This window comes from Drosophila biarmipes, chromosome X (genome assembly GCF_025231255.1).
Source record: "Drosophila biarmipes strain raj3 chromosome X, RU_DBia_V1.1, whole genome shotgun sequence".
Taxonomy (NCBI): Eukaryota; Metazoa; Arthropoda; class Insecta; order Diptera; family Drosophilidae; genus Drosophila; species Drosophila biarmipes.
In genome coordinates, this window is record NC_066611.1 from 7,881,147 (window position 1) to 8,003,042 (window position 121,896).

At 39.1% G+C, this 121,896-nt stretch overlaps 9 protein-coding genes and 1 long non-coding RNA gene across 12 annotated transcripts in view; 7 read left to right on the forward strand and 3 right to left on the reverse strand.

Annotated features, from left to right (window-relative positions):
• LOC108034575 (centrosomal protein of 162 kDa) overlaps positions 1-18,238 on the forward strand; it is a 34,050-nt gene extending 15,812 nt beyond the window's left edge. The window contains exons 2-7 of one of the 2 annotated variants that reach the window (XR_007763250.1): positions 11,771-12,404; positions 13,324-13,537; positions 13,606-14,273; positions 16,311-16,492; positions 16,563-16,796; positions 16,871-17,000. Coding sequence is in view for 1 of the 2 variants with exons in the window: in XM_017109544.3 (XP_016965033.1) it covers positions 11,771-12,404; positions 13,324-13,537; positions 13,606-14,273; positions 16,311-16,492; positions 16,563-16,715; positions 16,871-16,996 (1,977 nt within the window). In the remaining variant the exon portion in view is untranslated. Of the gene's footprint in view, positions 1-11,770; positions 12,405-13,323; positions 13,538-13,605; positions 14,274-16,310; positions 16,493-16,562; positions 16,797-16,870 lie in introns of both variants that reach the window. The other variant, XM_017109544.3, reaches the window with a different exon arrangement.
• LOC108034482 (neurofilament heavy polypeptide) lies at positions 724-6,256 on the reverse strand. Its single transcript, XM_044092820.2, has 5 exons — positions 3,980-6,256; positions 3,729-3,917; positions 2,416-2,557; positions 1,826-2,351; positions 724-1,235 (listed from the first exon to the last, which is right to left on the reverse strand). Exons 1-5 carry the CDS (start codon positions 6,240-6,242, stop codon positions 942-944), a joined length of 3,414 nt encoding a protein of 1,137 aa, XP_043948755.1. The 5' UTR covers positions 6,243-6,256; the 3' UTR covers positions 724-941.
• A 52-nt stretch (positions 18,239-18,290) lies between the features above and the next one.
• Positions 18,291-19,780, forward strand: LOC108034871 (uncharacterized). Its single transcript, XM_017110110.3, has one exon. It carries the CDS (start codon positions 18,321-18,323, stop codon positions 19,404-19,406), a length of 1,086 nt encoding a protein of 361 aa, XP_016965599.1. The 5' UTR covers positions 18,291-18,320; the 3' UTR covers positions 19,407-19,780.
• A 1,605-nt stretch (positions 19,781-21,385) lies between these two features.
• LOC108036329 (trichohyalin) lies at positions 21,386-24,144 on the forward strand. Its single transcript, XM_017112358.3, has 2 exons — positions 21,386-23,748; positions 23,806-24,144. Exons 1-2 carry the CDS (start codon positions 21,458-21,460, stop codon positions 23,855-23,857), a joined length of 2,343 nt encoding a protein of 780 aa, XP_016967847.1. The 5' UTR covers positions 21,386-21,457; the 3' UTR covers positions 23,858-24,144.
• A 17,121-nt stretch (positions 24,145-41,265) lies between these two features.
• LOC108029542 (larval cuticle protein A2B) lies at positions 41,266-42,203 on the forward strand. Its single transcript, XM_017101983.2, has 2 exons — positions 41,266-41,277; positions 41,721-42,203. The coding sequence occupies exons 1-2, from the start codon at positions 41,266-41,268 to the stop codon at positions 42,141-42,143; spliced, it is 435 nt and encodes a 144-aa protein (XP_016957472.1). The 3' UTR covers positions 42,144-42,203.
• A 5,833-nt stretch (positions 42,204-48,036) lies between these two features.
• On the forward strand, positions 48,037-49,540 carry LOC108029412 (proteasome subunit beta type-7). The gene is made up of 3 exons (XM_017101686.3): positions 48,037-48,216; positions 48,272-48,451; positions 48,724-49,540. The coding sequence occupies exons 1-3, from the start codon at positions 48,122-48,124 to the stop codon at positions 49,430-49,432; spliced, it is 984 nt and encodes a 327-aa protein (XP_016957175.1). The 5' UTR covers positions 48,037-48,121; the 3' UTR covers positions 49,433-49,540.
• A 7,374-nt stretch (positions 49,541-56,914) lies between these two features.
• Positions 56,915-57,936, reverse strand: LOC108029081 (arylalkylamine N-acetyltransferase-like 2). The gene has a single exon (XM_017101211.3). It carries the CDS (start codon positions 57,865-57,867, stop codon positions 57,217-57,219), a length of 651 nt encoding a protein of 216 aa, XP_016956700.1. The 5' UTR covers positions 57,868-57,936; the 3' UTR covers positions 56,915-57,216.
• A 3,288-nt stretch (positions 57,937-61,224) lies between these two features.
• On the forward strand, positions 61,225-96,289 carry LOC108036148 (mucin-5AC). Its single transcript, XM_017112140.3, has 7 exons — positions 61,225-61,248; positions 61,636-61,820; positions 88,141-88,270; positions 90,431-90,545; positions 91,867-92,027; positions 92,097-92,236; positions 92,558-96,289. The coding sequence occupies exons 2-7, from the start codon at positions 61,740-61,742 to the stop codon at positions 94,610-94,612; spliced, it is 2,682 nt and encodes an 893-aa protein (XP_016967629.1). The 5' UTR covers positions 61,225-61,248; positions 61,636-61,739; the 3' UTR covers positions 94,613-96,289.
• Positions 73,157-81,683, reverse strand: LOC108036157 (uncharacterized). Of its 2 annotated transcripts, none has more exons than XR_007763981.1 (3): positions 81,584-81,683; positions 81,087-81,286; positions 73,157-73,721 (listed from the first exon to the last, which is right to left on the reverse strand). It is a non-coding gene; the product is annotated as an uncharacterized LOC108036157 (long non-coding RNA). The 2 variants fall into 2 exon arrangements; XR_001768823.3 differs by lacking the exon at positions 73,157-73,721 and adding an exon at positions 76,251-76,871.
• Positions 96,290-103,935: 7,646 nt separating the features above from the next.
• On the forward strand, positions 103,936-104,779 carry LOC108030244 (proteasome inhibitor PI31 subunit). Its single transcript, XM_017103092.3, has one exon. The coding sequence runs from the start codon at positions 104,030-104,032 to the stop codon at positions 104,678-104,680; it is 651 nt and encodes a 216-aa protein (XP_016958581.1). The 5' UTR covers positions 103,936-104,029; the 3' UTR covers positions 104,681-104,779.
• Positions 104,780-121,896: the final 17,117 nt, after the last annotated feature.

Genomic DNA, 121,896 nt, shown 5'->3' on the forward strand with positions numbered 1-121,896 from the left:
TGTTTTTTTTATAATTTTTCAGAACTACTATAAAGTATTCAAATTTAATATGATGTTATAAAAGAAACACTTTATGAGAGCTTTTACCACCATTTTTAATACTTTTAAAGCAATAATTAAAAAAAAAAAATATTTGTATTTATAATATATATAAATTTAATATGATTTTAGAGTATAAACCTTATATAAGATTTTTTCCACTGTTATACTGTTATATGGGCTAGAAGAGGGCAGCTACTGATTCTCTGGGAAGTGTTTATAAAGCTTGAATGAGTATTCTATCTTTGAGAACCTTTTTATCTTAAACCACTAACTTTTAATGTTTTTTTTCTCTTTTCCTGAATCTCTGTGTATTAAGTTTTAATTTGTTTTTTTTTATAATTTTTCAGAACTACTATAAAGTATTCAAATTTAATATGATGTTATAAAAGAAATACTTTATGAGAGCTTTTGCCACCATTTTTAATATTTTTAAAGCAAACTTTAAAAAAAAAATTTATTTTTATATATAATATATATAAATTTAATATGATTTTAAAGTATAAAGACTTTATAAGAGCTTTTTCCACCATTTTTAATATTTTTGGACAATATTTTTTTTTCTTATATATATATTTTTTTTTGAGACTTCTCTTACCATTTTTCTTTTGATAAAGAATTTTTCTCTTTGAAGCGATCACAACCCCTACTTTATTTTTCTGTCGCCCCCCTCATTAAAAACATTTTTTGTTTTAATTTTTAATCTTTTACTTTTTTAATAAACATTTTTCAGTCTATTTAGATGAGTTTTTTGTTTTGTTTTTGTGTGTTCTTTTGTGTGTGTTCAATTCGTCTAGTTACAAGTAGAATAAATAAATAAATAAATAGTATTCATATAAATAGCAAAAAAAAAAATCATTAGGATGATTTACAAAAAATCGCATTGAGCTAAGTGGACTGGACTAGTGGCGACGCCTCCGGCTGCCACTGCCGTTCCTGGCCACCGATTTGCCGCGTCCCTGGGCAATGGCCCGGGCCACCGTGTCGGCGAAGGTCACGCCATCCTTGCCATTGTACTGGATGAACCGGGCGGGCAGGACGAAGCCGTAGCGTCCAGTGTCGCCCATCTCGATGGTGTAGGCGTACTTGATGCCCGCAATGCCCTTGGCCCAATCGTCGGAGCCTCCGGCGGCGGGGTACAGGGTTGTGGCGGAGGATCCCACCGTGTACTTCACTCCCGTCGACTTGGTGATGCTCTGAAAAAATAATACAAATTATTATTCGATTTTTTGAGCTACATTTTGAATATTTTTTTTTGATAAATCAACCATTTTCGAGCAGGAAACCTATAAACTTTAGGAGCAGTTCCCAACTTTTTAAGAAAGATAAATATATAGCCTTATCACACTTACTTATAGCTTTTTGGTACTTATACACCTACTTTTTTTGACTAACTGACTGGATTTATTTACAAAATATTTCATAAACTAAACCTTTTTGAAAATATATATATTTTAAAAATGTTTTTAAGCTGTTTTCCCTGTTTTCCATGACTTTTGAGTATAAATTTATTAAGTAAATTTTAATTTAAGTCAGTATCATAGGTACCTTATTCTTAGTTTGCATCAGGTTTCAAACAAAATGTTTGGAAATTTCTAAACTTATTGATTTTATAAGCTAGAGCCTTTAAAAACTTCAAGTAACTTAAAAAATATAATCAGAAATGATATGAACCTCCTTGAAAGACCCTTAAAATCTTAAATTTTCAAATTAAAAAAAAAAGTATTGATTGAAAATTCTGAACAATATTAATAAGAATATTATAATATATATTCGAAAAACTCACCGTTCCCGCCTGTCGGGCCACGCGATCAAGATCGGCCCGATCCTGGGTTAGCTGGTAGTCGTAGCCCCATGGGTAGAGGATGTACTGGCCGTAGCTGTGGAACGAGAGGTACGCCTGGAAGGTCTCCCTGGGGAATCCGCTGATGAACTTGGAGATGTAGAAGGTCTCGGGCTCGGAGAAGGCCTTGCTGCCGCGGTAGGTCTGCGAGCAGGGACTGGCCGAGGTGCCCTTGCCGCCCCACTTGTAGCCAAAGTTACGGTTGAGATCCACTCCGGGACACTGGCGGCCATGGGCCCGCATGTTCTTGCGCCACAGGCGATCGGTGGTGTGGGAGTACTCGTAGCCATCGGGATTGGCCACCGGATGGATGTACCAGTTGATGCTGCGCATGTGCTCGGGCAGGTCCTCCCAGCCCTCGACCAGCTGGTTGGCGATGTAGGTGACCGTCGCCGGGCTGATCCACTCGCGGGCATGCATGCCACCATCGATCCAGACGCCGGGATTACGGGCATTGCCATTGGAAATCCTAATGGGAGACGAAAAACATTTCAATATTAAGGAATACAAGTGTGATTTGCCAGCACACTCACTTGAGAATCTTCAGGGGTCGCTTCTCCACCGAGTAGCCAATGACTTCCGTGGAGCAAATATCCGGATAGGTCTTGGCCATGTAGTCGATGAAGCCGTGGATGTCCTCCAGGCGGTGGTAGGCCTGCCAGGTGAGCCGGTGTCCTGTGATGGGTGTAAAGTAGAAAAGGCATGTGAGTGCGGGTTCATTCAACTTGGAGGAAGGCAGGGCACCTGACCCTCAACTTGAACCCTGGGGCATCTTGGTCTTGGCGTCGTCTGGCGCTCCCCGTTTTTCGCCGGCTATCGATTAAACAATAGCGTCTTGCAAGGACCTGTCCCTTTTCTACGGGTGCGTTTTTTGAGCTTTTTTTTTCCCCCCCTCCCCATTTGGAGTTGGGAGTCGGGGGGCCTTCGTGGCACGTGGCACGTTCCTATGGCAAAGCCACTTTGCGCTTGATGACTTTTCACACGCCCCTCGCCGAGTGCATTAAATGCTCGTTTGCGGCGACACCTCGCTGGCGCAAAAGGGGTGGCATCGGGCCACCGCTTGGTTGCACCACCTGTCACTCAGAGTCCCATACTCCTAGCACTCAATAAATAAATAATAAAAAATGGGGAAATATGCCTCTGTTCTACGAGTAATGGATACAAAGCAAGGAAAGGGTGTTCTGTTTTCCTTGAAATTTTCTTTTTGAGATCATAAGGTCTTTGAATTCTATACTTCTTTTAAACAATATGTTATTGTAATAGTCTGCAAAAGTATTCAATACGTAATGTTTTCCAAATCAATCCCAACTCATTTCTCATTCTTTCTTTACTAATTCCAAACTCCTTCCGCACTCACTTTTCTTTTCTATTATAGAGCTGTTATTTTGCGTATCTCCAGAACAGGTTAAATGATAACATTTTCATGATTTCTCTCTTGTTCAAATAACCATACTTATTTTGAAATTATTCCTAAACCATTCTTAACTCATTCATAACACATTTCAAACACATTCCTAACACATTCCTAACACATTTCTAATACATTCTAAACTGATTCCCATCACATTCCTAACACATTTTTAGTACATTCTAAACTGATTCCAAACTGATTCCAAACTGATTCCCAACACATTCCCAACTCATTCCTAACACATTTCTAATATATTCTAAACTGGTTCCAAACTGATTCCCATCACATTCCAAACTGATTCCCATCACATTCCTAACACATTCCTAACACATTCCCAACACATTCCCAACACATTCCCAACGCATTCAAAATACATTCTAAACTGATTCCAAACTGATTCCCAACACATTCCGAACTCCTCTCTCTTTCACTTACCCTTTCTGTTCTGGAGCTCGGCGATCTTCTCCGCTGGCGGATTCTCCTTTTCGATGACGTGCTGCAGGTTGTCGATCAGAACAATGCGGGAAAGATTGGCAGCGCGAATGTGGCGCTCGGCGGCGGCCAAAACCTGGGGTTTCAGCAGATAGTCCACCTCCTGCTTGACCTCCTTCCACAGTTGACCATCTGAAAATTAACACAAAATGTGATTAGTTACAGATTTTAAAGCATTAAGAATGTGCACCCACCGTATTTGGACTGCAGTTCATCGGCCATGCGCTTGTCCTTGTCGGTCTGGACCACAATGCGCCACACTTGGGCGCCATCGTAGCGTCTCAGATGGGCATTGACAGGGGACTCCTCCTCCGTCTTGGGCAGATCCGTCTCCGATGGCTGCTGCTGCAGGAACGAGGCGTTGACGTAGTTGAGCACACTGTCCTGCACCTGGAGGGGCTGCGATGGCACCTGGGGCTGGGCCACCACCGTGGGAATGATGGTGGTCAGCAGGGAGGATTCGGCGGGCTTGGTTTCCTTCTCCGCCTCAGGCTCGGTTTGGGTAGAGTCGGATTGGATCTCGTCTTGGGTCTTAGCCGGGGTTACAGCTGGGACTTCAGCAGGGATTTTAGCTGGAGTTTCAGCGGGGATCTCAGCGGGAGTTTCAGCGGGGATCTCAGCGGGAGTTTCAGCGGGGGTTTCAGCGGGAGTTTCAGCAGGAATTTCAGAAGGGGTTCCAGAAGGGGTTCCGGCAGGGGTTTCATCAGCAGTTTCAGCTGGGATTTCAGCAGGGGTTTCTTCTGGGATTCCAGCTGGGACTTCAGCAGGAGTTTCATCCGCAGTTTCAGCTGGGATTTCAGCAAAAGTTTCCGCGGGAACTTCGGCGGGGGTTTCAGCAGGAATCTCAGCAGGAACTTCAGCTGCGATTTCCTCAGGTTTCATTTCACTTATCACAGGCTGAATCTCTGCATCATTCTGGGCCTCCTCCTCTGGCTTGGATTCCTCTTCCGCCTTGACCTCCTCCTCTGGCCTGGATTCCTCTACAGGCTTAGCCTCATCCTCCTTGGGAACATCCTCCTCAGGCTTGGCTTCCTCGGGAATTTCAGCGGGAGCAATCTCCTCTTGCACCTGCTGCTCTGGAGCAACCTCCGCTGGTTCGGCATTCGCGGCTGGGACTGACTCTTCCTCCGGCTCATCGGCCAGGGTGAGCTGCTCGGGTTCCTTCTCCTTTTCCTGCTCAACTTCCGGGACTGCCTGCTCCTCGATGGCTTCGGTGACTGGTGACTGCTCCTCCTCGGTTTCCTGTTCCGGCTCCTTATTCTCAGTGGCCTCGGCCAGTTCCTCGGGCACCAGGTTGTCCATGGCGGCGGTCAGACCATCTTCAAGGCCCTCCACCAGGGTTTCCATCAGAGATGCCTCCGTGGTGTCCACCTCGTTGTCGCTGGCTTTCTCCACTTCGGCTTCGGCTTCGAGGTTCTTTTCTGGCTGGGATTCTGCCTCAGGCTGGGCTTCCACCTCTGGTTGGGACTCAGCTTCTGGCTGGGTTTCAACCTCTGGCTGGGACTCAGCTTCTGGCTGGGACTCAGCTTCTGGCTGGGATTCGGCTTCTGGCTGGGATTCGGCTTCTGGCTGGGACTCAATCTCTGGCTGGGACTCAACCTCTGGCTGGGAATCACCTTCAGGCTGGGCTTCCATATCTGATTGGCCCTCAACCTCTGGCTGAGCTTCAATCTCTGCCTGAGCCTCATGCTCCAACTTCTGTTCCGGCTGGGACTCCTCTGGCTGCACCTGTTCCGGCTGAGTTTCCGATTCCTCGGGCACCTGATCGTCCATATGTGGCTCGGCTTCCTTCTCCGACTCCTCGAGCACAGTTTCGGTGGCAGTGGCAGCTGGAGACTCCTCATCCTCTGCCTGATCATCCTGGAGGGGAACTGGTGCCGCCTCAGTGGCAAAGTCCATCGTTTGCTCCAGCTGAGCCTCCTGGCTGAGCGGCTTCATCAAGATCACATGCTCCTCGATGGACTCGGGCTGCTGATGCTCGCTGTCCAGATCGTGCTCCGTTTCTGGCTGGGATTCGGCCACCGTAATGTCGCTGGGCAGCTCGACCAACTGCATGGCTGGACTGGAGTCGCTCTCCAGCATCAGCATGTCGGAGGCGGCGGAACTGGAGGGATCCACTTCGGGATTGGCTTCAATCGAGTTGCGATTCACATGCTCGGTGTCTTCCAGCTGGCTGGCCACCGTCTCGGGCACCAGCATGTACATGTCCGAGGAGTCGGCGGAGGGAATGGAGGTCAGTTTCATGTCGTCCACGAGGACATCCTGCTGCCGCTGCTGCTGCTGCTGCTGATGCGCTTGCTCGGCGGGCAGCTCGTTCCTCTCGAGAGCCAGGCGATCCAGCGACATGGCGGCCACCTGGCCAACGCCCAGGATGAGGAGCAGGGCGCCGATGGTGAGCATTCTTTTGGGGGCAATCCCCTCGTTGGCAGCGTTGCCACGCGATCTCGCGTTGTACATCTTGGCGGGATCTGACTGTGAACCGTAATGAGACATGTCCCATTGGTGGAGTGGCGCTTTTATACCAACGCTGGGAAAGTATTGCCATTTCATTTTCGATATTTCTCTCCACGCCGCCGGCAGAGCGGCTCCGCTGCAGTCGGCGTCGCTGCCCGCTTACACTGGCCATCGCCGTGTGGAACTTGTTATGTATGTTAATGTCTGCCAAGTGTCCAATCCCAGGGGCCCGTGCTGGCTCGGCTCTCTTCCTTGTGAGAGACCGCCGCCGCCGCCGCTTATGTTAATCCCCTCCCGCTGGGCAAGTGTCATCGGCATAACCATAACCATCCACATCTTCCATCTGCGCCTCCGATCCCACATTTCCATATCGACGGGTCACCCGCTCTCGCTTTCTTTCGGGATCGATGCCAAGCATAACAAGAGACTGTGATAAGCAAATGTATTCAATGCTATAACAGATCAAAAAGCAAGATATAGTTCGAAATTCCCGAGAAACTAACCAAGTGATCTATTTATAACTTGGGCAGATAGCGATATCTTTAGTACTGCAGATTGTATTTTTATATTGTAATATAAAATATATTTATATAAGAAATATGACTAAATTTAAGTCATAATATCAACTACCAGTTAAAGAACACTTTATGATTAAAAATTTAATTTAAAAGGTTTATAATATTGATAATAGATATTCAGTGCTATAAAATCAGAACTCTAGAAACCCCGAACTGCCTGAGAAACTAAACAAGTGATCTATTTATAACTTGGGAAAATAGTTGATATTATATATTTAATTAAAAATATATAATTGAATATATATATGTTATATGAAATGGCAAAACTAAAACACAATATCACCTACCCGTTGAAAAAAATTGTAATATTGAAAGTATGATTTAAAAGATTTACAAACCAAATTATAGACATGAGGTTATTGATAACAAAATATATTCAGCTCTATAAAAAATCAGAAATGCCTGAGAAACCAACATACGATCATGTTATTACTTAAGCAATAAGAATAAGTTGTATAATATTTTAAAATTAAAAATATAATTTAAGAGATCTATAAACCAAATCACAGATGTACCAAATCACACAAATACCAAAACTCAAAATATACCCCGAAGTTCTTGAGAAGTTAACTATGTGATCTACTTTTAGCTTGAGCAAATAGCCGAAATTGTTGGTACTGTGTTGTATTTTTAGATATATAATAAAATAAAATATTAAAAGGAATTTTTATTTTAACAAAATGTAAGCTTAAGTGATTTATTAGTATAACAGATAATAAGGTAGATTGAAAAGTAATTCCCAATACAAGAATTAATAAAATAGTGTAGTTAAAGGAATTTATATTTTAAGAGAATGTCAACTAAAGATATTTGGAAATATTAAAGATAGTAAATAGGATATATAAACAAGGGTTTCAGATAGACAATAATAAAATAATGTAAATAAAGGTATTTTTATTTTTAAGAAAATGTGAACCAAAGTCTAGTATTATGTTACAGATAGTTAGATGGCAAGCAAGATCTATAAACCAAATCCCAGCTAAGCATTTAATCCATTAAAATATCTATAGTTATTATAGGCAATAATAAAATAATATAATTAAAGGAATTTTTATTTTTAAGAAAATGTGAACCAAAGTCTAGTATTATGTTACAGATAGTTAGATGGCAAGCAAGATCTATAAACCAAATCCCATCTAAGCATTTAATCCATTAAAATATCTAAGATATCTATAGTTATTATAGGCAATTATAAAATAATATAACTAAAGGAATTTTTATTTTTAAGAAAATGTGAACCAAAGTCTAGTATTATGTTACAGATAGTTAGATGGCAAGCAAGATCTATAAACCAAATCCCAGCTAAGCATTAATTCCATTAAAATATCTAAGATATCTATAGTTAATATGACTTAAAAGCCAGCTCGCCTCACACTTCCCCTCAACAATCAAGCCTGGTCGAGTGTCCGATGCCATAAATAACTTTTCCTCATTTAAATATTGATAAATACTAAATGTAGCGCTCCGTAAGTGCCATCAGCTGTCACAATTACCGCCTGCTCGACTTTCTATATGCACAGCAGGCCATTCTGAAGATCCATTTCCAGATCGATGCGAATCGCTGAATCAGCCGGGGGCCCCAATCAATGATCGATGTCAATTGGCGGTCTCGTGCTAACTGCACTGCTTATTGTCACTGCAATCGGCGTTGGACGGGTTAATGGCCATGTGCATTCATCGAACGAGTCCAGCAGGACGCACCCGTGACTCCTCGGATTCGGCACACGAAATCACAGCCAGATCGTGGCTGTATATCTTTCTGTATCTTATTTCATTTGCCGTGCGTTGTGCGGCGTTGGCGCGCTTTAAAAGTTTCCAATTTGCCCATTGACATGGTTTCTGAATCAGTTGCTCTGCGGCCTGTGGCTCTGTTTTTGTGCTTTGTATTTTGTGTGTGGCTCTTGTCGCTTGGGCACTGCCAGTACCCACGCTCTGCTCTGCTCTCTAATCAACCGCACCTCGTCGGCGGGCAAACAATTGCCGGCGGTTTATTGGTGGCGGTCCCATTGCCGCTGCGCCGCTCCTTTCACTTTATAAGTCGAGTTTATCAAATGACAATTGAGGAAGAGCGAGAGTTCAAGTAATTGCAAAGCAGCACACACACGTATCTCGAAATCGCCACCGCCTGGGTCAAGTAGTGAAATTGTCCTTAATAGTTGTCCCCTTGTGGTTTCTCGATCGCATCGACCGACATCTGGCGACTGGCAAGTGCCACTCCACATTCACCCCGCTCGCTGGCACCCCCCTGCAAATGGACCCAATGGATAGCAAAATATTTTAACGTCTGCTTAGCGAGTTAGTGCTAATTAATTGGCAATGAGATCTTTATTAACTGCTAAGGCTTAGGTAAATTATCTATCTTTTTTTTTATTTCTGAATATTTCAGTCAAAGCAAAAACAATAAATTTATTTGTTATTTGCGATATAAAACGATTTTCATTACCATTCAAGGGCTTAGATTAATTATTTACACAGAAAATCAAGCTTTTATTATATATAAATTAAAAATTGTATTGTACTTTAAAGGTTTTCTATTTTTTTATATTTATAAATTATTATTTTTATTTAAAAAATTAAGCTTGGCATACTATATTACCGAGCATATATTGATATATATATATACTATACTATATTTTATATTTTTTTAAGAAAAAACACTTGGGACAATTATTTTACCAAAAATAAGAAATAATTATAAATAAATATTTTATTTAAAATGGTATTTCAAGTTCGTTGCCTAAGTCTTTCGTTTCTTTTATTTTGTGTAGAATTATAAAAAAATTGATATAAGTTGTAAAGCATTATTTTTGTTTTTTTATTATTAATTAAAAAAATACATCAAAATACATTATCTAAACTAAAGAAATTATATTAATAAAAAGTAAAAAAAAACAAAGTAAAACATGGTAATATAAGTTCGTTGTCTAAGTCTTTCGTTTTATTTTTTATTCCTTATTTCAATACAAATAAAATGATTATCTTTTATTATTTATGTAACTGAAAAATAACAAAAAATATATTTAAAATTAATTTAATCAATTTATGATATTTTCTGCTATTTAAGTAGACCAATATTTATTGAACCACTTAAAGCTGCTAACGAAGTAGAACCAATTCCAATTACCAACAGAAAGAGGTTCACACATTTCAAGTCGATTTCAAAGTGGAAAGTGGCAGCCCCATAAAGTGCACAAAAGTATGAATGGAGTGAATGGTGTAAGCGGTGGAAGGTGTACGACGATGCTTTCCAGGTAGATTCTACTGCCAACTCGGCGGCGCAGTCGATGAAAGCGAGAGTGGGCCGCAATGTCAGTTGCCGGCTGGTAAATGCCGAAAAAGCAACTTAAAATCGATGCACACACAACACACACACGCACACGTGCACAGTGGGACAATGGGCGATGGTGGGCGGGGCAGGGGGCGGAGGCAGTGCCACGAACTTTCTTTCTTCTCCAATATTTCGCTGCTTTTTTCGAGTGTCGAGTGCATGGTTGTTATTGTTGCCGCTGCTGCTGGACGCCCACATCATCCCAATTATCTCCTTACGGCTGCGGCTAACCATAATGCCCACGGTGCCACTTGACAGTCGATAGCGTTTGACGAGGGTCGCGGCTGCGCACAGTGGGCCCAGTTTGGCAGCGCCCAGTTCGTTGCCTGAGTCTTTCGTTTCAGCAGTGAACAATGTTCATATATTTTTCTAAATTATATTATGTTTACAAAGATATTTTCACTTTTCTACAACATTTAATATTAAGCATTCATTGCAATAAACTAAGGACAACAAATGTAATGTTATTAAATTGTAATAATTAAAAAAATATTAGTAGTATAAAAAAAGAATTCTAAAAAAAATTGTGTTGTAAAATTGTTGAGCTTTAAAATATAGTACTACTAATAGTATTACTACTTATAAAATAGTTCTGCCTAAATATTTTGTTTGGGCTGCTAATTAAATTACCAAAATTTTCTAATGTTCATGAACTGTTCATATATTTTTAAACAAATAATATTGTATAAAATATTGTATTACTTATGATAAGTTTCATTTAAAATATGTTTTTTATTCTGTAATATTTTATAAATAGTTTATTTATGGCAATCAATTTTGTATAGTGTGTTATATACAAAATTTATTAAAAATTAATGTAAAATCGAAAATAAATTATTGAAAAACTGTGTTGTAAAAGACTTTGGCTTGAAACTGTAACTCTAAGTTCGTCGCTTAAGTCTTTTGTTTTGCATGTATGCCTCTTATAATATTAGTTAGTTTACCTTTTTAAAGTAATAAATAACAAGTAAATTTGCTGTATATTTGATAAAGTTAAGAAGAGCTATAGGCGATCTATTTATTTCTGAACTAAAACCCCTTTTCTGTCCAAAAAACTACCACCAAATCCCACCGTGCAGCGGGACATGAAGTTGTCACTGCGGTGTGCACTCCTAACTGGCTTTGTTTTCCCACTGGCCTACTCTGCTCACCCATCCCTCTGCCGGGGATGATGGCGGCGGAGAAAGAAACCAGCGCCGAGCGACGACAAATATTAAGTATTATTATTATTCCCGCAGCGTGCACCTTCACGCCTTTTTTGTGGCTCATTACCGCTGAGCTGCCACACCCCGGAGGAGCCTCAAGCCACCCAGCACTTTCACATGTCCCCGTGGCCCCGACTCATCGAACCGCTTCATCTTTCACGGAGTCTGTAAATGAGATGTTAAGTTGGGCCTCTAAATTTGCCAGGGAAAAACGTGCCTTCTGTATGTGTGCGGAGGGAACTTTTTGAAATGCTTTTCTAACTAATAGTTTAGGGGGTACAAAAAACACAAGTAATTTCTACTTTCGCCAGTAGCCACTTTTATTTGCAATAAATATTTATTCTACACTACCTTAAGCGTAATTATACCAATAAAAAAATCACAGCTAATGCTTGAATTAATTTTATATTTTCTCTGCAGATGGAGGAGATCACGGAGGCGGAGGCTGATGCGCCAGCTCATCCAACTGGCCAACTGGCGAGGAGTCCACCTGGCAGGCAGTCCAGGATTCACTCCTTCAGCCAGCCCATCAGGCCCATGGCCAGCTACTGCGAGAAGGCGGTGGGCAGCTCGCCCAAGCACCTGGTCAGCACGCTGAGCTCGCCCATCGAGCAGATCGCCTGCAGTGTGTCGCGGGAGCATGCGCTCAAGCTGGAGATCGAACAGCTGCAGGAGCGGCTCAAGGACACCGAGGAGCGCCTGGCCTCCGTGCGCCTGCAGAGCGACTCGCTGTCGCAGACGCAGCGTGCCCTCCGGGAGCACAACGGCCGGCTGCAGGAGGAGTCCGAGATGCTCAAGCTGGACGTGCAGCATCTCAACGAGTGTGCCAACGTGCTGCGGGCGGAGCTGCAGGCGGCGCGCCGGGATCGTGGGGAGGCGCTCCAGCTGCAGCGCAACCTGCGCGAGGAGCTCGAGGAGGCGCACCAGGAGCGGCGGCGCACGGGCGAGGGCAAGGAGAAGGACGCCCGCGTCATCCAGGACCTGCAGCGCCAGTGCCGCGAGATGGAGCGGATACTCATGCGCAAGCACCCGGACTCGGTGTCCGCTCTAATAGGTGAGTTGCGGGCTAACTCTGTGTGGTTGGAAATGATTAGAAAATATAAAGTGCATTTGATAGTTACAAGAAAACAAGCTACTGTTAATGAGATCACCTAGGGATAGTATATTTAATTGAAAAATTAATTTAAAATATGGTATATGATATAAAGAACAAGATATAGGTACTATATATATAGATTTGGCACTATATAATATATTTATTAAACATATCCATTTTTACTATTGTTGAGATAATTAAAACTGGATAAAAAACATTAATTAAATACCATTTAATAATATATTTATTAAAAATCTAAATGAAACAGGAAAGCTTATAGGTTTACCATTATTTTTTATTACCACGGTCGAATCTTTGTATTTAAAACCTTGTAGTAATATTAAATATGATAATTTTTAGTAAATATATTTTTGATAATATTTTTATTTACAATCTCGTAAATGAGAGGAAAGCTTATGCTTTATTAAGATAATATTATTTTGAATTCTTTTAAGATTTAATTTAAATTGAATAAACATGATCTTTGTATTTTAAAGCTGATAATAGTTCTTAATGCTTTAAAATGTGCCAAATTATATATAGAATAAAAATGTGTCAGATACCATTTAATAGTAAGTTTTTTAAATGCTTTAAAAAGTGCCTAACTATTTAGAGAATAAAAAAATATGTTGGATACCGTTTATTAGTATATTTTTTAAAATTCTCTAGAGTTACAAGAGGGTTACAGGTTTACTATTACCGATATAATTTTATTTCCGATCGTCTAAGATATATATTTAAAGAAAAATGAACAAGATCTTTGTTTTTAAAGCTTCATAACAATTTTAATATTTTTAATTGTGGTAAATTAAATATAAAACGTATTTTTAAAATTCTTTTAAGTAATTAAGTGCTTTTTGTTCATGATTTGCCTTAGTGGCTTCCAAGAGTCCTGGTATGTGTCCGCTGAACGACCAGGAGAACGTGAACAGCCGCAAGCTGCTGGAGCAGCGCATCGCCCAGCTGGAGTCGGATGCCAAGGAGCAGGATCGCAAGGCGCAGCAGATCCTGGCCAATGTGCAGGCGCGCTTCAACTCGGTGCAGGCCAAGTACGAGACGCACATTGCCGACTTGGAGACGCAGGTGCTGAGGTGGGTTCGATACATTCTCCTCCTTCCCAAGGCATACGCTAATTGCCTTGTATATTCCAACTCCTCAGCCTCCAGGAGATCAATACCAAGCTGAACGAGCAGATCGAGTCGCAGGTGCGCACCCTAGATCGCTATATGCAAAAGCGCGCGGACAGATACTACAACAATTGCACCCAAACGGAGCCCCTGGAGCAGGATGAACCGGTGGGCAGTGGCGTGAATCCGGGCGGAGCAGCCACCGTCAGCTCCACCACGATGGGCACCCAAACGCAGGCGGCGAATGGCACACGGGATCATAGCACCAACACCATTGGCTGCCCCTCGCCAGCGCTGATTTGCCAGCAACAGCACCTCCACCAGCCGCATGTCCACCTACATGGCCATCCCCATGCCCCATCCGCCAGCAGCAGCACCAGCAGCACGGCCAACTCCACGCCAAACACGTCGCGTCCGAACTCCAAGCAGAGTGGTGGTCAGCGGCGTTCGCCCCTGGTCACCGCCGGTCCCTCCAAGCTGCCCATCTCGCAGTCGGACTCCACGCTCTCGCTGCTCAGCCACGGCGGCATGGGCTCCAAGGAGGAGGCCCAGCTGCTCAGCTCCGTGAGGAGCATGCGCGTCGACTTGGCCATCAAGAACAAGGCCATGCAGCGACTCACGCGGGAGTTGGATGAGTGCAAGAAGACCATACGGAAGCTGCAGCGGGACAGGGAGGGCAGTGGCTCCGCCAGCCAGGCAGGTGAGCATCTAGAGCCCCCAAATCCAAAGGCCACATCCACATCCAAATCCAAATCCACAAGCAAATCCAAAAGCCCATCTCGTGGCCCCTCTCTAATTTCGGTTGTGTTTGTGTCACTCGGTCGCCGATGGATGGCTGGTAATTTATGGACTTTCTCTGCCCGGTCAGCACGTACACTTGGTAGTTCCCCACACCGCCTCCTCCTCCTCCTCCTCCTCCCATGCCCGCCTCCGCCTGCCCCCCATCTCCGCCAGCTGGAGACCCCGCTGCCCACTCCGCTTCTAGAGACGGCAAATAAATTGCTGGAATAAATCATTGTACGGCTGTCGACGCTGTCGGCCTTTTGACCACTTTTTGCACTGGTTTCAAACGGCAATTGCAGCGCAACTAAGCGGCTAAGCGGCCACCGGCCAATGGCCAAGACAAACACGTTTCGGCCGGGCCAAGACGTCTTAACCCTCTGAGTTGAATGGGGTCCGCTGGAAGAGTTCTGCCAATGTCTTAGGCAACATTTTATTTTTTCTTAATTTTGAGGCTCAAGTGAAGGTTATATATTTCTCATCTTAGTTTAGGAAATTGTATATAATATTAAAAAATAATTATTTTAGGTAACTTACACATATGTTTAGACTCTAAACTTTAGAGGGAGTTTAATATTTTATAAATCAAAAAATTAGTTTTACTCACGCAAACCATTTTATTTTAAAAGATTTATTAATTACAAATTTTTTTATATGATTTAAAAAGGTTTATTTTGAAATTTGTAAATCTAGGCAGTTTTTTTTACCCATAATACATTAAATAAGAAAAATATTGTTTTTAAATATTTTTGTATGTTCTAAAAACGTTCGAATATGGAATTTCTATGTTTTTATTTCAATGTTTCTATTGATTTTTGTTATATGTATTTCATAAATCGCAAACCGTATAAAAAATGTTTAGAACATTTTAATAAAGTTTTTTTTTTAATACTAATATTTTATTGAAAAATATTGCATTTAACTTAAGGCCTAAAAATATCTAGTCCAAATATGCTAAAACAGAGATAAGTTTGGATTTAAAATCTCAATTATTTATATAGTTAATGTGTTATTAATCATAAAATTCAATTTATCATTATTTATTTAAATTAATTAACTATAATAATCGAAAATGCACTTAAATAATATCTAATTATTTCCTAAACAAAAGTGCTAGGGTTAAGCCAAGCGGTCGAAATGAAACTGAATCCACAGAGTGGCAGTTGGGGACACCGACGGAGGAGGCACATGTGGAGACGCGCCGCCGGATGGCCAGGAGGCGGGCGGGGCGGAGACCCCATCTCGGGCACTTGGTTATGTCACCTGTTTATTTACCTTTTGTCGATTCGGATTTGAATTTCTTGCTGCTGCTGCTATTGCCGCTGCTGCTGCCAGTGCTGTGCGGCTGGGCCATCGAAAAAGAAAATTCGAAAGCGAAAGTCAAAGTCAAAGACGCGGGTTTGTTTTGGCGGCGGGTCGCTGGACTGGCTGGACGCTGCTGGTGATCGACTTGGATCGGATCAGGTCTTCTCTGCGGCCCCACCTCTTCTTTCTTTTCCCCCATAAACCCTCCCCCCAGGCCCCCTCCAAATGGACGTTTTATAATGCCATGACTTGTTAGCCGCTTGTGTCGTTGGCCAAAAAAGCTCAGCGAGGTTTTTATTATCTCTTTTTCTGCGCCTGCGATTTGTTTTTGTCGTACCTCTGTGAATTTTGGATGTGCTGTGCGGTTTTTTGTGGCTAATTAATGAGCCGTCGCTCCGTCAAATTTGTTTTGTTAATAATTGTAAATGCCGAAGGCGGACGGCGGTAACCGCATAAATAGCATCATCGGCGAATGTTTTAATTTCGTACGCGCGTGTAAGAAATGTAAATCACTCTTCATAACATTTGGGATTATGCAATGAGCGCTCTTTGTGAAAATTTCTCATAAGCCAGGCTCAATGAACCCGCGAACTATGGCTTACATAATCTAGCAAACCCATTAGTTATATTATTTTGTTGGTGCCTCTTGCAGGCAGCAAGCTGGATCTCAGGGCGCAGGCCAGCGGCGGATCCCTGCAGCGGCGCTACGATCACCATCACCACAGTGACCACATTCCGGCGGCCACCGAAAGTCAGGCTCTGAAGGAGGCCCAAAACAAGTACCGCCTGCTAGAGGCCGACTATAAAACGCTCCACGACAAGCGGCTGCAGGATGTGAGTGTTTCTGCTGACGCTGAATGAAAGTGACCAGACTGGAGTTTGATTTTTATGTGCCATCTTTCAGCTGAAGACGCTGCAGAGTGCCCACGAACGGGAGCTGGCCTCCTGCAACGAGACTGTGCGAATCCTGCAGCAGCGCCTCAATGAGCGCGAGGAGGCCCTGACCACCCAGAAGCGGCGCAAGGTGCCCGTCGACTACTATGCGCTGAAGGCCAAGGTACAGAAACCACTTTAATAGACCACCCAAAATCAAGAACTCATTTCAAGTGCAAGAAAATCAAGAAAAGTTATCGTAGAGGTTGGATTGTGCACAGTGTAATCATCACTTAAATTCCTGTAAGCTAATTTCTCTTGTTTGCATCTCATTTCAAGGTGTCCCTTTTGGAGCGTAGGCACTCGGAGCGGGAGGAACGACTTCACATGCTCGTCGAGGCCCTCAGCAAGGGACGGCTCAATGGCGCTCTCGAGGATCTGATGCAGGAGAACAACAACAAGTAGAACAGTTCGTTGGTTTTAGGATACTATTTAAGACACATTGCCATGTTCAATGCCAGCCAATTCGACTAGAGTCCGTCTAAGCAGTAAAACATCCAATGATAAACGATAATGAAGCAATTTTAGCCAGGATCGGGTGTCCAAGGAGCCTTGGCTGCCGGGTTGGATTGCGGCTCCAAGCGAATGAAACTCTAACTGACGCTCCTGCGCTTTTCTCGAAACCAAATTCAAATGTGTTCAAAACGGAAACAATAAGTGTATCGACCGGTGATCAGTTAGCCAAAAACGTATACATAGGCTTAAGATCTTTCCCCCCAACAGCCGCAATCCAGTCTGGCAGCCAGGGCCTTGGCTTCACCAGAAGGGATATTTAAAGGGTTAAAGTTATTGTAGTTCTTAGAGCAGAAAGTATTTTAAATATCAGTGTTTCGATGTAGAAATTGAATGGTTCAAAAGTAAAAAAAAAGAAAAATGTTCACACAACTTAGAGAGAGACGGGAATAGAGGTGTGAAAGAGAGCGAGGCAGCTGGGTCTTGGAAATGAAAGAGATGGCTGGGGGAAACGAAAGTTGTACTAGGCATAAGTATTTTATGTATATAGAATATCGAAGTGCGGAAATTCGAAGCGATCTCAACTTGAATATTATATATTTGATTTAGACAAGGAGTGCTGTAGGAGCACAATTAATTTTACCCATGTAACATTCGATTTTTTTTACCTAAACCAATTATTGTGCGTTTAAGATAGAGAACTTTGAAAAAGTTAAAAAAGCTAAGAACCAGGGACCGTAAATAAAGGGTATTTATGTTGTTTCCTTAAAGAAAATCCTCCAAATAGCCTATAACCTACCTATATAAATGAGATCTACATCAGTATGCTATCTTTTCGACCACCTATACAGAAAATAAATATATTTAAACATACACTAACAGCTCTATAAGAAATTATGCTTAGAAGATGAAGATTTTCTTATGATTTCTTATAGAGTGGTTAGTACCTACCAGTAAATTGTATTTTTAAGCAAAGCAAAGCTTACCCAATAATCATTATTGACAAGTTTTGCTATATTCCTATTGGATATGTAAAATAAAACTTGATCATACTGATTACCGGGTGAGTTTTCTAGGCAACTACGGTCCCTGCTAAGAACCGAACCGAATGTAATAGATCTCCCATAAATATTATAACTCAAGCAGGCGGACAACTAAGACAAAAACCAAATAAAAATTCACAGTATTCCAATACACAGCCCGTATTCTAGATGATATATGTATAGAAATAGCCCAAAAAGTAGAATCCCTAGCCTGAGCTCGCTTTTTGCCGGACATGTTCGACTCGCATCGGTTTACCTACGGCGGTTCCTTCACCTCGCGAGCCTCCAGCTTCTCGGAGCTGCACCAACGACGAGTGGCTCCGTGTCGCTACAGGCTGTACCTGCAACGCCTGAAGTGGGCCACCAGCCTGGTGGACCAGCGCCCGCCGCTGCTGAACACCAAGACCCAGGGCGGCTTCAATGTGCTGCAGCAGGATGCCCGCAGCTTTCTGGAGCGGACCAACGAGAATGTGCGCCTGCTGCTGAATCTGTCGAGGATCAAGCGCACCGGCGGCACCATTGACTCCATGGACGCCCCACCGCTCGCCTCCCGATCGGCTCTGCCACTGATGCTGCATAGGCTGGACCTGGTGGAGCATCAGAACCGGCTCTTGGGGCGCCGGCTCATGAGGATCCAGGGACGCAAACGTGCCGCGGCCCAGCGGAAATGGCCCAAGAGGCCATCTCTGACGAGCACCGCTGGCTGCCCCAGTGTGATGACCAACCGTTCGGTGCTGGCCGATAGTGAGGTGTTCACCAAGTACGACGGCTGGGACCTCCACCTGCCCAGCGACAACTACGAGCTGATGAGGCTGCTGCGGCCCAGGATTGTCCTCCATTTCGGGCTGATGGATGGCCGTCCCTTGGGCCAGGTGGTGGTGCAGCTGTACACGGAGGCGGCGCCGCTGGTGGTGCTGCAGTTCGTCCGCACCTGCCTGGCCCAGAGGTCCCACGAGTTCGCCGTGCGCCGCATCTTCCCGCACCTCTGGCTGGAGGGCTATCTCCTGAGCAGCTGTAAGAACCAGTCGCGCCACATGCCCTCCCTGCGAGAGCCCATGGAGTTCGATACGCGCGTGGTGAATCACGGACGCTATGGCTGTGTGTTGTCCTGCGCCAAGGAGTACTGTGTGCATGGATTCCCCGGCGGGGCCATCAATTTTAGCATCAGCTTCAAGCCTCTGCCGGTGGCCAAGGGGCAGCGCGTGGGCTTCGGACGGGTGATACGCGGCGACAAGGTCATCGAGGCCATGGAGGCACATGGAACCAAGAATGGCAAAATCAGCCGGCCATTGCTCATCACCCACTGCGATATGGTGTAGGATAAGCATAGGGTTTTTGGGGAACTTCTTGTTTAACCCACTAGAGAACTTTATCTTATAATAGATGATAATCTGTGGGGTAAAACCAGAAGTTCTCCAAAGGTTCTTTTAATGATATAGGGCTTCTGATGAACGGAAAGAAACTGAAGGAAATCACTGGTATTACCTATTTACTGTCTTGAAATGTTTAGTTTTAATATTTGTGTTTATGAAAATAAAGAGTTTTTGGAGAGCTACTGGTTTGAAGCATCAGAAAACTTCATCTAATATTGGATGATACTCTGAGAAGTGAAACCAGAAGTTCTCTAAAAGCCTGTAAAAATAATATGTGACTACTAAAGACCCAAAGAAAATATAGTATTACCTATTTAATGTCCTGAAAGGTTTAGTTTAAATATTTTTTTTATAGAAATGAAGAGTTTTTGGAGAGCTAATGGAGCTGATGGTTTACAGAGAACTTCATCTTACAATGGATGATACTCTGAGGGGTGAATCCAGAAGTTTAATATTTTTTTTAAAGGAATAAAAAGTTTTTGGGTTGCTAATGGCTTAAACCATCAGAGGACTTTATTTTATAATGGAGGTTCTCCAAAAGCCTCTAAAATGATATACGCCCTCTGTTAACCCAATGAAACTAAAGGAAATCACTGGCTTTACCTATTTAGCGTCTTAAAATTTAAAGGAAAATGTTTTTCAACCAAAAACCCCTTAAGATTTCCTTTTAGAACCCCCCAATAATAAATCAAATTTGCGTTTCCTTCAACGTTTGGTTAGAGTACGAGTACAGTTTATTTGGTATTCGGTTAGGCATACAAGTGGATGGATAACTACCGATGGTTCGGGCAATCCCCATAAACGAACTTTGTAATCATATGTGCTTCTTGTATCGTGCACTTCAGCATATGGCTTTAGTATAGTTTCTAGCTTTCCATGTGGGATTAGTGTAGAAGTTGCATACATATATACGAGTAGTTTTTGCTTTGTGGTTAGACGAGTAAGAGAAGAAGCTGCTCAAATCTTTCAGCTCCATGACAATACGATCCCAAACAACAGCAACATTTAACTGGCTAAGTTAACAGTGATTACGTTTAGGTTATTGGACTACGGATACAATATCATATTGGTTAATGCGAATACGATGCAGATATAGTATATAACGATATAGCGATATAGCGATATAAGGAGACTGTTATTTTGTTAGTTACTACACAGTTGATACTTAGTTAAGCGATATTCTTAGGGCGGCCTGGTGCGCAAACTCCAGTTGCTGGGACTCTGCATGGTGATCCAATGATGAGACGGGGACTTCCTGGCTCCAGTCCTCAATGGAACCGCCGGTTCCGAGGCCAACCGGCAGTTCTGGGGGACCGCTCCTCTCTCGATTATCTGGGCAACTGACAGCTCTGCGAGCTGCTTAGGCCCGCTTTTATACCAAGAGCGGATTCCCTGCCTGATTCGGGACACAGTTGCCAAGTCGATGCGCAATTTCACGCCCTGATGGCCATCTAAGGCGCCACAGGAGTAGCCCCAATTATTGGGCCGGCTCCTTTGCTCGCTGCACTCTAATTTGATTTTGATTGAATTGCGCTTATCGCAGTTGTGCACTCGCTTCGGGAAAATAAAGTAAAGGAGTTTAATATCCTCTTATGTGCGCATATATTGACGTCACAAGTGGTTAACGAGCTCCGCAAATCGATTCCCTACTTGTATTTATTGTCTATATACGAGTACACACCCCCTGTGTGACGTCACCATTTTCATTCATGGAAAATTGGAACACTCGATTGGACAGCGGTGGCGTCTGCGCCACTTGGTGGTGCAGTGGTGCACATGTGCGATAAGCGAAATTCAATCAATCAGCACGGCAAATTGCGGAGCAGGAAGTGCCAACGTGGGCGGTTGGGCCATTAGGTTCTAGGCCGGATTGTGCTATAAAAGCGGCCACAATCCTCTGGAGAAGTCATTCCAGTTGTGCAGACTGCTGGCGAAACAGCAGCGAACTGAATCTTCGATCTTCTTCTTCGGTACCTGACGACCCAGCACCAACCGAGATGATGAGGTTCCGGCTCAGCGTTGTGCTCCTGCTCCTCCAACTTGGCTGTCTGACCTTGGCGTTGGCCAGCAGCAGGCTCTCCTGCGGCGACACCTCGGGCAGTGCCATCTGCAAGGACACCCATCGCCGCCTGGATAACTACGATGAGCACATGGTCTACAGACAGGCCGCGGACGAGGCGCAGAGAGGAGTGCCCGTCGAGTCGGTGGCCCGCGATGATCGTGGACACGAGAGGCGCGAGGAAACGAGGGTCAGGGTGGACTCTTCGGTACGCTTTGAACCCCGTGAAGCTCGGGAGGAGCGAGTGGAGCGACGTGAAGCTCGTGAGGAACGAGTAGATCGCAGGGAACGAGTAGATCGCCGAGATACTCACGAGGAACAAGTAGATCGCCGAGATGCTCGTGAGGAACGAGTAGATCGCCGAAATGCTCGTGAGGAACAAGTAGATCGCCGAGACGCTCACGATGAACAAGTAGATCGCCGAAATGCTCGTGAGGATCGAGTAGATCGCCGAGATGCTCGTGAGGAACAAGTAGATCGCCGAGATGCTCGCGATGAACGAGTAGATCGCCGAGATGCTCGCGAGGAACGAGTAGATCGCCGAGATGCTCGCGATGAACGAGTAGATCGCCGAGATGCTCGCGGGGAACAATTAGATCGCCGAGATGATCGTGAGGAACGAGTAGATCGCCGAGATGCTCGCGAGGAACGAGTAGATCGCCGAAATTCTCGTGAGGAACGAGTAGATCGCCGAGATGCTCCTGAGGAACGAGTAGAGCGACTTGATACCCGTGAGGAACGAAAAGAACGTCGAGATACTCTTGAAAATGCAGTTCAGCGACGTGAAGCTCGTGAGGAACGAATGGAGCGACTTGATACCCGAGAGTATAAGGTAGAGCGACGAGATGCTCGTGAGAGCCGTTTAGGGCGTCAAGATGCTCGTGAGAATCAGGTAGAGCGACGTGATAATCGTAATGAACGAGCAGAGCGACTTGATACCCGTGAGAATCGAGTAGACCGACATGATGCTCGAGTAGAGCGACGTGAAGAACGAGTAGACCACCGAGAGTCTCGTGAGTCACGCAATCAACAACGTGAAGACCGTTTGGAACTGGTTGAACAACGTGAGGAGCGGGAATTGAGCAGGCGACAGGATGAATCTCGGCGAGAAGCAGCCAACGAGAGGCGCGAAGAACTCCGTGTAGAGCGCGAGATGTCCAGGCATGAAGAACGCGAGAGTCGTAGTGACGACAGATCTAACGTTGAGAGAGAGCTCTCCAGACGCATGGAACGAGAATCTGAGCTGCGCAATGAGCGAGAGAATCGGCGACAAACAGACGGCGAAATTCGTGAGCGAGTGGAAGAACGCCGAGACCAACCAGACCACTCCAGACGCGAACAGCGGGTAAATCGAGTGCGATTCGAAGTGCAACGAGTGAATGAAGTCAGGGATAAGCGAGACAATTCTCGGCGAAGCGATGACCTCCGTCGCAATGAACGAGACTCTGCTAGGCGTGAGGAGCGAGAGGAAACTCTCAGGGAACAGCAACGAGAAGACCTTCGCCGAGAAGACCGTGAATTCTCCCGTCGAATGGAACGCAATGAGCGACAGAATATTCGTGATGTAGAACGAAGGGTTGAACTTGAAGGAGATAGGCGATCGGAAAGGCGCAGCGAAGAGCGGAGAGAAGATAGGGAAGTTCTTCCAAAGGACGAGCGCATCTCAGCCCGACGAGAAGATCGTGAAGCCCGCGATGGAAGAATGGAACAACGAGCAGAGCGGGATAATCTGAGGAGAGAAGACCGCGAGACCTCCCGACGAGTGGATCGACGAGAAGAGCGAGAGCAGCGTGAGGGACGAGAGCAGCGAAAGGAAGAAGCCACTCGTCGAGCGGAGCGCGCTAATCTGCGAAGAGAAGAGCGAGAAGTTGAAAGAACAGATGAACGAGAAGAGGGACGCCGAGTGGTAGTAACTCAGCAAAGGGAGGATCTTCGCAGGGAAGGAAACGAAAATCAAAGAGAAACTCTCCGCCGAGAAGAACGTGTTAACCTGCGAAGAGAAGAGCGAGGAATGGCGAGGCGTGAGGGACTTGAAAATTTCCAACGAATCGATCGCGAGCTTTCCCGACGGGAGATTCGTGAGCCCTTGGAGGAGCGTGTTCTTCTGACCACCCAGGTCAAGACCAAGGGCTGGTTGAGCTACGGCAAACGAGAACTGCTGATGACCGGACAGGTCCTCCTGCTGGCCGCTCTCTACAAGAAGTCCACGGCCAGTGGCAAGGGACTGGGGTAAGCACTACCTGGTATTCACTTAACAGAATCAACACTAATCAACTCCCTCCCCAGACATGCTTTAAGCGAGCAGATTCAGGGCTACCTGCAGGCCATGGGCTGCTAGGCAGTGCAAAGGAAAAGGCTCTCCCCACCCGAAATTGGAACGGCAAATGGATATGGATCAAGGCGAAACGGCGTTACTACCCCCTGGAAAATGCAAAAGGACCCGAAAGCGAGCGACGAGCAGAAGGATGGGATGGGATGCTCTGTCGGAGCATTGTACAATTTAATCCAACTGTTACTGTAACCAAGAAAAGAAAAAAGAAAACCCCACTGTTATAGCCAGCAAGGGCATAACGAAAATATATGTTGCGATGCTCGAGTAGCCGAGCATCTGCAAGCTGCATTGCATTCCGTGAGTTTCGATTCCCGGCCAGCGCTTGAGGTGGGTCATCACCTCCGCCCCCAACCCGCAGGATAATTGGAGCATTCGCATCCGAGAGACCGCAACTGTCCACTCACATGGCTGGGCATCCTTGAGGCAGCCACACACACGCGCACACAGGAGGCTTTCAGGACACAGCCACCTCCTTTTTGAATGCCACAGAAACCGAAACCGAAGCTGAAAGGCAAAATTATTATTGCGATTTTCCATGCCGTTTGCCTTCGTCCTTGCAGCATTGCTCCTGAATATCCTTTCTGCCCCACTCCGTTCGAGTGTGTTTGTGTATGCCTGTGTATCGAGGCTGATAAATTTCGCACATATTAGATGTTGGTCTGGTCTATTCATCTTTTTGGCTTTCAAGAGATTTCCCCTGATGGGGCCCAACAGCAGTGCTGCGAGAAGCAGTTCCAGGAGCAAAGGCAGCAGTTTTCGGGGGGCCGGCAACCAGCCAGTAAGCCATCCTTAATCAGTGAAACCAACACACAAATTTTACACAATTTTCATCTTTTGGGGATTATTTTGGGGCGTGTGTGTGTGGATTGTGTGGAGTGTGCGGAGTGTGCTGTGTGCAGTGTGTAGTGTGTGTCTGCTGGAGTGCTCACTCGTATCCGTATTTGTGTGGAAACATATCCTTGGCTTGCCGTGTCTGAGCCGGCTCCCAGTTGCTTTACTTACTCCTGCCCGGAGATGTACGAATTTTATTGGGGGATATTCAAAATGTGAAGAGTGCGCACAGAGATAAAATCAAGTGTCTGGTACTTGAAACATTGGTTTCCGACCGAGCAGGAGATTCGCCAGCGGTTGAGCTGTTAATTTCAAAAAGGCCAGAGCAAGTGCAGGATTTCATGGAGCAAAGGGTCCTGTTTTGGATATCTCAAGTGGTGAGCCCTACAAAATCCTTAGTCAGGCCTGGGCAGTAAAGGGATTTCTGCTTTTTATTGGTATGGTTATGGGAGAATATTACCATTACCATTTTATAGAAAATCTTTTTAAATCTATATAAAATTCATTTTATTAAAATATAGTTTTAGTTTTAAAAAACTGACAGAGGATCATACAAACATATGTTTATTTCTTCAGAACATATATTTATTATAAGTCTTTTTTTACCTCTATAGAACCCTTTCATTTCATATTTCCATTTTATAAACTATATTTTTTATTGAAACTCTTTATAATTATATATAATACATTTGAATAAGTTTAAGTTTTTTTTAAAAGAGTGTCAGAATATCTTTTTAACATACATTTATTTTTTATAGCTATTTAAGTCCTTTTTCATCTCAATAAAACCCTTTTACTTCACATTTCCTTTTTATAAACTATATTTTTTATAGAAACTCTTTATAATTATATAAAATGCATTTTATTAAAATAGGTTTTTAGTTTTAAAAAACTGACAAACATAAATTTATTTGTTATAGTTATTTTAAGACTTTTTTCATCTCAATAGAACCCTTACATTTCACCTTTTCACTCTATACTCTATATTTTTTTGTAAAAAGTCCTAATAAATATATAAAATAAATTTAAATAAACATGGTTTTAGTTTTAAAGGACTGACAGAATACCATATAAACATTTATTTTTTTCTTATAGCACTTTTAGTCTTTTTTAACCTCAATATAAACCTTTCATCTCAAATTCCATTTCACAAATTATATTTTTTTTATAGAAACTCTTTATAAATATTTATAACAAATTAAAAACAAAATTACTTTAGTTTTTACAGGGTGTCAGAAGATTATACCAATTTATTTATTTTTTTCAATCTGCTTTCAAAAGTCTGCCCCAATAGAACCCATTCATTTCATATGTACCACTATTTGGAATTTTTGGTTTTTATGAATTCCAAAGAAATCCCTTTCAATTTGCTGTGAAAACTACTATATACCCCTGTTCGGGACTTTGATTTTTATAGATTCAATGGAATTCCCCTTTAATTTGCTATGAAATATGAATCAGAAAAAAATAACAAGGCATATATTTTCGATGTAAAGAATCTCGCTGAAAATTCCCATAGAGGGAACTTTGGAAAACTTAATCACTGGGCTGAAAAGAAGCCTTTTTGTGGGTCCCAAAAATGCCTAAAAAAACACATCCGCTGGTGGGCTAAGCCAAAACATACCCATTATTCACAGAGCCCAGCGGTTGGCCAGCTCTCGCAAAGTTTATTCATGGCGATTTCCATGAAGGATTTAAATTCAATGCAAATCCAACTTATACGTTTTTTTCGGCCACGGAAGTGTGAAATATCAATACGCAATGTCTCTGGCAAATACGGCGGTGGCGGCACTGGGGGAGTCCCGTGGCCATGGGGCCGGGGCAGAGCGCCACAAAAGAGCAATAAAGCGACGGGGAAAACATCATAAAAAATTGAGTTTTCAATATTTATACGAATTAAATAATTCACTGGCATTGGCCGGGCGGCCAGAGAGGAGCTATCAAAATGCCCGGATATGCATTCGTAAACACATAGGGCCGTAAATACGTATATACCGGAGGGCTAGGAGAAGCGGAAGGCTGCCGAAAAACAAGAAGTTCGTGGCCCCCTGAAAAGCTGGCGACTCTGGTGGCTGGGTGCTGGGCATTTTACGAGTATTTGAGGTTTATTTTATGCCCCCTGCCCGGCGAAACCCACCCACACACCCGCCCGCATGCAAAACAACATAAATTCTGTGTCAGAAATCATAAATTTCAATAAAATAAAAGCAGCGAAGCGCCAAATAAATACGTGGGGCGAAGAGTTCTGGGCTTGGGGTGCTAACTGGAGTGGGCCAGGGCCATGGGGTGCAGGCCTACAGCTGTGCCCAGAATAATACACATGGGGTGTGTGTATTTTTAGGCTTTCAAATGCCAGCTGAAAAGCGCCCCTAATTGGTCAGGGTATTTTGTAAATTGTGCAAATAGTTGGGCAGTATTTATTTTTTAAGCTTAAAATGGTGTGGCTAGGAAAAGAATTTTTAACCGCTGATATATTATGCACAAAAAAATATTGTCGTGTTTAAGCAAATAAAAACCATATACATTTTATTACATTTAAAAAGGGGTATTGGTAAGAAAATTTATAAAAGTTTAAATTAGGCCATATAATTAGTTGTGCTTACAATGTTTTTTTTAAATTTAAAATTGGTTTTCGGTTGAAAAGGAATTTTACCCTTTTAATTTTAATGGATTTTTATATTTCGATTTCAAATAAGTTCTTTTTTATTTTTAATTTAGTGCATTATAAGTACTTTCCTTTCAGTAATTTATTAATTTTATTGATAAAATTAATGACAGAAAAAATTTCCTAGCAAGCTTACCATTATATGTAAATTTTAAAAGATATATTTAAATAGTTTATAAATAGTTTTTTAATTATACCTACTTATTTAAAATTTTTAAATCACTTCATTGCACCTTGAGCATTGTTTCCTTAAAGCTCAATATAAATTATTTTCATTTTAATATTGATAGAAAAATAATTTTACCAGCAAGCTAACTATTTTTTGTGAGTTTTTGTACATTTATTTAAAATGAAAATATGATGAATAAATTATACATTTCTATTAAAAATGTTCCATTCAGTTCACTGAGCTTACAAATTCTTTATTAGTCATCTCCCTATGGTTAATTATGTTGGTACCATTATTTTGCCCTCGGCTGTGGTTACACATGTGTGTGCGCTCTCACGCTTCACTTGGCTAAGTAAAAGCAACAGCCAAGTGCGAAATATATTTCCTTTAAAGCGTTCGAGGAGAACAAAAATGAAACGGAAGACACAAAAGGAAGGGTCCTTGGCGGGGAGAGTGAGGCGCGCGAGTGTGTGTGTGTTTTGCATAATTTAATGCACGACTGGGGAGGTGGCCGAGGACCAAGGATGCAGGAGGCCCGCCGTAAAGTGGCCGCCGGGCTGCCGCAGGATGCTTTCTATCAAGTCAAGGTAACGGCCGAAACTTGAGAAATATTTCATGAGGCGAACGCGGCAAATGTGCTGCAAGACACGCCACTAAAACGCCGGCCAAACGGCGTCCTTCTCCGCCTTTGCCCCTTTTTTAAAAGATTTTTCCCCCTTTTTTTGCCATTTGCCAGCAATTTTATAAATTATCAATTTCACTCGCCCGACAGAAAGGCTAAAAAGCAAAGCAAGTGCTGGCAACAAGCTGGGCAAAAAAAAGGAGGGCGCGCGCACAAAATAAATAAATGCAATAAGCGAAGGCAAATGGAAAATTGTGAAATTGGGGAAAATTGGAAAACCGCAGAAATTGCAATCGAAAATCCGCCACAAGTTGCCATTAAATGTCAATCGAAGGGGTGGGCGCGGAGCGAAAGAGAAAGTGGGTGGAGGGAAATGTGCAGTTAAATAAAAATCAAAGCGGTTTACGTTATCAGCCAGCGATTCTGCTGCCAGTCGAAGAAGTTGCGTTGACAGAATTTTCCACCCGCCAGCCACCCACCGCCCACTCTTTGCCGCCCCCCGGGCCCCGGGGGCATCTGCATTTGGTGGCGGAGCAAATGCGAAATTGGTTTATGCAACAGACTTTTATGGTGCGGATCAGGAGACGAGCATCGGGCTGCGAGCACCGAGCACCAAGCATTTGCCAAATGCCAAACTGCGAGTGACGGAGCCCCGGATTTTCCAAATGACAGGCGGTGCATGCAGAAAAATCGTTTTCCTAAGTCTGGCAAATGCATTTTGAAATTTTCGAAATTTATTTTAGTTCCTAATTGTTTCCTCAAAGAAAACCAACCATATGAATATATAATTACTCTAAAATCCACATTTTTAATTATAAATTGGCGTCTTTAAGAAAATGAAAAATACATTTTTAATTAAAAAAAAAACTATAAAATATGTATAACTTTAAATCAAACATTAATTGTTAAAATAACACACTTGTGCATTTAGAAAAACCCGTTTTCGGAAATCTCTCGATACCTTTTGGATTTTTTCGAATTTCCATTTGAGTTTTGAATTGTTTCCTAAAAACTTGCTATATGAATAAATATTTATACCAAAATATATATAATATTAAAGTCCCCAATATAAATTTGTGTATTAAATTGGCTTCTACTTAAAAAACTTGTATATTCCAAAACGTTTTATTAAATATATACTATTCTCCAAAATATTTTCGAATTTTCATTTAAACTTCTAAATGGTTTCTATATAAACAAAGAAGTAACCGCTAATCCTCAGTAATTAATATTCATTTCAATTGTAAAATAATTTGTTATAAATATATATTTTGAATGATAAAGAGATTTAAGAAAACTGTATTTTGGATACAGGAGATAGATAAATGGGTTAAAAAATAAAATAAATATATGGGTCTTTACAGAACTACTTTCATATTTTTAATACACTGAATATATTTATAAATATTAATTAAATGATTTAAAAAGAACAAAGTTAGGTTTATTTTCAGCCAAATTAATTTACTAATAATTTTCAGACTTCTTAAAGAGCTTGTGTTGCAAACTAAAGGCTTTAATGATGTTCCAGCCCACTTTCACTTTTAAACACATTTTTTTGAGTGCAAAATAACTGATGGTTGAAGGTTGCAGCATCAATCGCAGTTGTGCAAATAAATTTGCCGTTCACGTACATGAAAGCCGCTTGCACAAGCATGCAATCATCCTCAAATATTGTCCCAATCCGAATCCCAATTGCAGGCCATCTTCTGGTTTTTGGATTCCGTATCCCAGATCCCCGGCAGCCCAGACCGCATGGAGGCCTTCGATTCCTATCTCAATTCGGGCTCCGATTTGGGTTCGGAGATGGGATTTGATTGGGATAGGCGCAGGCAGCCGTCACCTCACCTGCTCGATGGCCACAATACCAATGATGACATTTGCTGGGTGGAGCTGAGTTTTATGGGATTTTAGATATTTATAGATTGCAATCGCTCTGCTGGGCAGGGGACACACCACCCACCCACCGACCCACACCCCCTCGAAAGTGGCATCGAAATGGATCCTTCGGGGGGATGAGCTGCCAGGATGCCAGGATGCCGGGGTGCCGGGATGCCAGGGTTTCTGGGATTCTGGGACTCTCGGCTGTCGTTGCCCAACGGAGCATAAAAAATTGCTGCACTCAGACTCAGCACTCTGGCAATGTTCGGGGCGTGGATGAATGTGAGTGGGTGCGAAATGGGGGCGGGGGTGGCTTTTCCAGGGGGCGGCGGTGCACCCTAAACGATAGCAGGCAAAGTCAATTTAGTGAAAATGCGAGGCAGCAAGTGAAATGTCATAGCCAAGTGCGCGGGGCGGGCGGCACGACCTTCGGCACTCGTCTCTTCAATGGGAAACCGAACCAACCAGCCACCCACAGCCACCCACAGCCCCTCCACCCGGAAAACCACCACCGCCCCCGCCAACAGCTGTCATTGTCAGTGGGCCACATGCTGTCTTTTCTCCCCCCCAAAAAGCTGCAAGTTGCACTTTTGCCTTAAAGAAGAGCTGCTCTTCGAATGTTTAACTTATTGCCATAAATACACAGCAATCCGAAGGTGTTTTCGGAGGGTAAGTGCTTAAAAAAAGTGTTTAAAAATTTAAGGCCATTTTTTTACCCCTTTAATATTTGGCTGAGCAAAAAATTATATTGGAAACTCAATTAATTTTATTTTAAAATTTAAGAGTAGAGCATGAGTTTCAGTTCCCTTACAAATTACTCATACGACATGTGCGCCCAGAAGAATTTAGGTAAAAAAGATGTTTCTTTAATTGCTAAAGTAGATTTCATTGTAATAGCTGGAAAAATAAAGGAATATTAAAATAATACAATTTAAGTTTAAGATTAAAATAAAAAATGATCAAAGACAACAGTACGTATGAGTAATAATATGTAAATAAAATGCTCACCCTAAAACAATTTTTTTTAAGTAATTACAAATATTCTTTGCTACTTTAATTTAAATATAAACTTTCCCAATTTATTGGCAGCTTTTAAAAATTAATATTTCCTAAATACATGTAATAAAAAATTATTAGTGTTACAAATGTAATCTTTTTTAAACGTTTTAGGTTTTTTTAAGATGATTTAAAAGTTAAACAGTTCTATTTTTCATTTTTTAAATTTAAATGTATATATAATTATTGCTAGTAATTGTTTTCATAATAATTATTCTTCGAATGTACTCAAAATAAAGCAAAGCACACAAATTGTTTGCTCCATTTCAAAGAAGATTAAGTATTACTGCTTACTTTAATCTCTTTGTGCATATTTCTTGATATTTTGATTTTTTTGTAAGGCTCTTACAACTCTTTAAAATATTTAGCTCATATGTTCCGAGTGGCATAAAATAAATATTTGTAAGGCTGGGAAACCTCCGGAGATTTCCCTAACACCTTGAAAGCCCTGGCCAAATATTCGTTTCGGAGAACTTGTATTTATGAAAGGCACTTTTTCCTGCAGTAGCCCCACACGGCTGGCGGGCATTTCCCACTTGGCCTCGACTTTGACACTTTTTTGAGTGAAAAAGGAGCAGCTTAAAGGCACATTTGGCCAAAAACTTTGCAGCAGTAGTCCGGGAAACTCATGTGTCCTGGCAACTCGAAGCAATCAGTGGGCAAAATAGAGCGCGAAAAATGCTTTTGCATGCTGGGTGCATTCTGCATTCCGCATTCTTTATAATTGCCATATCATGCTGCATTCGGGGATTCCCCTCGCCAATTTCACGCCCTTCCAGCGCTGTTCCACCGCTTTTCCTCCCCTTGCCGCCGCCCTGGCGCAGGGGCAGTGATGAAAATTCAATTTGAAATGCACAAACAGCAAACAAACCGGCCACGCCCACTACGTGACCTGGCGAGTGGGCGGTGGGCGGGAAAATAGAATGGATACTGCAGCAGGGAGCCCCAAATGGAATTGTCTAAACACGTTACGGAAACCAGGTGAACTTGGCCAACAAAAGTCATGCCAATGCACTAACTGGTAGGAGACACCCTCGACTCTTTACGGGCCTAGAAAAAAGTAGAGAAAGGTCAGTGCAAGTATTAAGAGATATACGGCAGTGCATGTCAATCCAAAATATGGCTAAAATTTATTTGGAAAATATAAACAATAGCATATATAAAGAGTAAGATAAGTGGGTGGACGAAAGGTAGCATGTTTACATTTGTAAAAATATTTTAGGGTTTTTATAGACTCTTGTTTTATAAATACTAAATATCAAGCTTTATGCTTCCTTCTTTTAAGGCCCAGAAATGAGATGGATGCCAATCCTTCAGTGAATATCCCTACCATTTAGTGACTCCTTTCATCGGGAGCCAAAAAAAGGGAAATGCCAGAACGTATTTAACTAGTTCAGCTGTCGATTGCAATTTATGCGGAGGAGTTAAGACCGTTAAGGGTTTAATTCCGGGCGTCCTGGGATTCAGGAAGCGGAATTCGGGATCCAGTTGCAGTGGCCAATAAAAAGGTGTTGATGGACTGCGACATGGCGGCACAAATTGCATCGACACGGGCTTGGCGTATGGCCAGGATCGAATAAAATGGGACAGGACAGACCCCAATGGAGGTAATGGGCTGATGTCGGGATGGGCGGTGCGGGGGCGTGGCCGCGTTGCAGTTGCAACTGCAGTCGCAGCTAATTAAACGCGAAAATTGCAGCGGGGGGCGGCGAAATTGTTGCCAATTTTACAGTCCCTGAAACTGCAGTTCAAGCAGTGATGAGCCACTTTAAAAGAAATGATACAAATTATTGCAAAATAACTTTTAGTCATATATTTTTTTGGTTAACATATAAATTTCACTAATTCTTATACTAATAAATATATTATTAATTAATATAAATAAATGTAAATGACAATAAATATAAATAAATAAATATTAATAAATATAATAAATTTAAATTTTAATTTATTTAAATATTTTAAATCCAGGTGAAGTTTAAAAACACTTTTCAGTGGTTAACTAAAGTAAATAATAACCATTTAGTATGCTTTACTATGCTATACAGATTGCTTATTGGTCAAGCATACATTTTACTAATGTTTATGATAATAATTGTAACATAATAATAATGAATGATAATAATAATAATGAAAAACTATTATAAAATAAATAAAATTTCTTTGTTTACATTACAAATAATTATAAATAAATATAAATAATTATAATTAAATATAAATAACTATAAATAATTAAATCAATAAAAATATAAACATTTATAAATAAATATAAATTAATAAAAATATACAAATTTATAAATAAATATAAATCAATAAAAATAAATATTATGAAACTAGGTGAAGTGTAAATACTCTTTTCAGTGGTTGACTAAAGTTAATTATAACCTTTTACTACGCCAATTAATTAATAATGTTAATATTAATAATTATAACTTAATGTTTATTATACGGTTATATACAAAATTAAAAAAATAAATATTAACAAACATTTTAAAACTAGGGTAAGTTTTTTAGTTAATTTTATATATGAAGTGTTGTAAAAACTTTTTAGTGGCTAACTACATTATTGTTTACTGGCTGAACACATACATTATACAAACGTTCATGTTATACTATGTATTTTTAAAATGTTATTCCTATCTATCCATTCTTTCATTCACTCATCACTGGTGTGGCCCATAAGGGGACTCAGGAGGCTGTGTGGCAGTGAGGGCGTGGCAATAACCGTCTATTAGGCCAAAACGTCGTGCCCCGAGTATCCAACCCATTCGATTTCGATTTCAATTGGCATTCAGTGCAAGCCGACATTCACGAGAGCAAATTAAATATGGTAGCCGGGATCTGCGGATCCTGGGCGGATCCTGGCCATTCGCATACTCATTTCCATCCGCATGCCCCCGATCCCAAATCGCAAATCCCCATGCGAACCCATGTGGCTTGCTTGGCCGCAGAGGAACTCGAATTAGAATTGAAAATAATTGCAGCTGGCGCCGTTTCAATTAGGTACGTTGCATGAATTTGCTAATGCAGCTGATTCCTGCACGTCATGCCACCCAATCCCAATCCCAAGCCCAGTCCCGATGCCAATCCCCAAACTAAACCCAGCCCAATTCAAAGTCTAGACCCAGATGCAGGTCCCAACCTCCGCAGTTTGCACTTTTATCCCAGTACAACCCCCTCAATTTGTTGCTAATTGCACGGCATTATGCACTGCGCGAAAAACGAGATAAATTGAAGAAAGATACATTAAAAAAACCCTTTTATTGTTCCTGGAAAGCAAAAAAGGGAGAAATTGTGTTTTAAAATTTTACGCAGTACCCATTTTACAAAATGTTCTTTTTTAAAAATGTTTAAAATGACTAGTTTACGTTTTACAAAAAATATTTTAAAATATCAAACTTTACAAAATACATAAACTTTAAAATTAAGAATTTGACAGAATATATATTTTTCTAAAATTAATTTTACGAAAAAAACATTTTTAAAGTATTCTTTTAATATTTATATAATAACAGTATAATAAAATATCAATTTATAATATTAGTTAAATTTTTTTATTTATTATACAGTTTGTCCAAAACGATTTTAGCCATTCTGCTCTTAAACTATAAACCACTTAAAACCTTTAATTTTGAATACTTACCAGAAACCCTTTCATGGGCTTAAAAAAATTTGACAAACTTATAATAAAACACAACATATTTTAATTTTCCTAAAGGATTATTATTTTTCCACGTAAAATATTAAAGTAGAAGTAAAGATTTTAAAAATATTATTATTTAAAAAGAAGTATTTTTTAAATGTTTCACAAAATTTGAAAAAGTTCTGGTTAGTTTAAAAATATACGTATTTAAGTAAAATCATGAAAAAATTTTTATTTTAAAAGAAAACGAAATAATTCTTTTTTTATAATTTTTTAAAATTTTTAAAATTGATAAATTCTGTTTCTTATTCTCAAAAATTGTACTTGTAATTTTATTCAACACTTAAAGCTCATTTTAGGCCCATTTCTTAACTAATACTTTATAGAAAAAATTGCACCAATTTTTTGGTGATACTTATGTTGTGTTGAATTCAAAGCTAAAATATTTTCTGACTGTTTACGCTGCGGGGCAGCACCGAAATTGAGTGGCCACAGAGGAGCTGAAACCGCCTTAACCCCTGTTTGCCAGCTGCCTGTTACCAGTGCCAGTCGCCAGTCGCCGGCTGGCAACTCGTTCCCAGCGACGCTTCCCGTGCAATTTGCCAACTGCACTCGGGGGATGCATTCTGCTGACCGAACGACCCGGCCAACTGATGTTGCGCCCCCTTTCTGGCCCAAAGGGCACGGGCTTGGCCATGGAAGTGGCAGGTGGGGGGCGCCAGTGGAAGCCTAAAAATTCAACTGAATAACCGGGCTAAAGTTGCATTCGCTTTCGCCGACTTGGAAATATGCTTGGCCATAAATCAAGCAATGTCCTTGCCATATTGCCAGTGCCAGTGCCAGTGCGATGGCCCCCAGTCCAGTCCAATCCATTTCCGTTTCCAGTTCATTTCGGCGCCATTAGTTCCCTTCGATTCGCCATAACTCACATGGAATCGGCTCGCAATTGATAATTGATTTGGCCATTATGATGTGCCGCGTGCCGGAGTGCCAGAGTGCCAGAATGCCACATCATCAAATGGTCCAGTAGCACCCCACTTTCGCCCCCAGAGTTCATCAGTTGTCCACTTTCAGTGCATTAAAGCTAATCGCAGGAAGTTGGGGCTTCACGTGGCCAAAAATGACAGAAAAATTGCCCATCCACTGGGAATTATTTTTTTAATATTTTATTTCCTACTTACCCAATATATATACCTATTTTTATTGGAAAATCCATTTATATTATTTTTAATTTATTGTTATTTTATTTTTCTATAGCAAATTAAGAATTTCTTTCAACCGAGGAAAAAATATATGCAATTAGGAAAATAGTTATAAATATTTAAAAAAATATTTTTTAGATATTTAAAATGTATAGATTTCTCATTTTTAATTCTCATGATCATAAGAAAATACTTATGTTATAATAAATACATAGATTATTCTTCTATAATTTAAATTTTGATTTAGGTTAATATTTTTTTTTACCAAAAAAATATATTATTATTTGAATTTTTATTTTCAAATATTTTTAACTGAGGGAAAACATAAATAAATATCTGTAGCTCTATAATTAATTTTGAGCTTTTCTTGTAATAAAAGAAATAAATATAACGCATTTTTTATATAATTAAAAGATAAACATTATTTTATAAGGTCATAAAAAAGTATTTAGGTAATATTAGATACAGATAATAAATGTATTCTAAAAAGTTTTGTTTGGGATTAGTTTTTAGCGAACAATTTTTAATGAACAAATAAAAAAAGTACACTGTTTGATAATTAATATCCAACTTTATTTCAGCAGAGGAAAAGCATGAGCTAATATCAATAGTTCGATAATTAATTTTCAACTTTTTTGTCCGCACAGAGAGAACATATAAAAATGGGATAATAATGAAACTATTTAAAAAAACAACTGCCAAAGCGATTGAGGTAGTCGTGTCCCCACTTTTCGCCCCAACAAGTCCTGCGGCGAATTCAGGAAAGCTTCGAAACGGACACAGAGTGGGTGGTTGGGGCAGGATTCTTGCCCCCTCCTCCACCCACATTTTGGATTTAGGTTGAGGGGGATCTCGGCGATGTCAGAAGTTGGCAGCATTTACTTGATTGTGCTTAACACTTTCCGCTTTGCCAGACGCCGCTTGACAGTGCCACGCCCCCGCCTGCGAGGCCCCCAAGAGCCAGCCACCCAAGCCCCACCGCCCGGCGTATCCACCATCTCCTCGAGCTTAGGACTTCCTGCGGGTGTTGCAAAGTTGTGCGGCTTGGCTGATGTATGCTCATATAACTTTGCCACTAACGATGAGCTCATGAGCTGCATAATAATGAGCCCCAGTCGCCGAGGCCCCACTATTTCGGAGCTTGTAATCCTCGTGGACTGGCGGTGTTAACCCCACCGCCACCCCACTCAAACTGCATTTATCGACGCAATATGCGCGGCCATCAATCCCCAGGTTATGGCCATGAATGCCGCACGATTAATCTGCCCAGTGATTTAACCCACCCCAGGACACCCCCCCTCCAATTGGGGAAACAACAATGCCCACTAATGCGGGCCAATTATTCATATTTCCAACCAATTCCAGTTCGAAAGCCAGCCCACAGGCCCTCCAAAAAATGCCGGGGGCGGTGGTGGGTTAAGGACCAAGCGACGGGGCCAAACTTATGAAGTTGTCCTGCCAAATGATTTGCTTTGATTAACATTTCCACACGCATGTCTGGCGATTCCTGTTTGTGCCTCTGACCTGCATACAAAATGTGCCTTTGGTTCTACACCGAGAGAAACGGGCGCATTGCCTAGCCTAATCCCTAAAAAATGTAGAATCCACTGGAGAATGTTTTTCTTACTACGTATTAAATACAAATTATAGCAAAGGTTTTATTGGCACAATTAACCAGTCCCGAGGGTTAAAATTTTTTATGTCTAGTACCAGTTGGGAATTATAGAAATGTTTGTTTTTCTTCACAGTCAGTAAAAGATATAGTACAAGTTGTATTGATAAAATCAACCAAAACTTTAAGGTTTCGATTAAGAAGTGGACTAGTACCAGTTGGGAATTATAAGTACATTAGTCAAAGAAATATTATAGTTACAATTTTTACAGTACTACTTATTCTGTAGGTTAAAAGGCTTCAAAACTTATGGTTTAGTACCAGTTGAGAATTATAAGAATAATTTTTTGGTCAAATCAAGAAAAATTGAAAGATTTCAACGGACAGTACCAGTTGGGAATTATATGGAGAGTTACAATTTTTACAGTATCTATAAAGTCAATCTTAGTAAGAAAATACTCTTATAAAATTTTATGTAGAGCTACAAACATTTGTGGTTATTTTTCCTATAGGGGTTGATTTTTTCGACCAACTTTGGTCAGTTAGATGAATTTTTAAGGAAAATCCTAAATACTTAAGACCCAAACCTCAAGGCTCTTAAATGTAAATGAACTAGCTTTAAGCACTATTAATAATTTTTCATAACCTTCCCTATTAGGGGAAGGAGAAACACATTGCCAAGAAGTGCGAGCAGGCACCTTTAATTCCATGGCAGCCACTTGGCCTCCCTCGCAACTTTCGAGTGTTTAATTGCAGTTCGTGAGTGCTAAATACTTGATTTATTTTTCTGCGTATATACATGGCCGATCTGCAGCTACTTGGGGCTATTTAGCTGCGAACTCCCAGTGGGTCGGGGGGCTTTGGCTGCCGGCCATCGTCTTTTCAATTAGCCCGATGCAAAGTATCCTGCCCCCTCCCCCCTGCCTCAGCTCTGCGAGCCCCTGCAACCGAGAAACCCCTTCAAAAACCGCCACCCCTGAAGGCCTCCACTAAAACTCAGACCATTGCGTTACAAGTGCAAATTAGTCGAGAGTGCCAACAAATTTAACGAGCAAATTTACACTCAGCGAGCAGCAACAGAAGGGCATTTTCTGGAGGGGATTTTCCGGGATGGGCACGGGGTCGGGCGGCTTTCCTGGGGCCATGACCCGAGTGCATGTCCCTGGCCCGATCTCACAATTGCCCCGGACTTTCATCCAAAGGCAGTTGCAAATTTGCCTCCCCATTTTTTGCCGGAAGAACAGGGGCTCCTCGCTCTCTCTCTGGCTGTGTTTTAATTTAAGCAACACAGTGCCGCAATTGCCAAAAAGAAAAACCCAAAAAAAAAAAGAAAAGAGGGGAAAAAGTGAAAAGCCTTGTGGCAGGACGAACCTTTTCCCCGCATTTCGGCACCGCTTTTCTTGGGCGTTGGCCACTTTTTCCTTGCCGCCCTAAGTATTTTCCTTTGATTCCGCCGGCCGTGTGTGTTTGTCGCCGGGAATTGATTCGGGAATCGGATGCAGAGCAAGTGGGGGACAGCTGGACAGCTGGACCTTAGCTAACCTGACAGAGTCCGGCCGCCAGGACCCAAAACCCAAAACCCAAAACCCAAAGCCCAAAACCAACTGCAGTGGCCGGAGCAGCTGTGAACCCATGTCAACTTTAATTGAATTTGATGGAACGGATATTTAGCCAAGGCTGCGCACCATTTGCACCATTAGCAAGGACCTCCTGCTGGCCAAGGATCTGCCACCCCATCCCCATCTCCATTTAACATCTCCGTCTGCCATCTCCGTCGCCATCAGAATCCACAACTCATATTCGTAATTAAACTCAGAGTGGGCGTATGTTTGTCTGCATATTTCAATAAATTCTCAGAGCTCAGTTTATTTTTACATGCAACCCATGCCTAAAAATCAATATGTGTTTCAGGTGTACCTAAACTTAAAAACTTTTAGGTGGTGCATAAGGAAAGCTTAGAAAAATTTAAAATTAATAACCCATATCAATAAGAAATTTATATGGTGAAAAAATAAGTTTTAAGAGATATTTTTTATGTTTATGTGAATATATATTTTTTGTGCATTCCCATTGAAGAGTTTTATAATTTATTAATCAATTTTATACATGGTAAAAGCACAGGTAATAGATCTTAAGATATATTTTCCATGTGTATATATTTATTTATTGTCTAACAATGACTAACAACCAATAGATTTTGTATGGTAATAAAAAAGATATAAAATCTCTTCAGGGATATTTTTCATATATTTATGTGGTGTCCACTTTGTTCATGTTTATACGTTTTTTTTTTATTATTGCCACTGCAATTTAACAGCTTAAATTTTTAATTACTAATAATTAATGTATTTTTATATGGTATTAAAAAAGGAATTTTACATCTAACGCGATAATATCCATTTGTATTTATTGTCCACCCACATTTAAAATTGAATCTTTCAATAAACAATTTTAAATGTGGTTCTAAAAAAAAGAAATATTATGTCCTAAAATACATTTTTCATGTTAATATATATTTTTGTAACTGTCCACTCCCATTTAGAAGTTTAATAATTTATCATCAATATTAAATATAATTTTAATGCCAATAAATAAGAGGTAATTACCAGTTGTATTTATTATCCACTTTCATTCAAGAGTTTTATAATTTATTAAACAATTTGAAATATATTTTATATGCTATTAAATAAGGAATGTTATATCTTTCGAAATTATTTCCAGTATCTTTTATTGTCTACTCTCATTTAACAGTTTAATAATTTAATAACCAAATTGAAATACATTTTTATTTGGTAATAAAAAACGAATACAAAAACGAAAACATCTTTAGAAATATTTCCCAGTTCTATTTATTGTCCGCTCTCATTTAAGAGTTTAATAATTTTAAAACTTATTTTAAATAGATTTTTATATGGTATTAAAAAGGAATTTTACATCTTAAGAGATAATATCCATTTGAATTTATGGTCCACTCTCATTAAAAGTTTTATAATTAAATAACAAATATATAATTGATTTTTATATGGTAAAAAAAAAGAATATTACATCTAAAGACATGTTTTTTAGGACTCATTAAAGTGTTTATTTAAATAAAAACCAGTTTCCTCATCTTAAGAGACATTTTCCAGTTGCTGGCCTTTATTTCTGACCGCTGCCATATTAGAATTTAATTATTTAATGGCCTGAGCGCCAGTTTCAGTTTCACTGCCAGCCATCACTCAAGTTCCCAGCCATGAGTCGTCATTTTCGGTACCCCGCCTGAAGATGACAAGCCGGGCTGAGTGGCTGCCCGAAATCACAGAGTAATGATTAAAATATTAAATTGCCCGGCTGCTTATTTCGGCATGGCTATTTCGATTTATGTCATTGGCCAGACCGGTATGCAAAATATCCACGCACTTTACCCAGCGATAGCTCTTTTTTCTGTGAATGAATGTCATTTCAACTGGCACATATGCTGTTGTTATATATATTTTTTTAATTTATCTTGTGCCCTATGGCTTGATTTGCCCCACAAAGGGTGCGCTAAGTCGGCCTTGGGCGGTACTTTGTTTGGGCTGGGCTTTCGGTTTTTGGGCTTTGTGGGGCTTTGAGTAATGATCGGTAAGTACAGCGCTACTTGGTAAACTTTTTGGGGTATAAAGGCGTTTGCACTGCAGTATTTCTTATCAAACAGCAACCAGTGTTCAACTTTCAAACATCGCACCATTTTCAGTCCTCAAAGCAAGCTCCTAAAATGGCTTTTAAGGTGGGTTCTCTCGGACTAACAAAAATACATATTTATAAAAATTATTAGGCACACTGCATTTCTGAAAGTGTAGAAGAAACCATAACAAACTGACTTGAATTATAATATTTCTAAGGTATGCTAGATGTTATAATAAAATTAATACCATAATGACATTTTTCAGAAATATAAGTTATTAAATGATAAATCTTAAATCAAAGATCTTGGAATTTCCATAAAATATGTAAAATATATTTGTAATATTTTTAACATTTGCCTTGTCTTAAAAAGATCATTAACAGAAAATATTATTATAACTATTTTGAATATTTACTATAAGAATATTTGATTTATGGGTATTTTACATGGTATACATAGTATTTTCCAAGATATTTGATATGCTTTTTTTAATATGATCCTTATTTTGATAGCAAGCTACATCTACTTTTTCCCAATCCCTGCAGTTTGTGGCCCTCTTCGCACTGATCGCCGCCGCCAGTGCCGGTGTCCTGCCCGCCGCCCAGGTGTACCATGCCGCCCCGGTGGCCACCTACGCGGCGCCCGCTCCCGCTGCCGTCCTGAAGACCGTGGCCCAGCCGGTGCTGGCCAAGGCCGACGAGGAGTACGATCCGCATCCGCAGTACAAGTACGCCTACGATGTGCAGGACGCGCTGTCCGGCGACTCCAAGAGCCAGGTGGAGGAGCGCGACGGGGACGTGGTCCGCGGGGAGTACTCCCTGGTCGATTCCGATGGCTTCAAGCGCACCGTCCAGTACACCGCCGATCCCGTCAACGGGTTCAATGCCGTGGTCAACCGGGAGCCCCTGGTCAAGGCCGTGGTCAAGAGCCCGGCCCCCGTGGCCCCCGTCTACGGCTCCTACCACTGAACTACGCCTGTTTAGAGCCAATTTGTTGACTTAGTTGTAGGCTTTCATGCACAAATTCATTTTTTTACACCTAAAAGTATGCTTTGTTTTATAACGTCATTTTTTTGAACATCTTTTCCTATGTATTTCTACATTTTATTTACATTTATAACTTTTAAACCTTATATAAACTTAATAAAAAAAATAGTTAATTTCAGTCCACTGTAATTTAGTTTAAAATGGACTGATAATGTCTATACATGCACTTGAATATTAAGAATCAAAAAAATAGTTAAAAGGTTTAGAAATAAATATGCATAATATTCAACTTTTTTTTTACTTGTGAACCTAAATCATCTTGGAGAGATACATACTTAGAAAAACCCAAAGCTTTGCATTTTATTCATCCAAATCTAAAACAAATGTTTCAAATAGTTAATAAAATTATGGTTCTGCTATTAAAGTGTGGACTGATTTGCCATGGTAGCCTTATTAATTATTTAAAATATTAGTTAGCAATTCGAAATCTCAATTGGAATCCCGAGTGCTCCCCATCCGCCGGAGACGGGACTCCGGCCGCCGCTTGCTGCCCCCGTGGAGTAAATCAAAGGCACTCCTTGGGCGAGTACGAGAGATGTATACTTATGTACATGGGGCACAGTACCCCGGGCTCCGCTTTACTTTTTATTCGGATGCCGTTTGCCTTTGTTATTAAATTGCCAGCCACACTGCGCACACTGGGGAGTATTTATTAAGTCATAGCCCCCCATATGTGGGCTACTATTTATTGGCACGGGCTGCTGGGGAAGTGGGTGTAATTGTGCTAACAACACACGCGCACAGATGCAAACGACGTGCAGTTCGCACCTACATTCATGAGTGTAGGTGTGTGCACCTCAAGGTGGGCAAACTTTCGCAGGCAAAAAGAAAGTGCAGAGAAAGCAGTAGAGGTAGCCCTATTAAGAGTCCTACGAATTTTCTAGATAATTAAATGGGTAAATTAAAAATAGCTATATCAAAATTAATTTGAATTTATTTAATATATAAAAATATATTATCAAGATTGAAAACTGTATTGTTAAGTACTTAAAACTGCAGGGTATTTTCCAGCACTGGATTGGACAGTGTTGGGTTGGCCAATTGCACTATTAAAATTCCTACAAATATCAAAATTAATTTGAATTTATTTAATATATAAAAATATATTATCAAGATTGAAAACTGTATTGGTAAGTACTTAAAACTGCAGGGTATTTTCCAGCACTGGATTGGACAGTGTTGGGTTGGCCAACTGCACTATTAAAATTCCTACGAATTTGCTACATCAATGGGCTGAATATTTATGCATAAACTAAAAACAATACTTAATAATATATTTTCAGAAATGGCAACTGCATTGGTAAAAATTATAATTAAAATTGCAGGGTATTTTTCAGCACTGGGTTTGCCAGTGTTGGGTTGGCCAACTGACTGCAATTGTAGTGCGGAAAGTTGGCGAATCTTAACGATTTGCTTATTGTTCTTTCCCGTTATGCATTTACCGAGCACATACTGTATATGGGTTCCGAGCTTTGGGACTGCCTGCTGGGTAAACAAGTTGCCAAGTTGCTTGGGCCAGGCGAAGCATTTGGGGTACGCTGGGCCTTAATGGGTTAACTACATTTCTAATGGGCCCAAACAGCAGGCGGTTGTAATCGAACAAAAGGTTAAGATGGCGAAAAAATGTGTTAGTTGCGTCTCTTAAAATGCCCTCAACAAAAATTATGTAGCACAAATGCCTGAAGGTTATACTATTCAAAAATAGGAGGAACAACAAATATAACCATTTTCAATGTTGTTATATATTTTTAATGGAATTAGGAAAAACATTTTAAAAATAAAAAACCTTAAAAATTTGTGACTCTTTTTTTTGTTCAGTCAAAAGCAACCTAAAACTTAAGAGTTATAAAATGTATAAAAATTCAATTTAAATCAAATTGGAGGGTTTACTTAGTCAAAATCAAGAAAGCCAATTTGGTTTTTATTAAATTAATTTTATATTTTAAGAAAATAATTTTAATATTTATATAATTAAATTAAATGAATCATTTGTTTATATGTAAGAAAAGTTTTCATTTTTTATTAAAAAGGGTATGTTTATTTTTTCATTTATTTTTTTTAAGTTAAACTAAATACCAAGAAAGGCACTTGGTTTTTTTATTTAATGATATATATATTTCAAGAATAAAATGTATACTATTTAAATTAAAATAAATTTATAATTTATGTGTATGCAGCAATATTTGTCTTACACTGAAGTTCTTAGATACATTTTTAGATTAAAGGGGTACAAGTAGAATAATTATGTTAAATTTAGGTTAAACTAAATTACCTAATTTATGAAAAATTTAATTTGAAGTAAAATAGATGATAAATTGGATAATAATTAAAAGACAAATGGTGGGTAAACTCCAGTCGTTTAATCCCAGGATTTTCCATTTTCTTTTCGACTTTCATGTGGCACATGGCCTCGGCAGCTTATGTTGCTGCTGTGCTGCTGTGCTGCTGCTGCCGTGGGTGTTGCTGCTGCCGCTGTTGCTGCGGCAACTTGCCGTCGCCGAAATGAAATTCCCGTTTAATTGCTGCAACAGACGGCTGGTGCCACACATGTTGCACATTCCACGGGCTGCGGGGCAAAGGGGAGCCGGGCGGAATAAGCACGACTACAACTAATTGAATTATGCGGTTGCAGCTTCGCTACAGCTCTTCGTTTCCTTGATTTTATTTTTTGCCGCCGCTTCCAGACCATTTGCTGCAATTGTTTCCAAGTATTTGGAATCTGGAGTAGGTTTTTAAAAAAAAATACTCAAAAAATAAAGATAATTGTTATGTTAGTTATTTATATTGCAAGCAGTTTCATTTTATAATTACCTGGAGAATTCTCTTACAAGTTTTCATATATGTTTTTGTAAAGTACATGCATTATCAGTCCTATAAATACATACTTTTATAGATTACAAAAAATATTTTTTGGTCCGAGACTGGTTTCAAATGCTCTGGTACTTTGATTTTATTTTTTCATTGGACGAAGAGCATTTGAATTGGCATTTTTTGTATTTTTCTCAATAAATCCCCCTATTCTTTTTTGTGGCCCTGTGTTTTTCCGTGCCTGGGGACTTCACCTCCAGCTCGATGTGTCCATTATCCTGGTCGCGCTTTGACGCCCAACTGCCGCATAAATGTGCCAACTGAATCCAGCGCCCCGTCGGGCGACAATGGCTCAAAAGGCCGTTTGTCCTTTGGCAGCGGACTCGTCGGCTGTGGGGCGGGTGTGCGCCATGGATATGGATGGCTGTGTGTTAATGGCGAATGCACTGGTCCACAAGGATGCAGTGGCCATCCGACTGGGAATAGCTTTTCCTCGACGGCCGGCAAATGGGAAATGGACGAGCCATCCAACATCAAAGGACTCATCATGGCGTCGTTTTTGAAATTGCAAGGGGGTCGGTGATCCTGGTGGTCCTGTGTGCTCTGGGTGAGCTCTCTGCCAACGTGTTAGGCAGAAAACCTAAATTGAAAGTTTCATCGAAACCAGTGGTAAAACTGTTTTATTAATCTTAAAAAAAATTTATTTTAGCCTTTTGGAAAACATTTTTCCTTTATCTTTCTTATTAAGAGTGCCGGAAATCAACCGAGGCTACCATATTATAGAACTGAGAGCTCCTCTGGGGGTTCAGAGGTCCTGAGGTAAGGCCTTTGGTGATAATCAATCAATAGCCAGACGACATCGGCGATAATCTCAATTATTTATGCCATTATTTATGACGAAAGTGCCAGAGACAAACCCCGAATAAACATCCAACGACAAGCCCCAAATGACTTTATAATCCTATTAAATTTTAATCTCGCAATCAGCTAAGGACGCACCCTTTGTCGAGCCCACGAAATTATGCTGGCAAAAAGTTACAGCCACAAAAAATGAAAAGGGAAACCCCAGAAAAAAAAGGGGATTCCGATGGCGGGTGAAACAACCTGTTCGATTGTGTGGGTTTACTTTTTTTTGGTATCTTTTGGGGTGAAAGAGGGCGCCAAACTTATCCAATTGCTGTTAACAAAACAGAAATCAAAATTGATTGCCAACTTTTGATTAGTTTCCCATTTTTAGGCCTGCATTCGGCTGTGGATTGTCGCTGAATTCTCCTCGCCAGGTGTTTGTGGAGCCGCCTAATTGAAAAGCCAACTGCTGTCCGCCGTCCGAATGGCGAAAATGAAAATCCCGGATCCGAATATTCAAAAAAAAAGATAGAAAAATTCTTCCAGCTGCATTTGCATTTGCTGCAAAAGTTTTCTGGACCTAAATTGCTAAGCAAAAGTTTTCGTGGCTACAAAGTGCATTGGGAGAACCCCTCTGTGGTGTTTTGAAACATTCAAACGTTTGGTTTCTGGCTTAAAAATGATATGATATAGTAAATAATTTTTAAGCCAGTTGCATTTATTGTTATTTTTCTTAGGATTTAACAAAAGCACATACCTTTTAATACCACGTCAGAAAATGCTCTTAGTCAGTTTGAGGTTTATAAATAACTCTAACATCATAAAAACTCAATAACTATAAACAATATTTGTATCATTTTATCCAGAAATGTTTTAAAAATATTCAAGTGCACTGGAAAGTGTTGATATTTAAAATTGTACTATTATAAAATACTAACTCCTTAAAAAGTATATTTTAGAGCACTGAATGCAGGGTACAATAAAGATGGTCATGATGTTTCAGAGAATGGAATTCATTGGGGCTCATGGCATGACTACGACTATAAGATCTCGCTTACCTTCGCTGAAATGATAATATCACCTAGCAACATTATAAGCTGTATAAATCTACGCAACAGTTCGATTTGTATAAAGTTGCAAGCTGAGATTAAATTGTACAAAATCTGAGATAGTTTTCGAAATGTATTCATTGTTCAGCGTGGGAGGGGCTCACCCTGCCCACTGAAAGCAAGTGTAGTAGCAATCTGCAGTCTGCCAGTCTGCAAATGTTGATTAAAATATAATTGCATTCTAATTAATGCTAATTGATTTGTGCGACATGTGCCGGTGTCAGGGAGCTGAGACAGGCCGGGCAACGGGGACGGCAGCCCCTTCCCGGGGCTTAAGTATCCATGTCCTTGAATTGTGGATTATGGAGCACCCACACAAGTGCGGGCACCGCAGGCAGGACCTCGCACAGATGCTCGCACACACACGCACGAGGAGTATCTGTGAGCGTGCAAAAGAACAAACAGTTGCAGTAACCAACGCACACACGCCCATCATGTCGAAAGGACAAACTTTCGACCACACACGCACGCACACACCCACAAGGCACACCCACACTCGCACACACATGCAAATTCGTGGGCTGGCCAACCAATTAAGCTCTGTCAAATTGTTGGCATTTGAAATGCACTCGGAAAATGGCGACACACCACACACCTTGCCCTGGGTTTTCATTTTTTTGCAGACAGTTTTCCACTTGACTACAGTATTATCTGCATTTTAAAGTCATTTTAGGCTCGTTTTATTTTAAAAATTGTAAAACCATAAATTGACAATTTTTTCCAAAGAAATATAAATTTGTAGTGAAAAATATTGAAAAAATAATTTAATACAAATATTGAATATACATATGAATATTTTTACCCCTTATTATCATTACTAAAATACGTTTCAAAAAATAAAAAAATCACAATTTCTCTCAGTTATAATAAGAAATGGTTATTAAACTAAACAACTTTTTCAAATTTTATTCATATTAATATAAATTCTCTTTAATTTAAGAATTTATTTAACAACTGCTTTTAAGTGTTAGCCTTTATTTATTATTTATAAGAAAAGTAAAAAATATAAAAACAAAATACAACAAGGTTTCAAGGTTTTCCTAGATATTTCTGTCTGCTTGTTACTCCTCATATTATTCGGTGTAACACCTTGTCACTCGCAAAACTTAGTGATTTTTCATTGTACACTTCCACACCATGCTTTTTCCATTTTCCGCTCCAAAAGCGGCTCAAAAGAGGTCCGTGGATAATCCTCAAATGCGCTGCGGCTTCAACTTTGTCAATTGCAGGCGGTGAGCCCCCGATTACGTTAATAACCAAACAATTAAACAAAGTCCCCATGCCCAGAAATGCTGATCTACTGGCCCAGGGATATGAGCCACCGAAGGCGATCCGCACGGGCACCTCCATTGTGGGCATCATCTATAAGGACGGCGTCATCCTGGGCGCCGACACTCGCGCCACCGAAGGACCCATTGTCTCCGACAAGAACTGCTCTAAGATCCACCATCTCCAGAATCACATATAGTAAGTATCAGTAGCATACTACAATCTGTTAAGGCCCAAAAGTTAGTCAGGTTTGGATTCAGATTTTTCTAAAACTGAATTTTTATGGCGAAAAATGGGATTCAGATATTTGTAAGGGGGTGCATCATAAATTTTATCGAAAAATGTGAAAGTTAAAGAAACTCTGTGTTTTGAATGCCAATAGATTGGAAGTTAAACAACGAGCTCAGCGAGGTATATATTTGAATCTTGAATTTATTTAAGTGTGAAGTATTAATCCTACTTCATTGCAGCTGCTGTGGAGCTGGCACTGCTGCCGACACGGAGATGATGACCCTGACGACCTCCGCGGAGCTGGATCTCCACCAGCTGAACACCGGGAGGCAGGTGCCGGTGGTCTGCGCCAGCATGCTGCTCCGCCGGACCCTGTTCCGCTACCAGGGGCACATCGGGGCCGCCCTGGTGATGGGCGGGGTGGACAGGACCGGTCCCCAGATCTACTGCATCTATCCGTGCGGGTCCAACGACAAGATCCCCTATGCGGCCATGGGTTCGGGCACTCTGGCCGCGATGTCCGTGCTGGAACACGGCTGGAGACCCGACCTGGATCGGGAGCAGGGAAAGCAGCTGGTCCGCGAGGCCATCTCGGCGGGCGTGTTCAACGATCTGGGCTCCGGATCGAACATCGATCTCTGTGTCATCACCAGGAAGGGGGCGGAGTACCTGCGAACAGACACGATTGCCAGCGAGAAGGGTGAGAGGATGGGCAAGTACGGCATAAAACCCAATACCACCATGGTGACCTCCACATCGGTGCTGAGTCTTCTGGTCACCGATGAGCGAGTGTCCTTCGGAGTATCCCCATTCACCTCGCAGTCGACGCTGGAGCAGGATCAAAGGCCGGGCACCAGTGGCGTCCAGGGGGCTGATCCCAAGGAGGCGCCCGGCAAGGAGGCGGAGGAGTCGAACCCACCCGGAGCATCCCAGAAAAAATCACCGTAGACCTTTAAGCATTTTCATTTAAATTCTAACAAATTAACCGTTAACAAGCCACTTGACTGCACATAAATGTAAATGCATTTGCCAAACGCAGGGATTCCCCTGGAATTCTTTCGTCATGTTGTTGGTCCTGCGGGTCTGATGCCCGGAACATCAACCATTTTTCCTAGGGGGAAACAAGGAATGCCTACTAGCACACTGGAAAAAATGGTACAATTTGCTTAGGTATTTAGTGTAAGATAAATGGAGCACATTTCTGAATAGAAGAAATACAAACATGACGACTAATTAAATCGAAAAACTTTTAAATTTAAAGTTTTTCCTTCTGTACTACATATATTCGAATAAGAAATGCAAGTAAAATAGGTTCTAAAGGGAATGCCTTCTGGAACACATGAAAAATATGTGCAGTTTCTTTTGGTATATATTGTAAATTGAAAGGAGTTCATGTTGTTGAATTTAGCGGATATACATTAAAATTTAAAGTTTTTTTTTCCTGTAATACCTATATTGGAATAATAACTATTAAAAAATTGGGTTGTTAAGGGAATGCCTTCTAGAACACAGGAAAAATTAGTGAAGTCTGTTTTGGTATTTATTGTAAAATAAAATGAGCACATTTTGTTTGAAACCAAATTTTAATGTTCGGCTTTATTACTGTATTACATATTAGAATCATTCGGTGTAACACCTTGTCACTCGCAAAACTTAGTGATTTTTCATTGTACACTTCCACACCATGCTTTTTCCATTTTCCGCTCCAAAAACATATTAGAATAAAATATATGTAAAATATAAAATAAAATAAAATAGGTTGTAAAGGGAATGCCTACTAGAACACTTGAAACAACCAAACAGTTTGCTTTGGTATTTATTGTAAATGGAAATATAAAAGTAAGCCCAATAAATCTTGTTAAATGTTTCTTTTATGTTTAAATGTTTTTCTTTTTCGTGAAATGGAAGCCTTGTTTTTCTGAGTGCAGCTGGACTCGAAATGGAGCTGGTCCTGCCGCAAGAACTTCCATGGTGCGTGGCCCAGCATTCAGCTCGAAAATTGTTTGAATCCCTTGCCATGCCTAATGGTTGGGCGTGGGTCTCCCCCCGACCTGGCAAATATCCGGGGAGTCCTTCTGGCGGAGAATGCAGTGAAGGGGTTCGGAGGCCAGGTGTTTGTCTGCCTGCGAAACGGGCTCTAACTTCACTAGCATCCCATCAGGCGATGAACTGCGAGGACGTGTAAATAAGGCCAGGAATTCGAGATGGGTATACGGGATAGGGGGTACGGGACTCCAGACTCCGGTCTCGGGACTTGGGAACTCTGTTGGAGACCAGCATCATTATAAGATTAAATCGCAAGTCCACTCCACACATCCAAAGGTGACTTTGATTTTGTTTTGTCGACTGTTTGCCTCGGCTACCGTTGGCTTTTGCCAACCAAGCCCAGGTGCTCCACAACGCCCATCTGTTGTCTGTCGCTGAACCTTTGACTCCCCTCCCCTCCCAGAAAAACGCCCCTTTCGCCTAACACCCGACGCCCACTTTCTGCCCCAAGCTCCACATGTGTGCAGATTTTAAATTAGATTTCTGTGTGCACTCCCAGCCTCCTACCCTAGCCCCAACTCACTTTCTTTTCCCGGCGCAAAGCCCGGTTATTGCGGATTCCATGTGGTCCTGAATCTCCGAGAGAATCCCGCTTGCAGAGTATTCGAGGATAATCTCGTTTACTTGATGGAACTATTTTATCATGGAATTGGCTGGACCCAAATTGAGTTAGACGATGACCGGCATGTTTAACGCAATTATTTTCTGAGGGCTTATTTATTCTTCAACAAAGGTTGATACTGTTTTGTTAGATTTAAAACTATGTTACTTTGTGTTCCTTTTTGCAAAATTTATGACTACGAGGGTGGATACAAAAATCGATAGCCCAACTGTATTATCGATGGTAGCCCTTAAGCTTCGTTTCACTTTAAGTGCAGTAAAATGTGCATTGTTTTTTTCTGTAAGAACGAAGATTATCAAAATAATAAAGTTTTCGTTGGTTTCTTTTATAAGTTGTATATTTTTTCTGTAGCTAAACAATTTTCAATAGTATCGATAACATCAGTGTAGTCAGATATATCGATGTGCAACACTATCGATATTTTCATAAATTTAATTCTTTAAAGCCTTATAAAGTTTTCTTTCATGTTTTTTTTTAACTAAGACACATATATGTATGTTCCTTGGAACCTTACTCTTTTCTTATGATTACCCAACCTCCCTTTCCAGGCTTGCCCCGCCATCTAGTCACCCATTAGCTTGTCCAACCGAAGGGTTTCCATTCAATCTGCTATCCATCAATCCACCCATTCATCCATCCATCTATCTGTCCTTCCGTCCATCCTGACCTGTGATCTCTGCTGGTTGAATGACCTCGGCCGGCGCAATCCTTTTTTGCTACTGCCATCCCTCATAGTCCTTCATAGCACCTGCGACGAGGGTCCGAGCTTGGGATTACATTTATTATTTATTTACGGGCACTTGGCTTCCCGATGGCCAGGAAGCCCTGTTCCGGAGGACCGTCTGGCGGGCGACCTAGGCGCACTAATTGAATCACAATAGAAGGTGGGGGGGGGGGGGGGGGGGGGGGGGGGGGGGGTGGTGTTCCGGCAGGAGTTCCATGTCAGAGGTTCGTGTCTTTGTGGCCTCCTGTTCCTGCTGCTCCTGCTGCTCCCGCCTGCCGGAAAATGCGTCAAGTGCAATTTAATTTAAATGGTGCGTAGCCAAGGGCAGTGGGGGCAGGAGCACCAGCAAGGATATCGGTGTTGGGGGTCACCACAGATCCCGATCCCTGTCCCCCGGGCCAGTCGAGGCCAGTCGTTTCATATCCTGTTGTTTATGGCCACACACAAGCACGCATCCTTAAGGCCGGATCATGCGGCACGGGGGCAGCAGGCTGGGCAGGAGGAGCCGGAGGAGCAGGACCTGGCTGATGGGCCACGCGGGAGCCAAAGGTCAGTGTGCAAAGAGCCTGCGAATCGGAGGCCCAGGCGCAGACGAATGTCCTGCGCTGGGAAATGGGAAATGTGCCAACGGATGCGGACACGGATATTGACAGCCGGGCAATAAAAACGAGCTCGGCGACAACAGCAGCAGCAGCAGCAGCAACGGCAACATCAGCAGCAGCAACATCAACACGAGCAACAATCAGCCCAGAGGATGCGTGAGCATTTCTTATTTATGCAACACCCATGCAGATGAGCATGTATGTAAATATGTTGTATGTACATATATGTATGTCTTTGCTACACTTGTATGTCCAATATAAAAACAAGAATACTTGAATAAAATACAGAGTAAAATACAAATTTAAAACACTAAGAATACGTAAATGAAATCTACCTTGGGCCTTTTTATGAAGCAGACAAAGAGCACTATGATAAAACACTAGATTTTGCCTATTTAAAATGTAAATATATTCATTATTATCAAAATATCTCAATGGGACTGAAACTGATATATTTTTTTCTTTTACTAAAATATTTTCTTAATATTAATTTTACAGAACCATATTTTTCAATTTTAATCATTTTTATTTATTATTATTATGAATATAAATTATTTTTCAATCATTATCATATTTATAATCATTAAAATATTTAAAATTTTTGGATGAACCTTTTTTTAAATATTTAGTTTATATTAATTTTACAGAAGAATTCCACAAATCTTAAAAAAAATAATATATATTTTTTATATGCGAATAGTTTTAATTTGATTAATTTTATAGTTTCTATTTTTATATTCAAATTTTTATATTTAAAAAAAAATGTTTATTGTCTTTTAATTTCTGCTATTATTAATATTATTAATTATTATTAATTAATTAAATTATTTATAAACACCCCTCACTTTTTTATTATTTTCAAGATTAATAATTATTCAAGTGCCGCAAATTCAAATATTACTATTAAGAGTAAGTTATTTTAGATTCACTTATTTTATTAAACTAGAAGACAGTAAGAATTTTTAAAGATATTTATTACTTCTTTTAACCAAAATATCTTCAATTTGTGAAGCGATTTCCCGAAGTTTGTTTTTGTTATTCAAGCACCATTATTTGGGCCTGAAAAGTTGTCGATGCGATGCTCCAGTTTCGGGCTGATGTCATCCAGAATCCCATTACGGAGCCCGCTCCTTTGATCCGATGCCGCAATCAGGCTGCTGATTCTTTGCCAGCGAAACTTCTCCATGTCCTTTTTCTTCGCCTTTCTCTGCACTTTTTGTTGCGCCTTTTTTGCGCTTTTTCCTTGCTGAGGGGGAGAAAGGAGAAACTTGTGCTGCCGCACTTTTGCTACTTGTTACTGGCTCCTTGGCCAGTCAGCTCTTGGCCGGCAGCAAAGTTTGCACGCGGCCATTTAGCATCGCCGCCGGTGGGCTAAGGGGCGGGCCAGCGAGGGGTTAAGGCGGGCGGGCCGTCGAGTGGAGTTAAGCAAAATGCATGCCACGTCAGATGGCCCCGGCTCAAAAGGGACGTGCTTCACAGCTTAAACAGCCTGGCCCGGCCACGCCCCCTCCTTTCTCGGGGGCGGCCGGGGCGGACGTGCCCCTCGGCCAGTGGGCGTGGCAGCGGCGTAATCATACATGCAGCTGCTGCGCGGCGGCGAGCTGCGAGCTGCGAGCAGAAGCGGCTTCATTATCGACAGCTGCAGCGGCTGCAGTGTCTAATTAGCGCGTCCAACGCGTCGTATGCGCAATGAATAATTGTCGGTTACCTAGCCGCTAACCCACCAGCCACCAGCCATCCAACCCACCAGCCACCCACCAAAGAACCACCCTCCAAAAACCACCCAAAAGGGCCTACTGCGGTTGCAACTGGTCGGCAAAGCGGTCGCAGGGGTGAGGCATTGTTCTTAAATACACTGAAAAAATGTTATGGCTTGAATTGACCAATTAGGTTGATTACTTGACTGTAACAAAGGGTTAGCAACTAGTGAAAGCAGTGATTTTGTTATAAGTAAAAGTAAAAGCATAGATTTCAGCATAAATAATGGTAAATAAAAAAGGTTAACAACTAAGTATTAGTAAAACTACCATAAGTAAGTTGTAAAATATTAAAAACATTGATTTTGTTATAAGAAATAGTAAAAAAAAACGCTAAATCTATTAAAAGCAGTGATTTTGTTATACTTTATGGTAAAAAAAATGGTTGATACGGATAGTTAGTGTAAGAAAGTTCAAACTCTGGTAAAATTAGTGAACTGTACTCCTTAATAGTAAAACTTCCAAAAATTAAACAATAAGAATTGTTAATTTACTTCTTTTTTTACAGGTCTAAAACTAATGTGGTTACTATATAATAGTAAAATTTCCATGCAATAGTAAACTTAACCAATACGTAGTATAGTTAAATTACTTGAAAAAGGGGTAAACCAATATTAAAAGCAGCGTCATTTATTTTAATGTCGCTTTGTTTACAATCTAACACAGTAAAACTACCTTAAAATGGTAAAACAATTTGTGCATAGAATTAATCAATAGAAATAGTTAAATTACTGTAAGAAAAGGTCAAGAGCTGTTGTTTTGGTAACTATTTTATAGTAAATCTACCATAAACTGGTAAGTTACATGTATTTCATTATAGTTAGAGCACTATTTCGTCGGCCTAATTAACTAATATATTGTTTAAATCTTCCATAAAATGTATTCCCTGTGTAGGACCTGGCTACAGTTGCAGATAGAGATTTGGTCCCGCACGTGCCCCATACGAAATCGCACGGATCGACCAACTATTTGGCCAGCCAGTCACGCGCCAAGGACCGACACTTATTACATAATATCCCAGAGCACCGACTGGCAATTTGTCCAGAGCCTCGGATGAAAACGAAACCCTTGCCGGACTTCTTACACTTATTTTCAGGTATATTAGAAATGATTAACTGAATTTTCATTCATTTTAAATGGTTTATTTTTATGAAACGGATTTCGTTTATAAACGAGAAGGCTTTCATTTAATCTCTAAGGATATTTAAAATTCCATTTCTTAAACCATAATTATATTTATATTAGGTTCTGCCACACGCAAGCATGTCAAATTACTTTTGCAATTAAATCACAAAGCAATCGAGCAACTTTGCAGCTTAATTTGCCCAGGTACTTCGGGATTGCGGCTCCTCATTAGTGATTATTAATTAGGCATTTATTCGCCGTAATCCAGAGCTGAGGAGCCGCCGCTCGGCACCTGGCATGTGGAGAGGTGCTCGGAGCCCAAAAGTTGTCATGGCAACCATCCGCATGCTTACCCACCCAACTCCATCCCGAGGACCGCACAAGTGGTGCATAACAACAATTGAATTTTCAGTTAACATCACTAATTAGTCTCAAGACACTGGGGCGCAGGCAATATGTGGATTAATACTTACACTGCAGAAAATTTAACAGCTGTTATAAAGTGTACTATTAATTTATTTACTGAAAAAGTAAATTATAGGAACAACTAGTATATTATTAAAATTTCAAAGGTATTTTTACGTTTTGATAAACAGTTTAAATATTACACAACGTTTAAATTGTTCAAAAAAATTACTTAAGTAAGAAACAACCTCTGACAAACAATAACTGTATTTAATAACGTTTAAATGCTTTGAAAAATAATTATTAAAAATTACTTCACAAATACCTAATTGTAAGGGAATAAAAAAAATAAAAAAAGGTAAAAATAAATTATAAAATATGAATAGATTTTTGGTTAACAATTAAGTATATAATTAAAATTTAAAAAAATTTCGTTTTAATAAACAGTTTAAATATTAAAAAACGTTTAAATTAAAGAAAAATCGTATTACATTGTTAAAAAAATATTACTTAAGTAAGAAAAAACCTGTGATAAACCATAACTGTATGTAATAACGTTTAAATGCTTTGAGAAATAATTATTAAAAATTACTTTACAAATACCTAATTGTAAGAAAATAATAAAAAAGTAAAAAAGCTAAAATAAAATTTTAAAAAATGAATAGATTTTTGGTAAACAATTATTGTTTTCCATAAAAATTTAATTTAGAACACTTTTAATCACTACAAAATACTTAAATGCTATAGGAAATAACTATTGTAAATGACTTGAAAAATACCTAATTTAAAAGGCATAAATAAATATGTTTATTTTTTAAATATTTCATTAATATTAATAGAACTCTGATTGAAAATTCCTGTATTTTGTATTATTTGAATTAAAGAAAATGTTTATATGTTTAAACGCTGTGGCAACTAATCATTGTAAACAGCACTGAAAATAACCAATTGAAAAGGAATACATTAATAAATTACTCTATAAGTACAAATCAAAAAGGCCTCTGACAAACAATATTATAAAACGTTGGAATTGATTACTAACTACGAAATTCTTAAGAAAACATACATGGATTTTTTTTTGTATTTGGAATACCAAATTTAAAACTATTAATTATTCCTTTCTTAAACATAATAAAAATTTAAATGTACTTCTGGCATACACAGTTTTTATTTAAAAAACCCTTGTTCACTTCAAGGTTATTTGTTAAATTCTGTGGGCAGTGAAATAAGTTAGCTTAAGACTAATGGTGAAAGAATTTAAAAGACAAATAAAAACCAATAAAAATTCTTAGTATCGCTACACAAAAGCTACAAGGATTGTCACATTTTAAGGGCTGTTTTAAGGGCGATAAGGAATTGATAACCGTTTTGGGGTTTTGGGGTGTGTTATGATTCAACGGCGAAACGATGATAAGGTGATAAGGTTGCCTGGCAACGGAGGTTACTTTTTCCTAGAGCTGCAGCACGAAGGTCTGGACACTTTCGTGCGGCGGCGGTGGCCGGATGACCTGCTGGCCACTGGCGTCCAGGTGGTCCTCGTAGCGCAGGGTGTTGACCAGCTGGTAGCCCAGCTGCTGGACGAGGCGGGCGGAGAAGACGCTGGTGCAGTCGACGGAGACGAGGCGGTGGCCCAGCTCCCCGGCCCGCTGGGCGACGGCGGTCATGAGGCGGGCGCCCAGGCGGCGACCCCGCTGCTCGGGATCCACGCCCAGGGCGTGGACATGCAGGCTGCTGGGCACATTGAAGCGCCGGCAGACATCGGAGGCGGACTCCACGGCGCTGAGCAGGTGCAGAATACGGCCCCACTTGCCGCCGGCATGCTTCCTGGCCTCCTCGGCCATGTGCTCCGGCTCGTGGGCATCCTTGGGTCCCGCCACCACGGCGCCCACTATCCGGCCATCGCGGAGCGCCATGAAGCAGGTGCCGAGGGGCACGTTGGACAGCAGGAACTCCCGGTCCGCCGCCTCCGGCTCCGGCGGACTGGTGCCCGCCGTGAGGGGCTCCTCGCGGTAGTAGTGGACCAGCAGGAAGGCCATCATGTCGCCCGCCTCCGCGGCGGTCACCTGGCGCACCTCAATGTCACTGGGCTCGGGGGTTTCCATCCTCACTATCTGTAGATCTTGTAGATACCTAATGTTTACGGATCTCAACGATCAGCATTCCAAACACGTGGAGACTCTGCGACCAACTGATCGTCAGCTGGGCGAGATCGGGTGCTTTTGCAATCAGATGGTGAGGGTGTGTGGATGGCATTTCGGATGTGGATCCCAAGCTCGGGCGAGTGGATCGCTCTACTGTTGAGATAGGTCCGGGTTTTGTGGATCGTAAAGCGCACACTGGAGCAAGGGCAATGGTTTATATTTTCTTCAATCCAAAAAAATCATTTTTGAAATTTAGAACTACAATAATTATTGAGAAATATTCCTTTTTATTTTTAAATATTTTACACTTTTTAAATATCTACACTTACGTTACAGAACGTAATAAAATTAAGAACTAAAAATAAACATTATTTGTAAGATTTATTAATTTATTGGAGTACAAATAAGCAACATAAAAAAAATGAAAACTTAATTTACACCTAAATGTGGGTTATTATTAGACAATTTATTTTAATAAATAAAATATTATTCGGAAGCCTAATTTACTTACTCTAATGATCAAGTAAAACAAAGCCTGAAATGATTTGTAGCTATTTTACATACATAAATCAAAATTAAGTAATAATTTATATTTGTAAATTACTAGAAACACTAACAGTAGTTTAGATATAAAACTAAATGTTCTAAAGATTTTTAAGAGGTTTCGAGGTTTGGGAAAAACGTGGATTTAAGGATTACTTTGAGGGGAATGAAATGTATTTATATTTAATTAATATTAAATATTTTGTATTTTAAAAACAAATACACCTTACACTTAGTATATATTACAAAGGATAAGCAGTGCTAGTAATTGTAAGAAAATTGTGTTTTACTATCAATAGGTTAAATATTATTTATATTATTTCAATAAAAACTAAGAGTGGGAACAATAATATATCAACAAAATAGTAAATATTTTTTTGAATATTTTTTTCCCAAAAAAAAGCTAAGATTACGAACAATAATAAATTATGAAAATAGTGTATGTTTTTTGTAATATTTTTTTAATAAAAAGCCAGGAGTAGGAATAAAAATAAATCAAGAAAATAGTGTATCTTTTTTCTAACATTTTTTTAATAAATGGCAAAGAGTAGGAACAATAATAAATTAACTATATAGTATATATTTGTTCCCAGTACCTGAGAATAGACCCATATTTGCGAGTCGCACTATTTCCCTGCGCCCACGCATAATGGTCGGCATTGTGTAATGCTTAACGGGTCCATTGTGCTGATGATGTCTGTGGAATGCGATGTTTTGCATTGATTAACCATTCAGCCCGTGCCCGCGGGGAGGGCACTCCTCCTCCTCCTCCTCCCCATCCTACTCCTACTCCTTGGGACTGCCCCACTCTAATCCCGTCGAGCGGTTCGCATTTCCATTCGGACTACGTGTGGCATTAAGTGGCGTCCAGTGGCGCTAATGGAGAGCATCGGAGCCATTAGGAAAGGTATTAGGGCGGCTTAAGAACCTTGGATCCGAATACAACACAACATCTACGGTGGCGGCGGCACCACAATAGCCGCAGGAGAGGAGCAGCAAGGACACAGGACTCCGGGCTAAGCAAATAAATGTGTAGTGTCCATGGAGGAGCAGCAGGAGGAAGCCACTTCGAGTGCGGGCTGCCCTTCCCCGATTTGCATGGCCATCGATGAGGGATGCGGCCATATGGATATGGATACGCCCGCCCCCCAAAAGGGGTACTAAGCCGGCGGGGTGTGGCCGGACGAGTGTAATCCGTAAACTACGGAAGCTACACAAGCGACATCGACAGGGACATCACACGGAGCTGGGCGAGCACGAGGATGTGGGCGAGCAAGTGGCGGCGGCACGGAAACGGGCTTGGCCAGGGATTATGCCTCTGAAACTTATGGGAGTGAAATCGAGCGCGCGAAGTTCAAGTGGCAGCCATTGTCCACCTCGGAAAACACAACCAATTCTAATTGGAGTGCAGGTGGGCGGTGCTCAGTGGGCGGTGAGTGCTGGGTGGGCTGGCGTAGGTGGCAAGGTTAGACGCAGGCGGACAACTAACCGAAAATGTCCAAACAAATCAACTAAAAATAAAGAAATGCTGCACAATGAAAGCATTAAGCTGGAGAGTCCTTGTCCTGCCCCCCGTCGTCATTTTTAGATGGTGACATGGGCGGAGGAGGCCGTACACCGAGAGAAACAGGTGTGTAAGGTGTGCAATTTGTTAAGTCTGCCTTGTGATAGAAGATGTTATATATTTATTAATTATTATAAAAATATTACAAAGAGAAATTAGTGTTTATAATTGTTTTACTTTACTGTGGGTATTACTTTATTTAATTTAGTAATATTTCATATTTACTGTTAAATGTTAGTACACTTCAATTTAAACCTGAAAACTTTTTCATTTCTCATTTTTTTTTTATCAAAAACTTGGGGTTTTTTATTTTTTTAAACCCTTCTTGAATTTTAGAAAAAATCAATACAATCCTAAAAACCTAAAAAATAATAAAAAATAAAAATAAATGAATAACGGTTTTTTTTATTTTAATTCAACAAACACGTTAAAAAAGGGTGGTGTTGTCCCATTCCTGATATTTCGCAGCAAAGCAAAACAAGAAACAGTTTTTATATGTTATGCTATACTTTCATAGATAGATATATTTTTCTAAACATTTTCTAAAAATTAAACATAAATGAAAAAAAATTAAGTCCAAAAATTGTATTTTTCGGTCTACGACAGAAAGTAGTAAAGAACTTAAGTGTTGACTTTAGATCTGAGCTTAAAACTTACCATTATTTGATTTCAAAAATATAAAGTTCTGAAAGATTTTATTAGAATCCCTCAAACTTTATCCAGGTGTACAACTTAGTTTTGGGTCTAGTGCCAAAATCCAATTTAAAAATATTCCGCTTAATTAAAAAAAGAACGTTTTGAAAGCTATTGAATTAATTTTATTAGAATCCCCCAGACTTTCTCCAGGTGTACAAGTTGGTTTTGGCTCTGGTGCGAGTTTTAGGCAAGTGTCCTTGAGCATTTTGTGCCAAATGCACGGGCGAAAGGGGCTGGGGCGGGGGCCGGGAGTGCGGAAGTGGAGGAAAAAAGAGGGGGGAGAAAGGAGAAAGGAGAAAGGGGGAGGGGCCTGGGTGGCTTGTACTAGGAGCAAAGCTTAGCACACACTTCATGCTGGAAGCGAGCCACAGTCACGTACGTTTTATAAACTTCATTCGCTTCGCCCCGTCTCGGATTCGCTCGGCAGGGAGCCGAATTCGCCGCAGAGCTTTCGCCACCGCCTTCGCCGCGGCAGGACGTTAAAAAGGACCTGTTTCGCCGTCGAGGCGCCAGAACAATTCGTGCCGCGCGCGCGTTCGGTTCGTTGTGATTCTGGGGCTCCCACAGGGAGAGGTCCTTTCTATCTCTCCTGCCCTCTGCCTCTCTCTCTGGCATATCCTGCGAGCTTGTGTGTGTGTGTGAGCCTGCGTGTGTGTGCGTGCGAGAGTCCTTGTGGTAGTGAAAGTAAACAAGTCGCCGCGGCGCCGGCAAAATGTTTTTTCATTCCTTGTTATTGTTGCGTGGACAGACCAAAAATATTAAAAGTGGGCGGGCCACGGGCAGAGGGGGCAGAGAGATCGAGGGGGGCGGGGCAGAATGGGCTTAAAGGACCTCAACCAAATAATAGACAGCAATCCTTTCGCCAACTCCGTGCCGATGCGTTAATGAAGAACCGTCAACCTCATTGTTTCCGATTTTTTTTATAGTGAGCGCCAAATATTGAGAACACTCAAAAAAATAATAAAATACAGACCGAGACATACAGAAAGTTGGTTATCCTTCTCAAAGGACATTCGAAGAGAGATCGAAAATGCTGCGACCCCGCTGCCTGGTGTCCTTTGTGGCACTCTGCCTGGTAATTGGCCTAGGAATGCGCTGCGATGCTAGAGCCGTAAGTACAGTGTACTCTCTAAAAAAGTTCTTAATTTGAGAAACACACTATCATACTTAATATACCAAAAGATGAGATATTTCCAAAATCCTTTTTCTTTTTAAAGTAAGTTAATAATGTTATTAAGAATATATGAATTTGACACTTTAAATAAAAACTTGCTACACAGAATTAGTTCTGACATTCAAATTTGAGATGAAAATGTTCTTGAAATTTTTAGTTTGCAAAGATTTTTAGTCGAATTGACCATAACGAGCTAAAATATAAGTACAGTCAATAGAGTGTACTTATCAAAAAGTTGTTTAAAAACCCCTCTAAAACTTTTCTCTGCTCACCATTTTGTTTTTAAGAACAAATGTTCTTGAATATTTTCATCAGATTTTCCTAAGATCCTTGTTTACTGTTTGGGCATAAGTGATATTTTCATAAATCCAAATTTGTCTTTGGAAAAGTACACAGCCAATCAACTTTGCATTTCCAATTAAAACATAGGTAATAAGGGTGGATGGAAAACTCGCAAATTGCTCGGTTAATTACCTTTAAACTTCTACTCCTGTTCCCAATTACTTTCCCCCAAATTCAAGCGATTCATCTTCAATTAAACGACAATCTACGCACTTTCGCCTTCCCCCCCTCAACTACTTGGAGGCCCTGGCACTTAAATTTAAATCTAAAACCAAAAACCAGCCAAGCAAAATGCCCGCAGCCATGGACTTGGCAGTACAGCAACTTAATGTACATTAAATTATGCCACAAACTTCTGTGTGAGTGAGACCCGGCCAGCACCCCCGAAATAAATTCATAAATGCTAATAAATTGCGAAAATATGGCAGGGCAATCGATGGTTATAAATGTCAGGAGCTATGCCCAATGTCGGCTTGGGAACCGGCCATCCGGAGATCTGGAACTGCTTAATTCATGAGACGCAGCCCCGCAGTCCACCGCTCCGATTGGGGTCAGCTCGGATATTTCCAGACTAAATTGCGGTTAGTTGGGAATCGAAAATCATTTGAACAAAGCGAAACTCACAAGTTTCCCCGGAGTGGGGGCCAAAATAATTTAGGATCTGCTTTTCGGGGGGAAGGCGCAGTTCTTTCGGTGGGGCAAGGAGGCGGAGGCGAGTGGCCTGACCATCGCTTGGCCCAAATTTATATGCGCAAAAGTTGCGATTCTGCTGCTCGAGAGTAAATCAAAAATGTGAAACTCTTTGGTTAGCCAGCAAAAACTTTTCTTTTAATTTTGTATGTTGCTGTTGTCGTTGATGTTGCTGCCGCTGCCACACTTGATGTTGCTGTTGTCGCCGTCTCCTCGGCAGTTGGTTTTGGCAGCGTTCTTGTTTTGGCCTGGGCACAACTCAGTTTATCCTTTCGACCCCATCTTAGCTTGCCAATTGCACAGGGAAATAAAAAAAGTTATATTTTTATAAAAAAATAAACAAAAAATATATAAATATAAATATTATAAGTAAATATGAAATCAATTCTAAATGTCAATATTCCCTTGATAGATTTCAAGTTAAAAGTCAATTTTATGGGAGATGGAACGTGTCCTCTTAATATTTTCTAAAATTTCTGTAACCCCAAAACTTATTAAAAAAATTTAATTAAATTATTTTGTCCCTTGCAGAAAAAAAAATACAAGACTTACTTAGCAAAGAAAAAGAAATATGCTCTGCTTTTAGAAATCGAAGAAAAACTCCCCTCATAACGCAAAATAAATTAGTGACGATCGCATCTTCAGTCAGTTCAGATTTTTTTTATAATTTATGATAAAAAGTACCCAAGTGTTACTTAATTGTTTCTTAAAATTTCGCCTTGATTTTATAAAACAATTTTAAGACTTAGTAAGCAATGTTTCAAAATCGTGCTCCAATTTTTATTAGTCAAAGAAAACACATTTTAAGGATTTAAAAATCTAGTGGCGATCGAACCATTAACACCCTAAATCTAAAATTAAATAATAATTATTATTATTTCTGATAAGCAATTTATATAGTTTACAATATTTTTTTATTGCTTTACATTTGCCTTGAATTTTTGGAGCTCTAAACACATCTTCAGAAGGTAAGGATCTAGTGACGATCGCACCATTTACACTAAAAATCTTGAATTAAATATTGTTTATAGTTTATAGTAAGATGTATATATTTTATATTATCTTCGCATTCGTTATGTTGGGTTTTAGAATTTAGTGCCTTTGCCCTTTGAATAAAATGCAGTAATTAATTCTGAAAAACCCCAATTTTTTTCAGTGCACCTTTCCTTTTTCTTTTGGTTGGGTTGTCCTGTTTCGAACTGTCCACCCGCCCGTAAGCGCTGCGAAATGAATAATTTCAGGGAATTTACTACACAATTTTATTCATATAAATCACAAATTAAATAAGTTTTTACGAGGTTGTTCAGCGGTTGCAACCCACTACAAAACTTGTTTGTGTTCTCATTCTCGACGTTTGTTTGTTTGTTTGCTGGGCTTGGGCCTGGGCCTGTGCCTGGGCCTGGGTTCGGGATGGGTTGGGCTCGGTCTGGTCCTGGTTATTCGGCCCTCTCCACTGGGCCCGCAAAGACGGATGGTAATGGAGTGGTCGGAGTTCGAGACCCTCCCCACGCTTTTATGCCATTTGCCCTTTTTTATGGCTGTGTAATTTTTTTGTTGCCCTTTTTATTTATGCTTATTATCGTGATTGCTATTGCTAGGTTGGAAAAAAAAGCGCGGCGAGTGAAAATACCCACAGCAAAGGCAACCGCAGTTACAGCGGCGCCAAACTCTATAAGAAAGAAACTTTGGCCTCGAATACCCCGGTCCTACGGTATAATCCGATTTGTAGCAAACTTGGAGGGATTAACTTTGATAGTACTCGCATTAAGAGCAAGTTTTCAACAACATAAAATCGGCATGATATAGGATCAATCAAATGATCTGGTATTACGATTATTAGGCAATCTATCAACTTTATTTAAGTTAACTATTAGAACCCCACTTTATAAAGTCGATTTCTTGACTCAATTTAGGCTCTTTTTTAGGGTTTATTTATATTTTTGGGAGGAGGCTAAAGGAGGTTGCAAGTGCCAGAAGAAATGGCTATGGCAACACTTTACTTTGCATTTCACATTTATTTTCAAGAACTAATGATGCTGGCAAATGAACACGTTCTGCGATTATTCTCGTTAATCTGCTCAAAGGCAAAGAGGAATTTTTAACGAGTCTGCCGAGAGATTAAATCATATGATATAATGCGAACATAAAAAAGAGTTACTTTGCTGCAATAAGAGCAGTAGCAAAATCAAAGTAGTTGTAAAACGATGATTTGGCACGGCCAACAATACATTTTGCACATGCTAAATGCCACCCACTTGGCCCTGCGATATATCCGAATATTCCCTCAATCATTTATCACTTCAAGAGTAACAGACACGAATTGCTCTTGCTTTGGTTTCCCCATCTTGTTGGGCCTTTATTTTTTCCTGTTTTTTTTTTGGGGGGGAAGCACGTCTTGGCACCGGAAAATGCGGGAGAAAATGGGAAGGCGGAAGGGGAAAGCTCTGGCCTGGGCCCTAATTTACATACGAAGGCTTGAGGAAGCTTCATGCAGATGCATTAATAATGTAACACTAGTCGGGCGGGGGAAAAAGCTACGGGGCAGGAAGATAAACAATGCGGAACGCCTTAAACGTTAGCCAGGATGACATGAGATGAGCTGAAAAATTCGGGCTTAGCACACTGGAAAAAAACTTTAGAAGTTGTCTTAAAAAAAAATTCAAAAAGATAAGTGCCTTCAATATAAAATCTTTAAATACGTAGTTAAGATGCCACCAAAAATTTGGAAATAATGAAAGGAATAAAGCTAAGGTTTAATAAACTAATTTCGGAAAATGGTCTTCTCACTTATTCAAGAACAAACGTTCTTGAAATTCAAACGAAACTCCTCCAAGCTTACTTTTCGAGATTAAGAGTTCTTGAAATAGAGAAGAATGAAATCTTCTTCAGATAAAGCGATCTTGAAATTCAAAGGAAAGGACTCCCTAGTTGTGTTGTTTCGAGATGAAACGATCCTAAAACGGGGAGGAAATTGTTCTCAATTCTGTATTGAGATCAAAGAAGACTCTTAAATCAAGAAGATTTCATCTTGATTAAATAATAAATTGGGTACAATTTTTGTTTATGCTGAAGAAGCTATGGATTTTGGATTTTTTCACTTTTTTCCCAGTGTATCCCTAGCCGTTTGACAACGCTTTAGGCCGATTCCATTCCGTTTCATTCCGCTCTTATTCATGGCATTCACGTGCGCCCGACACGAGATTCACGAGACGTGAAAGCAATTTACGATGTGGCCGCCGCAACAATGAGCAATTAATCATGCCACGGCCACAAAATGGGGCATGGAGTTCCTGTGAGCCCCTCAGATCCCCCAAACCACCATCTCCTGTTCCGATTTCACTTTCTCCGCGCTGGAATCGCATGCCACCCCCGGCACCACCCACTCAAGGACGACCAGCGAAGGCCGCCCAGCAGACACAAAAAGAAGCGCCAAAGAGAGATGGCAAAAAAAATGGTGGGGAAAATACAATAAAAAAATTGAACAAAACCCCACGACCTTGAGCTGCATTTACCTACCAACCACCCACCGAAGGTCCGGCCTTTTTGGCGCCCAACTATTTCGCACATCAAATCATAATTTATGAACGGCAATCAAAATGAGCCTGGCTTCACTTTTTTCCCATTTTGCTCCTCGGCTATTTTCGATGATGGTTCGACTTGGTGCGAAAAAGTTGCGCAGTCGCCCACATAATTATCGGTTTGATTTATGGCAGCATTTTCGCAGCCAATTACTTCGCACCCGCTGGAAAAAAACGGAAAAATATAAAAAATGGGCTGGGGAAATGGTGAGAACGGAAACGGAAACGGATATCGCATTGGAATGCGGTAAAAATGAACCACTGAGTGACCGCACAGCCTTGCATGTCAAACCTTGAACACTCAGCCATTCCAAAGCCTTGGTAACATTCCACCGAGAGCCTCGCTGATTGGGAGCTCCAATTGGCCAGCCTTGAAGTCAATCAAAAATGCAGTGAAAGCCATAATTTCATGAGTTGCAAGGAGAGAAATTCCTTAAAAAGTCAGTAGTATATTAAAGATTATGTAAAATATTGCACATTTTTATATAAAAGGTTGTCTTTTTTATTAATTATGTTGTTTATTGTTTGACTCATTGATTCTACTTGGAGAGAGACAAATAAATATGACACTAAAATATATTTTCTTTTCCAGGAGGCTGGTCACACTAGCAATTAAACTTAACCTAACTTTAAACTTTGTAACTTAAACGAATGTAACTAGCTTATTTCAATGCCTAAAGTTTTCCCATTTTTAGATACTGCTTATTTGTGCCGACATACATTTGTTGTTCTCCTACTTACGTGGTATCATATATGTATGAGCCAAGCACTATACATAAGTAATTGCTTTGGAATGAATGCGTTTTTTTTGCAATTTCAAAACTGGACCCATTTAATTGGCCTTTTTGCTGACTAACGCTGCTTTAAGCTCACAATCCAGAGCCGGAGAAATGAAATGGATCCACTAAGCCCTGTAGACAAGCCAGCAGAACATTAACAAAGTTGGCGCCCAACGGACAAACAGACAAATAGACAAACAGAATGACAGATAGACAGTCGGATAAACAGATGGACCATCAAATAGTTGACATACACGTATATATATCCCCCGAGCAAGGACAATGGGCAACCAGGTCAACCGAGGCACAGAGGTAAAAGTAACAGAGAAATACGAAAAACAGAGGGGGAGGCAGCTGCCAGGCCGAAAAAACCCCATTTTTCCTGAAGCTGAAGGCTTAAGTGGGAATTTCTGGTTAAACTTGATTGCCATGGCAGTGCGTTGTCGTTTTTTTCCACACAGCCCGAGTGAAAATATGAATGAGCACTCTGGCCTCGTTGAATTTTAATATTCACCGAATATGTGAAATGAAAACCAAAAAAAGAATGCCTTACGATGACGTGTTAATTTTGCTTAATTTATGAAATTAGCAACGTACTGGGACAGAGTTTTCCACATAAAACTCAAAGTGTGCGTGTGTTTGGGTTGGCTTTTCCACTGGTTCTTTGGCATGGGAACTTTGGAATAATTGCGTTATCTTCGCCCCGACTCACCCCCCGACTATTGAAAAGTTGAAAAGTGTTTGCATTCAGCTTCATCAGCTGATTGCCGGCAGCCTCAGAGCTTCAAAGCGAGGACAAACTTTGCGACGGAATGCAAAATGGGGAAATGCGTCAGATAGTTGAGATATGTTGACACATCGTTTAGGCCAATCTGCGAGCTGTGTTCCTGCGAATCTCTCACTTGATTTTCTAAATGCGTAAGTGCATACATGCCAGGGCCAATTTATGAAGAATGGTAGTGACTCTGAAAATCTTAAGAGCGTAGTTTGGGTCACCAAACCATCTGTACCAAACCATTGGTAGTTAGTGAAAAATATTTTCAAAATGAAAAACAAATTTTAAAGTACCAACAGTTGTAGCAAATCAATAATTTAAAATTTTAAAATCGGAATTTTAAAGATAGAGTTACGTTTTTGGGTCACCTTTTTAGCTAAGAGAGTACTTAAGAGGGGAGTTTTCTTCATATCTCAACGTTGGAAAAAAATATTGAGTAATATTATGATATATATTTTTAAAAATTAATATGGTATATTTTAAGAATATCTATTTATAATAATGCTGCCTAGTAAATGGAAACACTTTAAAATCGAATTTATAAAAAGATTACCTTATATTTTTGGGTCACCTTATAACCTATTAATTTAGCGTTCCGAAAATCATACATAAGAACCTACATTTTAAGTTCAGCTCCGCTTATCTCTGAGATATCCCGATCTTATATTTATTACCCCTGAATAAATAAGTAAGCCCGGTCAACTTCATTTCCGACCGAAGGCCAATCGACTTGATATAAATTAATTATTTCTTGGTCCGTGGCATTTTGTGGGTCTCTCGGCCGCCGAGTGATTAACCCGATTAGAAATACAGACCAATGCGGAATGCCAAATGCCAAATGGCAAATGGCATTGCGAATTGCACATTGGCAGTCGGAATGCATCGATATCGGTGGTGCGGCAATGTTTGCGCTGCTCTGTGGTCGGTTGTGCAATCCTCGAATGTTGACAAACGTAATTAAGAAATTGTTAGACCAGGTCAGAAGGGTGGGCATCGGCGATGGGGAAGTTGGGGGAGATCGCTGAAGCTCGCTGAAACTCGGCGAAACGCGGGGGTTACGCAAATGTTTGTCCGCCGCAATGGATCCCCCATAGATATCAGATACGGCTGTGTGTTGTGTTTGCGTGTGTGTGTGACCAGGACACAGGTTAACGAGGATAAACAATACACACATTTGCACTTTGGCATCCAATGAGATAAGCGTGGAATACGTGGCATTCCGCATAACAATGATTGTTTCTGCGAAGCGGGAGGTGTATGCCATGAGCCACAAAGGATATTAATTAGCGTTTCAGTAGACTTGGTTATATGAAACATTTGTATTATGTTACCAATGAAAATCTCATATAACGGCGCCTAAAAGTAAGCAACATCAAATTTCAAGATTGTAAGTTGAAATAATTAGGTCAATAAGTGATTTCATTGCATGCTTTTCGGCTGTTTTCAAAACCCGTAGTATTTCTTTATTTATATCTTGTCAAACTGAGTAAAATATTTTACGAATGAGGAAAGAAATTGGAAATCACCTATAACGGTGTCCAAAATGTCAAACTATTTATTTTGCATACTTTTAGATAACTTTATAATTTAAAGGTTTATAGTTTTAGAAACTGTACTGATTTTACACTTTTATCCTGTCAAATTAGGTATACAGATTTACAAAGTTCAACTACAAATAACCAGATTTTGAAATCACTTTAAAGGTGTCTTAATTACGAAAACAGATCTTCTGAGTCCAACAAATTATTGCATACTTTTAGACGCCTTTTTAAGTGATTTGAAAACTGTGGCAGTTCTTATTTTTATCTTGTTAAGTGTAAGTATAAAAGTTAATAAAGCTCCTTCGCAATCTCTACTTTTTATGGCTATGAAATTCCTGTAGCTTGGTTACACCACTTTTATGGCACCTTCGCCTGGCGTTTCGCCATTGTTAAAGGGGATTTACTTTTTTGCTTTCGTGCGAGTGGAGGGGGGCACGAATGTTATTGAGTTGAAAATGTGCAAGTAATGAAGCAATTGGCACGTGGACCTTCAGTAACTCCCCGCATTTTTTGCCAAAACCCCCCTTTTTTTCGTTGCGGCCCATTGTCTTTTGTTCGGCACTCGCGTGGTAATCAACTCGATTGCCACCACGCCCAAAGCCCCCTCTTAAGCCCCCTGCCCCACGCCCTTTGACCCGGTTTAGAGGGCGGCTTGGGTGGCCAGGGGGGTGACTTGTCCTTCGCTGGATGCGGGCAGAGTGCAGTCTTCATACTCGCCGACGAGGGACAAAGGCGATCCCCCTCCGCCGCCGTCGACCGCCTTCCATGCGCCCCCTTTTGTTTGGGCCACTGCACGCCTCGTTATGCACAAACAAAGCGTTTTCGCTTCCATTTAGCAGCAAATTAGAAGCTGGCGCTTTGAGGTCCTGCCACGTCTCGGAAAAAAGCTCAGGACCGGAGCGGAGGAGCAGCTGGGACAGGTGGGCTTTTGTGACACGTGCACACTTGCAAAGCCATGCAAATATAAAAAATGAATCAAATAAAAAGCAAGAAGGGCAGAAAAACTGCGAAAAAAGGTTACATTACGAATTAATTAACAGTAAATTAAAGTGTTCGCCCTGTGAGTGGGTGTGTGTTAATCACTAAAACGCAGGCAAAAAGTCCTTCAAAGGATGCAGGACATACTGTATGTACGGCCCCATCAGGCGCAGCCTCGCCGTTATGAGGCGGATTAATTTCTGGGAACTCGGTCTTGGCCCAAAGTTTGACCCGAGCATTTATTAATGTGTCGGACATTATCCCCGAATAGTGAAGAGCACTGGAGGAAATCGGGGAAAAGAAAGTTATAAGCAGAGAGGTGGGAAAGATTAATATTTTAATATTTTATTCGCTCCTCTACTTAAGTGCATATTGAGTATAAAAAGAAAATATATTTATATTTATAAACTTAAATTTATATGTTTTTCTTTATTGAAAAATTAGATATGTTGATGAAAAAAAATAAATCAATAAATTTATAGTATTATTTTATCCTATAACAATAATTCAGTCAAATGAACATAATACATTTGAGATTTAATTTAAAAACATAAATATAAGCCTAAATGGACAAATCTATATCTTATAGCATTGCTCTTAAAATAATCTTTTTAATTATAAAAAAAATCGGAATGGAGTATACTTTAACAAACAAATAATATTTCTGCGAGAAAAATACAAAATTAAGTATATATATATATATATAAAACTTATTTCACAAATAGTATAAAATTAAATATCAGGTAGTACAGTTTTATATAATATAATAATATATATAACTACTATAATAAATGTTAGCTTGTGTTAGGTTAAGGACACCAGTCCCTGAGCCCCATCTAGGGGAACATCCCCCTAATTATCCCCAGTGTTCGCCTTAACATCAACATAATCGCAATTGACAAGGACGATAATGAGGACGATAATGATGATGAGTCTGCTGTCGGGCGGCGGGGATGCCTGCTTTCATCGGCCCAGATGGGCAGCATCCCTGTTGTTGAAACATTATCGTTCACTTGGGCATCATTGATAACAAATGCTGCCCATTAATCGGGCCACTTTCCCCACTTTCACATTGCCGGGCGGCCTGATTAAGCCCAAAAAAAAAAAGGGGGAGAATGGGGAAAATACACCCGCACACATGGCTCCGTCTAATGTGAGAGTTAAACTTTTTTATACCTTTAGGCCTTGCTTAATAATTGAACAATAAAGAACGAAGGGCATTAAGTAATTTGTGTCGGTTAAGTCATAAAACTCACACACCCACATCCGATGTGGCCGTGCATATATGCATGCAGGGCCCATACAAACACTCACATAAATTGTTAATTCAGTGCTCAAGTTAAATGAGTCGTTGGCATGAAAATTTCAAGTTTATTGCAGACGAGCTGGGGTGCCCAATAAATTTTGGCTTGCGTGCCTGAGCATCGAACTCGGTGCCAGCGATTATGCCAGGGGCGTGCATCGGGGGGGCACACAAATTGGGGCAGAATTTTAACAAAAGATAAGCTAATTTCTAATTTAAAATTAAAATTTAGAACTATTATGTTTCCTAGGTAGATGTTCAATATAAAAATGGGTAGCATTGGAGGTGCAATTTTTTTTACTAAATTTCTTTTTATAATGTTTTTAATAGAAATACATTAACTGACGATTTTAAAATTCCCTAAAAAAATAAAGAGTGTTTCGCAAATACCCTTCTCTAATAAAATTGCAAAGCCCCCCTTCACAAAATCCTGTCTACGCCCCTGTGCATCAACCTGAGAATAATACCCATCCCCTCGACGGGATGAGCCATTGATTCATGTTAATTAAATGTGACAAAAGTTGGGAAACTTCTCCCAGGCGACTTTTTGCCTTTCGGCCTTCGCTTTTGTCCTCCGCTGCACATTTTCATTTCGTCCATGTTGCGGTTGCTTGATAGCCAATCCACCCTGTACCATCCACAGCCACTGCATAATGTGCGACAATTTCGATTGCGATCATCTGGCCAAAATGTTGCGGACCAAAAGTTTCTGCGCTTTTAATTAGAAATCGAAGCGAGTCCGCAAGCTGTCCAAGTTTTATCTAGGCCATGATATTGGATTCCATAGAAAAGGGAGAGGAGCCGTGTGGGGGTGCTGCAACAGGGATTTGGGCTCTGGGATTCGGTGCGGAAGGACTTAGTTTCCTTGGAGCTGGCAAAAGTTTATGCAACGATTTGCCAACTCCAAGGTGGTGGTGGTGGCGGTCGAAGGGGGGCTCGTGGGATTATCAGCACTCTTTTTGCAAACGTAAATCTCCCGCAATCAACTTTCCATCGGAAACTTTATGATATCGATGGTCCGTAGTCGCCAACAGCAGTAACTTAGCCAGAGATTACTCCTCACTGGTTTTTTGGCCATGTTTTTCCTTGTGTACATAGAAAATGCAACTGGTTTGGTGCCATTTATTGGCTAAAATGCATTTGTGTCTCTCAGTTGAAAGATCGAAATGAAAACCAATGAGTCAAAGAGCAAAAATAACACTATGCAGATTAAACAGAAAACGTTTTAAATAAAATACCATTTATAAGCTGAGTGTTAATAATGAAACAATTTATTTTAGTCAGCGCTGATGTTTGATATTTATTTATGCTGCCTTTAATTTAAGCTGCACATTTTATAAACTGAACAGATGCCAGTCGAGGAGCCAGGGAGTGCGTACATAAAGCCGGGCTCTGTGTACCCTGCGTACCCAATGACAACCTAGAAAACGTGGAGAACTTGGACGGGGGACGAAGAAAAAGGATAATGCTGCGTAAAGCTTCCCAGAAAGTCCTTCCCTGCTGCACTACCTCCGATTCGCATTTGCATTTCTGCCCGCCCCCCTGGTCTGCCTGGGATTTCATTTTCGCTAATCAATTTGCATGGCGGCGGGGGGAGAAGAAGGGGAGGAGTCCTGCCTCCTGGCAATCATCTTTAGCTCAGCATCCTTTCCTCAACTCAGCAGGTCCCAGGAACTAGCAGCTTTCTTGTCCGTTAAGCGTTGTCCGCTGTCCGCTGTCCGCTGTCCGTTGTCCGTTGTACGTTGTCCGTCGCTCTGTTTCAATTTCAATTAGAAACTTTAACTGCTTCAGCTGGGCTGCGCCAGCGGATTCCCTTCAGCTTAGTTTAGTTCGCTGCAGTCAAGTTGGCACACTGAAAAAAAAACAAAAAAAAAATTTATCATTGCAAAAAAATGTTTGAAATTGAGGAAAAAATGTAAAAGCAATTATTGGAACTACTTGTAGCTTTTATATTTAATAAAACAAATACTATTATTTTTTTAATAAATGAAACTAATGGTATATTTAAACTACTTTATATTATACTATTATTATCGAATATTAAAAAATTTTGTGAGGTTTTTACACTGGTGATGCGGAATTTCTTATGAATTTTCTAGAAATCTTACAAAGAGGAGTATTTATTCTAATATTTCATTTCATTAATTTTTTACAGTAAGTACATAAAAACTTATTTGTTTTTTTTTTATTTCTGGGGTTTAAATTAACCCATTAATAGTTTGTGATTATTAAAATGCAACTGCATTAGCACTCGTGTATTTTGGGGATTTATAAAAATATAGCTCTTTAGCCAAGTACCCAACTCCTCGCTTTAAGCGTTCCTTTGGTTAACTGAATAATTGTATGGTATCCAATTTGATTTACTTCCTTCACCACTTAACTGCACTGCGAGACATTAAGTGGTTAGTTAAATTATTGTCTGGGTTTTAGCTTAAGCCAAAATTGGTTCCATTTGATTTGGGGTCTTACCCTATTATTCTCTCAAGCATTTTTTATAGGAATAATAGTTAGGGCACCTGTCAACGAATTCCAAGGAATTCTGCCGCATTTCCCTGGCTTTTTTCGCCGAGAGAAATTTAATTTCTTTTCAGCTGCCATTCGGAACGTCTTGGCAATGAGAATTGCAGCACCATAACCCCGCACATCCAGTCACTTTTCTTCCTTACACTTTTTTTGCCGGATAAAATCTTTTAAGCTGGTTGCAAAAATACAAGCGGTGGAAAACTCGCACAGGCACACACAGAGTCCGTGTGGGCAGGATGTGCCGGGCTGTCTCGGTGTCCTGGGGTGCGGCAAAGAGTTGACTTAAGTGCGCATAATTCACATTGGCTCGAAAGTAGCGCAAGGATTAGGCGATGCACAACAAATTACGATGTTATCCTTGGGGCTGCACCCCACAACACACGTTGTTGTCCATGTCCTTCTCGCTATCTCCTTGGCGCCCCATTAACCCAAAAATCATCTTCTTTCACGGGGAAAAACATTCTCTTCAAAGCTTCTTGGCGCTGCCAAAAACTTGTCTGAAAAGTTTTGAGATACTTTGCTTTTTTTATTGAGATACAGCAGCAAAAACCTTGATTTTTTAAAAGGAATTCTGAATATAGTCAAACATAGGATTTTCACATTTTTTTTTTTTAATTCCCATTTTAAACATTCAGGAATAGGGCGAAAAATGGGTTTCAGATTTTTGTAAGGGGGTGCACCATACATTTTTCCAAAAAATCTCAAAAGTTAAAAATTTCCAGGTTTGAATGTCATTAAATTGGAAAATAAAGGACGAGCTCAACGAGGTATGACACTCCACGATCTGACGTTTAATTTCTTTATAACATCCAAAAAAAACCGAATATTTGGGGCGAAAAATGGGTTTCAGATTTTTGTAAGGGGGTGCACCATAAATTTTTCCAAAAAATTTCAAAAGTTAAAATCTTTTAGGTTTGAATGTCAATAGATTGGAAATTAAAGGACGATCTCAACGAGGTATGACACTCCGAGATCTGACGTTTAGTTCCGTTTTGACAGTAAAAAAACCGAATATTTAGGTCGAAAAATGGGTTTCAGATTTTTGTAAGGGGGTGCATCATAAATTTTTCCAAAAAATCTCAAAAGTTAAAAATTTCCAGGTTTGAATGTCATTAAATTGGAAATTAAGGAACGAGCTCAACGAGGTATGACATTCCGAGATCTGACGTTTACTTCCGCTTTGACAGTCAAAAAACTGAATATTAAGGGCGAAAAATGGGTTTCAGACTTTTGTAAGGGGGTGCACCATAAATTTTTTCGAAAAATGTGAAAGTTGAAAAAACCCTATGTTTTGAATGCCAATAGATTGGAAATTAATCGACGAGCTCAACGAAGTATAACATTCCTCTGTCTGACGTTTAGTGCTTTTATAGTATCCAAGAAACCGAATATTTAGGACGAAAAATGGGGTTCTGATGGTAATCATAAAATATTCTAGCACACATATAAGTTCTGAAGGTTCTTTTGGATGGTAATGATTTAAATTCACAATCTAAAAATACTTTAGTTGTCTTGGTTCCCAAGCCCTGGGATCCGACTTTAACACGAATTCGCTTGCTGCACACATTCTTGCATCCTCTTATCGAGATGTCCTCATTGTAGCGATTTCCCCCATTTTCCCCATTTGTCTCACCTCGCTGATTGACTGGCCAGATTGCAATTTCCCGGGATAGCCCGACCCCACTTAATCCCCCTGAGCCCCCGTGTCAGACACTCATCTGCAGACTGACTGACTGACTGACTGACTGACTGACTGACTGATGGATTGACTGGCTGGCACGGGGACAAACTGACAAACTGGCAAACTGACTTGCAGTGCAGGTTGTCTTCAATTTTAATAAATTTCCCGTGCATGTAAGCAAGCGCGACAGTTGACAGCTGCAGCTTCGTTTTCCCATTTTCCTTTGCAAAAGTGGGTGGCGGTGGGCGGTGGGTGGTGTGTTATTCTTCGTCCTTGTCCATTGTTGGCCAAAAGCGGGCGGTGGGTAAGGAAAACGGCTTTGTTGCCGCTGTTTTTGGCACAGTCTGCTACAATTACATGTCCCACTGTCTGCCTTTCAGTCTTAGGGGGCGTGGCAGGCGCAGGGGGGTGGTGACCTGCCAAGGACATTGCAGTGGCAATGTGACATCACGATATATTTTATACGGGGCGACGGGTCACGCTCTCGTTTCATTTATTTCTGTTCTGTGCATATTTTTCTTCCACCCAGCGTCATCGTTATTTATATATCCCACTCCCCCCTTCTAAACCACCTGTCGGTGGGTGCAAGTTGCAGGTGGTGGGTGGTGGCTGGTGGGTGGTGGTGCACAATTGCCACTTGAAGCACAGCGAGCACTCTTGAACGCAGCATCGACAAATTGAGCAGCTAACGGAGAAGCTACTTCAACTCGAGCTGCACCCAATGGATGGCCTTGTCAGCTGTTTTCATTTCCAATAGTATATAATATACTTGTTTCAGAAAATCCTCATCATAAATACCTAAAAATGAGTAGAACATTTTAGTAAAGGTTTTGAATAAACACACATCATTTAAAACTACATCTTTATTCAGTACTTTAATTTTTATTAGAATTTTACAATTATTTTTAGCCTTTTTTTTATACACTAAAAATAAAAAATAAATAGGTGCTTAACAATCTAAAAAAAAAGGCAAACAGGTATCAAAATAAGTAAAGAATTTTGTAAAGGTATTAAAGATGTAAAATAAATAAATTGCATATAATTTTTAAATTAATGGAAACTATATTTTTTAACTGACATAACAAAATAATTTACTAGTAAAAGAAGGACGAAAAATATTTAAATCGTATATATCGAAAACCGTATTGATTCTGATAAAAATATAATTAAAACATTTTAAAATAAATTTTAATCATTTAAAAAAGGCCTGCAAGATTTTTTGATTCTTACCTAACAAAAATGACATCTTTATATTTATTAAAATTTTAAAGAAATATTTTTTTCTTGCTAAAACATATTTAAAGAAATTCTTAACAAACGAAGAAAGTAAACTAATACATTAAAAGCATTCTTTGACGTCAAGCAAATTCCCCCCGACTTCGGTCTTGAATTTCTGAGGATATTATTTAAATTTGCCCCCATCGCTCATACGCACTGTGGGCAGAAATTATTGCCATAAAAGTACATAATGCCTTGTAGTTCCACTCCGTCGCCCCAGACGCTTCATTAGCATAATGGCCAACCTTATGGGGTGTAAATCATCTGAAACATAAGCTTGCCAGCCAGGTGAGCGTAAAAATGCGGGGAAAATAAAACTCAAAAATCACATTGCTAATTCATAAATAAGCCGCTTGACTTGCCAGCTTTTGTGGCACAAAAAAGGAGGGCAGGTGGCATAAAATATGCCAATATATCAAAAGGATTGCCAATGCAAAACCGGTGGGGCGCATTTGATTTTTAAACGCGCCCCATTTTGCGGCGGCCCTATTAGCATACCATCTGCATATATGTGCTGGCTGGGTACATAAGTACATACGTATATATGTAAATGGATATAGTCGCTTGTACTGGGACAAGATACTTATGATTCACGCACGACTCGGGCCAAGATTGGAGCCACTTGAAGGTGCCGCGGGCGCTGATTGTGTTGACACCCCGGGCCCAAGTACCGCCCCTCCCTCCGAGCTCCATTAAAATCGCTCGAGTACTTGGTGAAAAGCCAATAAAGGCGAGGAAAATGAAAATATTTCCCTTTGAGCTGGCTGACAGCGCAGGTGAGCCGGCGGAACGGGGCACGGGGCACGGAGCACGGGGCATGTTAACGTTATCAAAAGGGGATGAATCAGCTCGCATTATGCATTCACAATTTGCTTTGGATCCCGGGCTGGGGAAGTATGCAAATAATACAGTTTTAACCGATGGCCAAGAGCGCATGGTAAGCGAGCAAAGTGTAGGAAATAATCTGAAGGAGGAAGGCAGCCAGGCTGAAGGTTAAATATCTGAAAAGGGAAACAAGGTCTGGAAGGTGCCTGGAGGTGGAAGATACATGTTTGCATTTCTTAAGCTTAAAGTGCTTCGTATCATTTATTGGCATTTATTTAAATAAATATCAGATTTTTGTTTATTAGTGGCTAGCTGTTAAAAAGCAAAAATACGTTAACACGACTATAGATATTTAACTAACACCTAAATGAGGTTCGTACCTGGACGGGACCTCGATGCACTGCATCCTGGAGTCCATTTCCTCCTCCATATTTCCAGTGATCTGGCCAAAGGCACCCACACACACACAAACACTCGCCGGAACTTACGGTCAACTGGTTTTTGGAGTGACCATAGCCGCCAGGTCATGCATTTTCGAGCTAGAACTAATTGGGAATTATAAGCTCCCACAGAAGAAATTAATTGTAAAATGTAAATATTACTAAATAATTGCGTAAATAAAAGTTTATTTTTACAACATCAAACATTAAACGAGTCTTGAGTTGTTAGTTGTATGTTTTCTGTTGAATGTTACATGTTGTATATAAATTGATTAATTTTGCGTGTAAATATTACTTAATAATTGCAAAATTTTAGGTTCTTTTTCAAGAACAAACATTTAATATGTTTTAAGTTGTGAGTTGGACATTTTATGTTGAATGTTACATGTTGAATATGTATAATGCACCCCGTTACAAAAAATGAAAAAAATTTTAAAAAATTTAATATTTATTTAAGTTAGCAGAGCTCCCCAGCTGCTCAAAACAGTCGGTCTTTTCGCTCTACGCCTTGATTTGGCCACTAAAACCACTAAAAAAGGAGCATTTTTCCAAAAAATCTGAATCCCAAAACATCCTGATGCACCCCCTTACAAAAAAAGAAAAAAATGTTAAAAAATGAAATATTTATTTAAGTGATGGGGATCGTTAGTAGAGCTCCCCAGCTGCTCAAAACAGTAGGTCTTCACCGTACGACTTGATTTGCCTAACCTACGATCAAAAAGCCACCCAAAAATTAGTATTTTTTCTGTACGACTTGATTTGGCCAAACTATTAGTGAAAAACCGCTGAAAAAAGGAGATTTTTGACTAAAATCTAAATTTAAAAAAACACGATACAACCTCTTAAAAAAAAATGAAAAAATGGGTCAAAAAATAAAATTCCCCAAAATGATTGAATTTGATAGCTGAGGACGTTAACTGATCAAAACTACGACTACCAGACTACGACTGAAAAATCACTAAAAAAAAAAGAGAATTTTTGACTAAAATCCGAATTTCAAAAAATCATGATACGACCCCTTGCAAAAAAATAAAAAAATGGGTCAAAAAATAAATTTCTCTAAAAGTAATTGAAATTGTTAGCCGAGGATGTAAGCTGCTTAAAACTGTCGGTCTTTTGGCTGTAGGTCTTGATTTGGCAAAACTACGATAAAAAAAAAACACTAAAAAAGCAGACAAAATCTGGACTTTAAAAAAATCTGGGCTTTTTTTTGAAGAGCTTTTAATTCTCTTAAAAGAAAAGAACATTTTCTTAAAGAATAAATTTTCCCTAAAGTGATGGGGATCGGTAGCAGACGTAACATGCTGCTCAGTTGATTTTGAAACTTAAGGATTTTTCTCAGGCTATTTTTATTTTACTTTCAAGAAAGCTAAAACTACAACTAAAAAAAAGGTATAATATATCCCAGGATTTCTCATATAAATTTAATATTTATTGCTAAGTTTTTAGTTAAGGTTTTTATAAATTAGGAATGCATGTTTTAATTTTACGCATAAATGATAGACAACCTCGGGAAAGAAAAATGGTATTTTTGAAAAAAATTTTAGTGACATTTTTATGCTTCTATAAAAAAAATAAATGTCATATGAAGGTGTGTTATAACACATTGACCTTGTTTTTTTGTTGGCTAAGCTACGAACAAAAAACCACCAAAAAATTAGTATTTTTGACGAAATCTGAATCATATATTTTTTACAAAAATCTCAGTAAATTTTTGGCTGCTAAAAACTAATCGTCAAAATCAGGAATGTCATATCTCGTTGATTAATTTCAAAATAATTGGTAATAAAATCTAAAGCCATAACAAAAAAGTCAACCTTTTAATGTTGGAAATGGCATTCCTTAATATTTCACAAGGGGGAAGCTTATTTCGGCAAGCCGAAAATTACACACCCTGGTTCCTACTTTTCCAGATCCTCAGTTCTTAAAACAACTTATGATATATCTCACCAAATACTTAATATTAAAACATACTAATAATAGTCCATCCTAATCTAAATGTATTATATATAACTTATATACTGTTTAAAATATAAAGAAGATGGTTGTGGGTGCTAGCAGTTTAGTTTTTTTTTTTTTTGCGCGCCAGGGAGATGATTAAATATATATATTTGTGTACAACTTGCATTGCAAATATAATAATTCTAGGATAAAACAACATTATTAGAAGATAAACCATTTATTTATTTTACCAAATTAAATTACATTATACATAAATACAGGATAAGGATGTATAACATGATAATATAAATAAATAAATGAAAGAGAACCCAAGAACATTCTGGTTCATTTCTATATAATTTGTGAACGCTGATATGTTTGCATTAGTTTACAGAAATATATATAAATAAAAATATCAAAAAACATGGCCAAAATTAGCCAATTTACATGGTAGCAACTTGGCGGCGTTTTACTTAAGACACTAAACTTAAGAGGTAACTAAAAATATTTAATTCATTAAGGTACATACCTGAATAAGTTTTCGGTGCTCTGCTGTCTTGAATGATGAGACCTCCATATATGTACTTATTCAGCAATCATTGCAAAGGCTCCATATATATCCTGTGATTCAGTGATTTGTCCAAAGGCACCAACACACACACAATCCTTCGCTTAATCTTTCGGTCAATTGGTTTTTCGAGTGACCACAGCATCCATTTTCAGCTGGAACTAGAAGAAGAAGAGATCAGTTTGTTATTAGCATTATCAATGACGTGGCCAATTGTACAATTCATAAGTATTACATAAAAATTACATGTTTAGGTTATTTATACAACATAAACATTCAACATGTCTTAAGTTGGATGTTCAATGTTGAATGTTACATGTTGAATGTTACATGTTGAATGTTGTATGTTACATGTTCAACGTTATATGTTGACAACAGATTTATAAACGTTGCACATTGAAAGTTGCCTAAGTAAGGCGACTATAAATATTTAATTAACACTTATATAAGGTTCATACCTGGATGCACTGCATCCTGGAGTCCAGTGCCACCTCCACCTTGTCCGGTGATCTGTCCAAGAGCACTACCACACACACACAAACACTCGCCGGAACTTCCGGTCAACTGATTTTTGGGGTGACCATAGCCGCCAGGTCATGCATTTTCGAGCTAGAACCAATTGGGAATTATAAGCACCCACAGAAGAAATTCATATGTAATTAACATTTTCTATGACGTGGCCATTGTAAAATTTAAATATTACCTAATAATTGCATATTTTAAAGTTCTTTTTACAACATTTAACATGTCTTTAGTTGTTAGTTTCATGTTTTATGTTGAATGTTCCATGTTAAATGTAAATTGTTTGATTTTTCACATTGAAAGTTGCTTAAGTGGTGACTACAAATACTGAAATGAACTCAAATAATATACAATCCCGAACGGCTCTCGATTCACTGCAATAAAACATCTTTTATTTATTTGTTGGAATATTACATACATATATTATATACATATAATTCATATCAAATTATTTCTGCATTAAAGTTTCAAGAGAATAGAAAATAGAAGAAATATCCTTAAGGAGAAATAAGTTATTCAAGATGCTGTTAAATAGATTTTTTATTTTTACAAAGCTGGAAATATATCACCTTTCTTTTTGGAATATTTTACTAGCATATCATTATTATCAGGTGATTTTTATCTTATTTTATAAGAAATTTGTTTAGAAATATCTAGAAATATAAATATGGTCTTAAAAGTTATTAAATGCTCAAAATGCCTACATTTATTTCTCAGAATATAAGTATTTATATCAGATGATTTTTATTTTATTAAAAAATAATATCTAAAAATATAAATAAATTCTTAGGTCGCTTTAGGATGATATTTTTATTTAATTCTTTTAAACAAAGCTTTAAAATATGATTATATATTTAATTGACAGAATATTTTCAGTATGTCATATAATATATCTTACTTATTTAAAGTAACAATAGGCTAAGAAAAACTATCTTAAAAGTGCAACTAGTTCTTTAGGTTGCTTTGATATGATTATTTTTATTTATTAGACTATTATTGTAACGTATCTTTACTATCAGAAGGCGTTTATTGTAATTTTTCTACCCCCATTAGGTGCTTTAAAACTTTGTGATCTCATTACAATCGTTTGGCTAAATGTTCGCTTTCAAGTACTTAGTGCTTAATTTCCTCTTCCGCGCGGAGGTAAAATAAAAACCCATGATTAAAGGGTGCAAACAGAGCGCTTTCGCGGGGAATCCACACGGCGAATTGCGTTGTCAGGAGGGGGAAAAAACGAGAAGGGTTGGGCATTGTACTAACTAGTTGGCAAAATGCAAATACAAAAATTATACAAGCACAAAGAAGTCTTTTGCAGCGCTTTGTGATTTCACTTATTCTTTTGTTTAATTTGTGCCCGCACCGCCCGCGCGTCCACAGGATGTCTTCATCATAATTACAAACAAAGCATAACTAGAGGGAAAACAGCGGGCAAACAACGGCAGCAACATCGCCGGCAACAGCAGCAACAGCAGCAACATCAGCAGCAGCAACACCAACAGCAGCAACATTGCCGCGAACAACAGCAACATCAGCGGGAGGCGCCGCAAAAGAAGTAGCAATCGTGCGATTGTTTGCACAGAAACTTGCAGCGGAGTCGCCAAAAAGCACAAGAAAGGCACAAAAATATGGCAAAGAAAGGGGGAAAATATATATAAAAAAAGATACAAAAAATATATATTTAAAAGTCAACAAACGGCGGCAACAGAACATCTGCTGCAGCTTCAGTTGCACTTGTTCAGCTCTTCAGTTCCCGATGGTGTTCCTAAGTGTGGCACAAAAATTGGGCTTGTTCTCAAAAGTTTTCTGGGGAAATAAAATTCAGTAGATATTTTCCTGGGCAAAATAAAAATGTATTAAATTCAGTAGAATAAAATACTGGGACCATCCATAAATATTTATTAGCTTTAATTCTCCCAAATATTCTTAAGTGTGGCACAAAAAATGAGCTTGTTCTCAAAACTTTTCAAGCGAAATAAAATGGTATAAAAATTAGTAGATATTTCCCTAGGCAAAAAAGCTGTATTAAATTCAGTAGTTATTTTTCTAGGCATAAAAAAATTAAGAAACATATATACGAAGGAATTTTTTATTCGCTGCATCTATAAATATTATTTAACTTTGACTTTGCCCTCTATTTATAAATGTTTCACAGAAATTGGGATTTTTTTTTTTAAATTTTCAGGGAATATAAAATAGTACAAAATTCACTAAAATAATATACATAATTACTTATTTACTTGGTGGTTCTATACAAATTATTAAGCTTTATTTCCGGCTAATATTTCTAAATGTGGCACAAAAAATTGGGCTTCTCTTTAAAAGTTGTTAGGCAAAATAAAATTATATATTATGTAAAATAATACAACTACTTTCCTCATAGATACGCCTAAGGGTTGGGCTTCTTACAAATATTTTATATAACATTTAGTGGAATACTATATCCACCTTTTTACCTTGTCTATCTCAACATATTAATCAACTTTATTACTGGCTGATATTTCTCTGAGTTGCAACCACATTATCAAGAAAGCATTATAATATATTTCGTAAATATTTCCATACAAAAAAGTAAAACACTTATTTACCCCAATTATTCTATATTTCTACCTAGCAGATGTTGTAATTTTATTTGCCCAAGCTCTGTTTTCCCATGTTTTCCTAATGGGGGCAGCCTCCCGATTTTCCAATGCTAACGACATTGATTCTGTAATACTTTAAGATGATTATGCCGCACTTAATGCCCCTATTGCTCGTGCAACAATAGCTATTGTTGCTAAATTGCAACTCTTATTGCAAACATTGCTGCAGCTCAGCAGCTTATTGCTGCACCATTTGTGTCGCAGATACTCATGCTTCTGTTGCACTTGCTAATGGGGCATCTGCTTTGCCCCAGAGTTGAGCGTCAGAAATCGTAAAACTTCAAATAACAGACGAGGCAGTCAAGGCATTTTTTCGATTTTTCTACGGCCTTGAGTAGGTCAGAGGTTAGAGTTCTCATCTCAAAATCTAAGGTAAAGAGGTTCAAATCCCAAGGATTTTTTCTCTTTTTAAGGCATTGTATTTTAAAGCAAGCCTTTTTTTAGATTGTTAAAAATGGGATATACCATTTTTAGCATATTCTCTTGGTTCTGTAAAGTGTCTTGTGGATATATCCTTATATATACAGCTTACTTTGCAATTTCCCGCCGCATTTCAACAAAGCGCATTCGCTGATCAGTAACTCCAACGAACCAAGCGCACATTCGATTATATAAAATTTCAAAAACATTTCCGCTGGCTATAATTGAATAATTGCAGCGCCAGCAACTTTCATGGCATAATTAATAATTCCATCAAAAATGCTCGCACCGACGGATGCGTTTGTTAGCTGCCACTTCGAGTTGAAATTAAATAATTTGTAGCCGCACTCGAAAAGCTGTAATAATCGGCCATCAGGGCTTTAACAGTCATAAAAGTGTGTGTATATTCATGGCCATAAATGTATTTATGCAATTGCTGTGGGCGAATCCAATTGATATTTTGTTAGCGGGCGATAAAAAGCAGATGAATCACTCGGGCGGATATAAAAACAAAGTTAATCGACTGATAAGTGACTTATCCGAGCACACATATATACTGGTAATTGTGTACATAGTCTTCGCCGAGTTTCCCTCAATGAGCATTTTCCTTTCGCCGGCCTCTATGGCGTTAATCATCTCATTTCTTTGTCGATGGAATTTCCGCTCTGAGGAGATGAAAGTGCCTCCCCTCGCATTCCGCCCGCATCACAATGGCCAAGAAGTTGGCTTTTTTGAATTTTTCAATTAAATGTTAATTAAGTTAATGAAATGCCCGCCGCACACCCCCCGCATAAATACTATACGGTGCGTTTCCATTTTTTTTTTTTTTACCCCCAGTTCGGCTGAAAAGCAGTGAAAATTCGGCGGGCTGGCGAAAGTGGAAATAAAATTTTCAAATTTATGACCAGCATTCCTTTTGACTCTTCTTAATTTCGCTGGATATTTTAGCCGAAAAGCTCTGCCACAGGAATTCGCCCGCCGAAAAGTTGCTAGGCAATATTCACAAAACAAATTTAATTAGTTCCGCAAAAAAATGAGCCATACTTTGATACGTTCACGATGAGCATTTGATGAACAGAAAAAAGGTAGAGGCCAAATTCAGGGGCCAGAAAAAGCTTTAATTGAAAGGGAATCGCAATTAACAGGATTTTTATGGCTAAAAGCGGCCATGGGAAGCGCTTTAATTATGCAAATGTTGATTTATCCCCTTTTAATGCATCAAAGTTCGAACATTTCACGGTTCAAAGGGGGCTGCTTTTACCTTTAAATAAAGTAAACAAATATATGGCTAAAAATGCAAATAAAAAAAGCAATTAAATTAAGTAATTTTATAAGTTATAAAAAAATAGGAGAGGTATCTTTTATTTTTGGGTCAAGTTAGTTAATATGTATATTATAAATAAAACTATAATACGTTAGCTTTTATTTTTAATCGAACAAATAAATATAAAGCTTATAGATGAAAATTAAAATTAAAGAAATTAAATTAAGTTTTATACATAAGTAATACAAAATAATAAAATGAGGTTCGCTTTTATTTATTTTTGAGTAAGTTAATATACAAATAGCAATTAAAAATAACAAATGGATTTGCTTATATTTTTATTTCACATAAATAAATAAAAATTAAAAATAAGAACAAAGTTTATTTGTTTTTTTAGTTGAAGCACAAAAAAGTTTATTTGTGTTTCATTTTATTCAAGTGTCTTTTTGTATGATTTCACTTTACGCTTAAACCTAGTTAGTGTACGATCTCAGTTTGAAGGTTTCTTGTGCTCAAGTAATGATCCAGTGTATATTTTGGAGTTCGCTCAGCTCAGCTCAGCTCAGCAGTAAAGTCTGTTCCTGTACCGTGCTTCTTACTACTTACCGGGATTCGAACCCGGACCGGCGGCACAGATCTCGAACTGGGGATTGGGAAAGCTAATCCCCAGGCTGCCGCCGGCGGCGAGGTGACAGCGCCCGGGGGCAAACTTCAACCAAACCTGGTTTTATTTCGGAAAATGCCAGGGCTACTGCGATTGCAGCCCTGGCAGGAATCGATTCGAAATTGGGGCGGGAAAGTGCTTATAACTTTTATTTCTTTAACTTTATTTCTAAATATTTTGTATATGAGATTAGTCCTGTCATAATTCATTGGAATAGCATATTTTTTAATATAATTAAAAACCACTTGGATTTAAAATACGTTGTTTTTTGCTTAAACTATTTGCAGATCATTTTTAAAAATGTAAGCAAGGCTCCTAACGAAACCCATAATAAACTAATTTAAATTGTTTAGGATTATACTTTTAAATATATTTAAATTCATAAAGTCATTCCAAAATATAGTATACCTTATTACACAGAGCACCCCTGAAAATCAGCTTTGGAAGTAGACTTCTAAATTTTAAATACTTAAAAACCTTTAACTTTATTACCCCAATATTACCGATAATTTTTAAAAACTTAAGCTACGTCCCTTATATTCCCTAAGTTTTTTTGTAAGCCTATTAAAATATTTTGTTTTATGAACTCATTCTAAACACAAAATTCGACTTTAGACTTCAACTTCCAGATCAACTACCTGTCTTAAAAAAATATCTTAACTAAAACAGCGTTCTGAAGCCTATTAAAATTGTTTCGCTCCGCAAAGTCATCCAGAACACACTTTATTATACAGCACACTCGCCTGGAAATCAGCTATTTAAATTTCCGTTTGACAAGAGTGTTTCGTTAAGCCCACCGTAATGCCACCTTCTTTTGGCCGCACTTTGTCATCAGCTTGGCGCAGCTCGTCTTTGTGCGGATGCTAAATGTGTATACCATATATATGGCCATATAATATTTTTGTAGCCGAGAGTGCGCCGGGTATTTATGCACCGTCGTCCCGGGCCTCTGCTCCTAATTAGTTAATGTAGAAAAGCGAGGCCTGTCACTCCACTCCACTTGCTGAGATGGAGATGGGGATGGGGATGGAAATGGAGATGCGGATGGAGTACCCAACCTGGTTCCCCTGGCGTTTGCTTCCTGGGTCCCAGCACGCGGCCGTGTTACAAAGAACATTTTTGGAGGAATCTCTGGAGGAGCAGGGGAGGAGCATTCGGAGTGGGTGGCAGCTGTTTGGGGGCCCTCGTATGGCACAGTTTGGCCCTAATGAAATATATGGGGACAGGCTTCAAAGCAGATTTTACATCCAGCAGCAGCAGCAGCAGCAGCGCGTGTATTGCATGTATTTTTAATGTCGTAGAGAAGGTAGACCCCTCCTCAGACAACAGCCCCCCTTTCCACACACACACACACACACACACACACCCCACGCCTCTGGGCATTAAAAATGTAAACGCTTTACGGGCCACGCGGCGTATGCTTAATGCTTAATGCATAACGTATACGCACTGTGCGCCGCTCGCATACAAATAAAACGAAATGAACTCTTTTTTCCCCCTCCACAGGTGAACGTGAGCAACACCTGGACAATGCCGCAGGAGGGCCTGAACGTCTTCTATCGCTTCTTCCGCGATCGCATATCCTGGTTCGAGGCCGATGCCGTGTGCCAATTTCATCATGCCAATCTGGTGACAGGTAAGAAAAGTAGGGAAAATCCCCCCGGGAAAACCACGGCAAGTGCCGGAGTAAAAGGCAAGAAGAGCCGGGCTAAATGCCAGAAAGAACTGAAAGTGAGGAATGCAAATAAGCCGGGAGTACAAAGCAAAAAAAATGTGGCAAAAGGGAAACGGTCTGGGGAAGGCCACATTATTACAAATGTCCGGCCAACGAGAGTGTCACCTAGCAACGAATGCATCTGGCAGGGCAAAAGGGACTGGGCTTGAGGTTGGGGGTGGGGAAGGGGAAGGGGGTGGCGAAAAGACATAAGGGTGCCAGAGACAGATGCCAAAGGGACGTGGCCATTGTGGTTCGCAAATGAATGAAATGACAGCAAAGTGACGCAGCCACAGTCGAGTCTTTTATGTGGCCGGACCCCAAAAGCTTTGCCGTAGAATCGCAACCTCTGGCCCCTGCACTCGCCCCTTTTGCCTTCCATTTTCAGTCGGAGGGGGGCTTTCCACCTCCAAGCCGCCCTGCCAGCCAGAGAAACTAAACCAACCAGCCAACCAAGCTCATAATACAATAAATCCTCCTGACAAATGCTGTCGCTGCAGTGGCGGCCTGACCAGGGGGGGACTCCGAAAGGGGCTCCAGATTGGGGTCAACGCTGGCCAGATAAAGATGGCCAAACAGTTCAGTGCATCTAAATCACAATCACCCGGTCGCTCAAATGACCCAAAACAACCGACTCAATGGTGTGCCAGAAAGTTGCCAATATATCTGCTTTTGCACAAAACTTCCGACGGATGCAGGTCCTGTGATCTTTACTGGGGGGCAAAGCCAAATAAAAGTCAGCCAGGGAAAATTTATTCATTTGTATAATAAAGTATTTCTAGTGTGCGGCTGGCCAGGACTGGAGTTCCTGGGAAAACAGCTTAAATAGATAGATATAGAGAGATAAAGCTAAAATTTCTATATTTAAAAGAATTCATTTTCAATTTCTTTTTCTAAATATAAATTTGTTATATAAAATAGAAGAATTTTTGTCTAGAAGGTATTGATTTTTTTGAAGAAAGAGAAAATAAAAAGAAAAAATTGTGGCTTTTATATTATGATTCATTTACCAATTTTCTACGAATTATTTATTTTTGTTCATAAAGTTTTTAAAGTTTTTTTTAAACAAAATATATCAAAACAGATTTTCTTGGATCAATCGCTAATTAAAATATATAGCTATGGCTTTTTTTATATTTAAAAATATAAATCTTTAAATACTCTCCTAGGAAATGCATTCATGGTCATAGAGTTCTTTAAGTTATTTTTGAAAAATAAAATATATCATTAATATTACTACATAAGGAGAGAAGCACTGCTTTTTTGGAAGATTAAAAATAACTAGGGATACATTTTCGAAGTTTAAATAAATTTTTTTTTAATAGTTCCTTAAGATATATATTTTTTGTCATATAATTCTTGTCCGTTTGGTTTTCAAAACTTAAAACATCAATATATAATATGATTCTAATAAAACATCTTTGGAACCTTTTTCTGAGTTTAAAAATATACTTACAATCAGGCGAGTCTTGAGCAATTTTCATTTTATTTTTAATACCAAAAATCACCTAAAAAAATTCCAATTAATATTTTTTTTATAAAACGAAAAAGTATCAATAATATTTACCAATAAAGGACATACCTTTCTGGATTTGTTGATTAATATGCCGCTGGCAGGTAAATCGTTTGGGGTCAAGGGTCGATTCGTTGACATGGCACACATACTCACCCCCTCCTATTTTTTGGCAACATATGCAAATCGAAGGACGTGTGTGCCATGTGCCAGAACGGGCAACACAAACAATAGCTAAATAAGAATCGCAAACAGGAGCGAAAACAGAAAACAGACATGAGAGCCGGAAAAATGGAAACAAAAATAATTTTCAACGGCGTTTTGTTAACAATTTGTGTTGTCACCGAAGGGTAACATCGAGCTGATGGCTTTCCCACAGCCCGAAAAAAACTCAATAGAAAAAGGAAACAAATAAACAGAAAAACAAAAACAAGAGTCGAGGCAAGTTTAATAGAAATACCCAGTGTAGAACAAATAAAACCATTTGTCGTCTCGTTTTCATTTGAGCTCATCCCAGTTGATTTTTTCGCTTTGTTTCTCCAAATGTCCTGCGTCCTGCGTCCTTACAGTCGACAACAGTTTTCAATTCGATGCAACGCGCGACCTGCTGAGGGAATTGGATGTGAACGACATCGTTTGGATTGGTCTCATGCGACCGCAGAACTCGGATCGTTTTATGTGGTCGTAAGTACAACAATGGCAACGGGCACATCAGCATCAACACCAGCAACAAAGGGTATCCGTAGGATACACAGATACAGAGATACAGGGATTCGGGGACTCGGGGATGCGGCCGAAAGGGATTGTGTGACAATTGTCCTGTTGGGGCCGACATGTGTATAGTGGTCCTCCATTTAGGAGCAGATCGGAATAGGGAGTAGGAAGTCCAGGAGTCGGGGAAGTCCCCGAGTGGAAAAAGCATACATGACACACTAAGTGAAATCAAGAAGGGAAGGCAAATAAAATAATAATGCCAGCGCTGCCGCATATCGGTTTTCATAACTTTCCGACTTTCGGCCAATTAAATTCGAAAAATTCAACAAAATAACGAGGCAGCTAGTCCAGCATATCGGTTTTCATCAAATAGTTAAACAAAATAAACAAAACACAGGAATGCGAATGTGTAGGAGGGCATACAAGATGGAAGGGCAAACAAAATGGTTGGGCAAAGGCTGTTTGCTTCATAACTGTGACTTTTGGCCAATTAAATGGGAAACATTGGAAAGTGTAGGATATTGGTTTTCATAAAAAAGTTAAACAAAGTAATAACGCTCACCCATTACTATACAAAAAATCAAAAAGAAAGAACAAACAAAATGCTTTGACTAAGGCTCTCGGTATTTGTTTTCATCCCTTTGATTAAATTTCTAAAAGCAACTAATAAGCGAAGAAAATAGTACGAAATATCTGATTTAATTAAATAGTTAAAATAATAATACAACACTCGAATGAAAACTGTATTTCATCACATTATTTGATAATCTTGTAAACAAAAAAAAGAGGGATTTTGAGATAGACTTTAAAGATGGTTAGATAATTAAATAGCTTGTGAGTTAGTTAGTTAGATGGGTAGATAGATATAGAATTAATATATACTGATAGACAGATTCGAATTTAGATAGATAGACAGATATATAGAATAATATATAGATATATATACGAGTATATAGATATATATTGGGCTACATAGATAGATGATGCACTAATATCTATAGAGAGATAGATAGATAGGTAGAAACATTAATATATGGATAAATATATATATAGATAAACAGTTAGATAGATGGATAGATAGATGGATAGATAGATGGATAGATAGATGGATAGATAGATGGATAGATAGACAGATAGATGGATAGATAGATGGATAGATAGACAGATAGATAGATAGATAGATAGATAGATAGATAGATAGATAGATAGAAAGACGAAATAGAAAAACCCAAGAACAGACAAAGGAAAAGCCCTTCTCCAACTTAAGATATCTCTGCTTTGGGCTGGCTAGGAACTCCCGACCCTTGGTGGCGGACACCGGATACTGGGCCGAGTCCCTGCCCCTGATGGATGCTCCCCTCTGCGCCGTAATCGATCCCATCCGCGACTACCGCTGGCACGCCCTCCGCTGCGGGGGACCCGAGACGGCCTCCTTCCTCTGCGAAATGCCAGGTAAGTCGCGCCCTCTGGGCAGGCTTCCAGCCAAGGCTAACCGATCTCCACCACCACCTCCAACCGCAGTGCCCAGCTGGGCAGACGCTTGCATCCTGAAGGACATGCCCAACCTGACCATGCAGTACATGGCGGACACGGCCAGCATCGAGCTCATCCGCAACTGCCAGGAGGAGGGACTGCTGCGACACACCTGCAAGGGCAAGGAGGTGAGTGGGCGGGGGAAAAAATTTATAAATATATATATATATTTAGTAATATTAATTTTTAGAAATGTTAAAAAATGTAAATTAAATTTAATTAAAATTAAGCTGTAAAGGATTTACCTGCGTATTCAGGTAGCTGTTAGTATGCTCCTTTTAAAACCAATGATAGGATGGGTTCAAACAATAATATATTTGTTGTTAAATAATTACTATAAAATTCATTAAAAGTGCTGAGAATGAAGACTATTTTATAACTGGCTTAAAATATCTATAAATATTCTTTTAATATATATATTTTTTTCTTACCCCTCCAACCTCTTCCAGGACCGTGAGCCCGCCATCCGCCAGCTGATCTGCCCCAAGGAGCGTCTGGAGGCGCAGCGCATCAACGACATCACCAACTCGCACTTCAAGTCGCTGCAGATCATCAACAACATTCGCACCGACAACAAGGAGAACAACGACATCGACCTGCTGCCCAACTACGGCCGGCGCTCCGGCATGGCCATCAACATCGAGGTGGCGCCACCAGTGCCACCCGCGGCCGTGTCCGTTCCCGGCCTGGGCGAGCTGATGCAGGCGGATGCACCGGGCGCGGTGTCTCTGTCGGGACTCTATCGCATCCCGGACCTGGTGCCCAAGCCGGTGAAGAAGGCGGCCAAGAAGGTGATCACGCCGGACTTTGCCAAGAAGTTGCAGGGCAGCCACCAGCAGCAGCAGCAGCACAGCCAGCAGCAGCAGCAGCAACAGAAGTCGCGCAAGTCGCTGGTGCACCAGCACGAGGAGGAGATGATGATGGGCGACCAGCCGGCGCTCAGCGCGGAGCAACTGCCTCCGGGCATGGGGGTGCCACTCAACGAGGACGACAGCAACAGCGATGTCTCCAACGAGATATTCGAGCATTTGCCGCACAGGAAGAAGATCCTGCCGCAGGATTTGCGCACCATGCCGCCGGTTCGTGAGGCGGAAGTCCCTTTGACGACGGCAACAAGCACAACGCTGAAGACCAGCACCTTGGCGCCACCGGCAACAGCGACTGCAACAACCACTACAACAACAGCAGCACCAACAACAACGGCTGGAACAACAACAACCTCAGCTGAAGTGGCGACCACACCAATAGCAGTGGACACCACAAGTTCTGAGGCGTCGCAAGCAACATCAACAACTACAACAACCAGAAAGCCAGCAACCACGATTAGAAGCACCACCACAACAACCACCACCACGACAACAACAACGACAACAACACCCCGGCCTGAAGAGACAACCACTACAACAACCAAGAAACCAGAGCCAACAACAATGGTGGCACCACGAACAACCAAGGCAGCAGCCGCAGCAGCAACAACAGTAGCAGCCACTTCATCGATGGCAAGAACCACAACAGCAGCAACAACATCGTCAGCTGCCACACCAACAACCTCACATACAACAACCAGCCATGCCACGCCCGCCGACAACAGCAACGGCAACAACAACATGGCCCACCCCATACATCCCTCGCAGCAGCAGCAACACCACCAGCAACAGTTATTGCACGAAGGCTCCACGCTGCAGCAGCAACATGCAACACACGTCAACGAGTCCGCCGACAATACGCGCTTTATACCGCCAATGCTGCTGGTGAAGTCGCACTATGTGCCACCGGCGAAACATGCCAGCGAGCATGCAACCACAACAACACTGGCAGCAACAACAACCAGCCCAGTGACAACATCAGCAGCAGCAACAGCAGCAAGAGCAACAACTTCAGCCAAGGCGGAATTGCAGCCATCAGCAGTCACGTCATCGAAGGAGCTGACAGCAGCAACAGCAGCAACAGCAACACCAGCAATACCAGCAGCAGCAACAACAGCAGCAGCAGCAACACCAACAGCAGCAGCAGACACAGTGGCAACATCAACCGTGACAGCGACAACAGGTGCAGCTGTGGAGATGCCAACAAGCGTGAAAGTAGCTGAAGACACCGCAGCAACATCAACATCAACGGCAGCAACAGTAATTGCCAGTGAAGCGCCAGCAGGAACAGCCATTGCTGCAAGACCAACCGCAGGTAATGAAATCAAATCGAATGCCACAGCAGCAACACCAGCCGCCACGCCAGCAGCAACAGCCGGAGCCACTGCAAAAACAACACCCGTGCCCAAGCCAGTGAGATTCACCCTATATCCGCTGAACGTGGGCTCCTTCAAGGTGGACAACAACGGCATGGGCAGCCCCGAGGAGGAGGACGACCAGGTGGACCAGTTGGATGCGGAGGCGGCCACCAAACGACACAACTTCCTGGACGAAACCGAGGCGCCATTCAAGCCAAATCGACGACGCTCGCTAACCAAACCGGAAACGGTTAGCTATTTCAAGAAGATCTTGGGCTAAACACCCCCCGAGAGCCGCAAATCCGCACTTGCAACACCGCAAAAAACCCGTAAACGTAATCGTAACAGTTACCAAACTGTTAATCCATAAATAAGATACAAAAAATACAAGAGAGAGAGAAGAGAGGTAAGAAGTACACTCCCTGCAGCCAGGTAATTGGTCTTCAAAATCAGAGTAAATTTAAACAGCTGAGCCGCTGGCCATTTCCTCCTTAGAGTCTGAGAGTCTCCTCCCCCGAAAATCCCATATCCACATGCCGGGCAAAAAGTTTGGGGGTAGCTAACGCTTGCCAAAGTCTTGTGTCTCCGGCAGAAATGCCGGAAATCCAACCGGAAACCCAAAAGAAAACTCAAACTCAACACAAGTCGTCTCGCCTCCAGTTGCAAGCACTGAAATATGTCAATTTTTCAACGACAAAAATAAAAAAGGAAAAATAAAAAATAAAAAAGGAAAAGGAATGAGAGCACAAACAAATAAACACGCACACTCAAAAACAGATACAGATACACTTGCAGCCGGAGAAAGTGCGAATCTGCCAGGTGGGGAGAAGGCAAGGCGAAAAAGTAAAAAGAGATTCAGCTGGAAAAGCAGGGAGTGTGTGCGATGCAAAGGCCAAATCTAAAGTACGATAAATACTACAAGAAAAGTGTTTACAAACGTATACATAAGGCGTCTGTTTTGGATTTCCGTTTGCTTTGCCTACAAGCGACGTGTGGTCACACTGGTCTGAAGAGGGAAAAAGTGTGCTAAGTGCAGGAAAAAAGCAAAAACTGAAAAGCAGTGCACAGCAATTATTTCGCCCCTGGCCTTTCACTTGTCAATTTCTTTTTAAACTCCTGTTTATTACTAAAATACTAGAAATTTATTAAATAAACTCAGATTCTTATTAATTTTAAATTTATTAAGCCCACAAAATTAAAGCTTCCGTAAGTTGAAACTAGCTTTGAGTGAGTTATTTATTCACTTAAATCAATTTCGTTTTAAGGGTTTAAATTCTTTTAATTCTTTTAAATCACTAAAAGGTTTCATTTTTTATTTAAATTCTTTAAGCATTGATAGCGACTGGCAGCAGCGAACGAAAATCCAGAACGGCAACCGCCAAGCAAATTACATATTTACCTATAAATTATGAACATATGAAATAGATGTTGTTTTTTTTTTTTTGGTGTATTTAAAATAGTCAAATACAATTTGTGTAAGCAAAATAAAAAAAAAGGAAAAAAACCAGAGCGGGCGTTCGTCATTTGAAAATTTTGAGAAAATTACTTCGAATGATTGCGGCAAATTGGCGGAGCGGAGAAGCGTAAGCGAATATAAATTGAAAAATGCGTTGCAAGAAACGAGCACACTTAAGATTAAGCTAAAATTTAACGAATCGAAAGAGGAAAACCCAAGGAGGAAAATAAAACCGAAAAAAGGCGGCGACGAGTCCCCAAATGATACGGAAAAAAGGCCGGAAAAACAGAAAGCACTTGATGTAGAGAATTATTTGTAGGTACTTGAGTATTTGAGAGCAGCGGGCAGATTAATACGTCCCGTTGGGTCGCTCTGAAAAAAAAACCAAAAAAAACAAAACAAAAAACCAAACAAAAAACATGCAGTAAAATAGTCTAAATGTAAACCAAGTAATGAATTATGAATAAAATGAAACCCTTTCAAGAAATTACAAATACAAAAGGTGACTTTCTCGGAAATGGGGTGGAAAATGCTGGGGACAACTAGAGCTGTCTTTAAGGCCAAGGAATGGCTTCTTATAATCTCTATTATATTTTATAAGCATTTTGCCTTTTAGCAAATTAAAAAAATATATAACTTGTTAAATGGGTTCCTTGGTCTAACTACTTTTATTAAAGTTATGATGTTACGTTTAAATTAGATGTCTTCAAATATTATTTCTTACCCATCGAAGTCCGATTCTAGAGTGCTAAGTATACCTCCAGTCTTCATTTTCCCCTTCCTATTCTTGTTTCCTTTTTTCCGCCTCCTGTTTTTTTTTTCTTTTCTGTTAATTTTCCATTTTTCCCTTCCTTTGGTTGTTTTTGAGTGCGCGACGCGTGAAAAGCGGCTGGAGGCGTATTTTGTAAATTGAAAAACAGGAGGGCCGGGGCCCATAAGAGCTCCTAACTCAGTTGCTGCCTTCTGAAATACCCTAGGCGACGAATGCCTGGGGAGTATGCAAAATACCTTAACAATGGCCACCCGGTCGTATACGTAATTTACAGCAAAACGTAAATAAATTATGTTCAATAGCAGAATAATTGAACATAAAGATTCTTTTTATTTTTTATAATTTAAGTAAAAATTAATTTGAAGTTTTAACAATCAGTTTTCGGTTATTTGTCTAAATCAAATATTTATTTAATGCTCTCATAGTTATATTTTAAATAAAATTAATAAATAATTCAATCAATCATTAAACTCTTTTTTTCGTAATACATTTTATTGCATTTAAGACATTAATAATATTTTTAATTGTGATTTTTTTATGCAGAAAAATACGTAAATAATTAAAGCCAAGGGCCGTTTTTCATTTCTAAAAAAACATGAGCAAGAAAAAATTCTGAAACATTTTCAAATGCACCAATATTTATATAATCCATTGTAGTTTACATATCCGCAATGATTATTATTTTTGTGTTTTATTAAGAAGAAATCAAATACCTCTTTAATTTTTAAATTCCTGTTTTTTTAAATAAAATTTTAAAATGTTATTTCTGTTCGTGTCAATATATCAACTGCCACTTGACACACCCTCCTGAACACCTCCTTTCCTAAAGCTCCCTTCATATTTTCTCCAGCTTGCCGGAAATGCCCTGCATTTCTCTAGTCAAAAGTCCGTGGTCGTAGCCCGGTTTCGCTTGAGCGTAAGTGGATTGCTGGCCAGAATGGTGGCACGATGTCCGTATAATTCGCCCGGACGGAGGATATGGTGGGCGTGCATGCTGCCGGGCAACTTGGCCATTCCGGAGCCTCCGTTTCTCCTGGTTCTGGTCCTGGTGCGGGCTCTCCTGGTTCTGGTCACTGTTCACTGCTTTTCGTCCTGGCCACAACTGGAGTCCTGACCAGCGAAGCGTTCCCTTTAGCCCTGGGTGTATGCTCCTCCTGACCACACTCCTCTTTTCCCCGTTTTATTTTTTTTGTTATTTCTTTTCGTGCTAGCCATATTTGCGTGAGGCATGCAAAGGGCAGTCCGGAAAACTCTGGCCACTGAACTGAAAATAGCTGAACGCCCGGGGGCGTGGCAGGAGACGCCAAACGCCCACACGCCACGAAACTTTCTAATATGCAAGAATTCACGGCACTACACGTATTTACCAGCTGAAGTTAAATATCAGATAGGTTAAAAAAGTTATATATTTTATGCACTTATTTTGAAGAAAAAATATTTTATTTCCAAATGGAACGCAACATCACTGGGACTTGAACTCTCTAACTTTGGAGTGAGAAATAAATGTTTTATCCATTGATCTACTGAGTACTAAAAAGATTGTTGAGATGCTTTGTTTCTTTTTAATTTATTAGGAATATGGCAAATGTTACTAGCATAATGTATTTATTATTTGAAATTAAAATTAAATTAAAATTTTTACCTTTAAATACCAAAACTTGTATATAAAAGGTGAAAACAGAAGTTTCTTTTTTGCACCACCACAGTTTTCTGAATAGTCAATAACATTAACCAAAATTTAATTTCAAATAAATATTTTTGGTTTAAAAAATTTCAATTTAAATTAGTTTTAAGTTAAGTAAATTTTTATTTAAGATCATTTTAATTTAATTTAATTTTTAATATTTTATATACTTTAGGCAAATTTTCATACATGTAAATTTAAATTAAGTATATTTTAACTGAACTGAATCTTAAACTAACTAAATTTAAGTAAATTTTTATGAGTAAATTTTAATTTAATCACATTTTAATTGAAGTACATTCTAATAATAAAGTAAATTTAAATGTAAGTATTCTTTTGATTGACACAATCTATTTTCCTTTTTAAAAAAATATTTCCTTTAAGGCACCTAATTATAGCTAACAAAAAAATTCACTGCGTTAGAAAACCCCAAATTATAAATTAAACACAACCGTTTTCGATGGGATTTGAACTCATAACCTCTGAAGCAAAAGATTGAGGCTCTAGCCCCTGAGCTACTGTGTCCTCTGAAAAAGTCGAAAAAATCCATCAGCTGCCTTGTTTTTTTTTTGATACCATGAAATTGACACTTTTAAAAGTAAGTAAATAATTTAAGCTTTTTTTTGCCTTCTGTCCATTTTATAATTCAAATTTTTGTTATAAAAGAAGGTGTGAGCCGGGTAGTTTCGCCTATCGGACTTTAGGTTTTTAATTAATTTAAGTAAGTTCCAATTTAAGTGCAATTTTTATGGGTTTTGGGGCTCGAAGTACTTGGAATGTATTTTCTTTTGGTGCAGCGACTAGCCGGTTAACCGGCTGAATACGCGTTAGGGGCACACAGCACTCGGGAAATTTATTACACACACTGCAAGCGCACTTTTATTCCATTTCGGTCGATGGACGCCTTTTACGGCCGGCTCGAGGACTCGAGGAGCGAATTAAGTGCAGCCGGCGCAGACAGGACCTTCCTCCGCCGCCGAAAGGAAGGAGGCCCCCACACACACATGACAACCATTAGGCTGGAAATTAAATTTTTATAGGGCCGGAAAAAAGGCACAGGCCGACCATAAAAGGATCTGTGTGCCCTCAGCCGCGAGGAGGCTGCAAAATTTCAAATTTATATCAATTGCGGTTGCTCATTGACGCCTCAGCGGCCGCACTTCCGCCTCCGCCCAGGCAAACGAGTCGAAGTTAATTGAATTTCCACAGGTGAGGTGGCTGAGCAGGTGTGCCACTACACGGGGCATTAATTATGCAGGTGCCACATGAGCTGCAGGCGTATTTGATCCGGGCATCGAACTCAATCAACTCGCGTCGAAGATCTGGGCTCAAAAAACTAGGGGAATAACTCAATTGAAGAACTCAAATGAAGACGGGAAAAAGAAAATAAAATGTAATAATTTTGTAACAACAAAAAAACTCTAATATGTTTCCTTAAGAAAATAAATGATTATTTGATACAGAACTTAAAGCACAATTATATCTTAAAATCTATTGCAAAAGTGTCCAAAAGTAGGCAACAATATATTGAAAATTTTAAATTCTGATGAATTAAATTTTTCCAGCATACTTTTAGTCCCTTTTACAAATATTTAACAATACTTTTGGTTTTGTTTGAGTTCCTTAATAAAATAAAAATGCTTAAAATGGTATTACCCTGTGTTTTTATGTTTACACTTTGGCTACATAGCGGTAATTAAAAAACATCATAAATAATTAAAACAATTTCACGAAAAAATATGCAGTGGGTCTTATTTTAATTGTTTTTTTTAAGGTTTGCATTATAAGGAGACCCTCACTAATTAAGGTTCACTACTATATAATTTAGAATATTGTTAACCACTTAAAAAAATTATAGTAAAAAACAAATTAGTTACTCTTTTTTAAAAAATATGAAAATTATAGTTTTATAATAAAGTTCACTACTAAGCTACTTGCAATATAAGAACAATGTTACCCCCATTGGAATTCCTCTTAAAAATATGCAAAAGTTATATTAATTCCCCTTCTTAAAGTGTGTTCTATAAGAAGACCTTAGTAAATTAAACTACACTACTCAACAGTATGCTAGTTTTGTGAACTTTGCTGTGCGTCTGCATCTTTTGCATCGATAAGCCACGAATCGCTTACCGTTTTGGTTAATCACTTCTCAATCGGCGGCTGGAGGCAACACTTTGGGGACACAATTATCCTAATCCCGCCGTTTCGAGTTGCCATCCAGCTCCTTTTGGGCAGCAGTCCTGCCGGCAATGCCGCCGCTGGCAATCCCATTTCCATGGGACTCGCATTTGAATTTCCACCAACCATTCCGCATTCGCATTGCGGGGGCCATGGAGGAAATGTAAGTGCAAAGTGGATTCCTTGACGGCCGCCTCGGGGGCTGCATCGCGTCATCGAGCTGCAGTCAAATAGCAGTAAACTTCAACTGTCCCGGTTGTCCTGGTTGTCCTTGTCGGGGACTCCCCTTCCATTCCTTCCGCTCCTTCTGCCCCTTGCACCACCCCTTCTGTGGGTTATTTTGGCGAGGGCAATGGCAATGGCAACCGGATGCGGAACCAATTTAACGACGCCATTTCCGCGCACAGGCGACCAAACGTCAGCCAGGCAACTGCAGAATCTCTGCGGCGACCATTGGCATCATGGATGTGGCAGGACCTCCTCCTCCTCCGCCTTCTCCTCCCCCTGTCTGCCCCCCAGTTTTTCCCATCCACATCCTAAAGTTTGTGATGTTGTTTTGCCCCCCGTCGTCTGCACGCCACTGCTATTTTCGGTTGCCATTATTGATTTCCAAAGTAAGCTCTTTGCCAGTTTTGCCCGCACTTTTAATGGCACAAACGGATCATTAAAAATATGGCAAATTCAATTATGCTCAAAGACTCATTTTTCTGCACTTTGGTTTTGAAAATTTTTAATGCAATCACTCAATGATTGCAAAAAAAAAAAATAGGAAAGCAGCAAATTAAATTGCGTTTATTCCTTTCAAAATTGAAATTGACAGGTTTTGTTTTTTTACTAAGCAAAAGCGTTTTAATGTTATAAACGAATTATGCATATGACATGATTTTTCCACAATTTAAATAAAATAAAATATAAATCTTTCGAATGAATAATAATGGCCTGCCTTTACTTTGTTCTACGTAAAAGCTGTGATTCTGCAAAGAATTTAAAAAATAAAACCACTTTATGGAGTAGCCTTTGTGGGCTGTCTATATCACTCAATGGCCGTCAACAGTTTAATCAAATAATCGAATAATAGAGAATTCAGGCCATAAATTAAATTAGGCTCAAAGTCGAATTCGGTCTTGTGGAATTTTTGTCGCAAGCAACTTTTTAGTTTTGCTGCCTGTATGCAAATTAAACATGTCTCTCTTAATTTATGAAACACAATTTGTGACATAATATGGTTTTATTTTTGCAGACTGCCGGCTTTGAACTTATTTATTTTTCTAGGACAGAAATCTTACTCGACGCATTTGCAGGATTTACTGAATTAAAATGGAAGCCCTGTGGAGCTTTCAATTTCCTGTCCTATTTACTTGGAATAATATAAGCGTCTGATTTAATTTACATTATTTTTATTTTTTCGCTTTGAATGGGCTGTAGGGCTGTTGTATTTCTTACTTTTTAATCATACTTATACTGTTTATAAACAGAGGTGCAAATTCCCTTTAAATGGGAGATTTTTAAAAATTATAATTATACTTAGATTAATTTATTTGTTGCTTGATAAAGCTTTGAATATAAATTGTATCTTAAGATTCCGTAATATTATATTACATATAATTTCATACAATTTAAGATTTTAAACTCACTACAATGTATTTTTTTTTTGAATTTTTGTATTTTAAAATATTAATGGTATCTTTAACACAAATTCCGAGTTGTACAAGTTATATTTTTATTATTATTTTTATTATTTCTGTCTGCCAAAGTAATGTTTAAAATCTTTCAAATAAAAATTAAACATAATTTATCTTTAAGATAGATCCGAAATTTAAAAGAAATAATTTTCTGATTGTTCCTGGCTTTAACTTGATTTTTACCATGCCCAAGTAATATTTTCCCTTGGCAATTAACAATAGTATCTATCAAATTAAATACAATTTATACAGGCATAGATGAGGAAACTTTCGAAAGATGTTGCTTAGCCGCCACAAGATGTCCTCTCCGGCAGCCATAAATAGCTTTCCTTACGCATTTGCAGGTTCCACCCAGTGAATTGAGTTTGAAACCCCATCAGGATCCCCGTTTCCTGATTTCCCCGGTTTCCCGGAGCCCCGACCGCAGCGCCGTCTATTTCCGCTTGTGGATGCGATGCGCATTTATTACTCGCCTCGCCCGATATCAGCCAGCGACTTGACTTGGCCGCAATCGTTTAAGCCGTTTTGAGCCAGCCGCAAGCAAACCGAGGGCAATCCCCCAAATTGCCGCCAAAGAACATTGCCAGTAACTGCCACATGCCGCAAATACACATCTGTATACATCGCGATAGAGATATATACAGCGAAATATATAGAGAAAGGAGGAGGTGGGCCACAACAAAGGACCCTGGCCGGCGGCTGGCGTCCAATTGAATGCAGCTTCAATTCAGATGGCCCGGCGATGACATCCCAACAAAGGCGGGCGGCGGAAAAGTGGAAAAGCAGCAACGAAATGAATTATGTTAAGCATGCAAATTTGAATAAAAACAAACAAAAACGTGGCGGGGGGAAAGTAACTGCAGACCTGGAATACCAAAAAAAAAAAAAAGAGTGAGGAAAAGGGGCATGACTGGCCGGGACATGAACACGGACTTGGGTCCCACAAAAATCAACTGCCAATTGCAATTTGCAGGCCGTGTAAATAAAACATGTTAACAACATTTACTGCGGACATGGGGAGCACAAGCAAATTTCTATTTTACAAATTTCTAATTTACCTGACAAAAATGTAACAAAGCTTAGCCAAAAGTGTTGATAAAATTTAACACGAACTTCACTACTAAAATAAAATAAGTAGCTGCCAAAAATATCAAATACTATGCATAAAAGTTTAAAATTTGTATAAGCAACAATGCAGTTTTAAAATATTATACTTAGATAATTTTTAAAAAATAATAAAATGTCTAAGTTGCTTATGTATATATACATTTTTTGTATACATAGATATTATATTTGCAATTGAGTTCCCTTCTTATGAAAATACCCTTTACATATTTTTAAGATTGTTAATATTGTTAAAAGAAATCCTGTTAAGATTTTTAAATTTGAAAACATTTCTACAAATTATGCTAATATTTGCTTGGAGTTTTTTTTCGGTTTAAAAAAAGAGCTTCAAAAGGATATCCTCAACTTGATGGATATGAAAACGCCTCCCACCTTAGAGATTTCAGTATTATTATTAGTAATTACAGTTAAATTAAAATTAATTTCTAATTTAATTTAATTTAAAAAATTAAAGTTAATTACTAATTTAATTTAATTTAAAAAATTAAAATTAATTACTAATTTCATTTAATTACTGTTAAAATAATATTAGAAACCTCAGTACTTTTGTATTATTTATTTTTATTTATTTTTTTATTATTTCTCTTGTTGTTAAAATAAAATACCTATTAAAACCATCTAAAACTTTTAGTTTTTCTTGGAAAAATCCTAAAGATGGTTTTGTTTTAGTTTGTACACCCTTTTAAAACTTCAAAACCTTTATCTAGTCTTCTTTTGTAGTTTCCCTGTGTTGTCAGTATGTTCAAAATTACCTGTGAGCAAGAACCGAGCTTCATGAAGATGCCCTCAACTTGATCGCCATGGAAACGCCAGTCAGCACTTCGTCATTGTCCCATCTCAGCCAGAAGTCTCTGCAGTCCCTGGGGATTGGAGTGCTCGGGAAGAGCGAAACCGAAGTCGAGTCCTGCGACTGGCCATGGCTCTTCCACTGCATCCGGCCGGGCATTCGCAAGAAGTCAGACCTGCTTATAGCCCTCGTCCACTTTCTGGTCACCAAGGAGTACCACCTGCGATGCACCACCAAGGAGGCCACAAAGTCCGGTGAAAGGCAGGTGGCCGGAGGCAGTTCCAGTGAACTGCTGCCGGATCACTGGAATCGGGATGCCCGCCGATACTCGCTGAGCTACGTGGATGAGCTGGGCGGCCAGTACCTGCTGCTGGCCAAGCTGAGTCGTCGGGATCTGGTGATCAGCCTGCAGAACTCGACCAGCAAGCGCCTGTCCATCGCCTGTCTGCAGCCCGAGAAGCTGGTGGCCTCCACCAGTGAATCCTCCGCGGAGAAGTGCATGCCGAAGGCGGAGCAGATAATGAGTTGCCTGCGCTACGATCTGGTGGATCCGGCAGTGCGGGGCATTCGCAAGAGAGACCTCCTCCTCCTCCGGCCCTCCCCGGCTCCCTCCAAAGTGACCTTCAAGAGCACCCATGCCCTGGGCACCGAGGAGTCCACTTAGCAGTGGATTCCATTTTAAATTTAATAACTATGCCTATAAGGGAAATATTTTTATTAAAAGGATATATTTAAAGTAAATAATAAAAAGAAACAAGAACGAAAGAACGAAAGAAGAGTTTTTCGAATATCAGATAACCGTTAACAGAAGTGTGAGGGAGATGGAGATATGCATGCAGCAAATCTGCTGTTTCCGAGATTGCACACTTCATTCGCTTAGAACTTTTTAATGGATGGTTCGATTTGAAGAATTTTTGGCATGTATTAATAATCAGACAATCATATTGTTTCCTGTGTAACAAAATATTAAAAATATTAGACGTTATGGTGTTTTTTTTTGGCGTTAGAAGAAGCTTTAGAGTCTAAAAAATACAAACATATGTAAACAAAAAAAATTTCAACGCGGAATCGAACCTATACCCTAGAGTTCAAAAGGTAAATGCCCTAGCAACTGCTCTACAAAATCGGGTTTGGCCCAGATGTCTATAGGCTTACTTCAAGTTTAAAGTATTAACGTTAACCTTTGCTTTACAAATCAAAGTAGGCGAGGATTTTAATTGTTTAGTAATCAGAGCAGGTGAATTTTAAACTTAACCCTGAAACCTGTCACCTCGCCGCCGGCGGCAGTCCAGGGTGTTGAGTTCCGACCTCCCAGTCTGCCGCCGGTCCGGGTTCGAATCCCGGTGGTAAGAAGCATGGTTCAGTGGGCTGAGAAAGAGGCAATCAAACTTTATCAACTCGAACCATTTGGAAACAAAACCTACACATTAGAATTAAGCCTAAAGTGATAGAACATTGGATATTGGATATGAATTCGAAGTGAGATTCTGAGGTATAAAATAAAAAATATATTTTTTTAAATTAAAGTTAAGAACTTTTTTTAATATTACAAAAATATGTTAGATATTATAAGAACTTATATATGTTTAATGTTTTGATACTCCAAAGAACTGTTTTTGTTTCTGAGGTATAAAATAAAAAATATATTTTTTTAAATTAAAGTTAAGAACTTTTTTTAATATTACAAAAATATGTTAGATATTATAAGAACTTATATATGTTTAATGTTTTGATACTCCAAAGAACTGTTTTGGTTCAGGGGGTTGAGTTCCGACCTCCCAGCCTGCCGCCGGTCCGGGTTCGAATCCCGGAGGTAAGAAGCATGGTTCAGTGGGCTGAGGAAGAGGCAATCAAACATTATCAACTTGGACCAGTTGGAAACAAAACCTACACATTAAAATTAAGCCTAAGTGAGAGATTCTGAGGTATAAAATAAAATTTTTTTTTTTATATATTAAAGTTAAGTTTAAGTAAGAGGCTGCTTTTATTTTTGGAAAAGAGCATTAGCGAGTCCATATCCTGTTTTATTTCATAACTGCGGTCGATCGGTTGGCATTTTTTCGCCATTCTGCTTTTGTCACAAATGGCTGTCATTATTATGGCTGCTCCCCTCGCGCTTTGTCCTGCATTTATTATTTATTGTATTAATAATGCAGTCGCGTTGAAAATTTCATAATGTCCGGCCGTGTCATTGAGGCAGTGGTTCCGCATTCGCTCCGCTCCTCCTATTTTTTCCGGCGTTGGGTTTTAAATTTTGTTGCACATCTGCGGATGTATTATTGGATGTTGACACTTTTGTTGTTGATGCAGCTGTGGTTGCGGCAAAGTTGACGTTGATGTGGATGTTGATGGCTGGTTTGGTTGGGTTCGCTTTGGTTTCGGTCGCTTTTGGTTGGCCGGCAGCAGCGGAACCGCAGAAAACAAAGCCAAACCACCTTTGATTTTATTCGGTGGAATTAAAACCACTGCGTTATGGAATATGAATATGTCATTGAACACCAGGGGCAATGAGTTGTGAAAACCTAGCTCAGTTTCTCAGATATGGTTGTGCCATGTAATGCAGATATTAACAAGTTAATTAGGGTGGACCTAGTTCTGCTGGTTAGCTTATATTATAAAGACTAGTTATTCTAATGATCGAATTATTTTTTATAATTTAATTTAAAGGATTTTAAGTAAAAACTGTACTACAATTCTCACTTTCCTTGTTTATTAAAGCTCTTAATTTATTTATTTCATCAGGTTCATCCCATTGTGAGGCTGTGTGCAGCATCATCATAAAATTCAATTAAAGCGAAGCGCACACAATCAAACAAAAGATCAAATTAAATGCCGGCTAGCAATTTACTTCGCTGATGTAAGAGGGCGTGGCAGCTAACCCACATCGTAGGATACGTGTGTGTGTGTGGATTTATATGGGTGTTTATACACAGCGAAAAAAACTAGTGTTAAAATAAGTTGCATAGCAACAATTAATGTTAAATTACATACATTTTAATCAGCATTTGCGATTTAAAAATATTTAAAGACAGACAAAAGTAAAAAAAAAAAGATAAATAATATCAAGTTAGTTTTTGAGAACATAATTAAATACCTTTATATTTAAGTCGCCTTTTACGGTTTCAAGAAAATATTCGATGAGAGGAAAATGTCCATCGGGCAAACTAAAATTACATTTTTCATTATCACTCTAACATTATTTAAGTACATAACCCTTTTTGTTCCATTCTTAAAATGTATTATTCTTACAAAATGTGTTCGCCTTTTACAGTAGCATATAATATTCCAAGAAAAACGAGGGAAATGTCTATCCGGAATGTTAAAATCACATTTTCCATTATCACTTTAAAATTGTTTAAGAGTACATTTTAAAATTCTATTTATCCTTAAATTATTACTTTGACCAGCAATTTTTTTTAATAAACCCGAGTACCGAAACATCTTATCATGAATTTTGTTCCTTAATTATTTCTCTCAGTGCACCAGTACACACATGTGTGTGTGTGGCATAGACAACGGCACGCATTGCGGTTTAACGCGCTTTTCATTACTTGGCGCGGCCGAAGGAAGCTGAACGGCTGCCAAGGGAACATCAAAGGAGGTGGCCACCCAGACGTGGAAGGACATGGGCAAGAACAAGAACAAGGACAAGTTGCTGCGGTATTTTTACGACCATTTCAGTTTCGTAATGGCAATCGAAAAGCTTGTACAACCGCACACCAGGCTAAATGGGCGAAAACGTTGAGGGGGGCGCACCGAAAATCATATAAAAGTCGTCGGGACTTAGTTAAGCCAGCGATATTAACAAATGCCAGGGATGAGACTGTCGAAAAAAAGGGGTGGCTTGGGGCCTAAGGAGGATAATAAACCAAGTCAGCCACAAAGCAGATATGCCATGGCGATACTCAAAGCCATATGTCACAGTGGACATTAGCGGGAGACCGAAAAAGCCACAGAGGGGCTGTCATAAATACAACAAAGAGTGAGAAAGGCCATAAACTAGGTATAAATAAATATAAACAGAGTGCAATAAATAAATAAATAAATAAATATAAATAAAAAGAATTTTCAGTGAGTTTAGATACAAAAATAGCTTGCTTTCTGTAACATTTCCGTTTTTTAAACCTTCAAGTCACAAATTATACTTTTTTGAGCTCTTTAATTTTTAATTTAATTTTTTTCCCTTAACACGTAAGTGAAAAATGATCATTTCCGACAAAGCCGCACTCATGGTGCTCTTTAATTTTTAATTGATTTCATAGTGGCCGGCAAGGAAGTAAAATTTAAATAGCATGCGGCTGGCAATCAATTTCCATGCCGGTTAAGTGTTTCGTGCGTTTAATCAATAATTTGCCGCCAAATGCAATCCATCCATCACCGCCAATCAGGCGACCACAATCCAGTGTCCATTATCCGGCAATTTCTGGATGCTGGATGGCCGGTCGAGCTGATAGCGGCGATGACACGGATTTCTACTTTACAGGGCCACCCAGCTGGGCGATCCTTAACCCCAGAAAGCCCCAGTGGCGCCATCTTGCGTGCAGGCAATTACAAAGTTTTGGGCGCTGCATTTAATTAGGTACGGCAGCAATCGGCCATCGGGCATCAGCATTTGTTACACTCGCCGTACACTGTGCCAAACTAATAGCCGACCGCTCGGGGCGACCTCTGCCCAATGGCTGGCGACGGCATGGCGGCGGGGGTTAAGGTTTAAGGGTAATGGGGCTCGGGCCCAACGAGCCGCTTAATTGAATGCCCCTGGCGAAAAGTGAAAAAAAGCCACGGAGAGCAGACTGAAGAACAAGAAGGCCCTTCCAAGTTGCCCTCATCGACTTGTCAAGTACCTTTGCTTCTTAGTAGAACCATTGAAAGGAATATTAGAAGGTCATAAATAATAATAACTATTTTTAAATTTTTTTTTCAAGTGAAAAGGGGGAAAAAATGTTTTAAAATAACAAATTAAGTTTAACGAACGAATATATTTCGTTGACTTAATAATTATTTTTCTAGAAAACGGTGGATGTGATATCTTTAAGATATCCCAAAATAAACCCCTTTTTTCTCCAATTTGTAAAACATATTTAGTATTTTAATAAAAGTTTTCTCAATATTTATAATTTGACATGCTTATTTTTAAAGTTAGTGATTGTATGCTTAACTTAATTTGTCAAATAAAATCTTATTAGCAATGCTTTTAACCTTAGTTGTTTATTTTTAAATTTTTTTTTTAAATATTAAATATGTTTTTGTTTTGTTTTTTTTGTTTTTTTTTTGCAAAGCTTTGCTGAAGATTAAAACAAAATTTAGTTTCAACCAAGGCTTTCAAGCTGAAAAATGTAAACTAATTTAACAGAAAAATAGACTTTTAAATTTCTTAAAATCCTGGCACCAGCTTGTTGTTCACCATGGAATGGTTTTTTTAGGTATATCAGAAAAAAGGAAATAATTCAAGAAAAGTACCTACCTACAAGTGAGTACCTACCGATTATAAAATACTTCATATATTTTTTTAAATATAAAAAATCTGAAAAAGCAAAGAGCAATCCGAGTTCACTCAAATAAATGGGGGAAATGGCAAAAACACGTAGTGGAAACTGAGGAAAAGCTAAAATTATACATTGTATTATCGGCCGCGGACTGCGGGGAGGAAAGTTCGGGGTGAGGGCGCTGTTGTCCCAAGCATTTGGCTTCGGCTTTCTCCCGCCGGCTGTTTGTTAATGGCAAAGCTCGAGCAAATTTCGTGTTGGCTTAGACAAAACGGCCCAGCTGCAGCGCCGCCACAGAAATTGGCCTTTTTATTGTGTAACTCGCCATGGCGGCGCAGGACCATCCTGCTGCCCCGGCTCCCTAATTTCAAAGGCGGCGACCACAAGCCGCCGCGCAGAATAGCACCTTCTACTCTCGTTCCCCTCTTTTATACACTGAAAAAATAAGAGATATTTAATTAATATAAAATTTAACCAAAGAAATGGGCTTACCAATTTATTAAATGGAATTTTTTATGTTTTTATTATTTATTTCAAACTTTAATTATTGATTATTATATTTAAAAATAATTATTTATGAAAATGAAACGAATAAATATTTAAGTAAATAAATATTATTAATATTTTAGAACCATTAGAATTTATAAATGATCTATATAACGTATACTTTGTATAAGTATTTATTTTTATTTATCTCAGACTTAGGTTCCAAAATATTAAATAAATAAATAATTAAACAATGTTTACAGGTGAGCTGACTTTGTGAAATTTTAAGTAAATAAATATTTATTATATTTTAGAAACTTTACAATCTATAAATGATTTATAGGATTTTTATCAGTATTTTTTCCTCTTTATCCCAGAAGTATGTTTAAATAAATAACTATTTGAACACTGTTTTCAGTTGGCTTAATATGAATAATAAATTATGCAAGTAAATATTTAAATAAATAAGTATTAAAGTATTTAGATAAATACTTTAGTTGTTATTCGAACAAGTTTTAAATGTGTATAAAGAGCACAAATCAATATACAAATAAATAATGTTTTTTATTGCTCCCACGAATACTTTTATATGATATTTATATATTTTGGATATAGTTCTTAGCACTTTTTTATATTTAAAAAAATTTTTAAAAATGGCTAAAATTTGTTTTGTGTGTCTTTCACTCATTTCTCTGCAGGAACATAAGCAGCGGCATTATGAAATGCCGGCGGCGGTTGTTGGCCATTTTGGTAACTGGCAACTGGTAACTGCGAAAGGCGACGGTAGCAGCAACAAAGGACGACGGCTTGCCAAAAGCTGAAAATTAGAAAAGGCGAAACAGAAAAATATGCAACATTTTTTCTTTAGTTTATACCTGGGTGCACAAAGAATTCCACCAAAGAACTTAAAAATATTGACAAGCATATATTTTTCCGCAGAATTCCGTTTAAGGCAGATACAAATATGAGATGTCTCACCTTTTTGCACCTGAAAGCAAGCAAAACAGCTGGCATCATTATAATTTTGCACAATTTAATAGCGTTAGCGACACAAATATGAGCCCCAATTCATATTAACTTGGCCAGCAAAATGTAGAATAAATATATTGATAAATAAAGCACACCCACAACTAATGGCGGTTTCAAATTAAAAGGCAACAGCCCCTGCCAGCTAGTCATTGGAGCCCAGTGCCTTCGAAAAGAAATGCCTTTGAGTCTCTATTTACTTCTAAAAATATGCCACGTCACTGGCCCAGCATTCTTCTGGTGCGGCAGCAAGTAATCTCGTTAAAAGCTCCTCAAATAACTTGCTCTCAAAAAAGATACCACCCGGCATTTACCGACTTTTGATTTGGGGCTGGAATGTATAAAAAATACGAGACATTGGCGGGGCTCTGGTACACCCCCGCACCTGTCTTTTGATTTCATCCTGACAGTTGGGTCTGTCACTTATGTGTCTGGCAGCCCTTTTCCCCTTTCATATGCCGAAAACGACGATGCAAGGCGGTGGCCTTGATAAGCCGGCTAAAAATGAATAATGCACCACGAATCTCATTGGTGAATGCACTTGTGGGTGTCCTGCGGGCCCTATACGTGGTATCATTGGAAGAGCCGAGCTCCCCCAAGTGAGGCGTTTAACAACATTGTCCCTATCTATCCTGGAAACAGACACACAGACCCCTACATTTTGAATAAAAATGGTATAAAAAACATTGGATATGGATAAACACTAAAATATTGAAAGCTATCTTGATTAATTAATCTTCATCAATATTATCAAAAAAAAAATCTTAAGGAATATTTAATTCTTACAATAAAAATGTTGAAACAAACAGGTAAATATGTTAACTAAATTTAATAAGTAACTACGAAAACCAAAATCTTGATAAATTAATCTTCATCACTATTATCAGAAATAAAAACATTCTTTAAGAATTTTTAATTCTTGAATAAAAATGTTGAAACAAACAGGTAAATATATCTAAACATAATAAATAACTATCGAAAACCAAGATATAAAAAAAAAACAAAATTAATTAATTTATCTTTACAAATAATATTATTAAAAGTAAATATTTTATATATATTTATATTTTAAGAATGTTTTTTAGATATTATAATTTTTACAATAAAAATGACATTAATAAATTTTTTAAATTATTATGTACGACCAATATTTATAGTTACGGTAGAAAAAGGCTTACAATCATTAAAAATATATAGTGTATTTTATGTATTTTTTGTTTTCTATTTAATAGTAAAAATGGTAAGCACACTTTATGGCTAAAGTAAAAAAATGTCAGAGGTATTTGAACGTTGGTTTGCTTATCATTTAATATTAAAGCTACCATAAAATATTAAAAAATAATGGTGATTACGTTACTGTAAAAAAAATTAAACAAAAACTATTTTCAATTGGGATAGGGATATATTATAGTTGAATTTGTAAATAATTTATAGTAGAACTACTATGAAATGGTAAGTTTGGCGTTTGAAAGCGTAACTCTTTGCGGTTAAAATTGACAATTATATTTCAAATTTCACCATTTAACTAGAATGTTGGTCAATTTAACCTTAACTCAATTAATACTCAATGCATTTTGTTACGCATTTACCTTTACTTTATAAACAGCATGTTTCAATATTTATTATTTTATTTATTTATTTATTTTACAAAAATAATATTTTCCCATGTTTCAGAGTGCCTGCTTGAACTGCATTTTTGCAGCTGTGTAATTTTCGGTACGCATTTTAATGGTGGCTTAATTAAGCGTTGCGTTTTGCATGTGGTTGCCCAAAAATGGCAGCGAGCAGCGTAAAACTTTCAGCGCGACATAGCCACTGGAGCCAGCCATTTCCCCGCCCAACCACCCCTTTGCATTTTCCCAGCCACCCACATTTTCCGCCCGCACTTTCCGCCCCTCGGCTGACACTAATCAAGCTGCGTTGGCTGTCAATTACGAGGTCCGCGGAGACAAGGACGAGCAGACAGGAGCCTCCCGCTGGAGGTGCGCGCCCTGATAATGATGGATGGATTGATAAATGGACGGCTGGCTGGACGGATTGGGGGATGGCTGGATGCGGGATCACATTACCACCGCGTCAGCGGAATTTCCTGGCTCCGATTAGCAGAGCCATTGACCTCCAATTCGGTTCTGGCTTGCACATCTCGTTCGCCAAGGGCATTGTTTAAAATATTAAACGCACTAATTATTTAATTTGGATTTTGTTAAAATATTCAACGTTTTCTGATAAATAATATCTTTCCTTTTTAAAAATCTTTATTTAAAATTTCCTTTCTTCTTTCTGAGCTACTACCTTTTTTTAGTTATGAAACTATTTTAAGAGTTTCTTTGGTCGCTTTTAGGTTTCCGGCTTTATGGCTGAGTTTTTCACTTTCTTTGTGAGTTTATGAATTTATTTTTAATTTTTTAACTTTTGATTTTCTTAATTTTCTCTTAAAACTTTGAACCTTTCTTTCAAAATTAATTTCTGAATTTTCTCTATAGCTTAAAAACGTAATTTTAAATCTTTCTTTCTGGCTTTTTGCTGAAACGTTGAGAAAATTGGTATAATTGGTCACTTGAGCATATCATATATCATTAAAAAACTTATTTTGAATAGTTTGTCTTAATATCACAGTTTTAAAAATATTATTAAATATTTCGTTGGTCTCATTAAATATTCTAGAATGTGCTTTCCTAATTTACTACATTTTAAAAATGTTTAAAATATTAGAATGCTTACACTTTTTTCCACAACATTTATTTGCTGCAGAACAATAACACTTAATTAAAAATGTACAAATCGTAGCTACATAATCAACGCTCTTAATCTACTTCAATAAATAAAATTATTTCCCCCTTATCCAGATTCTTGACCCATCGATCACTAAAATCACTTGTAAACCCAAAAGTTCTGCCTTTGAGTCATGGAAACGCAATTGATTGGCTGAATGGCTGAAAAATGGGAAACCGAGTGCGGGTCGAGGGTTATTCGGCACTTTCGATGGCCTCGCATCTGTGTCAAGAGTTTGGCAAACAAATGGTGGATTATGTGCCCCGGCGCAATGTTTAATCAAGTTCGCAAAAATATTATATTTTTCTTGTTTTGCCCAGAAAATCGCATAATAAATGCGGAGCCACCCCCTGGGGGCGGGGACAAGGCCCGAGGAAGCAGAAGAAATAAAAATTTCAATTATTGAAATGCAAATGGAATACAAATATTTGCATAAACACAAGCGGAGCGCAGAAAAAAAAGTGGGGCCGAGTTCTTTGGACCCTGCCCACCCCCTGGATTTTACCTCTGATATGGCTACACTCCATTTTTTCGAGTCGAAATCTACTCGGGCTTAGCATAGCTAGAGAGGGCAGTGGAAATATGGAAACTCACAAATTAAATGAATGCTAGAATTCGGGATGCGAAAAAGTGGGTTGGAAAAGTGGGGGAGGGTTGGCATGTGCGTGCCGCGGAAAAATGGCAAATCTGGCCGTTGTTTTGTTTGTAATTAGAATGCCAGGCACATGCCAAAAGCAAGCCAAAACATACAGATCCTTTAAATACCCTCATATGGAAATAAATCTGGTTTATAAATAGAAAAAATCTATATAAAATATTTAAAAAAATGAATATAATAACAAATTGTAAGATAAATATATCAACTTAACTTATCTTAAAGGACCCTTTATACTTAAAAAGCTATTTCTTGGAGACAAAATACTATTATCAAGAAAATTGCATATTTACGAAAGCGATTAAGTCTCGATTACAGTACAAATTTATTTTTAAAAAAATAATAATAGTATAAAATTCAAAAAATATGTATGAATAAAGAAACATTTCAAATCGCGATATTGGCAAAACTGTAAGATACTCTCATATAAAAATAAATCAGAGATTTTTAATTTATTACAAATATATAAACAATTTTAAAGGCTTCTAAAGAAAATTATATATTTGATGAAATATACATAATAAACATATAATCCACATAAAAAAATACACATTTTTAGTCATAAAAATAAAAAACACACTTATGTGAAAGTAAAATATAAATTATAAATAAAATTAATGGATATTTTATACGACAATACTAAAACTAAAAAGCTTTTTTTTAGTTTATATTAAGTAATGAAAATTTTAAAATACCACTTTATATTTAAAGAGCTATTTCTGAAGAAATATTGAAATTATAAATGAAATCTATGGATATTTTATAAGACAATAAAAAAGCTTTTTAGCTTATATTAAGTAATTAAAATTTTAAAATATGACTTTATGTTAAAAGAGATATTGTTGAAAGAAAACATGAATTATTTACAGCATTGCTCAAATAAGAAAAGTAATAAGTGTGGATTGGACAATCAGTTCATTTTTAATACATAAAATTATATAGCTTAAGTCATAAAAGTGGAAAACCATTTTTAGTAGCCATAATTTCATCATTTCTTTTGTAACCCGCACAAATTGGACATGCTTACAACGACTAAAACAACGTAAAGGGCTTTCAGCCCCGGGGGGTCGGGGTCAAAGGATGCCCCCATTGGGTCCACTTGTTGCATGCCCCATTGGCTCCGCTGCATGCAAATGTTAATTAAGCGAGCGTGCCTCTCAAAAATTCCACCATCCCCCTTGATGGCCGGAAAATTAATGTACTCCCGCGCTGCGAGGCAAAATGGGGCGGCGGATTATGGGGGTGGGGTGGCAAAATTGAAATTGGAAAATATTTGAAGCTGCTGCCGGTGGAGCAGGTCCTGGCCACGAGGAGGTCGCTCCCGGCAGCTGCTCCTGGCTGCATTCGAATAGCAGGCAAAATAATGGTCAAAAGGGGGCAAATGAGCGCCATGACGGACAGCTGAAAAATGAAAGCGGGGCGGGGGTCCAATCAATATGGAAAGCACCTGAAGAGCATGATTCATATTCAACACGCGCCGAGCTCTCGCCGGAGCATTAAGAGGTTCAAATGAAATGGAATGAAACCGAATGAACTAAAAAAAATAAAGAATACATTTGGAAAAAATGCTGAAAAAATGCTATATTTTTTACATTTTTCATTTATCTTGATTCCTAATATTAATTACATACATACATATTTACCTAACTATATGTTTAAAGCAAAATTATTTCCATAATTGCAAAATTATTTATAAGCACATCAATTCGATTTGATTTTTATAGTAGGGTTGCGGTGGAAAAATATCGATAACATATCAATTAATTCGATATTTTTGAAATATTATGATATTTTTTTCCCATTAATTACATATACATTATTACTTAATCATATTGACAAAACACAAAACATTCTTTAAGACTCTTCGAAAAAAAATTAAATTTATTTAAAAATGTATTGAACCGGTTTTTTATTTTACCAAAGCATTTTGTTTTATTCTCCATCATTTGTTATGATTTAAATAGAAAATATTACTTAGTAAAGTAAATAATGGCAAAATAATAATAAAATAAATACTTTTATTAAAATTAATTTATTTAGTTAAAGAAAACATATGTTCTTTTTACTAATGTATTAAACAATATTTAATATATAATATTACATTTGACATTTTATATTATATTTCATATATTCTTATAATTTATTATATTATATTTTTTATAATATCAAAAACCCTGCTGTATGTCTATGTCCAAGGGATCCTTTAGGTGTTTACAACACTTCCTAGCACAATTATCAATTAGGAACCCATATTTTCTCGCAGTGCAGTGGAAGCAGCTTTGAAAGGAAATTAAGTACACATTGTTTTGGATGATGATTGTTGGATGGCAAGTAGTGGGAAGTGGTAAAATGGGTATTCAGGCAGCCCGCCGCCATTTCATTTTCCATTCGGTTTCGGGAAATTACGAATGACTGGTCAGGAGGCCAAGGAGGAGGTTCTGAAACCGGAGCAGGAGGAGGCCAATGCAATCAGCGCCATGCAAAATCTATTTGAAATTTATAGCAATCAGTGGCAAAGGGGGCGTGGCTCGTTGAATCGTTCAATATTGTAAGTAAGTATGTATTCTAAATGCGAATAAATGAACAATAAATTGTGAGCCAGCAGCGGCAGATTGTCCCGCATTCCTTGTACTCGACTGAGTACTGCCAGCCGCCTTTCACCGCCTGTCACCGCCCCACTTTCTACTTTCACCCCACGCTGATTGTTTTTGCCACTCGAGAAAGCATCTTCATGTCGCCGGCAAAGCCGCAATTTATTGTCCTCCTAATGCCTGCGAATGGAGCGCAGAATTCCCAGAGTTCTTATGAGGGGGAAGGGGCGTGGCTACGCCCCCGATTTGCGGCAGATTGCCTGCGGAGAGAGTGTGCGTATGCCAGCCACCCATCGAAATGTATATTTATGCCGTTTACGCAGTTTATCTAGGAGATAAATAACAAGGGTTATGGCTGAAATTTTAAGGTGGGAGGGGAAGACATCCCATTGTGATAAATATTTATTATTAATTTTTATATTTTGTAACATATAGATGTTTGTATTTATGATGAGCTAACCAGTAATTCAAAGTGTTAAGATTATCATTTTATTTGTGTTTACTTAAGGTAGTAAGCAAATATTAATAACAAATGATGGTAAGGAATTGCAATTTTAAAGTATTATTATTTAAAATATTTTATTCTTCAATGAAAAGTTATATCTGAAATTATCTTTTTTATTTTATTTTTGTCTTTAAGCTCCCTTACTTTGATTACATTTTCACAGCTGCAGTTGCATAATTTCCCCCACCATCTCCCCCTGTGTTTGAAGTTAACTCGGTTAACGTTTGCCACGGCTTTCCAGACCTCACTGTCTGCGGTCCCTTTGGCAAATTTGCTTACTCGGCGGCATTGCCATGGCCTCAAAGTGCGGCCCTTAGCCCCCGCGCGTTCGGCAGTTTTAGCGTTAAATAATGAAGGACCACGGACCCGTAAATCCGGAAAACTGGAGACCCGGAGACCCGGGGACCCGTAGACCCGGCAGCTCGTAAAGCCGCAAAGTGCCGCTATGAGTTGTCGCTGCAGTGCCGCTGATGCTGTCGCTGTCGGCCGTGCACTTGCAATCCCCATTGCAAATGCAACAGCTACACTGGCAGAAAATGGAGATCTTGTTCTACAAATTATTTATTATTTTTCATAGATTTATTTAAAAAAAAGTATTTGTTTGTCTAGGTTGTTATGATTTTTTCATTTTTTTATATATTTTTAAATACTTAAATATATTACACTTTACATTTTATTTAATTTACTTGCTAGTTAATTTCAACCAAATACGATCTGCTTTATATTCATAACTAATATATGGACCTACATTATTAACTATTTTTTCGTATTTTTTTTCAGTGCATAGAGCGTGGGCGAGGCAAACTTTTGTGAATTTTCCGCAACTGGAAAATGGGGCCCAGGTTGATGCAAACGCACGAGTGTGTATACATACATGTTCCATAAATAATCTCCGTTTGCAATGCAACTTGCAATGTTGGCCTCGCCTTGCGATTTTCCACTGGCCCGCCATTGCTGCTCATTCTCATTCAGTTCGCTACTAACTCCATTTCTCTCAGTGCACTGCAGAAAAAGTAGCTATAAGAGCGGACAGAAAAATATTTTTATAATGCCAAAAATGTAAAAAATAGCTTAAGGATTAGATAGTTTATTTACAATAAAAAATTTTAATTTTAAAAACAAATTGTAAAAGAAACACATGATTTTTAATATTAAATTTAAATAGTCATAAATATCTATAAAACGTTTATTAATTTACCTCAATCAAAAAGTACGTTGAAGTAGTTAAAAGTACAAAAAATGTGCATAAATTAAAAATTACTCAAATGAAATTTTTAGCAAAAATAGCAAAAATCAAATATTGTTATACAGTATATATACAATGTTTAAAATAATAAAGTGGAGTTTTAAAAAATGTGAATAAAAATTTTTAGAAAATATAATAGCACAAATATTTTTAATATGATAGGTGAAATATTTTTATTATTTATATACCTATTTTTAGCACATACTCACTCTGCTATTTTCTTGCTGCCTCCCAGTTTTTTGAAGTGCAGTCGTCCTTCTCCTGGAGCTGTTGATTCCACTTCTGCAGTTACAGTGGCCGAGCTGTCATTGTTTATGGACGTGAATTGCAAATCTCCTGCCTGGGACTCCGGACATTCCACTGCTCGTTCGTGCCGCAAAAGATGCCCAAAAATGGACACCCATCTCTGGATTGGGCATTTCGGATTGCATATTTCAGATTGCTTTCAGTTCCGGGCTTGGTAGATGCAGTTGTGCGATGTTCATGTCTCTCCAGCCTTTTTCCTGCCATTGTTGACCACCTGAGCCCCACCACCTGCTCTTTCCCACCACCCATAACCACCGCCTGCCTGAAATTGGCTTAGGCCGGCTGCAGTGGAGCCTGCGAAATGCTTAAGCAAAGTTTACCGCATTGTCGCCATTCGCCATTTGCCGTTGGCCATATTTGCCAGTTTTCCACCCACGCCCACTGGGGGTGGGCCCAGCGCCAGGAGTTTCCCACTCGCCGGTCCTTGGGGTTGCTTTCTTGGGCCTCGGCTTATTACGATTATTATTATGTCTTTTATGGTTGCGGTCTTGTAGCGGAAAGCCCCCAGTTCTTGGGCACACACACATTTAGTGGGAAGCCTCTTCATAGGCAATAGGTTCGGAGGAAGGTGCGCGACGCACTTATAAGTTGCAAAGAACATTCCTATATGATTTCACATTTTACAGGATTTATTATAAAAAGGCAGTCCTTAAGACCTTTTCACCTCTAGGTTGCCATGACCATTATAGTTATATTATAGTGGCATATGGGTCATTAGGCACCGTATTTGACTTATCCTAAATAAGACAAATAATTTTATACTATACCTATACCTTTATCAGGTATCAAGTATGAATTAAAATCATTTTTGCGACATTTTTTTTTTTTAATTTTAAGAAATCACAAATTTTGTAAGGTATATAATATAATATGGACTAGGGTATTGGTTTCATTTGTTATAATAAAGCATTGAAAAAATGTGATAATAGTAAAAAAAAAACGAATTAAAATTTTTTTCAATATTTAAATAAAATACAAAAATTATAGTATTTAATAGAAAACATTTCATATTTTTAAAAATTGTACATACTTACATCAATAATTTTACGTCATAAAAAAGAAGATATTTCTTTATTTATTTTTAACGGTTTTATAATTTAATTCAATTATAATTATTTATAATTTAATTAAATTTTTAAATATGCAAAAAAAATGCTACAAATTTATGTACATAAAAAAATATAAGTATTATTAATCTTGTGGATTTTAAATATTTTTAATATTTTGTCATGCGACTTACAGCTATGACAGTCACTGTACACTTGCCGCGGCAGAGGTTGCTCCGGATCCGGTCTAAGTTGCTTGTCAACCGCACCATCATCATCATGTGCCACATGATCATCGTCCTCGCCATCGCCATCAGTTGTGATATGCACCGCGACAGGTTCCTCGCTTCTCCCGAACCCAGTTCCCAGGACCGAGAATCCGGAGCTGCAATTTCGCCAAGCTTCGCAGTCGGGGTCTCCGCCGTAAAATCCTCCGCCGTGCTGCGTGCTGCGTTGAGTGGCGGCAGCAGATTGGAAAATCATTGCAATAACTTCCACTTGTTTATCATCTGAACTTTGCATGCTGCTCTGTTGGCTTGGCAACGACTATTTTCGGTTCCATTTGAGGTTCAAGTTGTGCGATAAAGTTGCGACAAAGTCACTTCGTAAGCGCGTTAGCCACCGAAGTTTGTATTTCAATTACACCGATACAGGGAGGCTTTAGATACCTCACGTTTTTGAAATATATTTCATGAAATGATAGTAGATTGTATCATAAATAAAGGTAAGGGTAATAACAAATCAATTTATCAGTTGTAAAAAAACAGTATTTACATTATCTTAGAGTACCATCGGAAAAGGGTTCTTAACAAGTTATAAATTCATATTTTATGTGTATATACCACACCTCGCTAAAATAAAAATAATTAAATAATGGTTAATCTTAATATTAATGTATGTTAGTGTGAAAAAATAAAATAAAATACAAATTATAATAAATGTATTAATAAATTTAAGTTAAAAAAGGTTAAAATCAATAAATGATTTATAAATAATTAAATTTGTATATAAATTATATAAAAATACCATCGGAAAACGTATATACCACACCTTGTTAAAATAAAAATGCTTAAATGATGGTTAATCTGAATAAGAAAAATATAAGGTATATGGTAAGTAATGGTAAGTCTGCATATTAACATTTGTATGAGTGTGAAAAATGAATAAATAAATTATTTATGATTAATAAGGATATAAAATGTTTAAGAATACCCTCAGAAAAGAAATTCTGTACTAATTATAAATGTGTATATACCACACCTTGTTTAAATAAAAGTAGTTTAATCATGGTAAATCTTATTATTAATAAATATGAGTGGGAAAAAAATCCATAAATCATTTATAAATAAATTAGTTTATAAATTATAAAAAAAAATGTACATATAAGAATCAACTAAAGAATTATAAATAAAAAATTCACATGTATATACCACACCTTGTCAAAATAAGAATAATTAAGTGATGGTAAATCAGAATAAGAAAAAAATCCAAAAATCAGTCATAATGACTTTCTAATATTATAATTTATTTTTATTTATACATTTACCCAGCTTATTATCAGGAATAATGGCGAATCCAAAGCCCCACTATCATAATGCATTGCAGTTCGATGGTAATTCAAATTGGGCCAAGAGAGCGCCCACTCCCAGTGCAGCCGGCAATCCAATTGAATTTCTATTGATTAACAGAGGAAACGATTTGATTCCTCAGTGGATTAATTCGAGCGTTGATTGTGCTTTCCATATATTTGCACTTTAGTTG

Bases quoted from the DNA above. Each gene is read 5' to 3' on its own strand.
- LOC108034871 (XM_017110110.3), top strand. From the start codon at position 18,321: ATGTTCGACTCGCATCGGTTTACCTACGGCGGTTCCTTCACCTCGCGA.
- LOC108029081 (XM_017101211.3), bottom strand. From the start codon at position 57,867: ATGGAAACCCCCGAGCCCAGTGACATTGAGGTGCGCCAGGTGACCGCC.
- LOC108036329 (XM_017112358.3), top strand. From the start codon at position 21,458: ATGATGAGGTTCCGGCTCAGCGTTGTGCTCCTGCTCCTCCAACTTGGC. The intron at 23,749-23,805 runs GTAAGCACTACC...CTCCCTCCCCAG, and splicing joins GCCAGTGGCAAGGGACTGGG to ACATGCTTTAAGCGAGCAGA.
- LOC108029412 (XM_017101686.3), top strand. From the start codon at position 48,122: ATGCTTTTTCCATTTTCCGCTCCAAAAGCGGCTCAAAAGAGGTCCGTG. The intron at 48,217-48,271 runs GTGAGCCCCCGA...CCCCATGCCCAG, and splicing joins AACTTTGTCAATTGCAGGCG to AAATGCTGATCTACTGGCCC. The intron at 48,452-48,723 runs GTAAGTATCAGT...ACTTCATTGCAG, and splicing joins CATCTCCAGAATCACATATA to CTGCTGTGGAGCTGGCACTG.
- LOC108036148 (XM_017112140.3), top strand. From the start codon at position 61,740: ATGCTGCGACCCCGCTGCCTGGTGTCCTTTGTGGCACTCTGCCTGGTA. The intron at 88,271-90,430 runs GTAAGAAAAGTA...GCGTCCTTACAG, and splicing joins TCATGCCAATCTGGTGACAG to TCGACAACAGTTTTCAATTC. The intron at 90,546-91,866 runs GTAAGTACAACA...TGGGCTGGCTAG, and splicing joins TCGGATCGTTTTATGTGGTC to GAACTCCCGACCCTTGGTGG.
- LOC108034482 (XM_044092820.2), bottom strand. From the start codon at position 6,242: ATGTACAACGCGAGATCGCGTGGCAACGCTGCCAACGAGGGGATTGCC. The intron at 2,352-2,415 runs GTGAGTGTGCTG...GTCTCCCATTAG, and splicing joins CGACCCCTGAAGATTCTCAA to GATTTCCAATGGCAATGCCC. The intron at 1,236-1,825 runs GTGAGTTTTTCG...TTATTTTTTCAG, and splicing joins TGGCCCGACAGGCGGGAACG to AGCATCACCAAGTCGACGGG.
- LOC108030244 (XM_017103092.3), top strand. From the start codon at position 104,030: ATGGAAACGCCAGTCAGCACTTCGTCATTGTCCCATCTCAGCCAGAAG.